Here is a 144,179-nt window from a genome sequence, read left to right as displayed (position 1 = left end):
TTTACACACATTATTTCAATTGATTCTCACAATAATCCTGTTATTGTCATCTCCGTTTTACAGATGAGAAAACTGAGGCTTAGAGAGGTTAAATGAATTACCTAAGGTCACATAGCCAGTATGTTGTGGAATCAGGACTTGAACTCAAGTCTTTTATAATCCCTAAGAGCGCCAACTCTTTCCCTTATACTAGAGCTGCCTCAGGTATAAAGGAAGCCTATGTTGTCTCCCTTCCTCCCTAACAATAGTTAGTGCATGGCTTTTTTCCTCAGCTCTAAGCAACAGGACAGATCTCCAGCAAAATCTTTATGACTCTACTCCATAGCAAATCTCTAAAATTGAGATCTCTTAGTGACACAGTACTACTGAAATGCCTCCCCACTTGCTAAGCTGTTCGACCGCAGACTTCTTTTGGAAGAAGCCATCATCCTGAGAACTTACCAGCCTTCAGAAAAATGAGCATTTTCAGAACTGCAATTGTCCAAGAGTGAGCTGAAGCTTAAGGAGCTACCTTCATTGTAACTCTCACCAGAATCCAACTTCCCACAGCTGTCTCCAATAAGTCAGGCCATTTGCCCCTCCCTTGAAAGAAATGCAAATCTGATTGGTAATGCAACTCACTGGGTCCAAAATCCAGTTTCCTGAGTAAATCTGCATTCAAGATCTGGGAAGCTCTCTGCCACAATATGCTGCTGAGATCATAGATGACTTAGAAATGAAAAGGATTAGAAGAGATCACTGAACCTAGCCTTTTCATTTTACAGAGAAGGAAACTTGGCTGAGATTTTAAAAGACTTGCCCAAAGTCACAGGGGTACTTAGTATTAGAGTCAGGATGAAAGGATTTCTGACTCAAATCAAGTATTCCCTCCACTACTCCATCCTACCCCTAATCCTGTAGCCACAGAAGAGACCAGTGCTCTCCTTCCATTGCTCTATACTTGTCAGCAGTTGTTACTTAAATAGACTAAACAATTTAACCTTAAGAAATTGATGAACCAAAGAAAAAAATCATAGAAACAATACATAATTCCATAAAATGATAACAGTAAGATTTCATACAAAGATTTATGGGATACAGCCTAAGTTGTGCTTAGGAAAAATTATGTCTTTCTACATACTTTCAGTAGAGAAAGAACAGACAGATCAGTGAATTGGGTATGCAAATAAAAGACTAGAAAAGTAACAATTAAAAAATCTATCTAAACATGCAAAAAATTCTGAAAATGGAAAAAGAATTAATCCTCATGGGGTCCCCATGGACTGGTCTGGTTGGTGAGCCAAAGGAGATACTGTTACACCCTTTGACTAAGAAATCTAAAAAGATGATTAGTAGGCGAAGGATATAAGGCAGAAAACATGCTGCACATCAGCCACGACTGGGTCCTAGATTTCAGGTGTGTCCCTGGATCACCAACCAGAAGATGGCTAGACGCTACCCAGTTCTTATGGTCCTGGTTGAGATGGTCTATGGATCATTGTGAGGGTGGTTGGGTTCTGGTTTACTTCAGGTATTATAAGTTTCAAGTATCATGAGTAAGCATACACCCTAGTCAGTAGCAAGGAGCAGTCCGATGAGGATCAAACACTGCATCTTAACCAATATTGGTGGAGGAATTAGGCAATATCGAATTGGGTTTGAAAGAGAGACCATTTGAATTATATAAACTCAAAAAGAGTAATTCCAAGAATACAACTGAGGAAAAGGCCCAAGAATAATTCTGAATCAGGAAAAAGACACACTCTGTTGAAAGCAAATCCTACAAATTTCCAAACCCTGTTCTAGCTAGGACCCTGGACTTCTATACCCCATTATGGACAAATCCTTTTCTTTCTGTGTGTCTCTCTGTCTCTCTCTGTCTCTCTCTGTCTCTCTCTGCCACTGTCTCTCTCTCTCTCCCTCTGTATGTGTGTATGTATGTTTGTCTCTATCTGTCTGTTTCTCTCTCTCTCCCCTTTTTAAATGACTCCTTAGACTGTGAGCTCCTGGAGAATAAGGGCTATTTTTGCCCCTTTCTTTGTATCCCCAGCTCTTAGCACAGTGCCTGCCACATAATAGGCACTTAATAAATGTTTATTGACTGATTTCATCAGTTCCCATGGCTTCAAATGTCATCTTTACAAAAATGACCTCCAGATCTATATGTCTATCTAATCTAGTCTCTAATGAACTTGGGCCCTACATCACAACTGTCTCCTGGACATCTCCAAATAGATGTGTCATAACAACCTCAAACTCAACATGTCCAAAATAGAACTCATTATCTTTTCTCCAAAACCCAACTATTTTACCAATTTCCCTTTTTCCTATTAAGGGTACCACTATCCTTCCTGTCACTTGCATTTGAAATCTCATTGTTTTCACTTTCCCTCACTCTTCCCCCATCTAAATTGCCAAAAATTGTCAATTCTACTTCCTCATTTGGCATCTTCTCCCCACTCACATGGCCACCATTGTAGTTTGGACCTTTATCACCCTTTACCTGGATTATTGGGCAGCTAGGTGGTACAGTGGGTGGAGCACCAGGGCTGTTGTCAGGAAAACCTGAGTTCAAATCTAGCGTCAGATATTTGCTAGCTGTGTGGCCCTGTTTGCCTCAGTTTCCTCATCTATAAAATGAGCTGGAGAAGGAAATGGCAAACTACTTCAGTATCTTTGCCAAGAAAACCCCAAATGGGGTCAAGAAGAGCCAGATATGACTGAAAAACTAAACAACCAACAAACCTGTCCATACTAGCAAATTCTGCACAGAATACAAACTACCAGTACAACACCAATGTTTCCAATAGGCATAGGGAAGGATTCTGCCCCCAACTCTGGCTGCCTGCTCCTTTTAAAGATAGAAGAAACTCTAAGAGATGAAGGGCCTGGTTTCTGGTTTCTTTCTCAAAGGATATCAATGCTAAATAACCTGGAGGTGACTTCCTCTCAGGCTCAACCTCTTTGCTCCAGAAACTGTGGCTAGAAACCTCTGCTGCGTTACCTCAAATAATCATGGAGTGCCAGAGAGAGAACCAGACTAGGAACAAGGAAGTCTGGGTTCTAGTCCTGGCTCTATCCCTAACTAGTAGTTTCACCTTCGGCATGTGACTTTACCTCTCTCTAACTCAACCCCGTAAACAAGGGGTCTCAAAACCATCGGTGAGTTAGAGGGGGTGTCTACCCCAAATGTGAAGATTTCCCCTGGTAGAATGGGTGGATGAGAACAATCTGTTCCAGTGGCCGTGAAGGCAACTGAAGCAGGCACTGTGGAGCTCTTAGACCCTGGTTAGACATCAAAGACGCCAAGGTCATCCACTGCATCTCCAGCCATCATGACTCTGTCCTGCCATTGGACTGTGATGACTCTGAAGGAGAGAGTGAGGCCGGCGACTTCATGCAACTCTGACTCACTTAAATCCAATTTACACACAAATCAAAAGACATCACCCATACCATTCTACCATTTTTACGTATCTCAAAGTCCTGTGGCAACAGGCAAGTGATGAAGCAACAGGTGCTGGGAGCTGTAGTTACAACCCTACATAGAGGTGGCCCAGACCATAGGGTCATCTTCTCACTGGAAGAAGCAGTGGGATTTGGCAGCCTTGCGGGCTTCTGAGCAGCCTCTTAAGAATTGTACTGGGGTGGCCTCAGACACTTGGCACTTAACTAGCTGTGTGACCCTGGGTAAGTCACTTAACCCCAATTGCCCCACCAAAAAAAAAAAGGCAAAAAAAAAAAAAAGAATTGTACTGGGAGCTGCTAGGTGGCACAGTGGATAGAGCACTGGCCCTAGAGTCAGGAGGACCTGAGTTCAAATCCAGACTCACACATAACACTCACTAGCTGTGTTACTTTGAGCAAGTCACTTAACCCAAATTGCCTTACCAAAAAAAGAAAAGGAAAAAAAAAGAATTGCACCACTCACCTCCTTGTATGAGGAAGGGCCTAGAAAAAGTGCCCTAAAAACTGTCTGCTTACCCAACCCTAGCCTGATTACCACAGCAGGTGAGGTTCCTGCCCTGAGGTCAAAACAAAAGAAAATATATAAAAACTTTTGCAAAGATGATGCCACTCACCATCGGCACGTGGAAAGTGTGCACACTTAATAGACAACACAAAATCCAGTAGACTTGAAAGAGTAACAGCTCTTATTGCAAGAGAACTCAGCAGGTATCACATCCAAATAGCAGCCCTGAGTGGAGCAAGGCTGGCAAATGAAGACCAGCTTACAGAAGTTAGAGTTGGGCATACATTGTTCTAAAGTAGCCATAGTGAAGGGGAGCACAGTTGGTGTAGGTTTTGCAATCAAAACTAAACTAGTCAACAAGCTTCTATGCCTACCAAAAGGAGTGAAGGACAGGTTCGTGAAAATGCGATTGCCACTTGCAGGAAAACATCATGCCACCATCCTCAGTGCCTATGCTCCCGCCATGATGAACCCTGATGAGGTCAAAGAAAAATTTTATGAAGATCTGGAGACCTTTATGATCAGTGTGCCAAAAGAAAACAAGCTTATAATTCTGGGTGACTTTAATGCTAGTGTAGGCTCAGACTACCAGACTTCACGTACAGCGCTGCATGTGCTCATCTGGATCAGAACACTCACAAACATCAAGACTGCTTTGATGAAAATGATGGGGAAATTCAAAAGCTGCTAAATGAAAAATAAGAACTCCACAGGGTTTACCAGCAGGATAGTTCATCCATCTCTAAGAAGGCAGCATTTAATTCCATCAAAAGTAAAGTACAGGGGGCAGCTAGGTGGCGCAGTGGATAGAGCATCTGCCCTAGAGTCAGGAGGACCTGAGTTCAAATCCAGCCTCAAACATTTGACACTTACTAGCTGTGTGACCCTAGGCAAGTCACAACCCCATTGCCTGGCCAAAAAAAAAGTAAAGTACAAGTGAAGCTTAGAGAGATGCAGGATTCTTGGTTCAGTAAGAAGGCAGATGAAATTCAATTTTATGCTGATAACAATAATCCAAAGCACTTTTATGATGCCCTGAAGGCTATTTATGGGCCAAAGACATATGCTGCATCTCAGCTCAGTGCTGATGGAGCCACATTGACTAGCGATAAGGTCATGATCCTGGAGAGAAGGGTTGAACACTTCCATAGTGTTCTCAACAGACCATCATCAGTCAATGCTGAGGCCATTGACCATTCACCTCAGGTGGAAGTCAATCCCTCCTTAGCTGAAGTTCCAACTGAAGAAGAGGTTTTGAATGCTATTAGGCTCCTTTTATGTGGTAAAGCATATGGTGCTGCTTCTATTCCAGCTGAGATTTACAAGGTAGGGGGTCCAAAAGCTGACTGAAATTTTCTGGGTTATATGGCAAGAAGAGGTTATCCCCCAGGAATTCAAGGATGTCTCCATTGTCCATCTCTATAAAAGTAAAGGAAATATTGTCCTGTGACAATCACAGAGGTGTCTCTCTCTTAGTCATTACTGGCAAGATTCTTACCAGAGTCCTCCATAATAGACTGATCCTTCACATGGAAGATGGTCATCTACCTGAGAGCCAGTGCGGCTTCAAAAAGGGCCAAAGATATGGCTGCTGCCCAACAACTCCAGGAGAAATGCCAGGAGCAGAACAAGGGTCTGTACACAGCATGTGTAGATATGACCTTTAACATTGTCAGTTACGAGGGCTTATGGAGAATTATATCAAAATTTCGTTGCCTGGAGTTCATCAGTATTGTATGTCAATTTCATGACGGCATGTTTGCCTGGGTTCTGGATAATGGACAATGGTCTCGTGCTTTCCCAGTCACCAATGGAGTGAAACTAAGCCGTGTGCTTGCTCCCATGCTTTTTAGAATGATGTTCCCAGCCATGTTGTCAAATGCCTTTCATAAGGATGAATATGGCATCAAGGTCAGCCACTTCACTGTTGGTAAGTTCTTCAGCTTGAAAAGGCTACAAGCCAAGGCCAAAGTGGAGGGAGTGTTGGTGCATGATTTTCTGTTTGCAGATAATTGTGCACTCAATGCAGCCTTTGAAGTTGAGATGCAACAAAGTATGGATCAATTCTGTGCTGCTTGTGCTAATTTTGGCCTAACAATTAACATCAAGAAAATGCAGGTGTTCCATCAGCCACCACCATACCATCCATATGTGGAACCATTGGTTACAGCAAATGGAGAAGTGTTGCATGCTGTGGATAAGTTCATTTACCCTGGCAGTGTACTTTCCAGGGATGTACACATTGATAATGAGGTTGAAGCACTCATTGCCACAGCCAGCTCAGTATTTGGGAGGCTCTAAAGGAAAGTTTCAGAGAGAAGAGGCATAAGACTGACTACCAAACTGAAGGTCTACAGAGCTGTTGTGCTGACTCCATTGCTGTGAAACCTGGACAGTATATCAGCTCCATGCCAGGAAAGTGAATTACTTCCATTTGAATTGTCTTAGGAAGATTCTGAAGATCACCTGGCAGGGTAAGATACCAGACACTGAGGTTCTTTTTTGAACCAAACTACCAAGCATTCAAACTCTGCTTCAGGGAGCACAACTCCAATGGGCTGGCCACATTGTTCTAATGGAAAACATACTCTTGTCAAAAACACTATTTTATGGGGAACCCACACAGGGCAGGTGCTCACATGGTGGTCAGAAAAAGTGATACAAGGACACTCTCAAGGTCTCTCTCTTAAGAATTTTAGAATTGACTATGTGACATGGGAGACATTGGCACAGGACTGCTCAGCATGCATGGCATGCCCTTATCAGAAAAGGTGCTGTGCTCTACAAGCAAAGCAGAATTGAAGCAGCTCAAAAGAAACATGAGATTTGCAAATTTAGAAAATCTACCCCAAATGTTCACATGGATTATTTGTGCCCAACCTGTGGTAGAACATTCCGAGCTCATATTGGTCTGATCAGCCACAGTCAGACACACTGTAACTTGACTCTAGCATAGTGATGTCTGCCATTTTGATCCTCTTCAAGAATGAAGGAAAACCAACCCACCTCAACAATCATGAGGTTTAGGCATTATCCTGACCTGTTTCCATTTTGTTCTTGATCCTATTACTATATTAGGTCAAAATAATACTTATACCTCTATTCATATAGCACTTTACAACTTGCAAAACACTTCTACATAACTTTTTTATAAAACATAAAAACATTTTAAAATGCTCACTGTAAGATGAATTACTAATAACTTTGAACACATACACTAAAAACAAATGAGGGTTTCACGTGCAGTTATTATCTTTCCTATGTAGGCTCCAGTCTAGGATACTGTCTACTTTCTCTGCCCAATTTTCATCCCATACATGTTCTGGTCACTAGCTAGTACCCTAAAGATAAACTTGTATTCGTAGTAGGTTATGTGATGCTATCAGGTGTTTCCTTCTAGGCAGCTGGAGTCAGGTTAATCAGGCTTAGAACACAATGTGAAGATTGGGAAGTTGTCAGCTAGAAGGGGCAGCCAAGAACACAAGACCACAGATCTAATGGCAAAGATGTCAGGAAAAACAATGTGCTACCACGTACGTGGGGAGGGTAGGAGCCTTGAGTCTAGCCCCATCTCCACCACTAACAGTGACCTTACGCAAATCACTAACTCTCTGGGACTCAGTTTTCTCATCAGTAACATAAAAAGGTTAGAATAATCCTTAATCTCAAACTGTATGCCTGTCTAAAGTTTTTGTAGTCATCTATTTTTACTACTTTTATCCAAAACTTTGTCTCTCTTCACAAGGAATCATTAGGCCAATTATATATTTATCTTTTTAAAAAGGGACAAAGTGCTATATTATACGATTGGGAGAACAGTATAAGGAGCATCGCACAGATCAGAGAGGAGACCACAGACAAGACTATAGATATGTGCAGCGCATTTCATTATCATATCCACCCAGGCAATTTTTAAAGTTAAACATTTATTGAATACTCAAACATAAAAGCTACTGTTTTATTCATCAAATTAAAGAAGCTAAAACAACTAAATTTTATTTTTTTTAATTGACAACTAAACTTTACTTATACAGTTGGATACTAGATTTGAATACCTTCCAGCGGGTGGAAATCACCAGCATTCCCAACTTCAGTCCTCTAGGGAGTTGACCCGACCTCATGAATGACTTGGGCCAAACTTTGACTAATAAATTAAACTCTTCTATCCTAAAGGAGTCAGAGGGAAGCCAAGGAAAGAAGAGTTCACCCTGGGCACAAGCTGACAGACAGAAGAGAAGCTATGGAAGATGTGGCATCCTGGAAACAGTCAAGTAGGAGCCCAAGGTAGCAGAAGCAGCAGGATATAATTGCCATAGAAACAAGAGTAGAGCTGCTGGGATGAGGGTCTCTGAGGCAGGTCTAGACAAATCCTGTCTTTGCTGAGTTCATCCACAGAGGCTAACCAAAGCTATTGATTCCTCACTTCCCAGCTTCTTTTTGCTGCCTCTACTTTATTGGAAGAGTTTGTGTCTACTCCTGACACTTACCTCTTTTCTTTGAAGTTTATTTGTTCTAGATGGAGGAATGGAAGCAGCAATCCAGCTAAACTCTCCCAACAGTCCCTTCCAAATAACTTTAAAATAACCTCTCAAAGTAATTTTTGAGTGGAGAGCCAACATGGGAAGATGATACATGTAAATTCTAAATTTTATCATTATTAGGGTAGGTGGAAGGCATCTACATTAACAGAGGGCATGGGTGTGAGCCAGTTATGTTAGGATGACCTTAAAAAAATGAAGGGTAAGAAAGAGGGATACACTTAAGGACAGAGGAAGAGAAAGGAAGAATGAGAAAAATTATCTCACAAAAAAGAGACCCACAAGGAAGAGCTTTTACAATGATGAGAAAAAATAGTGGGGGGGTGGGTAATGCTTGATGATAGAAAAAGGGATAAAAGAGAAGATTAATTAAGGGAGGCAGTGGTCAGAAGAAAAACAGACTCTTGAGAAGGTACAGGGTAAAAAGAAAGAGAGAAGGATAAACACAAGAAAATAGGATGAGGGGCAGCTAGGTGGCACAGTAGATAGAGCTCTGGCCTTGGAGTCAGGAGGACCTGAGTTCAAATCCAGCCTCACCAAAAAGCTACGTGTGTGTGTATGTGTGTGTGTGTGTGTGTATGATGAAGGAAAATACAAAATTAGTCATCATAACTAATTGTGAATGAGATGAACTTACTCATAAAACAGAAGCAGATAGCAGACTGGATTAGAAACCAGAATCTAATAACATATTCTTCACAAGAAACACACTTAAAGAAGAAAGATACACACAAAATTAAAATAAGGAGCTAGAGCAAAATCTATTATGCTTCAGTTGTAGTAAAAAAAAAAAGTCAGGGTTAACAATCATGATATCAAACAAAGCAAAAGCAAAAATAGATCTAATGAAGAGAGACAAGCAGGGAGATTACATTTGGTAAAAGGTGCCATAGACAATGAAGTAATATAAAAAGTGTTTACTGAAAGTCTCTCTGAGGAAAGACTCATTTCTCAAATATGTAGGGAACTGAATCAAATTTACAAAAATAAGAGCCATTACAGCAGGGAATAGTTTATCTGCCAGATCTATGGAGAAGGGAAGGATTTATGACCAAACAAGAGATAGAGAACATTATGAAATGCAAAATGGATAATTTTTAATACATTAAATTTAAAAGTTTTTGCACAAACAAAACCAATGCAACCAAGATTACAAGGAGAGCAGAAAGCTGGGAAACAATTTTTAATTAATTTATTATTTTTAGTTTTCAACAGTCACTTCCATAAGCTTTTGAGTTTTAAATTTTTTCCCTCTCCCTCCTTACCTCCCTTTCTAAGATGGCACACAATCTGATATAGGCTGTATGTATACATTCCTATTAAACATATTTTCACGTTAGTGATGTAAAGAAGAATTAGAACCAGTTGGAAAAACCACAAGAAAGAAGAAACAAAACAAGACAAGAAAAAAATAGCAAATAGTACACTTCAATCTGCATTCAAATTCCATAGCTCTTTCCCTGGATGTGGATAACATTTTCCATCATGAGACTTTTGGAGATGTTTTAGATCCTTGCATTGCTGAGAAGAGCTAAGTCTATCAAAGTTAGTCATCACACAATATGGGCTGTTACTATGTACAATGTTCTCCTGGTTCTGCTCTCTTCACTCAGCATTAGTCCATACAAGTCTTTCTAGGTTTTTCTTAAGTGAGAAAAATTTTTTTACTGTCAGTGTTTCTGATAAAGGCTTCATTTCTGAAACATATAGAGAACTGAGTCAAATTTATAAGAACACAAGTCATTCCCTAATTAATAAATGGTAAAAGATATGGACAGTTTTTGGATGAAGAAATTAAAGCTATCTATGGTCATATTAAAAAATGCTCTAAATCACTATTGGTTAGAGAAATGCAAATTAAAACAACTCTGAGGTGCCACCTCACACTTATCAGATTAGCTAATATGACAGAAAAGGAAAATGATAAATGTTGGCAGATATGTAGAAAAATTGGAACACTAAAACATTGTTAATGGAGTTGTGAATTGATCCAACCATTCTTGAGAGAACTATCCCCAAAGGGCTATAAAACGGCATACCCTTTGATCCAGCAATACCACTATTAAGTCTGTATCCCAAAGAAATCATAAAAAAGGGGAAAGGACCCACATGTACAAAAATATGTATAGCAGCTCTTTTTGGGGTGGTAAAGAATTGAAAATTGAAGGGATACTCATTAACTGGGGAATGGTTAAACAACTTGTGGTATATGAATGGAATGGAATACTATTGTGCTATAAGAAATTATGAGCAGGCAGATTTCAGAAAAACCTGGAAAGACTTACATGAACTGATGCTGAGTGAAGAGAGCAGAACCAGGAGTACATTGTACACAGTAACAGCAACATTGTGGGATAATCGTGATAGACTTAGCTCTTCTTAGCAATACAATGATCCAAGACAATTTCAAAAGACTTATGATGGGAAATGCTATCCACATCCGGAGAAAGAACTATGGAGTCTGAATGCAAATCAAAGCATACTATTTTCACTTTTTTTTGTTTTTTACTTTTTCTTTCTCGTGGTTTTTCCCTTTTGCTCTGATTCTTCTTTCACAACATTACTAATGTGGAAATATGTTTAATGTGATTGGACATGTATAATCTATATCAGATTTCTTGCTGTCTTGGGGAGGGGTGAGAGGAGGGAGGGAGAAAAATTTGTAACTCAAAATCTTATAAAAATGAATGTTGAGATGGGACTCTGGGAAGTTGGCAAAGTAGGTCAGAAAATTCCACACTTTCCAGATTTCCTCCACAAACAAGATAAAATAACACCTCATGGCAAATGTAGACTAGCAAAAATAAACAAGAGTTGGGACAAGCAGTCCTCCTGGAACAACTAGAGAAGACCTAAGGGAAGACCCCAGCACAGAGGCTGGCCTGAATGGAGTGCAAACACTTCCAGGCTATCTCCACTAAAACAACGAACTAGAAGTACTGGGACCAGCTGGGATGGGAGGTAGCCTCACCCACAGGAATTTTCACCTCATAGACAGTATTGGGAGGTCAGACATATGAGGAGATGCTAGGCCCAGCTGTGCTGACAAGACACAGTCCCAGGCTGCAGCTGAAGGCAAGAAGAAACCAGCACACTCCCTGTCAATGCAGAAGCAGTGGGATGGGGATGCTGCTGGCAATGGACATGTACAGGAGAGCTGAGTTCTTTGTTTCAATTCCAGGTCAGAGGGGAGAACTGAAGGTTACCTCCACTAGAGGGTCCTCAAGGAGCAAGAGCATTTCCAGTATGGTGTGACTGGGGGCCATAGCTATGGCTTGGAGGGGGAAAGGAGTGCAGAGGTTGGGCCCTGAAAAAAGCTCAAAAAATAGCACTAAGAAGGACCTGAGGCCAGAAGCACCATCCTACACATCCCTAAAGGTGATTATAATAACAAGCTGCTAAAAATAAAGTAAAAATGAGCAAGATAAGGAGAAAGAACCCAACCAGAGACAGCTATTATGGGAATAAAAACAAGGGTTCCTTTTCAGAGGAGGATGCTGAAGCAAAAAAAAAAAAAAAGCCTCTCCTACCCCAAAGAATAAAACAAATGGTCACCTGCCCAAAAAGAGATATTGGAAGAACATAAAAAGGACTTTAAAAAGCAAATAAGAGAGGTTGAGGAAAAATTAGAAGAAAAAAGAACAATCCCAGAAAACCAAGAAAATTATGAAAAGAAAGTAAATCAAATGGAAAAGGAGATCCAGAATGTTAAGGAAGAAAACAACTCCCTGAAAACTAGGATTGGTCGAAGGGAAGCAAATGACATTATAAGAAACCAAGAAGTAATAAAACAAAATAAAAAGAATGAAAAAATAGAAGAGAATGTGAAACATCTCATAAGAAAAACAATTGATCTGGAAAAGAAATCAAGAAGAGAAAACATAAGAATAATCAGATCATCTGAAAGCTATGATAAAAAAATAATCTCAATGCAATAATACAAGAAATAATTAGAGAAAATTGCCCTGAAGTTTTAAAACAAGAAGGGAAACTAGAAATGGAAAAAAATCCACCAATCACCACCTGAAAGAGATCCCAGGATGAAAACCTACAGGGATGTCATAGCCAAATTCCAGAATACCCAGGTTAAGGAGAAAATATTATGAGCAACAAGAAGAAAACAACAATTCATATATGTAACAGCCACAATTAGAATTACACAAGACCTAGCAGCTGCTACACTAAAAGACTGCAGGTTTTGGAACACTATACATCAAAGAATGAACTGGGGTTGCCAAAAAGAACTTACCCAGCAAAGTTAAGTATATTTCTGAATGAAAAAAAATGACATTCAATGAATTGACAGATTTCAGGATTTTATCGCAAAAAGAACAAAACTTAATAGAAAATTTAACATAGAAAATCCAGGAGAAATATAAGGTAAACATCAAAGACCAATTACTGTTTTACTTTTTATACATGGAAATGTAAACTGTATGCTTAAGATTGTCATTAGTAATTCCAGTAGTTTGAAAGAAAGATTGGGAAAGAGCTAATCATACATAATACTGATGTGGTGATTCTAAAAATACAAAATTGTGTAGGAAAAGGTTAAAAAAGCAATTATACATATGAAACATGAAAGGAAGAAATGATACAGAGAAATCAGGCTGGGAGTGGTAGGCTAGTAGTGCTGGAACCCTAATCTCATCAGATCTGGGTTAAAGAGGGAACAATATGTACATCTAGAAGGGTATAAAAGTCTTCTAAACTTATAAAGAAATAAGAGAGTGAGGGAACAGGATGGGAGATTATAGCAAGATGTATAGATTAAGATTTAGGAGGATGGGGGAAGAAGAAAAGGGAGGGACCCTTTGAGGAGAAGGTAGAACAAGGAAAAGAAGGGTAAGAAGAGGGAGTAAGAGAGAGATTCTTTAAAAGGTAGGGATAGGGAGGTAGTGGTTAGAAGTAAACTAGAGGAGGGATACAGTAAAAAGAGAGGCTGAGAGGGACAATAATGAGGAAAAATAGCATACAGGGAAATACACAAATAGTAATTATAACTTTGAATGTGAATGGGATGGATTCACCCATAAAATGGAAATGGATAGCAGAATGGATTAAAAATCAGAATCTTACAATATGCTGCTTACAAGAAAGACGTTTAAAAATGAGAGATACACACAGAGCTAAAATAAAAGACTAGAGTAGAATGTATTATGCCTCAACCAATGCAAAAAAAAAAAAGCAGGGGTATTAAGCATGATAAGAGACAATGTCAAAGTTAAAATACATTTAATTAAAAGAGATAAACAGAGAAAATACATTATGACAAAAGGTACTTCATAGATAATGAAGCAATATCAATACTAACCTTATATGCACAAATACCATAGCATCTAAATTTTTAAAAGAAAAGTTAAATAAATTACAGGTGGAAATAGATAGTAGTACTATAGTAGTGGGACACCTTAATCTTCTCCTCTCAGAGCTAGACAAATCTAACCAAAAAATAAATAAGAAGTAAAGAAGTGAAAAGAATTTTAGATAAGCTAGATATGATAGCTATCTGGAGAGAATTGAATGGAAATAGAATGGAATACACCTTTTTTCTCAGTCATAAGAGGTACCTTTGCAAAGATTGACCATATATTAGGGCACAAATATTTTATAGCCAAAAGCAGAGAAGCAGAAATATTAAACACTTCCTTTATAGAGCACAATGCAATAAAAATTATATTTAATAAGGGACCATGGAAACACAGAAAAAACTAATCGGAGATTAAAACCTAATCTTCAAGAACGTATGGGTTAATGAACAAATAATAGGAACAATCAGTAATTTCATTAAAGAAAATTACAATAATGAAACAATATACCAAAACCTATGGGATACAGCAAAAGCAGTAATCAGAGGAAATTTTATATCTCTAAGTACTTATATCAGTGAAAAAGGGAAAAAGTAGACCAATGAACTGAGTATCCAGTTAAAAAAAAAAACAGAAAAAGAACAAATTAAAAATCCCCAATTAAACACCAAAGTGGAAATTCTAAAAATTAAAGGTGGAATTTATAAAATTGAGTGTAAGAAAACCATTGAATTAATAAACAAAGCTAGAAGTTGGCATTACAAAAAAATTAATAAAATCAATAAACTGTTGATCAATATGATTAAAAAAAGAGAGAAGAAAACTAAATTACTAGTTAAAAGGGCGAATATACCACCAAGCAACTAAAAGGAGTTATTTTGCCCAATTATATGCCAATAAATTTAAGAACTTAAATGAAATGGAAGAATATTTAGAAAAAAACACACTGCCCAGATTAGTAGAAGCGGAAATAGAATATCTAAAGAGACCTATTATAGAAAAAGAAATTGACAGGTCATAAATGCGCTTCCTAAGAAAAAAGCCCTAGGACCAGATGGATTTGCAAGTGAATTTTATCAAACATTTAAAGACCAATTAATTCCAATATTAAATAAATTATTTGAATAATAAGCAAAGAAGAGAGGGGTCCTACCAAACTCCTTTTATGAAACAAATATGATACTGATACCTAAACCAGGGGAAGTAAAAACAGAAAAAAATTATAGACCAATTTCATTAGCGAATATGGATGAAAAAATCCTAAATAAAGAAAATAGTTAAAAGATTACATATATAACAAAGACCATAGATTATAACCAAGCAGGATTCATACCAGGAAGGCAGGGGTGGTTTAACATAAGGAAAACCATTAACATAATTGATTATATCAGTAATAAAAGTAACAAAAATCATATGATAATATCAATAGATGCAGAAAAAGCATTTGATAAAGTACAACACTCATTTCTGTTTAAAATAAATGCTTGGAAATATAGACATAAACAAATTTTTCCTTAAATTGATAAGAAGTATCTACCTAAAACCATTAGCAAGCATTAGTTGTAATGTGAATAAGCTAGAAGCCTTCCCAGTAAGATCAGGTGTGAAATAAGGACTCCCACTGTCACCAATATTATTCAATATTATATAGAAAATCCTACTAATAGCAATAAAAGAAGAAAAAGAAGAAATCAGAATAGGTAATGAGGTAATAAAACTATTTCTTCTTGCAGATGATATGATATACTTGGAAAATTCTAAAGACTCAACTAAAAAATTAATTGAAGTAATAATTTCAGCAAAGTAGCAGGATATAAAGTAAACCCACATAAATCATCAGCATTCCTATATATTACCAACAGGATCCTGCAGGAAGAGATAGAGATACTCCATTTAAAATAACTCTAGGGGCAGCTAGGTGGCACAATGGATAGAGCACTGGCCTTGGAATTAGGAGGAGCTGAATTCAAATCTGGCCTTAGACACATAACACTTAATAGCTGTGTGACTCTGGGCAAGTCACTTAACCCCATTGCGTAGCAAATAAAAATAAAAATAAATAAAATAGAATAACTCTAGACAGTATAAAAAAACCTGCAAATATACTTTCCAAAATATACACAGTATCTATATGAACAAAAGCATAAAAAAATTGTACACAAATAAAATCAGATGTAAATAAATGGAGAAATATTAGGCAGGACCAACATAATAGAACTGACAATTTTACCAAAATTAATCTATATATTCAATGCCATCCCAATTAAATTACCAAAATTTATTTTAAATAGTTAGAAAAAATAATAAGAAAATTCATTTGGAAGAACAAAAGGTCAAGAATATCAATGGAACTAATGGGAAAAAAATGTAAAGGAAGGAGGTTTAGCAGTACCACATCTTAAACTATGTTATAGGGCAGTAATTATCAAAACTATCTGAAATTGGCTAAGAAATAGAAAAGTAGATTAGTGGAACAGAGTAGACATATGATCTACAGCAGCATAGTTACCCACTGTTTGACAAGTATAAAGACTTAAGTTTTGGGGATAAAAATTCATTATTTGGTAAAAAAAAATGTTGGGAAAGCTAGAAAACAGTCTGGCAGAAATTGGGCATAGACCAATATCTTACATCATTTACTGAGACAAGGTCAAAATGGATACATAACCTAGACATAAAGGGAGATATTACAAGAAAATTTGAAGAACAAGGAACATATTACCTCTCAGATTTATGGATAAGTGAACAATTTATGAACAAACAATAGAGACTGTTACAAGATATAAAATGGATAATTTGGATTTAAATTCAAAAGGCTTTGTACAAATAAAACAAATGTAGCCAAGATCAGAAGGAAAGCAGAAAACTGGGGTGGGAGGGGGGAAGTATAGACAGTTCCTCAGATGAAGGTATATTTCAAATATATAAAGAACTTTGTCAAATCTATAAGAATGCAAGTCATTAGCCAGTTAAAAAATGGTCAAAGAATATGAACAAGCAGTTCTTCGAAGAAGAAATCAAAACAATTTATAGTCACATGAAAAATGCTCTACATCATTATTGATTAGAGAAATGCAAATTAAAACAACCTTGAGATATCATATTATACTTATCAGATTGGCTAAAAGATAGAAGAGGAAAGTGACAAATGTTAGAGGTGATGTGGAAAAATTGGGACCTTAACTCCTTGTTGGTGGATCTGTGGACTAATCCAACCATTTTGGAGAGAGATTTGGAATTATGCTCAAAGAGTTATTAAACTACCTATACCCTTTGACTCAGCCATACCACTATTAGGTCTGTTTCCCAGGAAGTTTAGGGAAAATGGAAAAGAACCTACATGTTTCAAAATATTTATAGTACCTCTCATTGTGGTGGCAAAGAACTAGAAATTGTGGGGATGGCTGTCAGTTGATGAATGCCTAAACAAATTGTGGTATATGTCCATGATGGAATATTACTCTGGTATAAGAAATTATGAGCTTAATGATTTCAGAAAATCACGGAGTGACCTCCACAAAATAATAGAGCAAAATGAGCAGAACCAAGAGAACACTGTATGCAGTAACAGCAGTATTGTTTTAAGAATAACTTTGAGGGGCACTTAGGTGGTGCAGTGGATAGAGCACTGTCCCTGGAGTCAGGAGGACCTGAGTTTAAATCCAGCCTCAGACACATAACACTTACTAGCTGTATGACCCCAGGCAAGTCACTTAACCCCATTGCCTAGCCCAAAAAAAAAAAGAATAACTTTGAGCAACCAAGTCATTCCAACTATTATAAATACCCAAATTAACCTTAAAGATCTTACAAATGAAGATGCTATTTGAATCCAGAAAGGAATATTGTTGTGGTGTAAGAAATGATGAACTAGTTTATTTAGAAAAACATGGAAGGACTTGGACTTACGAAGGAAGATGTTATCCACCTTCAGAGAAACAGAGGATAGGAAGAAATAAGCATAGCGCAGTCTTACATATATGTGTATGAGTATATATGTGTAGATATATGTGTACATATGTAGGTATATGTGTGTTGTATATATCCACAGCTTTCCTTGGGGGGGGGACAGGGAGAAGAAAAAATAAAGTAAAAAGTACACTACAGAGAACAAAAGAAAACCAACAAGAAAGCTAAGAAAAGCTGGGCAGCTTTGAAAACAATGTGTAGTATTTATTATATAGGTTTTCTTGAAATGGAAATTTATTGTTTTATATTGAATCCTCTCTTATGGTCTGCTGTGTACATGGCAATGTGTTTTTTTTCTTTTCTCATTTTGTATTTAAGTATAAACTTACAAAAATTTAGCCAAAAATATTTTTTTAAAAACTATCTTTATATGTAATTGGGGAAAAAATACTATTAAGTGAAAAAAAAGATCTATTCCCCAATTGATAAATAGACAAGCAATATAAATAGGCAGGTTTTTTTTTTGGTTAGGCAATGGGGTTAAGTGACTTGCCCAAGGTCACACAGCTAGTTAAGTGTTATATGTGTCTGAGGATAAATAGGCAGTTTTCAGAAGAAATCACAGCCATATGAAAAAAAAAATGCTCTAAATCTCTATCAATTAGAGAAATACAAATTAGAAGAACTCTGAGGCACCCCAACATACCTATCAGAAGTTACAAAAGTGGTTCCACTATGGTGACCCCAGAGGCCCTGGCCACTGCTGGCCCTGGGCTGCAGGGCGTCCCGTGGCTCCTGTCGGTGAGCGTTAGCATGGGACTTTGGGGGGCAGCCGCTGCCCCCGCGGCAGGGGGACGAGACAGTCAAGTGCGAGGACCTGAGAGTGGGACAATGTTTTTGTAAAGATCCTGAAATAAGTGAAGCCACTCAAGAACCTGTTAATGTACAAATTACAAAGCTCGTGCATCTTGTTACCCAGCACCCATCTGTAACGTAAACGGCTATTCCTACCAGGTGGCGGTTGCTGTCTCTCTATTTCTTGGCTGGTTAAGAGCAAACAGGTTTTACCTGGGATACTCCGCTTTGGGTTTATTAAAGTTTTGCACTGTAAGATTTTATGGAATCAGCAGTCTGACTGACTTCATTCTCATTACAGTGTAGAGTGTTGGTCCTTCTGACGGCACTACATTATAGATTATTATGGAACAAGATTTAGAAGACTAAACGTTACCAATGAAATGTTTAGAAAAGCACAGAAGAGGGGCAGCTAGGTGGCGAAATGGATAGCGCACCGGCCCTGAAGTCAGGACGACTTGAGTTCAAATCCGCCCTCAGATCAAACACTTGACACTTACTAGCTGTGTGACCCTGGGCAAGTCACTTAACCTCAATTGCCTCAAAAAAAAAGAGAAAGAAAGAAAGAAAGAAAAGCACAGAAGTACCCATAGATACTTAGAAAACAGCTCAGTGGTTTTGTGCTTCTTTGATTTTAAGAGAGCTCCAGAGTGTGAAATCCTAGGCTTTCTGATCCTCCCTGTTCTCACAGCATGCCTTGGTTGCTTCAGTGTGATTTTTACTGGAGATTTTTTTTAGATATTTTATTCTGAGATTTGGTTGACTGGAGACTTTCTCTGAGGCCTCTTGTCTCCCTTACAGGGCTTTATCACCCACCCGCCTGCCTTCCTGTCCCACCCCAAATCCCTTTTCCATAGACAATCTGTGGCTTGTCATTTTTCCTTCTTCAAAATAAAACAATAGAATAATCTAAAAAAAAAAAAACAACAAATGTTGGTGGGCATGTGGTAAAATATGTACACTAATTACTGCTGGTGGAGTTGGAAACTAATCCAACCATTCTGGAGAGCAATTTGGAACTATGCAAAAAGGACTATAAAACTGTGTATACCCTTTGACCACTACCAATGGTCTGTATCCCAACAAGATCAAAGAAAAAAGAAAAGGACTTATATGTACAAAAATATTTACAACATCCTTTTTGAGGGGGCAAAGAATTAGAAATTGATGGGATGCTCATCAACTGGGGAATGACTAAACAAGTTGTAGTCTATGTTTGAGATAGAACACTACCATGTTATAAGAAATGATGGGGGGGCAGCTAGGTGGCACAGTGGATAGAGCGCTGGCCCTGAAGTCAGGAGGACTTGAATTCAAATCTGACCTCAGACCAGTCACTTGACACTTACCAGCTGTGTGACCCTGGGCAAGTCACTTAACCCCAATTGCCTAAAAAAGAAAAAAGAAAAAAACAACAACAAAAAAGGGGGGGGGAAAAAGAAATGATGAGGGGGATGGTTTCGGAAAAACCTGAGAAGACCTGTATGAACTGATGCAAAGTGAAGTGAGCAGAACAAGGAGATTATTGTATAGAGTAACAGCAATGTTGTAATGATGACAAACTATGAAATACTTAACTATCTGATTAATACAATGATTGAATTCAATTCAAAGAACTATTCATGAAAACTGCTAGCCACCTCTAGATAGAGAACTGATGAGCCCAGAGTGCAAATTGAAGTATAATTTTCTCACTTTGTTTTTCTTGCTTTTTTGTGATGTGGCTAATATTCAAATTTTTTTTGCATTATTTTACATGTATAATGAGTATCATTTTTCATGCCTTCTCAGAAGATGAGGAAGGGGCTAAAGGGAGGGAGAGAACTTAGGACTCAAAACTTTAAAAGAAATTTAAATAGTTTATTTGCCCTCCTGTTCACTTTGTCTTTAAAGTCAGTTTTAAGATACAAGTGCTTTCTAAAAATAGTATATTTTTATGTTTTCATTTAATAAGCATTTTAAAACTAATCTACCCTTTCCATTAACTTTCTCTCTCCTTAAGCACATTTTTAAAAATAATGAAGCCTTCATTATATAGCTACAAAACCCAGCAAAACAAATTCTGACATTAGCTATGTCAAAAAAATGTATGTCAGTTTACATTTTAAGTTCACCAACTCTTTGTTGGGTGGTGTGTTGTATTTCCTCTACATTATTTTGGATTGGTGGTTTATTATTGCATTGTTCAGAGTTCTAATGTCTTTCATAGTTGTTTTTCTCTATGAAATTTTTATTATATAAATTGTTCTTTTCTTGTTCACTTTGCATCAGTGCTTAGAAGTCTTTGAAACTTCCTCTGAAATAATCTTTCATAATTTCTTAATTAGCCACTTTGTTTCTGAACTATGCCATGGACTATGTAACGCACTATTCATTACCTAAATGCATCTGAGAATTGCAATAGAGGAGAAACACCCAAGATGAGAAAGAGAAAGAGATTTTATGCCTATGATATCTGTATATTCAGGCAAATTCCTTGGTTGGCACATCAGACCAGTAATAAGTGAATTATTAATTGAGCTTTACAACTTCCCAAAGCAAAGAAAGAAACCTAGGCAATAAGTGAGCATCTTTGGCTGAGGAAGGCTATGATATACCACAACTAATAATAAAGATGAGATTTTGGCTCCTTTTTCTTTCCAATGTGTTACAATGACAAGTTTGAAAAGAAAAACTGAATCCTCCTGGGGCATTGAAAGCAGCCAAAGGAGTGCCTAAAGAAAAAAATCGTGCCAGAAGGGAGGATCTAAATAGTAAACCCAATCTTCATAAGGATAGGGGAGGGGGAGTGACAAATCCCCTACTAGCTTAACATAGCACCAAATCACTGTCACCACCACCATCACCACTGCTAGATTTACAAAATACAAATTTCAAAAATGAGACTCAAAACGTCAAATTTTTGCTGTAGTGATCATCAGGCACACATAAGGATATAGTCAATTTTCATGATTTTTATCTTTAACCAGAAACTAAGCTAATGCAAATAGACCAAAAATTATTATTATTTTTTAATCTTCCTGTGCTAAGAAATGAGATGTCACTCACTAGGCATTAGGGGCACAAATTCTTCAATGGAATCATTGTCATTAACTGACCAAGACAATTCTGGTTCAATAAAACAAGTGATTTGTGGTACATTTGGGACACTGTATATCTTTTTTGGTTGTTTTTTTTTTTACAGGTACTAATTTTGAAAAAAGCTTTCAAATCAACAGCTCATAATAGGTAAGAGAGCAAGGCATTTGAATAGATGTGTAAAAGGCCTGCAACATGGATAGCCAATCCAGTTCCTTGAGCCAATTCAAGCCATACTCTGATGGGGTATATAGTTCCACTTTTAGGAACAGATCCATCATAACCCCAAATACAATCCAACTTCAGCTCCTAACTCAATCAAGGATACATTAACTTTGGTGGTAATGATTATCATATTGTCCCTGCCAATGCCTAAGATCAGCAATTTTCCCACTGCAGTAACAATTTTGCAATTCTCTCATTCAAATCGCTAGTGAATACTGGCAATCTTGAGTCAAGGAGTTTATCAAAGCGATGATGGGACTCAACTGCACCAATCATATGAGTGGACATTTTTCTCTCTTTAACTGATGGAGTCAATACATCATTCTCTACATGTATATTCACACTGTCATTGGTAATATTCTGGGCCATCTCTTTTCATAACCAAAGAATTTGGTAAGTTTTTCACTCCTGTCATCAAGATAAGTTAAGATCTAGAGTGAGCGTGAAGAGGCTGACTGACTTTTATCACCTTCTGGAAAATATGGTATGTCATGTGAGAGGCAAAGATGGACTTGAATAGGTTTGGTTTACGGATAACGTCCTTGACTCCTGTTTTAGCGTCGAGGCTAGTAATTTTGATAATCTCTTATAAGGTTCACAAAATGATCTAGTTTTGTTTTACATCAATCAGTGTTTTCGCCACGTAAGTGCATCTCGTGCTTGACAGTGATTACAGAGTGCTCAATTAGGATCCTAATTCTTGTTTGTGCAATCTTCTCCTTTACTGCATGTCACACAGGACTCTCCTAGATGAGCCTGAATAACAGACCCTCAAAAATTAAAAGGTTCTACTTTGTTCACTTGAAGTGCATGTATCTATAAGGACAAAGTTCAAAAGGAATCACTGTTTCTTTACATTTCATTTTAACATCTACAAGAATATCTAGACATAGTAAGTATGCCATCAAAATAGACCTATCACTGCTGACTAATTAATTTTTAAAATTCCAAATGCATCAGTTAACTGATGAAGAATAGATTAAGAAAAAAAAAAGAAAAAAATAGGGCAGCTAGGTGGCACAGTGGATAAAGCATCAGCCCTGAAGTCAGGGGAACCTGAATTCAAATCTGGCCTCAGACCAAACACTTGATACTTATCAGCTGTGTAACCCTGGGCAAGTCACTTAACCCCAATTGCCTAAAAAAAAAAAAACAGATTAAGCATTAATTGTTGAGTCCCTGAATAGAAAAAACAAGCTCAACTGGAAAATGTTTTTCATTGTCAAAATATCACAAAATGGTAGCTATCTGTTCATGGTATTCACAATAGTAAAATTAGTAGTTATTGAAACCATTTTTCCCTTTAGTAAAGACACAGTTTTCTATTCCATAACATTATTAAAATGCCCACAAATTAATCTGGATGAAAATGAGTGTTTCAGGGAATTCATTGTACATGCTTGACATTACAGGTTCATATTTTTGGAGCATATTGACAAGATTTAGAAATTAATCTTCCTCAAAACTATCAGCTCTTTCACTGTGACCCGAGGTCTCCCATGTTCAGCATGAAATACAGAATAACTTCATCCAGTTTCTCCTTTGGACTTTAATTATGGCACTACTCTTCCTATTTGGACAGATAAGTCTACTTGCCCACAGACAATACATCAATAGGTTTTCTACCATTAAAGCGTAACCATGAAAAATAGTTTAATCAATTAGATTTTTTATTACATTTACCCTATTCAATTTCTGAATCCCTTATCAATAAATCCTAGATCAATGTGACCTTTGTTTACTGCTTTATTAGAGGAGAAAAAATGACAACAAAAGCAAAGTGCTTTGTCATTTAATGAAATATATTATAATCACCCTGCTTCTACTAATCATAATTTTAAAAACTTGTTTAAAAAAATAAATAAAATTTAAAAATTTATTCCCTATTTTATTCTAGGAAACAAGGGCAATCTGAACTGAATCAGCATGTTATTATAATTCAGTTTATCTGCCCTTTTTCTGACCTTAACAATGAATTGATCTACATTTTAAAATGAAAGAAGGTAACGTACAATTGAATCAAAATGTAAAACTATGGGCTTGTTATGCTATTTCAGTAGAGTATATACCAAAAAATACAAATAATGCACTGGACTTTTCTCATATAGGTCAAAGACTTTTCTTAAGTAAGTGACCTGAGGAGTAGGAGAAAGGAAATGGGTATGAGCATTTATACAGCTGGTACTGTATACCAGTACTATGCTAAGTGCTTAATAATATTACCTCATTTGATAACCCCAACAACCCTGAAGGTAAATACTATTATTATTCCCATTTTACAGTTGAGGAAAATGGGACAGACAGAAGTTAAGTAACTTGCTCCAGGGTCACGCAGTTAGTGTCTGAACTCCTGTCTTCCTGACTCCAACACTCCATCCACTGTGCCAGCTGGATGGGGTGGGGGGATCAATGCTAATGAGGTTTCATAAGACTGGAGGTATGCACCAATGAACATGAGATTTCTATACATTCCTACATCATTTAAATGATGTGACTCAGCATTTAATTGAATAACACCAATTTGTACTTGAAAACTAAAAGAGTATATCATGATTAAATTAAAACAAAAAGCCACGTCTTCTTTTTTGACATGAAAATGTGCCTGGACATAGTTGGCACACTCCTCATGCCTGCCCTTGCTTGAGATCTCTGGACAAGATGACTTCTTAGGTTCCTTTCTGCTATAACTATCTATGATTCTAAGATTATTTCCAACCCTAAAGTCTTCTAATATGAACAAGAGAAATTACAGCCAGGAAATATAGAAGAAGCACCATAATTCAGGCTGAAGAGGGGCAGGGGTTTAAAAAAAAACAACTAGCAACACATGATGGTGTCACCTTTTTCATTTGCCCTTGGTTTATAGATTCAATGTGGGCTACCCTCCCAATCTGCTTCATGACATAAACAAATATCCTTATGCAGCATAATTCCTTTTTATGGTGTTTCATAATCCATTAAGGTAGCTGTCTGGACATCAGTGCTAAAGTGGTAAAGTCATAGTGATCAGGGATAGGCTCTCCTTATACGATAACTAGCATGGTACTACTCCTACATAAGCAGACATTAAGTGCTTTTTAACATCACTGCCACCTCTTCTGAGCACTGACTTGCTGTATGCCAGCTTAGGCATATCCATCCACTTCATAAGATCGTAGACTTAAAGATGGGAAGATTCTGGGATGCCACCTATTCCAATCCCTTCATTTTACCAATGAGGAAACTGAGGACCAAAGAGGTTAACTGACTTGCCCAAAGTTACAGAGGAAGTAAGCGGTGTGGGGTCCAAACTCCCAATCTACAATAACAGAAACGGAGGCAGAGCTCCAAGCCAATAGCACTATATTAAAGGGTCCACAGTCCCTTCTAATAAAACGGACCTCAGATCTTCTTCACAAACTGACATGCGCTCTGTCTCCAGGGCCTTAGTTTTATACTACTTGATACCCAAATGATATAGAAGAGGCAAAATAAGATACAGAGTTTCATTGGTTAATAGACCTTGCTCTTGACCCTCCAGAAGGGCCAGAAACAGGGGCAGCTAGGTGGTGCGGTGGATAGAGCTTTGTCCTTGGAGTCAGAAGGACCTGAGTTCAAAGCCAGCCTCAGACACTTGACACTTACTGGCTGTGTGACCCTGGGCAAGCCACTTAACCCCGATCGTGTCACCCAAAAAAAAAAAAGAGCAGAAGGCGACCAGAAGGGCCAGAAACGATGCATCAGCATGAGTGGTCATAGGATGGGCAAGGCAAGGGTCATCTCTGCTGACTTAGTGGTCATAAGATGGGCACCTCTTTATGTTGGGCAAGAGAGGGTGGCCTGGAGGTACAAAAATAAATTGGGGAACTTTTCATGTCATGTCAAGACATCCCCCCCGTACTGGATTTGGTTGTGGTGATTAAGTAAAGGAGGGCGGAGGTCCGGAGTCCTGCCATCCTCTCATCCATGTTGGCCTTGGTTTCACAAGCCGAAAGGAAGAATATCCCCTAGTCAATATTCTTGTGGTTAGGCAACTAAACTTTATAACAGGTCAGTGAACTTAGAGCTTGAAGTTTAAAGTTTGGGGCCTATTATAAGGCAGAATCTCTCTTATCTAATTACCCTTAAATATAATATATGTAAAATATGTATTAATATATGTAATTCCTATACTAATATTAGTTGACCAGACTGACTGAAAAATATTAATAGATAAATATGACACTAATAATCACTACCCTTACGAAATCACACTAAACTGAATAATACTGATAATATTGGAATTGGATATAATTGGAATAAAATAGGGGTACAAATAAATCAGTCCTTTCAGTGGCCAAGCCAGAGGTCAAAGCCAGGTCCTCTGATTTCAGATACAGTGATCTTTCTACTGTGTTACCACAATAACAAGAAAACAAGCTAAAGTGGCCTAGCTGGACATATCTCAGAAAACAAATGCTGCAGATATAGCTTATATTTTCCCATTTCTCTGCACCTACACTGAAGTCCCTGAACCTTGTGTTCCAGGGCAGATAAATAAGGAACTAAGAGCCAAGCACAGGCCTTTATCTGGATCCTTCTAACATCCTCTTAGAACCAGGAGGGTCTACAACTATTTATAATAATTATAAGTACTCATTATATATGTCATTCTCTTATTACTGTAGTGTAAGTATTTTTCCTATTTCATGGATGAGGAAATTGAGTAGAATGCTCATCTATGGCTTTGCAGTCAATAGAATGGTGGAACCAAGATTCAAAGCTATGGGCTCTAATTTCAAGCCAAGGACTCTTTCTAATTAAGTGCCTATTAGATAACAGAGACCAGGAGATAACAGTTGTAAGAGACTGCCTATCTACTCACTGAAAAGTACAAGCAAAATACATTTTGTAGGTTGGGAGATTCACAGGTGATTTAGATAAGGTAAGAGAAAAGCTGGTCCTTAGCTAAAAGTGCTTGAAGAGAAATCTGGAGAATTCTGAGAGGACCAGAGTGAAAGCATACTCCCCATCCCCCAAGATGCAAAAGTACAATACTGATTTTAAAGATGGCTGTAGTGAATGGTTTTCCAGCAGCTAATTCACTTGTGCTGGTTTTTAAGGCAGCTAGGTGGCACAGTGCACAGAGTGCTAGAATTGGAATTAGGAAAACCAGAGTTCACATTGAGCCTAAGACACTTACTAGTTGTGTGATCCTAGGCAAGTCACATCACATCGGTTCAAATGAGATATTTGTAAGTGCTTAGCACAGTTCTTGGCACGTAGTAGGTGCCACATAAATGCTTGTCCCCACGTACCACCTTCTCTCTTTAGGACGTGGAAGTTTTGCTAAGAAACTGCATCAAAGAACTCTCTTGGGACCATTGTATTTTAACTTTGTGTGTCATAGCTGACTGAAATGTGGATTTAGGTTTCCCAACTAAGTTAGAAGTGGCTCATTACATATAAGGTCCCGATTTGAGCCAGATCAGAAGCTGGTAAAAATACTACCTGGAAATACTCAGATAGGCCCCTTACAGAGGATGCACAGCTGGTTAGAGAAAAGCTATCTTGCTCATTTGCACCATTTAGAGGCTGAGTGAGAGAAGAGTAACCCACTAAGCCTTGCCAGCATTGTACTTCTCCAGCCTTCTTTGGCTACAAAAAGAAAAACAGAGAAACCCCTGAAAACTCCTGGAAAACAGAACTTGAACATCTTTGCAGATCCTAAGCGTAAAGGGAACTACTTTTCACTGAAAGAAAGTCACAATGCCTTAGCACTCAGCCAAGGAAAGAGACCAGGGAAGGCCTGCAGATGCCAGATTTAAGGCTACTGTTATCTAAAGAGCTTCACACTGCTTTGGCAACCTGAGACTAGCAGAGAAGTAGCTTTGTCCAGAATAAGAGCTAAGAAGATCACAAGAGGAGCAGTGTTACCCAGCAAGTGACGCATAGTACACTGGTCCCCAAAGAGAGGCCAGATATCCAGGCTTGCAGTTCTAAGTCATGGGTTTTACTTGGCACATGAGTTTCCCTACTCACGTGCTTCATTGCTAATTTTCTGTAAGTTTGCTTTTTCCCCTGCATTGGATGCTGTGTGGAGAGAGTGCAATCCACTTTTATGGGTAAACTGTAATGTTCTGGTTATTCTTGTTTTTTCTATTGAAGTAAATATGTTATGATTATACTTGCTTTGTCTCCTTGTTTCACGTTTAAGAGATAATAGTGTCATTGTTACTAATTTGTTTAAATGACAAGCATGCTCAAGAGCTACAGTTGTCAGCGTGGCAATATGGTAAGAATAATCAGGAGCTTACTCTGGGGAAAAACAAAAAACAAACTGAAAAAACCCTTCAAAACCTACCAGTGTTAAAGTAAGTAGAAATAAGCCAATTCACAGGCTGTAGGATTTATTGGGGTGCCCTTCACATTGAGAGGGTGCTACTGGTGACTTTATCCGACCAGTATTTATTGGATACTCTAGCATCATAGGAATCTACTAATGAGGGGAAAAAAAATAATTTTTTAAAACTGTTTTCCAGTATGCATTCCTTCATAAGTGAGACCAGTTTCTGTGATATAATTTTGATTATTTGAATATTTAAGTATTAATAGTCAATTATTTGCATTATTGGTGGAGTTGTGAAACCGATCCAACCATTTTGGAGAGCAATTTGGAATTATGCCCAAAGGGCTATGAAAATGTGCATACCTTTTGATCCAGCAACAACACTTCTAGGGCTATATCCCAAAGAGATCAAACAAATAGGAAAAGGACCCACATGTACAAAAATATTTATAGCAGCTCTTTTTGTGGTGGCAAAGAATTGGAAATTGAGAGGATGCCCATCCATTGGGGAATGGCTGAGCAAGTTGTGGTATATGAATGTAATGGAATACTATTGTGCTAGAAGAAATGATGAGTGGGCTGACTTCAGAAAAACCTGGAAAGATTTGTAAGGTCTGATGCTGAGTGAAACGAGCAGAACCAGGAGAACGTTGTACACAGTAACAGCCACGCTGTGCGATGACTAATAGTGATAAACTTAACCCTTCCCAGCAATACAAGGACCTAAAACATTTCCAAAGACTTTGAGATGGAAAATGTTCTCCACATCCAAAGAAAGAACTATGGAGTTTGAATGCAGATTGAAGCATACTATTTGCTATCTTTTTTCTTCTGTTGTGTTTTGTTTCCTCTTTCTAGTGGTTCCTCCTATTGGTTCTAATTCTTACTTACAAAATCACTAATGTGAAAATATGTTTAATAGGAATGTATATGTATAGCCTATATTAGATTGTGCACCGTCTTGGGGAGGGAGGCAGGGAGGGAGACGGAGAAAAATTTAAAACTCAAAAGGTTATGGAAGTGATTGTTGATAATTAAAAATAAATTAATTACAATTTTAAATAGTTAATTACTTATTTTACTCTTTATTAAATATTAGTAACATGAATAATCCAGATGTTATATCTCTAAAGCACTGGTGCTTTGTAATACAGATAGAGCCACAAAGAGAATTCCCAGTTAAGAGAATAACCTGACCTAAGGAATAAAGATACTAAGGATATTTTACAAGTTACTATTGAAAATGTATGGAAATGTGAGATATTAACGAAGAGGTATGAGGAGAAAAACAAAACCTTATCTGCTTTCTGCAAATTACCTGAGAATGTGGATCCTTCTAAAATTCTTAGTATGGTAGGGACTTTAGAAAATTATCAGAACCTTGTTAGCAAGCTTCCCACATAGAAGGAAAGGATACTTCATTGACTTAACATAATCTTAATGAAAAATATCTAAAGTCAAATGATTAAAATTAACTTAGAATAAAAAGCCATTTGAAGTGCCCAAAACATCTATTACTCCCCTTTTTGGGGGAGGGACCCAGATCAGCCAACATTTACTCCCTCCCCCATACCCATGGCTGTTTCTGACTTTCTGGACTTAAATACTATTCCTCAGCTGCAGTCTCACCCTGGAACCTCCTTCATCACACGAGGTCTCCTCCCTCTGGAATGCCAATCTGTACCCATAGCCTTCTTACCCTAACATATCCCCTTCTCTGCCAGACCCTTTCTCTTATTAGTGAGTTCCTCCCACAGCCTCCATTTTCAGAAGCTGAGACTGACCAACCTTAATTCCCCTTCCAGCTGGGCTTCTGACTTTCAGAATTTAAACACCATGCCCTGCACTTGGTACTGTTACCTCTTCCACTCTGCTCTTCATTCCTTTTTGTGTGTTGTCTTCCCCTAAAAGAATGCCAGATCTTTGAGAACAGAACTTATATTTCTTTTGGGTTGTGTTTGCATCCCCACTGCTTAGCATAGTGCCTGGCACATAGTAAGCCAATAGTAAGCACATAGTAAGTAAATGCTTCTTGTCTTGTTTTACCTTGCCTACAGATGTTAAAATGCTTCCCATACTTTAAAGCATATCAATACATCACAGTGGAACCACAGACCTTCCTTGAAAAAAGTCCTCACCCAGGTCTGCTAAAGATTACACAATCTGAAATCATCTGACAAAGATGCTTACAAAGACTAGAAAGGCACCATGGTAGTGATGGCAGAAACCTGGCAGGCACTAACTAATTTGATTCTATCTCTATTCAGCAAAAGGAAAAAAAAAAGGAAAGATTATTTGAGTTCATAATTTAAGTGGCTAGTAAACTACAAAAACTAACAGCAAAAGGAATGGTAGAATCTGAGGAAGCAGTTGTCATTAGGCTAGAACAGATGTGCTGAAGTATAGTATACTTCAGAAATCTTAAGGCATGCCTAATTGGTTTTTGTTATGAAAAAAAAAAGCTGCCAAATTTGATGGATTACTAGAAATAGTAAATTAGCTTGAATGTTATTTCCAAACAACAGAAAATGGTGAAAATCCAATCCAATCTAACTTCAAGCTATTTTCCCATGGGTAGACTATAAAGCTTCTGCAAGGGAACACATCTGATTGCTCAGAATCAGGAGCCACAATTGACCAAACCTCTGATAATAAATGGAACAGCCAGCAGCACCATTCCAATGTGAGTAGCCAGAGAGCTGAAGCAGGGATCCAGACCACGTGAGGGAAATTCACTACCAGCAAATAACAAAAGTTTATTTCATTATTACGATGGCTTAGAAGGATATATGAGTGATTCGTGTACCAGAAAGAGGAATACAATTGCTATTTTTGAGGGTGTATCAAGAAATCAGCATCGGAAATGTAGATGAGGCCAAGGATAAAGGTTGTCTGAGTTTACAAGGATGATCAGCTAGCTTAATATTGGCACCAGCTGTATCCTGATCCATTCCACATGGATTCATCAGATCTCTCGCCCCTTCTCTGACGTGTCAGTGACAATTGGAAAGGTAAATGTACTGCCATCTTAAATAGAAGTAAACATTATATTCCAGTCCTTTTACTGGGGAAATTCCATTATAGCTTAAGTAAAGATTATTACTCTATGAACTAAGTGACGAGAAATCCCTGCTCCTTATTTAGGTTCTTTTAAAGTGAGTTCACTAAATAAGTTGTGGTTGGTGTTTGTCCCCTCACTCTCAAAGAGGACCATGACATCAGGGAGATGATGACTTGACTTGCAATTGAATTGGATTTAAGGAAGGGAGGGCTGTGCAAAGTCACCGGTCTCACTTTCTCCTCCAGAGCCATCTGGGTCCAGTGGTCAGGATGACTGGGGGTGGCCTAGGATGTAGTGGGGAAGAACTTGGCCTTTTTTAAGCTAAGTTCTTTTTGAGTTCTCACTTTAAATGAGGCAATGCCCATTCAGTAAGTAGGCCTCTTTAAGAAGTGAGTCAAGGGATGGCCCCTTTAGTGATTCAGACCCAGAGCACATCTCTGGTGTGTTAGTCTTAATTGGAACCACCTCTAGTTTATTTAAAAAAACCTATATACAGAGGTATAGTGTTCAATAAACCCCAAGATCCTAGTTACTGAGGGAAAAATTCATTATTTGACAAAAACTGCTGGGAAAATTGAACAGAAGTCTAGCAGAAATTAGGTTTAAACCAACACCACACCATATGCCAAGAAAAATTCCAAATGTATATATGACCTAGATGTAAAAGGTCACATCATAAACAAATTAGAGATTCATGGAAGAAATTGTCTTTTAGATCTTTAGAAAGGGGAAGAGTTAATGACTAAAAAAATTGAGAGAGGTCCTACAAGATAAAATGGACAATTTTGATTATACAAAATTAGAAAAGTTTTGTATGAACAATTAATATGGTTAAAAAAGAGAGGAAACAAGTAGGGGGAAAACTTTGCAAGAAATTCATCTGTTAAAGATCTTATATCCAAGACATGTAAGGAAATAATTTAAATGTATATTTATAGGAGCCATTCCCCAATAGATAACTGGTCAAAGGCTATGGAACAGGCACTTTTCAAATGAAGAAATTTAAGCTATCAACAGCTGTATAAAAAAGGCTCTAAATCACTAATAACTAGAGAAATCCAAATTAAAGCAACTTTAAGGATTCATTTCACACTCATCAGACTGGCAAAGATGACAAAATAAAAAAAATAGCAAATGTTGGAGGGACCATGAGAAAACAGGTATACTAATGCATCATTGATGGAAGTGTTAATTGGTCCAATCATTCTGGAAAGCAATTTGGAATTATACCCAAAAAAGTTACTGTACTTGTGCATATCCTTTGACCATTCCTGTGTTTATACAGCAAAGAAACAAAAGAAAAATGATCTATATGTTCAAAAATACAGCAACTCATTTTAGTGAAAGCTAAAAATTAGAAACTGAGACGGTATTCTATTGGGAAATAGCTAAATCAATTGTGGCATAGGAATGTAATCAAATATTAGTATGCCATAAGAAATGATGAAATGGACAATTGCAAAGGAAACTAGGAAGATCTCTATGAACTGACACAGAGAGAAGTGAACAAAACTAGAAGAATCTGTACTGTGATAACAACATTATAGAGAAAAAAAACTTGGAAATATTTTAGAATTCTAATCAACACAAGATTAAACCATGAGCTCAAGAGTATAAATATAATCTTCTAATCCGGACTAGGGCAGATAGGTGGCATAGTAGATAGAGTGCCAGGCCTGGAGTTAGGAAGACTCATCTTCCTGAGTCCAAATTCAGCCTCAGACACTTAGTAGCTTTGAGACCCTGGGCAAGTCATTTAACCCTGTTTGCCTCAGTTTCTTCATTTGTAAAATGAGCTGGAGAAGAAAACTCTTCCAGTGTTTTTGCCAAGAAAACCCCAAATGGGGTCACAAAGAGTCAAACACAACTGAAATGACTCAACAACAATAATGAAATCTGGACTCGAGTTTCTCTCCTCTCCAATCCATTCCAGTGTAAGGTAGCTCTGACTGTGCTACCACTCTGCCCACAGAGCTCCAGTGGGTCCCTATTACCTCCAGAATAAAATGTAAAACTTTTCTATTTGGCATTTAAATCTCTTTATAGCCTGACCTCTTCATACCTTACAAACCTTCTTACACTTTGTTCCCCTGACCACATTCATGTTCCAATCAAGCTATATTGGCCTATGTACAGTTTCTTGAACATAGCACTCAATCACCAGTTTCCATGCCTTTGAATTGGCTGTTCCCCATGCCTGGAATGCTCTTCCCCCTCACCTCTACTTCTTAGTTTCCCCTGGTTTCCTTCAAGACTCGGCTCAAATCCCACCTTCTGCAAGGTGCCTTTCCCAGTCCTCCTAGATGCTACTACCTACCCTTTCAATTGTCTTCATATACTCTGTATGATAATCTACATATTGTATGTACCTTGATATTTACATGTATTCTCTCCTATTAGAATGTAGTTTCCTTTAGATCAAGGACTGTGGTTTTGCTTGTTTTTTGTGTGGTTGGGTTTTTATTTGGGTTTTTTTTTTGGGGGGGGGGTTGGAGGGAGTGGAGTCGTCTTTTTTTGTACCTTAGCCTGAAACATAGTTAATGCTTAATAAATGCTTGTTGAATGACTGACATCACAGGGTCAGGGTTTACCCCATAATTGTTAACGTTAAGATGAAAACCTTGCTTACCAGTCGATTAGTGTTTTGTAATTGAAAATAATGGATCCAATACAATGATCCAAGACAATTCCAAAAGACTCAGGACAGCAAATGTGGAGTCTGAATACAGATCGAAACATGTTATTTTCACTTTTATTGTTGTTTTTGTGGCTTTTCTCTTTTGTTCTGTTTCTTCTTTCACAACATGACTAATGTGGAAATATGCTTCCATGATTGCACATGTATAACCTATACCAGATTGTTTGCCATATTTGGGAAGGAGGAGAGCAGGGGGGGAGGAAGAAAAATTTGGAACTCAAAATCTTACAAAAATGAATGTTGAAAACTATCTTCACATGTAATTGGAAAAAATAAAACATTATTTACAAAAAAAATAAGAAAAATAAAATAATGGAGATAACGGAGGTATAGCCAGTGTATGTCTTAATTAAGGGATAAACTCAAAGAGACTTATTGTCTAGCCACAATCTCAGTTCAGAAAACAAAAACAATATAAATGCATGACTTACAATGCAGCAGTAATAAATACATCAAGATCTTCATAACAGTGAGAGAATCTAGATAAATGAACTGGATGTGCATAGAATACACAAACTAGCAAGCCACTGGAAAGCTATGCACTACCGCGTTGTAGAAAGATGGGACAATTTGCTAATCTAAAAAAACAACTCTAGAGAACAGTCAGGGCCCTAAAAATGAATGTGCCATAACCACCTTCTACCTATTAGGGAATTAATCAACTTTTCTAATGAGCCACCAAGCTGCAATAATGGATAGTCAGTTAATGGATTTGGCGGGGGGGGGGGGGGGGGAGAAGCTCTTCTTATTAGAAACAAAAAAACCTGACAGAACTAGATAATAATTCAGAAAACCATGATACAGATGCAGATTAAATGATGTATTGTTGACAACAACAACAAAAATCAGAGAACTCAAATGAGTGCATCTCACTTACAGGAGAATACAACAACGAGGGAGGAATGAAACCCAGAGGCAACCCCATTTTTTCCTAATACTTCGGTTTTAGGGAGGGAAAACGGCAAACTAAAAAGATTCTGTGGTAGCCAACCTGTCATTGATGAGCCCAGAGTTAACAGTAATAATTAATGTAGAAATTTAGAAACTCATAGTAAGATTATTAGGACTATTAGGCCAGTAATTATATTTATATATGATACACTAGGAAAAACAGGAAAAGTGATTTCTCATACAGCCAAACGCAATTCAATAATGGCATATGTGTAATATGTAGGACTACACATTCTCTACACGTTTTATACCATTCGTTGTTCCTGAAAGGTTTTTTCTTTGCTTCTCATAAAATGTTGATATATGTGTTTTTTAAGTAATTTCATCATATATTATTTATATGTATTTTGGGTAATAGGTATTCTTGCTGTATTTGCATATACCTTAGTGTTACATATGAATTATAATTCGATTGCATATGGGCTACATAATGGTTTATAAGGAGAAATATTGTCGTGGATGAGAATGGTTGCTTTTGACAATAAAATTTTATATATATACGTATATACTGTTATGAATGAGAGAAAGTTCATCTTTATTGAACCAGTGTAAAATATACTTGTTGTGTAAAAGGTTTAAAAATATAAGTGATTGAAAATTATTGGTTACATATATTATATGCACATCCCTTGCTATCCTGACTTGATTTACAGGAACTACAAATATTCACTGGAGTGGGGGTGTTGTGGTACTGCCTTTTTCTTCATGGATGTTTTATTTATAGCAAGGGACCAGAAAAAAAAGATTTTGTGAAACACAAAGAAAAGCACCTTTAGAGAAACAGACAATTCCAAGAACCTGAAAGAAAAGCTGTCCTCCCAGGCAAAAGTGTTTGAAGAGAAAAATGAAGAGTTCCACGAGGACCAGAATAAAACATGCCCCTCCAAGGCAGAAAGACAGACTGGTTGTAAGATGGTTACAGCAGCTAATTTACATAGGACTGTTTTTAGGACTTGGAAGCTGGGAAGCTCTGAATTAAAGAATTGTTTGGAGACATGGAACTGTTGTACATTGACTGTTATTGAATGGTCCCTACTCTCAAGGAGCTTATAAATTGGGGGGAGGAGGAGTAATAAGGCAAGCACACGAATGCCATGGTACAAAGCAGAGCATGGCTGGTGTACATGAGAGGTGTGAACAAAGTGAAGAAGACATGAGGTAATGGAGATCACATCTAACTGGGGGAGTAAAAGCAAGCTTTTAAAAAACCTGGCCCTTGAAAGATAGATAAGATTTCAACAGGTAAAACTGAAAGGAAGTGCATCTCAGAAACATAAGGACAACATGAGAAATTTCATGAAATGGAAAATAACAGGATGAGCTTTGGGATCACTGAGTAATCCCCTAGTTTGTCAGGGTTGTGGACAACATGAAATGAAGTAGCGTGAAATAAGTCTGGAAAGGGGCATTAAGCCTAATTTTGGACATCCTTGGAAGACAAATGAAGGACAATGGATTTTGTTCCAGAAATAAAACAGGGTCAACAGAGTTGGAGATAAATGAAAAGATGGGAAAACTGCAAGGAGGTGCCTTTAATGAGTTTGTCACCGAGCCCAGATGAACTACACCCCAAGGTTCTGAGCCACAATGAGCAGATGAAGAAGGGCAAATTTAGGTTTGATATTGGGGGGGGGGGAATTAAGAATGAGAGCTTTCCAAAAGTGGAATCAGCTTCCTTGAGAATTAATGAGTTCCTCTTCATTAGAGGCCTTCAAGTGGAACTTGGATGACCACTTCTCAGAAAGATTATGGAGGGAATACCAGATTGGGTACAGGTTAGAGTAGACTGTCAATTAACTTTCAACTCTGAAGTTCTTTGGCTCATTAACTTACATAATGGGAAGTCACTAGAGGTTTTTGAGCAATGGGTTAATATGATATAAATTGTGCATTAGGAAGATTACTCTGGCAGGGATATGAAGGATGGATTAGACTAGAGAGAGACTAGAGGTGAAGAGATGCTTTAGGAGACTGTTATGATGGTCCAGACTGGAGATGAGGGGATTAACTAAGATGGTGGCAGTAGTGGGAAGGAAGGTGGGAAGGAAGATGTAAAAGGTATAATTAACATGACTTGAAAATTAAATGCATATGAGGTGGGAGGGGTAATAGAGATGGAGGACTCAAAAAATGAATTCAAGGTTTTGAACCTGGATGAATGGGAGAATAATGCCACCATTCATAGAAACCAAGACATTAGGAGGTGGGGCATGTCTGCATAGGTAACATAAAGAGTTTGGTTTTAGACATTTTGAGTTTGAGGTACTGGAAGGACACCCAAGCAGAAATGACCTGCTGACAGTGACATGTAGGACTGGAATTTGGAGAAAAAGGTGAGGCTGGAGACAGACTTCTAAGAGTCATCTGCATAGAGATCACACAGCCCTTCTCAGATTGGCCTGCAACTACCCTGACCCTCCAAACGTGGCTAGTAGCAAGGACAGGGTTTGGTTTTGCTACTTACTAACCCTGTCCCCTTTTGTTTGCAGTTCATACCATTCCAAGGACAACAGAATTGAGAAGTGAAATCAGGTAACTTACCAGCTACATTGTGGTACTCCTGGAAAAGAAGAAAACAAATTAATTTATTTAGTTAAGAATTTTGCAAAACCATTACGTTCTTTATGTAAAGAAGAAAATATAGCCATGCCATGCTAAAGTATGACTATTCAGTTAACTGGATAACACAGAAACATACATCTTAATGCATATACCCCTTTACATACTCCATAGAAATGAACATGGGCACATGAAAATTATATATTTCTCCATCTGTTACAGTTTTCTGAAGATTAAATATTACAATTAGTTGTAATAGTGAAGTAAAATTTATCCCAATATACCCAAGAACAATATGAGGGTGAGCTGCACTCTGGATGTGTTTTGTATGTGTCAATGAATCAACATTTATTAAGCACCTACTATGTGCCAAGCACTCTGCTAAGCAATGGGGATACAAAGAAAGGAAAAAAAATAGTCCTTGCTTTCAAGTTCACGGTGTAAGGAGGAGGAAAAATGAAAACAGCTATGTACAAACAAGATACAAGATAATTCTGAGATAATCAACAGACAGAAAATATTAGAATTGAGGATCCAGAAAGGTAAAGGTGAAATTTTAGCTGAGACTTGAAGGAAATATGGGAAAGAAAGAGATGGTGATGGGGTAGCAAGGAGAAAAGGGAACAAGTATTAATTAAGCCCCTACTATGTGTCAGGCACTGTGCTAAAGGCTTCTAAACATTATCTCATTTAATTTGAGATGAGGAGAGAGTTCTATGCTCTAGTGAAAATACCCAGAGTTGGCATATGTGTGCCCTGTGTGAGAAATTGCAAAGAGGTCAGTGTCATAAGAGTATCTGCATTCTCCAGCTAATAGTTTTTAATTATTCATATTCAGCTCACATTTTAAAATATGCCTGTGGTTTACTTACCTGGATTTTTCTCTCTCTCCATTTTCACCTCTTGGCTTCCCTGGCTTCCTTAAAGTCTCAGCTAAAATGCTACCTTTAACAAGAAGCCTTCACTTTATTAATTATCTTCTGTATCGAGTTTGTACATGGTGGTTTGCATGTTGTCTCCCCCACTAGACTATGGGGACTGTCTTTTGCCTTTCTATGTACCCCCAGAGCTTAGTACAATGTCTACCACATAGTAGGTGCTTAACAAATATTTATTGACTGACTGACTTTTACCTTTTTGGGGATAGTAAGGGTCAAGTAGTAGAAAGGCAAAGTACTCCCAACTCTGGCCACGCCACAGAAGACAGAGTGTTGAGGGAAAGAAGAATTCATTACACACATTCATGACAACTTCATCCTAATTCATTCAACGCCAAAAAACAGGAAGTAGGAAAAAATTGACCTTTATCATCATCATTTATTATAAAAGTTTAACTGACATAAAGTGGTTACCACAATAAGGAGGTAAAGAATCCAGAGACATCATACAAGTGATCTTTGTAGCCAAGCAGAAGAGGATGACAACCTGGTGTAGATCAGAAACTTATTTGTAAAACACTGCAGAGGATGACAAAAGATGATAAGCAGTACTGTCTCATAAAACAGCAAAGAGCAGTGAAGACAAAAATGTCTATAGAAAGCTTGGCATGAGAATAAGCCACAGAATCCCAATAACATTCAAGATGAAGTTAGCAGTAGGCAACAAATAGAAAGTGGAATTGATCAGCAAATCTGTGATGACTTCTTTTTATCATCAGTTGCAATAGAACCACCACATTTGGACTATGACTTAACAGTCCCTGACATGTCAAATGCCTCTCTTCGAAACACTCTTCAGTATAGGTCAAGGTTCCCAAACTTATTTGGCCTACTGCCCCCTTTAAAAAAAAATTACTCAGCACCGCCTCTGAAATCTACTTTCTTTAACACTTTAGCAGTTTTTTTCTTTTAAATTTGCATCATTTCAAAATAATTTTCTAAATGATGCATCTGAAATTTAATAATTTATTGTAAATTTGTGAGCTTTTTCCTGCATTGAAATTTTGATGACACAATATAAGTCATATAACTGTATAGTATCATATTGTAAACAAGTCATTATATGCACATATTCCTGTCGATGTATGCTGAACTTCCCAACAATGTGCGACACACACCTACCAACACTTGTTTGTTAAGACCAGTCAGAGGACTTTGCCACTGATTGGTTATAACTTGCATTTTGTGCATTTATTTGAAAAATAATGTAATCACTATGACTTTAACTCTGTTACACCACAGATGAAACATGTCTGGTTTTTCAAAATTTTTCTTTTCTTCTTTCTTTATGCTTCTACCACCCCCTTATTTTTGTTCAATGTTCCCCAATTGCACGAGAAGCTACTACTGCCCCCTGGATCATTCCAGTGTCCCCCACTTTGGGTGGTGTCACCCACTTTGGGAACCTCTGGTAGCTTCTGACCTCATCATTCAGCCAAAACTGCTCTCTCTAGTCACCAATGATCCCTTAATTGCTGAATCCAGTGGTCTTTTCTCAGTTCTCATCCTTCTTGACCTCTCTGCAGCTTTTGACACTGTTGATCAACCTCCTCTCTAGGTTTTCATGACACTGTTCTTTCCTGGTTTTCCTCTTACTTCTCTGACTGCTCCTTCTCAGTCTTTGATGGATCCACATCCAGGTCATACCTGTTAACCATAAGTATCTCCCTCAAGGCTTTATAATGGAACATCTTCTCTTCTCCCTCTATACTATCTGACTTGGTGATCTCATCAGCTCCTATGGATTCAGTTATCCAATTTCTTTGCAGATGATTCTCAGATTTATTTATCTAGACCTAATCTCTCTCCTGACTTAATCTCATATATCAAACTGCTTATTGGACATCTCAAACTTGATATTGTGCAAACTGTCCAAAACTAAACTCATTAACTTTCCCCTTAAACTCTCCCCTCTTCCTAACTTCCCTACTACTGTCAAGGGTACCACAATCCTCCCACTTCCCCAGGCTCATACCATACTCATACTGGGTACCATTCTTGACTCTTTACTCTTACTCACTGCCCCTTCCTGAGTTATGTACAATTTGTTGCCAGGTTCTGATGTTTCTACCCTTGCAACATAGCTCACAAATACCTTCTTCTCTCCTTTAAGACACCTATTGCCCTGGTGGAGAACTTCGTAACCTCCTATCTATATTACTGCAATAGCTGCTGGTTGCTCTTTCTGCCGCAATTCTCTCCTTACTTCAGTTCATCCTTTATTCAACTACCAAAATGTATTCTTAAAGCATAAGCCAGAAAATGCCACTTCCCTACTTGGTAAACTCCAGTAGCTCTGTATTACCACCAGGTTCAGATATAAAATCCTCTCTTTGGCATTAAAATCCTTTACAATCTGGCCTTTCCTACCTTTTCAGTCTTCTTATACTCTATTCCTTTCATGTACTCTATAAGTCAATGACAATGGCCTTCTCACCATCCTTCACGTAAGACACTCCATCTCCTGACTCCATGCCTTTTTACTCTCTGTCTCCCATACCTGGAATGCTCTCCCTCCTCACTTCTGCCTTTTGCCTTTCCTGGAAGCTCAAATCCTATCTTCTGCAAGAGGCCTTTTCTAGTCCCCTCCATTGCTAGTGCCTTCCCTCTGAGATTGCCTCCAATTTATCCTGTATATATCTTGCGTGTATGTAATTGTTTGTATATTGTTTTCCTCTTTAGAATGTGAGCTCCTTGTGAGCAGAGGCAATTTTTGCCTTTTTTCATATCTACAGAGGTTAACACAGCACCTGGCACATGGTAACCACTTAGTAAAGGCCTGTTGGCTTGGCTTGTTAAAGTAGAAATGGAACTTAATAAGTCAAAGTTGGGGAAGAACAGCTAAACCAGATCAAAGACACATCAAGGAAATGCATGCTGGAGATGATATAATCTTAAAAACATTAATGGATCATTTTATAAAATATTTTGGGGAAGATAAGATAACAAAAGGAAATACGGAAAGTGGCAAAACCTGTGGTTTCATTGATATAAGATATCCCAAGTGAAGAAACACCCTCTGCCAATGAAGATTGGCACCTTCTCTGGAACTTATAGTCTCAGAGGGCTTCTTAGATGTTGGAAAGGTTAAGTTAGTTGCCCAGTATATATCAAGGACAAATCTTGAACCCAGGATTCCCTGAATCAAGAGTCAGCTCTCTATCCATTACACCACAGATGTCAGATAGCAAAACAATAGAAAAATCACACATGACAGTACTACTCCAAAATGAAGTTGATCAAGAGAACATCAGTAATTATATAGACCCATATGCCTACTTACTCAGTTTTACAAAATACTTAACGTATGTAGGATATCCTTGATGAAAAAATAAGATGGGAGTAAGTAGGAATTTGCAAATGATGCTCTATAGCAAAATAGTTTTATAGTCACCCAATTTACTAAAAGGTACAGAGAATATAAGATCCAACTATTTATTGTTTGTTGATTATTCTGTTTTAAAAAGCAAAACACAGCCTTAAAGATTCTTTACCAACATGTAGTGTCTCAAATACATGTAAAGATTATACAAAATTTGTTAAGATAACTAACTGAATAACTGTTCAAGCCATCTCTAATCATTAAGTGAAGCATAAAACAGGAAAACAGCCACCAAAGATACTCGCCACTGTAATAAAGTATGTCCTGCATAGGATCTAAATGAAAGAGAAATTCCTTTATTGATAGAATTTTCCCAAATGTTTTTTGCTTATGGATGATTTTGTACTTATCACATGAATATTACAGAGAGCCATGATTACTCAAAAGTAATGTGAGAGTTGTGATTACTCAAAGGATATTGGCCAAACAATCCATATGAAGGAAAGACCTTTGACTCTTTTATCCAATGTCTTGCCTCTAAGTGCTAATTTTGGGTCATCTACAAACTCCATAAGCATGCCATCAGTGCCATTATATACAAGCCATTGAGAAAAAATGCTAAACATCACAGGAGTAAGCACAGCTCCCTGGAGCACAATACCAAAGATATCCTTTTTGAATTGACACCAGAACCATTAATTACTACTCTTTGGGCATGGCTACCCAACCAGTTCCCAAGCCAGCTAACTAGCCTACATCTCTCCATCTTATCCACAAAAACTGCACTAAAGACTTTGTCAAACACTTTCATAAAATCTAAGTATACTATGTCTACAGCATTACCCAGATCTATCAGTCTAGTAACCTCAGTTATGAAAATTAGTTAAATTGGCATGACATTTTTGATAAAGATATGACTGCTCTTTGTGATTACTGCTTACTATTTTAAAAGTTCACTAACCATCCCTTTAATAACGACATTCTAGAATTTTACCAGGAATCAGAGTCAAGCTCATTGTCCTATAGTTTACAGACTTCACTTAGCTCTTTTAAAAAAATCAGAATATCTGCCTTTGTCCTTTTGGCACATCTCCCATTCTCCTCATTCTTCAAAAGATCATTGATAGATGTGGTTTAGTCATCACATCCACCAGTGCTTTCAATAGCCTAGTACATAATTAATTCATCTAGTCCTGGTGACTGTAATTTATCAAGTGCAGGGAGATCCTTACTAGCACCCTGATAATCTTGGATTTCACTCATTAGCCATTGCTGATTGTCCTTCCCAGTCCAAAATAATTCTTTTTAGCAAAGAAAACAAAAGCAAAATCTGGGCTGAACAGCTCTGCTTTCTCTTTGTCATCGGTTTGCTTCATTCTGTCCAACCTGAGCAGTGATACTAACCCAGTATCTCAAAATCACAAAATTTCAGAGCTAGAAGAGTCTTCAATGGCTATCTAGTCTAACCCATAACCCCATCATCACCCATCACTATCGTCACCACCACCAAATATCCACTAAGAAACACCAGACAATAAATCACCCAGCCTTTCTTATTCCATTAATTACTCTAATTGTTAGCAAACATTTCCTTACGTCACTTCTAAACTTGCTTCTTTATAATTTCCATTTATTACTTGTGGTTCTGTGGTGCCAAATGGAACAAGTCTAAATTCTCTTCTATATGACTGCCTTTTAGAGACTTGAAGATACTTCTCATGCTCCACCTACTATTTCTCTTTTCCCTAAATGAAGCATTCTCAGTTCTTTCAACCAATCTTCCAGTTGTTTGATAACCATCTTAATTAAGTTTCCAGATATTCCCAGAACTCTTAGTTAAGCTCACTGACCTATAATTTGCAGAAATCATTCTTTTTCCTTTTTTTGGAAACTGGGACAGCAGTTTCTCTTCTCCAGTACTGTGGTATGTCTCCTGTTCTCCACAATCTTTCAAGTATACCTCAAATTGATTGAACAATCAAATTCACAAGTTCTTTGTAGTTTATTTGGGCCAAGAGTTGAACTTTGTATTTATTACTTTCAAGTTTCATCTTCTTAGTTTCAACCTATCATTATACCCTATGGAGACTTTTTGGTATTCTACCTCTGTACCTTTGTTCAAGATGTCTCTCTTTGTACTTCCTTACCCTCCCTCTCCTCCAGGTATTCTGATTTAGCACTTTTTTTTGCAAGGCAATTAGGGTTAAGTGACTTGCCCAGGGTCACACAGCTAGTAAGTGTCAAGTATCTGGTCTGAGACTGGATTTGAATTCAAGTCTTCCTGACTCTATCCATTCAATCCTCTATCTATGACTCTATGACTCTATCTAGGTGCTCTATCCACTGTACTACCTAGGTGCCCCAATTTAGTTTTCTTTTTCTAACACCATTCTAAAAGCAAGACTAATCTATAGTTATTTTCTTATTGTCATAAAACTTGGAATCCGCCCCCAGTTAAACTTTGAACCCTATGAGCAATAATCTTGTCTCTCCTCATAATTTTATTTCCACTTCTTGTTTCTTTTACTTATCTGACTCCCAGAGCTCACCAGTCCCACCCCGACCCCATTATAATTCTAGGAACACATTTTCATTCAGAGAAACTACGTAAAACTATGAAAATATTCCTTCAAAAATGCAAGGGGATAAACCAGATGACTTGTCTAAGCCCAGCTAGAGTTCCATGAGCTGACAGATTATCAGTTGCTGAAAGACAACCTGCCATAGTGGGAAAAGTACTGTGTTTAGAGTTAACTATGTTCCAGTCCCAGGCTCTACCACTTTCTAGTTTTGTGATGAGATACCACGAGCAAGTCACCTAATAGCTATAAGTCTCATCTGTAAAACAAGGGAAATAATACTGATAATTCCTACCACAGAGTGCTGATGTTAGGAAACTTTTAAATTGTGGAGTATTCTATAAATTGGAGCTATTATTGTTACTATTTTAGCAACAACAGGAATTACTTAACTCCTACAACCCTATACTAGAAAAAATGAAGGTATCAATAACAACAATAACAAAATATAATTATTACCTTCAACTCATGATTATCTCAACTTCAACTCAAGGATTATCCATGGGGATAAAATAACTCCACAACTCATACTCATAAACGGCTTCCCAAGCCCCTGTTTTTAGAGGGTCTGAGCAAATCTATGACGCACTGACCCCCCCCCATAAATGTCAAAATCAAACAAGAATCATTTTAAAATTGTAAGTTATTTGGATACATTATCGAGGTTGAGAATTGACGTTTCATAGTAACAAGCATTTTCCCTCAAATTTTCCAAATGCTCTGAGCGTGAAATTGGCACTATCACTGAAGAGAGACCATTAAGAACCACAAGGTTGTTTCTGCAGTCCACGTGTGATACAGTATATACAACCCTCATTTATTCTTTGAGGGCATGAAACTAAATTCTTCTACGATGTTTATTGTAGGATGTTTTATTACATCCTGTGAGATCTTCGTCACTGAAGAAAGTAACAATTGAACCAGTGGAGGAAGATTGCAAATTCCTAGAGCATCCACTACCGACATTCAAGAATTTTACAGTAGGTCAAACCTAATACTTTTTGATAGCTACATTTTGAAAGACAGAAATTCGATTACAGAAATTTCTGGCCTCATTTATCGCTGCCATCCTCTTCTTTCTAGAAGATGATAAGAAATGACATGAAAGGGAAGCCGCACTTTGATCGTAAGCACTGCACTAAATCCTGTGCATTCCCAACCACCAGCAGGAGCAGAGACCAAGGCCTAGGAAATCCTGATCTAGTAACTCATAGCAACAAAACTGAGCAAAACGATTGAAGAAAGTTTGCCTGTCATAACTGACAGGCAAATGTACAGTAAAACTTCCAGCTTGCTGATTTCAAGTACATATAGTGTTTCTCCCAGAGGGAAGTAAGCTCTTCCATCTATAAACTTTTCCCTCTCATTATTCTTGTCATATTCTTTGTTGCTGTTGTTATATTCGTGTCTTCTATCTTCTACTGGCCTGTAAGTGCCATTCAATTTTTTAAAATTCAATACACATTTATTAAGTGCTTCCTAACGATGGCATTGTGCTGAGGGTAGGAGCTATCTCTTTCTCTTTTTTATCATCTACCACCCCTAACATAGTCTTACACATAGCAAGCACTCAATAAATTTTTGTAAAATAAACTTAGTGATGCCAAATAATAGCTTGCATGCCAGGTAAGAAATAGCTGGATCTTCTTAATGAATCAACAAGAATAAGTTATCATGAAGCAATAGAAAGATAAATTCTATTTAAAATTACCACAAAACAAAATTCATCCAGAAAAGTAAAAAGTCAAGAATATCAAGAGAATCTGTGAAAAAAAAATATATGAAAGAAGGAAGCCCAGCAGTACCAGATTTAAAACTGTTATGAAGCAGTAATTATCAAAACAATCTGGTACTGGCTAAGAAAAACAGTGGTGAATCAGTGGAATAGATTAGGTTCATGATACACAGGAGTATATGACCATAGTAATCTAGTGTTTGATAAACCGAAAGGTCCAAGTTTTTGAAACAAGAATTCACAATTCAACAAAAACTGCTGGGAAAACTGAACAGCAGTCTGGCAGAAACTAAGCATAGATCAACATCTCACACCATATATCAAGATAAGGTCAAAATGGGTAGATGATTTAGACATAAAGGATGATACAAGCAACTTAGGAGAGCATGGAAGAAATTACCTCTCAGATCTATAGACAATGGAAGAGATTATGAACAAACAAGAGGAAGAAAGGATCATAGGAGGTAAAATAAATAATTTACATAAAATTAAAAAGCTTTTGTACAAACAAAACAATACAATTAAAATCGGAAGAGAAGTGAGTAAATGAGAAAAAAAAATCTTTGCCACAAGTTTCTCTCATAAGACCCTAAAGGTCTTATATCTATAATGAGTGGGGAGCTAATGCAAATTTATAAGAATAAGAACAATTCCCCGATAAATGTTCAAAGGATATGAAAAGGCAGTTCTCAGATACAGAAATCCAAACCATAAATAACCATGTAGAAAATTCTTTATAAATCACTAATAACTAGAGCAATTCAAATCAAAGCAATTCTGAGATTTCATCTTTTACCCAATAGATTGGCAAAGCTGACGGAAAACAAAGAAGAAGAAAATGACAAATGCTGGAGGAACTATGGGGAAATATGTATTAATGCACTGTTGATGGAACTTTGAACTGGTCCAGCCATTCTGGAAAGCGATCTGGAACTATGCCCAAAAAGCTATTAAGCTGTACTTGACCTTTGGCACAGTGGTATCACTACTAAGTCTATACCCCAAAGAGATCAAAGAAAGAGGTAAAAGTCCCATGTGTACAAAATATTTATAATAGCTGTTTTTGTGGTAGAAAATAATTGGAAATGGAGAAGGTACCCATCAAATGATGAATGGCTGAACAAGTTTTGGTATATAAATGTAATGGAAAACAACTGTGTTATAAGAAATGATAAAGGAGATGGTTCAGAAAAACTTCAGAAGACATATATGAACTGAGGCAGAGCCAAGCAAGCAGAACCAGAGGAGCAATTTACACAATGACAGCAATATTGTAAAGATAAACAACTTTGAGAGACTCAGGAACTCTGATCAACTACAAATCCAGAGGACTCAAGATGAAACATGCTAGCCACCACCAGATGGAAAGAGAGGTGGACACAGCGCAGATTGAGACCTTTTTTAATGATCAATGCAGGACTTTGTTTAGCTTGACTACACATTTGTAACAGGTTTTTTTCTTACCTTCTCAATTTGGGAAGCAGAGGAAATAGAAGGGAAAGAAGGATGATTTGAAAGATAAAATTTAATTTACAAGAAAAGAGAATGGTTTATCATTAGCTGAGAAGCAATCTAGTATTCTGGGGTGTATGGAGTGTTCAAAGAGGACTAGCACCTCTGGGATGAGGGCTTGCTGAGCCCTTTTTCAAGGCTCCTTTGGCCTCTACCTGGCACTCAATTCTCACCCATGATGTTTTTGCTCCACTCACACAGCTACCACACTAGTTCAGACCTCCACTACCATTCACCTAGACTATGACAGATGCCTCCTAACAGACCTCAAGTTTTCTCCTTTCCAATCCATACTTCACATAACTGTCAAACTTATTTTCCTAAAGCACAAATCTGATCACATCACTCCATTACTCAATAAGCTCGATTACCTGTAGGACGCAATATAAACTGCTTGACATTTAAGCTCTTTAAAACCTGGTCCCAACCTACATTTCAATCAATCAGTCAGTCAGCAAGCATTTATTAGGCACCTGCTATCTACCAAATATTGTACTAGGTACTAGGGATACAAATACAAAGAATGAAAAGATACTTATTATATTACAAGGAGCTAACATTTCAAATCTTATTGCTCCTTACTTCTACTATAATTCAGCCAATTTGGCCTTCTAGATATTCCTCATACAGGGCACACCATCACCCATTTATATGTCTTTGTTCTGTTCCTCATGCTTGGAATGCATTCCCTCCTCACCTGAGTCTCTTGGATTCCCTGATTTCCTCAGCCAAACTCCATCTTCTAAATGAGGCCTCCTAATCTCCACCTTCTGCATTTCCCTGTCCTACAAAATCACCTTGTTATCTATTTGGTATACAGGTACATGTCTCCCCCAACTAGATTGTAAGTTTCTTAAGGACCAGGACTGTTAATGCTTTTGCATTCATATCCCCAGGATCTAACCCCATGCCTGGCACACAACAGATTTAATAAATGCTTATCACAATACAGTGAAACAGGGCTATGTGCATGTTCCCATGCTTTTTAGCATGATGTTTTCAGTGATGTCATACCGCTTCAAGAGTACAAAAATAGTATCAAGGTCAGCTACCACACTGACAGCAAATCATTTAATTTGAAAAGGCTACAAGCCAAAACTAAATAAAGTGGAAGAAGAGTTGGTGTGTGACTCATTCACAAATGATTGTGCACTCAATGCAGCCTCTGAGGCTGAGATAAAATACAGCATGGATTGATTCTCTTCCACTTGTGCAATTTTATCCTCACTACTAATACCGAAACAACAGAGGCTCTCCACCAGCCAGCATACCATCCATATATGGAAACTTGGTTACAGCAAATGGAGAAATTTTGAATGCTTATGGTTCATTTACCTGACCAGTATACTTTCTAGGGATGTACATATAAATGATGAGGTTGATGCATACATTGCCAAAGCTAGCTCAGTGTTTGGGAGGGTCTAAAGGAAAGTATGGGAGAAAAGAGGTATTATGCTGACTACCATACTGAAGGTCTACAAAGCTGTTGTGCTGACCTCATTGTGGTATGCCAGTGAAACCTGGGCAGTATACCAGTGCCATGCTAGGAAACTGAATCACTTCCATTTGATTGTCTTAGGAAGATTCTGAAGATCACCTGGCAGGATAAAATACCAGACACTGAGGTCCTTTCTCGAGCTGAACTGCCAAGTATTCAAACTCTATGCAACTCTGATGGGCTGGCCATGTAGTTCGGATGCCAAACAGATGTTTGTCTAAAAGACTATTTTATGAAGAACTCACACAAGGCAAGTGCTCATGTGGAAGTCAGAAGAAGCGATACAAGAACACTTTCAACACCTCTCTGAAGAACTTTGGAATCAAGTGCGAGACATGGGAGACGCTGGCACAGGACCACCCAACATGGCATCAAAGAAGGCACTGTGCTATATGAGCAAAGCAGAATTGCAGTAGCTCAAAACTACTGTGAGATGTTAGACATCTCCACTCTAAGTGGTCGTATGGATTATTTGTGCCTGACCCATGATAGAGCCTTCCGATCTTGTATTGGCCCGATCAGCCACAGTTGGACAGTCTGTACTTTGACAATGACATAGTAATGTCATTTTGGTCCTCTCCCAGCACCAAGGACAAGAACCAATCAACTAGATGCCAGGCACTCTACAAATATTACCTCATTTGATCTTCATAATAGTTCTGAGAGGTAGATGCTATTTTTATCTCCCTTTCACAGCTGCAGAAACTGAGGCAAATAGAGATTAAATGACTTGCTCAGGGTCACGCAGCTAGTGAGTAACTGAGGCCAGATTTGAACTCAGGTCTTCCCAACTCCAGGCTCAGCAGTCTTTCCACTGTACCAGCTAGCTACCTCTGCTTATATATCAATGGATGTGCTTAAAGTCTTTTGAATGGTTTCTTTTAAATATTTTGTTCTCTTAAGTGGGTTAAGCATCACCCTATGGCAATTTCATTTATATCATTGCTGAATAAATCCTTTATTAATAATGCAAGGTCCAGGTCAAAGGATAACCAATTTTAATTAATGGAACCTACTCTAATGAAGTTTTCCTGTAATCCTCCTTCTAAGAAACTGCTGAGGTCCAAGAGGGTGGGGATGTGTGCTACTTAATCATATGAATATTCTTTAATGCCTGGAACCTACTAGATATCTGCACATGATAGCTTATGAAAAAATTAAAATTTGTTTAATTAAATGGAATACATTGTTCTAAAAAGCCAAAGGAAAAGAATCCATTTTGAGTAATTTTCTTTTCTTTTTCAAAGATTAGGTGAAGTCAAAGAGACTCAATTAAAAGCTTCAATAGTTCATATCCCAAGCATATGTCATGAAGAACATTTTTCTTTAACATGCATTCTTTCCTTATTACTTATTTGGCAGGGGAAATATGACTTCCTCCATGCTTCCACATCAAAGCAAGGAAAAGCACCTTGTAGAATCATTACCTCATGCAATTAAACTGAGATGAAACTGATGGTGTCTGTCCATCATTCTCAAATTCTTTTGTACCAAAGATCACCTTGGCAAGTCCTTCCCCAGTTGTACCTGCTTGTCATCGGGAGGGTGAGAGTAACAAAGAAATCTCATTCAAATTAACTGAAAGACTGGTGTAACTTTTTGGATAAGAAACTAGTGAGAAGATTTCTAGGTTTCTTTTCAATACTATAAACAAATTCCTGAAAATTCACACAATAACATATTATAAATATCCATCCTATAAGAGAACTCTTACAGATATTAGGTAACATCAAAAATATCCTTTGAGAATAAATGATCTGGCATCAGAATTGGTAGAAAATAAGCATATTTGAGGGCATGATTGAAAAAATTCTATCTGTAAATAATCTTAAGTGGCTCTAAATGTTTCCACAGCAGTTATGTGACAACTACTGGCAGCTGACAGTATTCACCAGCTTAGTTTGTGCTGATTAGTCTATCCGCCACAAGTCTTTCCTCATTCCAATCCCTCCTCCATTAAGCTACCAATGTTATTTTCCTGAAGCTCATGGCTGACCACGACACCTCCACACAAAATAAACTCTAGCAGCTCCCTATCACTTTGGTACCATATACAAATTTCCCTATTTGGCATTCAAAGCCCTAACCCCCATCCCCATCTTTGAAATCTTTCTACTCTTTACACCCCTTTCTCCCCCCGATACTCCTCCATCCAGCGACACTCGCCTCCTTGCTACTCCATAAACAAAACATTCCGTTTCTCACCTCGCCATTTTCTCTCTTCCTCCTAGTTTCCTTGGCTTCTGCCAAGTCCCAGCTAAGATTTCACCTTCTACAGAAAAGTCTTTACAAATCTCTCTTAATTCTAGTGCCTTCCCTCTCTTAATTTTTCTTTATCCTATACGTAACTAGTTTGTACATATTTGTTTGCTTGGTGTTTCCCCCGTTAGATTAGGAGTTCCTTGAGGGTGGGGATTGTCTTTTGCCCTTCTTGTGTCCCCAGCACTTAGCACCATGCCTGGCGCACAACAGATGCTTAATAAATGTTTTTTAATTGATTGACTGTGAGCTCCTCAAGGGCAGGCACCATCTTTTGCCTTTCTTTGTTTCCCCAGCATTTAGCACAATGTCTGGAACCTGTAGAAACTTAATAAATGCTTGCCTATCACAAGTATGGATAAGGCAGGGGTTCATAAGCAAACAAAAGAGAGAGAGGATAACAGAAGATAAAACAGACAACTTTGATTTCAGCAAATTTAAAAGTTTTGCACGAACAAAATTAACACAGAAAAAATTAGAAGGGAATCAACTAGAACAAGCCCTTTGTAGCAAGTTTCTCTGATAAAGATCTGATATCCAAGGTGTGTAAGGAAATGATTCATATGTGTATGTATGTATGCATGTGTGCATGTATGAATTCGAGAGACATTCCCCAGTAGATAATCAAAGGATATGAACAGATAGCTCTTAAAGGAAGAAATCCAAACTGTCATCAAGTGAAAAAAAATGAATTGATTCATTAATAACTAATACAAATTAAATACAAATTAAAACAGCTTTGAGGTTCTACCTCACACCTACCAGAATAACAAAAATGGGCAAAAAAGGAAAATTACATTTGTTAGAAAGGCCTGGGGAAATTGGCACACTAAAACACTGTTGGTAGAGCTATGGATTGGTCTAGTTATTCTGGAAAGCAATTTTGAACTACATTTAAAAAGTCTCTAAAATGTGCATATCTAGCAACACCACTTCTAGGCTTATGCTTCAGAGATACCAAAGAAGTAAGGAAAGGACCCACATGCACAAAAATATTAAAGCTGCTCTTTTTGTAGGGGCAAAGAATTGGAAACTAAAGACGTTTCCCTCAATTGGGGAATGACTGAACAGATTTTGATAGATAAATAAATGCAAGATCACATCAGCCATGGAACTCAGACTCCATCAGTACCCTCTGCCCTCCTCCCAAAATCTACATTGAAGGAGTGTGCCCATGCCAGTCAACTCTTCATTTCCCAAAGGCTGTATGCCTCTTGACTTTTCTCCATCCTTGAAAGGTACTTTCCCTCCTAAATCCTCCCTGACACACACTTTTCAACTTCCTATTATAAGTTGTCTTTCCCCACTAGATTGTAAGCTTCTTGAGGACAGGGTTGTTTTTCTTTTTTGTATTTGTATTCTCCCAGTTCTTAGCACAATCCTTGGCACACAGTAGCTGTTTAATAAATATTTATTAACTGACTGAAAGGGAAGCTAAGTAGTGCAGTAAATAGAGTGCTGCGCCTGGAGTCAGGATGATTCACCTTCCTGAGTTCAAATCTGACCTCAGACACTAACTGTGTGACCCTGGACAAGTCACTTAACTTTGTTTGCCTCAGTTTCCTCATCTGTTAAATGAGCTGAAGGAAACAGCAAACCACTTAAGGATCTCTGCCAGGAAAACCCCAAAATGGAGTCACAAAGAGTTGGACACAACTGCAATGACTGAATAACAACAACAACAACAAAAGTAATATTATTACACTGTAAGAAATTACAAAAGGGACAGTTTCAGAGAAATGTAAGAAGATATACAAGCTAATGCATAGTGAAGGAAATATTGTTTTTGGTATTTGATAAGTCAGATTTTTTATTTTTTTAAATGTTTAAAAAGTGAATGGAAATGCTTATCTTATTTGGTATTTTGTAAGTTCACATTTTTTAAAAATTAAAACAAATTTAAGAATGGAAAAAGAGGACATTAACAACTACTGACTCACATGTCTATTTTCTTATCTCTATAAAACTTTGTGAATGATCTAAATATACATTGAGGAAATCTTTGATTAAAAGATAAGAAAGGAACACATAGACTCTTGCAGATGGTTTTCTACAATAGAACATATTTTTGAAAAGTCACACGATTGATTTAAAAATTTATAAAGACACAAGTTCCTATGTTTACTGTGAATGATTTTTTTTAAATTTGACTTGGGAGAGCAGAATTCAATCTTCAAAGATTCTCATCCAACAAAGACTCTCTTTGCTTGTGTTAATATCATATGAAATTGACAGATAAAACAGGAGAAATAACTTTGTTCAATGACCCTCTGTTTCAATATGGTGAAGCATAAAACAGAAAAATGTAGGTTCATTAAAGGTATTTGCCTGTGTCATGGGGAATGCCCTGCACAGAACAATGATAATAATTCTATATTGTGCATTAAGGTTTGTAAGTACTTTACAATCACTATCTCATCTTATTCTCACAACAGCTCTGGAAAATAGGTGGCTATTTTCTCTATTACATATGAGGAAAGTTAGGTAGGCAGAGGTTAAGTGACTTCCTTAGGGTCACATAGCTAGCAAATGGAAGAAGAATCTTCTGAATATGGTACAATTGTCCAGATGCTACTATTTGCATATCATATTGTGCTGATGCATCAAGGCTGAAAATACTACTGAACCTCTTTGATGCAATTCATCACCACTCACAAGAAACTGAACTAATAATCCATACAAGCAAAACCAAATGGATGAAGAAGAGTGACTATCTATTCACATATGTAGCTGCATAGGCAGTCCATTGAGGTAGTCCGTTAGTATCTATATATTGAACACACAAAGCAGATAGACAATGATTTAGGCTAAATTCGAATACTGAATTTGAGGAACAGTGCAGTTTAGATGGCATTTGGGTAATCATGCAGCACTTTTAATAATTGCAAATGATCCCCTGAGACAAAAGCCCATCTTTTAAACATCAATATTCTTTTGGCAAATATATATATATATATATATATATGTGTGTGTGTGTGTGTGTGTGTGTATATATATGTGTGTGTGTGTGTGTATATATATACACACACATATATGTGTATACACACATGCATCCATGTATATATGTGTGTGTGCATGCACATATACACACACACATATGAATTGCAGTACTCCATAATCTCATAAGATTCAAAATCTCTAGGTGACCCCAAGGATAATGGAAAGATGCATGGAAGGCACACGTAAGGCTGTTATATATATGTGTGTATGTATATGTATATGTATGTATGTGTGTGTATATATAAAAATCCCAGAGGTGACTAGTACACAAGTTGTAATGCAAAAAATGTCATCCAGAAGAGAGATGTCAAACACACTCCCCACTCCCAGGGCTCCCCAAACCAGATTAAATTGTAAGTAGGAAATATCTAACAATATAAATAAAAACACAACAGAACACAGATAATGTTAGTATATGGTTTTCTATGCAGTCACAGGGATCTCTATGTGCAGTTCAGTGGCCCATTTCTGAGTTTGACACCACCAATCCAGAACACATCAGAAAAGGAAGATGGGCCAGTCACATAATGGAAGCAAGAGATGGACAGCTTAAGTACTGCACTGGTGTCCATAGAATACGAAAGCCTACAGGAAGACCCACTACATACTGGGTAGATATCTCTATGGACTCTTTGTGAGAGGAAAAGGAGAGGAACTAGAGGGGAGGAGAAGGTATGGCCGAGTTAAGATTTGCAACATATGAGGAACTACCCACACTGGTGAGGCAGCAGATCCATTAAAGTGATAGAGCATTGCTATTTATATAACAATGTGCATGTGTATGTCTTGTCTCCCCAACCAAATTAACTTCAGGACCTTTCAGGACAATATCTCAAGCATCATATTCTACATAAGGCCCTTCCTGATCTCCCAGACGTGAGAATCATCTCCCAAATATTACCTAGTATTATTTAGTATATATCTCATGTGGCATAGTGGATAGAAACCTAGTTTCAGAGCCAGAAAGACCTTGGTTTGAGCCTCTTCTCTTGACACATACTGGTTGTTTGATCTTTGGCAAGTCACTTAACCCCTCAATTCCAGGAAACTCTCTAAGGCTATTGTTAGTTGCTGACCTATTTTGTAAGAAAGTTTCCTCACCTGAGAATTCCCTATACCATTGAAATTGCTCCCTATATCTTGTCTGTACTCTTCGCCCATACGTGATATCTCCCCTGATACAATGTAAGCTCCTTGAGGATAAAGACCGTTTAATTTTTTCTCTGTATCCTCAGTACCTAGCACAGTTCCTGGGACATAGTAGGTACTTAATAAATGCTTGCTGATACACCAGCACTGTCAGATTAGGTGTTCCACTCCCTCCACAGACACACATTGGCAACTCAACTGTAAGTCAAAGTCTTAGAGAGTGTTGCTTGGAGTACTCAGAGGTTAAGAGATTTGCCCATGGTCAAATGGTTGATTTTAGAATTATAACTTAATCCAGGTCTTCCTGACCTTTGTCCACTGCACCCAAGGTGCTTGGATGAAAAGTTAAAAATTCAACCTATTACTTAGTCAGATGACAAAAATATTATACTCAGCTTCCCAGTCACAAGCTGCCCAAGTTGGCCCCATCTGCTGTTCATGCCTGGACAGCGCGCATATCTGTCCTCAGGCGTTCATTCCTTAAGAACCTACGCCATTGTTGCACAGGAAGGTAAGGAACCTTCTGCCCAGTGAGTACAACCATGTAAATGAAAGCAACATTAAAAAGCAGCTGAACTCAGATTGAAGGCATTGACAGCCATGGAATCTAAAGAACAGTGGATCAAATACCATTTCCCCTTCTTGGTGGAGAGGAAGAGTGCTGAATGCTGAATATTATGTCAGACACTGGGGTTGTCAGTTGATTTTGCTTACCTTTTTCTTTGTGACAGGATAGATTTCTGTTGTGGTGGTAGGGTAGAGTATAGAGGAAAGGTACCTGAAATAACTATTGTTGTTGTTTTTTTAAGTCATCAATTATATTTTTGTTTTGTTACTTTTTGGCGAGGCAATCAGGGTTAAGTGACTTGCCCAGGGTCACACAGCTAGTTAAGTGTCAAGTAAGTGTCTGAGGTCAGATCTGAACTCAGGTCCTCCTGACTCCAAGGCCAGAACTCTATCTACTGTGCCACAACCTAGCTGCCCCATCATCGATGTTTTTTTTTTTTAAGTAAGTGTTCAATAAACATTTGTTGAATAGATCAGACTTTCCAAACTTGGAGACTTATCTCACAGAATGGGGTACCAGATCCTAAAGAGCATTTCAAACTTTTGAATGAAGGGCTAGTACCCGAATCCTCATTGGCTCAATACTGCTGCTATTAACTGTCTTTCTAACTAGGGGTTTCTATGACCCACCACATGCAAACATACCTTCATCAGAAAGATTTTCAATAAAAAGTAACATAATAATAATAATAGATTAAATGAGTTTAAAGGAGTTTTTTTAATCAAGGAATTAAGAACAGGATCTAACCCAATATTCTACTTTTGTTTGCTTCCCACCTCCCCCAACCCAAGCAACAGATAAAAGAGCAATGTGATTTGGAGTGAGTGAGAAAAGTCAAGGGCTGCAAGTCTGGACACCTAGGTGCTACTTTCATCTCTTTAATTAACTAGCTAATATATGCCTGTTTAATTGAATAGCTAAATGAGCTTCATCAATTAGTCTCTGCGGTCCCATGTCTTTCTGTATAAAATGGTAAAGTGAAAGGAAGAATAGTGTCTGTTGTGTGTCCAGCACCATGGCAAACAATTTATAGATATGTAACCATGACCAACCCTGTTAGGTAGGACAATGCCACCTGCCCTATCTAGGTTCTGAGAGCAAGCTGAAAAGTGAAACTGTAGTCTCTGGACAAGGAAGAGCAACAACGCATATTTATATAGACCTACATTCACAATAATGTCAATTAATAAAGCAGGCCTACTGAACACAGAGGTAAACTGCAAGATATCCTCAAAACACATAGTTCTCCCAAAAAGTCATATTTCTTAGTCAGTCTTGTAAGTTGTCAATAGCCAAGGCCCAGATTCATCTCCCTTTTCCTAAGTACTTAAAGTTTTGCATTTTGCCGTCGTATACAGTTTTTGCGTTTGTTTTTTAAATGAAGGATGTATGAAAGAGGGAGTGGGAAGACTGCCCAAGTTACTTCAAGTGCTGACATGCAGGAGGGAATAAAAGGGCATATTCACACTTATCTTCTACAAAGAATGTAAACACTTTAATTAGAATTGATTTGCAGGACACGTTGGCAGCACCTTTCCTGGCCTGAACAACTTTGAGAATTTTAATGTTTAAAACACGTGTGAAGTTACTCTGCCACCTAGTGGATTTCATGATTAATGAAACTTAATCCCCCAACCTTAACTGCAGCTCCATTTTTTTCCTCTACAAAACAGGAGGCAACTTTCTTTGCCCTTATTATTCCTGGAGAAAAAAAAAAAGGTTTAGAGAAAGATAGGTAACTGTAGAGTTGTAAAAAATCAATGTTGTGAAAAAAAGTTTTTTGAAAAGTTAAAAATACCATATAAATTGAGATATTTTTATAATTACTTGTTTGAACAAGTAATGAACAAGGGAAAATTATAGTAACAAGAATTACTTACATAACACTTGTCTAGTCCAAACTCTTCAATGAAATAATTATATGATATTCTGGGCTTAAGCAAATAAAACTTTCCATTTTAATTTTTCCTTCTCTATGCTGATTGCCTCCCTTCTAACAAATGCTCAGAGGGTCTATTCATCTTAAAAAAAAAAAATCCTTCCATCAATTTTTTTTACCTCCAAGCAACCACCTCACCCTTCTTATTCCTTTCCCTGTCAAATCTTTAGAAAGCGGAGTTTATGCTTACTGTCTTAGCTCGCTCACTCGCCATTCCACAGCCCCCTTTTGCCACTTGAAGCTTCCAGCTCTCCTACCCTACCTTCTAAGGAAACTAATACAGAGAAGAAACCATGTAGTCTTTACTCAGTTTCCTTTCCACATACTCTATGTCTCTTCCTTTAAGACACAACTCAAGCACTATCTTCTGAATGAAATCTTTGCTAATCCCCACAACCGCTAGCAGCCTCCCTCCCAAACCATCTGGTATTTGTTCTTTTTATAGTTATACTGTATATATTTTATATGTCTTTTTTGTCTCCCTCATTCGATTGCAAATTTCTGGGAAACAAGGATTGTTTCATTCTTTGAATTTGTATCTCTAGTTCCTAGCACACTTCAGCACATAGCAGGTGCTATTTAATAAATGCTCCTGGCTTGATTGATAAAGATTGACACCTTGAATAAAACAATTTTGGCCTCATATCCAAAACCATCCCCGATCAATGAGTAGTATTATTGATCTCAAATCGCTTTTTCCCAGCACTATTACCTCAGTTTATCTCCCCATGAGTTCTATAGGGTAGGTATTTGATATTTGACTCATTGGTGAAACTGAAACAGCAAGGTTAGGTGACTTGCCTAATGTGGCATTGCTCATTAATGGCAAAGTTGAAACTAAAATAGCCATGTTTGCCTTTGAGCCCCTAAACCAAGTTGCTTCTTCTAAAATACTGAAATGCTGTGGATTTCATTGTATTAACAACATATCTGTAGCCTCTTCTTGGCAAAGGAATTGATGACAAGTGAAGTTTTTCCCAGCTGGAAGGAGGAAGAAAAGGATCATGAGGATGGAAGCCTTAAAAGGATAGTGAAACGTGAGGAATTTCACTCTCTGTGGGGAGGAAAGAAACAGGAGTGGGTGCACAACAATGGTGAGCTGATGGCAAGGAAGGCTGTAGCTACCTGAATACAGAACTGAACAGAATCATGAGGGATAGGAGATTTTCTGGTTATTGACCCACTTAAGGAGTGATATCCCTGCACAGAATTTGCTGTTTGCCTATATACCTGTTGGGTATGCTTAAAATATAGTTAAATTATCCCACCATCACTCTTCTCTGCCCTGTTTATTCCTGCCTGGCCAACTGGCATTGCTACCTCACAAGCTTCTCACTCAATATAAAATGTATTTGTTTGCTGTCTGAACTTTTATAAGGGGTTTTACCTCCAGGTAAAGATAATTGATTTTTGTTAATTTTGATGATTTTGTTGCATTCTGAGTAATCCTTTGCTATAAAGGGATAGAATATGCTAAGAGGGAAGGTCAAAAGGGGACCTAAAACCAAGTTCCTTAGACTTGACCAAGAACATGAATTAAGTTCCCTTACTCACTGCATAAAATGGGGCTTCATAACCAATTTTCTATTAACTGTTACTAATGAAAAGAATGACAAGAATAATACAGGATAATTAATAAAAATAACTTGGTGTGCAGAGATCAACTCTTGTCTCTCTTCTCTATTTCTCCCTTCTCTGTATTTGTTTCTGTATCTCTCTCTCTCTCTCTCTCACACACACACACACACACACACACACACACACAGAGCCTGTATCAACCACAAACACACACATATCCACCTCTGTTACAGATCTCTGTTCAGGTTGGCCCTGGGATCAGAAGCTCAGTGGCTAATGCAGAGCCCAGGGAATAGATAACCTAGAAAATATGTAGTCCACTTGTGATATACGGACAACTTTTCTTGCTTTAGCTTCCTACAAGGCTCAATCCAGGTGCTACTTCTGAAGGAAGCCCTTTCTGATTCCCTTGCTGTTAGTGTCCTCTCCCTCAAATTATACTATTTACTCAACTGTATGAAGCTTGAAAGCTATCCTCTGCCCCAGTAGAATGTAAACTCTTTAAAGGCAAGAACCGTTTTTCTTATTGTCTATCTTCAGTACAGGGTACAGGACTTTGCATACAATACTAATATTTGTTAAATTTTATTTCCTTAAACTTCTGTCTGTTAGAAGGGTCTTAAAGAATGCTTTAAAGACTTTTAGTTCCCAAGCCTTTGGGTAACTTATTGGGCCATACTTATGCTTACAATTCCTTTCCAGTTTTACTGATGAGGCAGTGTGTGCATGCACTGATTGCCCACTGGTAGGTACTAAACAAAGCTGAAACATGTATCCTGGCTTCCGTGGAGGGGGGGGAAATGCAACTTGAAGAGACAAAGTTTCTTCTCTCAAAAACAGTGCAAGTGAAGGAAAAGTAGGCAAAGGGAAATAGAGCGCGCCCAGAGAGAAGGATACAGAGAGGGTGAGTAAGCAAAGAAACAAATTCTTCCAATGCATCACAACCAGTAAACTGACCTTCGAAAGCTAAGGGGGAAAAATTACAAAACTAAAGACCATTTGTCTTCTTGTGCCAAGAACAGCCACTAATTAACTCTTATCTCCTCTAACTCATAGCTTTACATGGAACATTCTGACCATGCTCATACAATGGGGAGAATGAAGGTAAGGAAAGGAAGGAAAGTAATGAGTTCTCCCCAACCTTTTATTTCACAAATTTGTAACTAATCCTAATTCGCTTCAAGGCAGTTATGGGTGGGTCCTTTGAGTACCCCTTGGCAGGGAATATTTTGATTAATAGGACATTGGGATTGGAAATTTTTCAGCTTCTCTGTTTTCTAGGGACAAAACTTGAAAAGCATGGGCTATTCCTTCAATCCTTTGAACTGAGCTAAGAAAGAAGCCTGTTTTCACTGTACTTTAGTAGTCTGATGAACCCTGAAATTTATTTCAGAATACCTATAGTCCTTTGTAATGTTTCAGCACTGACTCATACAAAAATTGTTTTAAAATTTTATTTTTTAAATATAGATTTGTTTTTTCCGACTTAGTGTTGTGTGAACAAAGCAAAAGCATTGACTTTTAGAAAGTTATTTAGAAAAATGGAGACATCTAAGCAAAGTCAAATCAAGATAGCAGGAATCACACAGCCCTACTTGAGAAGGCACAGAAAGACTGCAATCCACATCGAAGGGAGTACTTACATTTATGAAAGTATTTAGCTTATTAGATGATAGATCTAGTAATGATCAAAACTAATGATCGAAAGCTGTTGACTTGCTTTGTCTACATACCTTCAAAAACTGAATGCCTAGTTGTAAGGAGTTAGCTCCAACTTGGTTGTATCTTATAGTTAAACAGAGCAGAACAAAAAGACAGGTGGGTGCTAAGGCTTCTTGTAATCTTACAGCTCCTAAAATCCTTTGAGCTCTCCTTTGGAATCATGACTTATCTCAACATTAGGGGGGAAAACATCCATTGCCTTGGATTTAATCCAAACTATAATTATGGAAAGGAGAAGTAAGATTGCTGTTGTAGCAGGGTAAGAGTGGTGAACTTAAGACATTGGCAAGAAGAGACAGTCAGGCTTAATTCAATCCAAAGAATTTTAGAAGCAAAATATGCAGGGTCACTAGGTCCCTAATTTGGGTGGGGGTTGCTGGAAGATAGAGGGTGGGCCAACCAATGCCAGTCCTAACTAGAGGAGAAATTTTGGGTTCTGCATAGTTTCAGGATGGCTTCTGAAGAGAGAGGAGTACCTCTTACTTCTTGAAATTAAGGTAAATGATATAGGCAAGGATTTGGGGGAAAGAGTTTCAAGCTCTTTCTTCTTTACATATTCCCAATAACTCTTAACTCCTACTTTTTACTGGTTTCCTCCTTCCTGAATCCAATTCTTCTTCAGCTTCAGCCCACTTGCTTACTCCAGTTCTCAGGATCATCTCATCCAGTTTGAACAGTAAGACCCACAGAGGTCACTCCAAATTCACTCAAAGAAACATAGTTCATACTCCCTTATAACTAAATATCACACACCAAAGGGAAGCATTCCTATCACTCTCTTTAATACAACTGCATCCCACAGCTTGTGATCTTGTCTTTTGTTTTGTTAAAGTGAATGCTTTTCAAAGAAAAAGCTAAATTATGCCATAAAAATTAACACTTGCGCTGAATGAATAAAAAGGAGTAAAAAGTGATTCTTATGAGACCAAATGAATTTTCTGAGGGAGAAGTAGGGCAAAATTACTGTCTTCAAATAGCTTGAAGTTTGCTTTGTGGAAAGGGAGAAATGTATTTGGGTGTTCTAATATTCCAAAGGGGGGGGAAATAGTAATGGATGGCAGTTCCACAGCGAAACAAATAAATTAAATATATAGTTCTAGTCCAATGGAATATGCAGTGCAAATTCAATTAATGAGACCACTTCAGGGGATTCATTCTTTGCACTAATCAGGACCTAGCTGTATAAGAAAGAACTTGCTGACAATTAGAGCTAACAGCGGAGGTCCTTATCACTTTAAGAGTCGAAGGACAGGTTAAAAAAGACCAGTTGTCAGGGATGTTAGAGAGGAGGTTCTTACATCGGGGGATGTGGAGAGGGAGACAGAGAAGGGAGAGCTGGATTCGTGTTCAATGTCCTGTAAAGTCCTTTGCACCCCTAAGATTCTATTAAATCTACTTAACATGAATGTTTTACCCTATGCATCCTACTTGTTACAGAATCAGCATATCTCAAAATCTTTAGCACTAGCAATATGAAGTAAATTGTATAATAATAGTTGGCCTCTATAAAATTCTTTAAATTTACAAAGCTTTTTTTACAGCTGTCTCATTTGTATCCTCACTTCTAAAACATCTATCATTAGAGTCAATAACCAAAATTAATGTAATCTATATGTTGGCATATTAAGTTCTCAGAAAACATATTGGTGCTCACAATATTTTAATCTTATGTTTTAAAATGTGAAAATACCAGGAGACAATAAATTTTGTATCGTAAATACAATAAGAAAAATGGCACACTTCTGGGTGATTTGAGGTGTTTGGGGGGGGGTTGTTTTGTTTTGTTTTGTTTTTTAGCATATGAACTAACCTATCTTTAGATGGAAATGATTCAAAAACAAAGTGGGATGGAAGAGGGCAGAATGTGAACTACCCAAAATTCATTAAAAGCGTTTTAAATAGCTAGGTCAATACCTAAATCACCAAACACTGATCTAACAAAGTTATAACTTAAATTTAGATGGATTTACTAATGCGTGACATTTGAAGCTTTTCACAATCTGGCTTCAGTCTCTTTGTAGGCTTATTATCCAATACTCCCCACCATACTCTACAGAGCCACTTGCTAGTTACTAGACAGGAACCATATTTACTATATATGAATCTGCATGCCTTCACACAGCTGAAGGAATTTCTGGGCCTGGAATGCTCTTCCTCCTCTTCCTGCTCTTACTGCCTCTTGGAACCCCTACCTCCCTTAACATCTCAACTCAAGCCTTTCCTGATTCCCCCAGTCAGTACAACTCCCCAGATCACTATATAGTTATTCTGCATATATCCTAAATACAACAAATTCTAGTGGCTCTCTACTCTACTATTTCTAAGCGTTCTGGAACCTGGCTCCAACCTACCTCCTCAGCCTTATCATGCATCACTCCCTTTCACGCGGTCCAGTCTAGACAAAACAATCTTCCCGCTGTTCCTCACATGCCAGTCTTCACGCATTTACACAGGCCATCTCCCATACCTAGAATGTACTTCTTCCTCACCTATTCTTCTTACAATCTCTAGCTTCTTACAAAGCACCGTGCAAGTGTCACTTTCTTCATGAGGCCTTTCCTAATCTCCCCAACTGTTAGTTCCTTTCCCACAAATATTCTGCCTGTGACATATTCCCCACCCTGACCTACCCCCAACTACCAGGAGGAGCAACCAAGACTCAAGTCCCCAGGCCTTAACCCCACAGCAACACCATCTCCATGAAGACTGTGTTAATGACAATTTATCTGCTCCTCCAACTACCCCTACATGGCTATCAAACTCCCACCACATATTATTCTACCTATCATTACTTAATTACCAGATACCTAACAGTAAAGTATTCATAAGCCAATCTCTTGTTCTCTCATCATCATCCTTCTCAATTCCAACCCTGCCCATCCTTTCCATTGAGCCCTCAAGAATTCCTATTCTATAGTGAATAAACTTTTCCTCATTCTGGACCTCTTTTTCTCATACTCATACTTTCTCATACTTGCTGTCACTGAGGCCAAGATCTCACCAGATAACAGAACATCGTGGCCATCCTGTCCAGGATGAAAGCATTTATATAGTACTTTAAGGTTTGCAAAACACTTTTTACAATTATCTCATTTGTGTCCTCATTTGAAAAACAACTATTATTATGGTCTACTTAACCACAGTGAATAACAAAACAGAACTCATCTTATGCCCAAAGTCCACCTGTCTTTTCTTATTTCTGTCAAATAGGGAACCACCATTCTTCTAATTTCCCAGGTTCATAACCTCAGCAATTCAATTTCTTACTGTCCTTCACTCCATATGACCAATCAATTAGCTGGGAAATCTTGTAGTTTCTACCTCCATATCTCTCACATCTGATGCTTTCTCTCTCTTCATACAACCATTACTTTGGTTCAGGCCTCCATCACCTCTTGCCTGGACGATGACCTAATTGCCTCAAGTCTCTCTCCACTCCAATCCATTCTCCATACATTTGCCAAAGGGATTTTCCTTAAGAGAAAATCTGAAATTCCATTGGGTCGTTTTTGCCTCTAGGAAAAAAAAATATATATAAATCCTCTATTTGGATTTTAAAGCCTTTATAACCAAGCCTTAATCTACTTTTCTTTTTAATATATTTTTATTCATTTTGTTAACTATTTCCCAATTACATGTAAGAAAAATTTTAACATTTTTAAAATTCTGAGCTCTAAATTTTCTCCCTCCTGCCCTTTTCCACCCCCCCTTGAGAAGGCAAGTAATATATTGATTATGCATGTGAGTCATACAAAACATACTTCCATATTAGCCATCTTGCAAAACACACACACACAACACACACACACACACACACACGAAAAATAAGAAAAACTATGGTTCAATCTGCACTCGAGTTCATCCTAACCTACTTCTCCAACTTCATTATACATTACTAGCCTGCCCACACTCTGTGAGCTACAAACTGGTCACCTCTGTTCCTCAGTTTTTCATCTCTGGTCTCCTTTGGCTTTGCATTGTTCATCTTCCATGCCTAGAATGCTCTCCCTGCTCATCACTGCCTCATCAAATCCCTCCTTCTTAAAGACACAGCCCAAGAACTACCTTTTACATGAAGCCTTTCCTTAACCTAACTACTATTCCCTCCCTCCCCACTTTATTTGCAAGTATCACCTATATATTTATTCTGCAGATACTTACAGTTGTACATTGCCCCTTTCCCAAGTCCCCAGATAGTAAGCTCCTTGGGAACAGGAATTATTTCATTTTTTCTATCTCTGCCTCGTTGCACCTGGCACATAGTTCACACTTAATAAGGGCTTGTTGACTGAAGGATTTATTTCATAGGATCACATATTTAGAACTGGAAGAGTCCTCAAAAGTCATCTAGTCCCACTCCATTTTAGAAGTTTTCCTTGCCCAAGATCAAGTAAGTGATAAATGGGAGAGTTAGGTTTCAAACACAGGTTCTCTAGTTGACTGTGAAATTTCTATATAATGTTGTGAGGGTGAGAGTGGAGATTATCTTTCTTGTCAATTTCAATAGATAGATAGATAAGAAGAAAAATAAATAAATGAATGAGTGAATGATTAAATAAATAAGCAGATGAATGCATGAATAAATAAATAAATGACATACTTCAGAACATCCTTGCGGTCTTCTTTAATTACCCATTATGGTCTAGTCTTCACAAAATTAAACACTTCTTCAACTTCACATTTTCAGTCTGGAATAATTACTTCCCTAAATATTATAACTGCTATGTTAAAGTAATACTTCCATTTTTTTGGTCCTAACTTTAATATCTTGATTCTCAAAGTGTGCTTTCTATGTCTGGTATTCAGCAAAAAGTCCATTTTCCAATACCAATCTTGTACCCTTTCAGCATATCCTTGGTCTTAGCCTTCATCTTTTGGGACCAAAGTGCCTAATCTTACTCTATTTATTCTGTGCCCTCAAACAATTTAGTTGCTTTCTTCTGTGGATTTTCTCCAAATCCATTATTTCACTGGAAATACTCTACATGGATATGGACTACATATGGTTATTTTTCCCACTTATCAACCACCCTACTGATGTAAACCCCTCCCCTCCCCCCAGTCCCAAATCTAAAGAGTCATCACAAAAGCACACAGTCTGACCTTAGACAGGTTAGTTCTGTTATGTAACAGCACTGTGCCGAATGAAGTCAGAGCTATAAGGTTCCATCTTCATACTGGTCAACAGTAGCACCATCACTCTGCTCCATGGTCACAAACTATACCTGGCTAAGTATTTGGAAAATGGGTAAATGGTCATAAAGTATACATACACAGACACACATACAGACACACATACACAAACTGTGTTTTTATGGATCCTCAAAAGAAGAAAACAGTTTAGCACAAGGTCAGTGGCTATACTCATGTATGCATTTAGATACACACATACACATGTATACACGTGTGCATTTATATATGCATATATACATAAATACACAAACAGGGCAGCTAAGTGGCACAGTGGAATCCGAAGACTCATCTTCATGAGTTCAAATTTGATCTCAGACATTTACTAGCTATGTGACCCTGGACAACTGACTTAATCCTGTTTGCCTCAGTTTCTTCATCTGTGAAATAAGCTGGAGAAGGAAATGGCAAACCACACTCTAGTATCTTTGCCAAGAAAATTCCAAAAGAGTTCACAAAGAGTCAAATGTGATTGAAACAACTGAACAATAATACACACACACATAACTGTTTTTTTCTCTATATATAGAGATATGGCTATCTATATCAACAGGTCAGAGGCTATGAACACACTGTATGCAATACAAAATTGACATTACAAAAACATTTTCACTACAAAGGCAGCACAGTTTTCTTGTTTTTGTTTTTACTGAATGCTAAAGCTACAAGGTACTTAAAAATGTCAAAGAATTTGAGAACTAGAAGAGACCTTAAATCACCCAACCCTTTCACTTTATAGGAGAAACTGAGACCCAGAAATGCGGCTTGTCCAAGATCATTCAGGTTTTCGGTAGCATAACCATGACTAAACCCAGGCTTTCTGCCTACTAGTATAGATCTCTTTGCATTATACCACACCACGTATTTGAAACTATTTTTGAAAATAGTTAAATAGTTAATAGTTAATAGAAAATAGTTAAATCCCCACTCAAGGAAGGTAGGTATGTTAGGGAGCAATTGTAGCTCCTGCCCCTCTACAGTATAGCCACTGCTTACTACTCAGGATCAATGCTGATGGTGAAATTTAAACATACTGATACTAAAATCTAATTTCATTCTAATAACTTTTAGACAGGTCATTTCTCTTTTCTTTATAGCATACTTAAATGCAGCTTATTTAAATGTTTTTTTTTCATTTTTCTTCTCTCTTTTCTGTAGGGAAAAAATATAGAATTATCTGTACCTATATATTTATCAGTAAATATATGGAAAATTCAGCAAAACAGTGAAGTCCTGTTTCCTGGACACTACTGAGGTTAAAGGGATTCAATATTTCAATTGCCTTCATAACTATCGCACTAAAAATTCTAATTTAGAATATCTACACTAAATTATACACCTGTAAGGAAGTCACAATCTTTGGAACAAATACAGAAATGTTCATGATTAAATTTCTCCCAGGACTCTCTTCTTGGTTCTATTACTTGATTGAAGGGCTCTGTGTATGCAATTGGTCAGAGCCAGACGCTTGGCAATAGAGACAGGGGTAAGCTCATGTCTGTGGAAAGAAAGTAGAAGGTATTAGTCTGAAAGGCTAGGGCGTTTAAAGGCAGTTAACATTTATTGACCCTGGGGCTTTTACAGCTTTCACCAAATAAATGGATTACTCACAGCAGCCCCACGAACGTATCATATATGCTTAACGTGTGTCTTATCTTATCTATCATTTATGAAGAGGCTGTTTTAATTACTCCACAGGACTGATAATATGAGCTATTAAGACTTGCTAATAAGAAAAAACCAACCTGCTTCCAAGGGTGAATGTCAATCACTGGAGTTGCAGGTATAGCATGCTATCGCAGCTCTGATTCAAATGTCTTCCAGGGTCAAATACAAGGAATAAGGAGGGGAGACTTGAATGGGTGGTGTTAGATAAATCTGACGAAAGAGTATTTCCTGTGCAAAAGAGCTGAAGAACACACATCTGGAGGAGGGGCTAGCTGACAAGGGAGAGTTCCTAACAGAAAAGACCGTGCTAGCAGCAGACTCAGCCGACTCCAACTTCAGCACCATGAACACTTCATTAGCAAGACTCCACTTTGCAGGTGGCTATCAGCCCTCTGACTCCAAGGACTGGAGATCCATCATTCCTGCTTTCTTGGTGGCAATCTGTTTAGTAGGCTTTGCAGGGAACCTGTGTGTGATTGGCATCCTCCTACATGGTGCTTGGAAAGGAAAATCATCCATGATCAACTCCCTGATTTTAAATCTCAGCCTAGCTGATCTCTTTCTTCTGCTATTCTCTGCACCCCTGCGGGCAGCAGCATATTCCAAAGGTGTTTGGGATATGGGATGGTTTGTCTGCAAATCTTCTGACTGGTTCACACACACGTGCATGGCAGCCAAGAGTCTGACAATTGTTGTGGTAGCAAAGGCATGCTATATGTATGTAAGCAACCCAGCCAAGCAAGTAAATATCAACAACTGCACGATCTGGACAGTGCTGCTTGTCATCTGGGCCACGGCCTGCCTCTTACCCTTGCCCGAATGGTTCTTTAGTACCCTTAGGTACCACGAAGGTGTGGAGATGTGCATTATGGAAGTACCAGCCCTGGCCCAGGAATTCACTTCTACATTCGGTAAGCTCTACCCTCTCCTTGTATTTTTCCTCCCTTTGCTCTTCGCTGGGATGTATTTTTGGAAGTCTTATTGCCGGTACCAACGCAGAGGAACCAAGACTCAAAACCTAAGAAACCAGATCCGATCTAGGCGACTCACAATGATGTTGTTAAGTGTTGCTATAACCTCTGCCATCATGTGGCTACCAGAATGGATAGCTTGGCTGTGGGTATGGCATCTAAAGACAGGAAGCCCCATTCCACCTCAAGGTTTCGTAGCCTTATCTCAGGTCCTTATGTTTTCCATCTCGTCTGCAAACCCCTTTATTTTTTTAGTGATGTCTGAGGAATTCAAAGGTTTCAAAGATTTCTGGAAATGGCTGACATCAAAAAAGCCTCTACCTGACCCAGACACTCAAGAAACACCAGCCGGTAACTCACAGGTCATTTCAGATAATGTCCCATCTCAAGAGCCCCTGCCATCTGTATCAGACAAAGAGAAGGCTGGATCTTCCCTGTCTGGTGAGGAGAAAACAGACAAGGAGATTCCTGTCCTACCCGATGTGGAACAGTTTTGGCATGAAAGGGACACAGTCCCTTCTGAGCAAGACAATGATCCTACCCCCTGGGAACATGATGATTCTGGGATAGCAGGTTGTAGTAAATGAGATTACAAGTTCCAAAGCCAAATAAACTGTGTATTTATTGTATTTGTTATACTGTTGCTTACCAATATTGCTCAAGATTTTACTAGGTAAAAATATGGTAATGCTATCTTTGCTCTTGGTTGTGCTCAAGAAACATCTTACTGTCAAAGCTTTCAAAATCATATTTCTAATAAGTAGGAATACCCTTACATTAGGATAAATACTTATGATGCTTAGATTACTTGAAATAAAATTTTCAAGTATAACCTGCAACCTTGTGTATCTTAAGCTGTTTTTCCCCTTAGAGGTTAGAGTTTACACTATGCCATTTACCTGTTCTCTCCCTTGTTAATACATGGAACTGACAGGAGAGCTGGTTGGAGAACAGAACAAAATCTGTGGCTACATAAAAGTGGCTCTCCACACAAAACTGTGGTCCTGTTGTCATGGACCTGAACCCATTACTCTGTCCTCCTTAGCACTAAGGAGGCCAATCCACTAAATAATTTTGAAATATTTATGGTTTCAAATTAATTTATACTTTATACAATCAGAATGCAAAATACAACCTTAACAGATTCAGAATTCAGTTGTTTTCAAAGCATAAACAAACAAGTTTTATTTGATTCTGGCAAATTCAACTAACCAGCTGCCTACAAGAAAGTTAGATACTAGGAAATTACTTGACATTTTTCCTAGTGTTCATGCTGATTTGAATCACTCATGTAATTTGGCATTTTGTTGTTCTTTCTTTTTAGGAAAATACAGGACTATTGCATGGCTCTCCTTATAGGTATCACTCCTACCCACTTCACCAAACTTAATACTTGAAAACCCTCTAGATTTAAAGCTTAAGATTTAAGTCACTCAGCTGAGATATGTAAAGTGCTTTGCATCTTTAAAGTGCTATAAAAATGCTATTATTATTATTACTGCTAGAAAAACAGGATATAGTTCGTATTCTACCAGTTAAAGACTTTGAAAGTATCTCCTAACATTCTCTACTCTTATCTCAGGACCTCTCCTAGAATTGAAGGTATGGTTACTGTTACAGTAGTTACCGGGGTGGAAAAGTTTATTTTTCCCAGTCTGAAGACTGTCTTCTCAAAATGCATGATTATAAAACTAGGGCTCAAACTTAACCCATGATATTGAATCTGCTCACTTTAACATCTAAAACAACAGTTTCTCCAAATGACAGCAGTGGTGGGTGTGTAACAGAGAAGAGAAGAAATACAGATAGGCAGAGAACTTGGTTTAATAAAGGGACAGAAACTGAAAAATACAATGACAGTGAAGGAAAAAAAGGCAAGAAAACAGAAAATATTGGAAAAGAAACCCCAATACTTATCAGACTTTTCTGTCCCCATAAAGATATATAGGAAAATACCAGTATTAGGCACCTTACCAGTCCAGAACTTTATAACTGATTAAATATTATGTCCCACGTGCATGGTAATTATACATGTATCACTTTTCCTACAACGCATAAAGCATCTATTGGGACCAGTTACCTTTATTCCCAGAATTCTAATGGGGTCTCTAAGTATATTTCCATTGTAGGGCTCCCTCAGAAATGCCTTAGGGCAAAAAAGAGAGGACAGAGGGAGAACAGAGAAATTAAAGCATGTAGGAGGACACTGTGGAGAGAAAAGAAGCATTTTTTTAAATAAGTGAAAATTGTGGGGTTTCTTATACTATAGATGCTTAAGTGAAGTAGAGGGGTTTTATATTTACCCCCAACTTATAACCGAGTCATTAAAAAATTCACTATGCTCGTGGGGCCACAGAAATGTAACTCACAGCTGTACTACTTTCCCCAAGAGCCCAAAAACCTGTTTAGTGATGCACGTATCTTACAGATTAGGTAACTTTCAATGCTTTATTACAAATTGTATTAATTTGTGTTTTATGTTCTCAATGTATCTTAAATATGGAATCTAAGATGACATTACTGTTGCTCATTTTTACTTGTGAACAAATAAAAAACATGCCACACTGCATCTATTCAATTTTATCTCAGCAGATATGTGTTTCCAAATCTCTTATTCTCATATTGTCAAATAAAAACTGTTATTTGGCAAAAACGGGTTTATTTATTATTTGGCTTTCAGGCAGGGCTGACCCTGTCTCTAACACGAAAAATTCTCAAGAGGAATTTAAATTATATATTCAGTCTTGTCAAAATACAGAGTTTGCTATCTAAACATCATTTCAAGTTGCACACGTAAGAAGGATAACTGACTACTTGTTGTAAAGCATCATATATACAGTCCTAGCTTTGATATCCCATGCTTCAGTTCTGATACCTTACAAAAAAGGAACCTGGGCTTTGGAGCTTTTGCAATAATATATACGAATTCCCAATCTACACAAATAACCCTTCCAATATTTCAAGACATAATTACTTAAATGTCAGCAATCCCATTTGTATGAAAAATGTCACTGTGAAATAGGAGGAAGGCAATGACTGAGCAAACAGCAATTTGTAGAATTCAAAGTTGTGACAAAAATGTTTAGATAGTCTAGTAACTCAAAAAAAAAATCTTTCTAGGACAGTTAAGTATTGTCTATAATAGCACAGAAATTCCTCCAGTTTTGAAAATGGTCCCTTTAACTCCTCCTCATAATACTCAACGTTACTCAACGGATTTGCAGAAGTGAACTGCAAAATATAGGGGGGAAAAAAACATCCTAGTTAAACACCATCAAATTTATGGAGTTTCCGCTTGGTCTGATACAGTTGATACGTACAATTACACATACATCTGTGTGCATCTAAATATTATACCTAGATATAATTCAATATTCAACAAACACTCATTAAGCACAAGGCATTAGGGAAGGTAACGTGTGCATACATATACATACACACACACATAAACATACATGTACAAATCTAGATCTGGCACATTTTACTTTAAAGGGGGCTTTGGGGAGAGTAGTAACGATGGTGAAATAACAAGGGAAACCAAATCAACACCTTGTTCAATATACCATTTATAGAAATGTAACATCCTGTGATACTCCCCCCTCACCTACCCAAAAGGAAACAATGGAGAAGAGACTGTTTTAGATGGGACAACAGAACCAAAAAGTGATGGGGAGTCAAAAGAGTGATAGTATCACAGAAATATGCATGATACACTGAAAGAACTGCCATGAAATGCATAAAGCATCAATTAAAATAAGAAAGGCAAAAATGTCATTTTTTGCTTACTATGTAAGACTTTCAAGAAAGATGAGCTGAAGGAAGTGAACACAAAAAGAATTCTTTCAAATCCCTTTCCTTTTTGCACTGCAAATAATTTCATAACACAAAGCTCTGAAAAAAATATGCATTCAAGGCTTTAAAAAAAATATGCAATATCAAAAGTTTTAAAGCAGACTTCATTTGTGCAGTTTCCATTTTCTGCTTCTTTTAAGAACAAATTTTAAAACAAATTTTCTTTACAGGTTATTTAACATTAAGCATATACAATCCACATATAAAAAGGGTTGGTTTATTGTAGTTCAAATACATAAACTGAACAATTCAAACATTTCAAAATTAAACTTTAGAAACACAAGTTTAACATTCAAACAGGAGTATAGTTTACAAGAATTACCCAGAAGGGCAATTAACTCTCTAATCCAGAAATTGATAAAGATACTTCTATAGTGAATAAAAATGTGTTTATACAACCGTCCTGTTCTGGTAAGCATTGTTATCTATCGACTGTGTTTCCATATCCAAGAAGAAATTACCAGAAAAATCTTCACTTAAAGCAACCAGATTTTTGTCTATAATTCAGAGGGATAATCAAAGCACATCTGTGAACAAATTCAAACTAAACTGGTCTCTAGAGACTTGGGGAAAAAGCAGGAGCATTACAATATTCTTAGCCTCTGCCAGCTGAGAATTTAATTAACAATGTTTTTCTTTTACCTGCTTTACAAAAACAACTTGGGTCTGCTCCAAGTTTGTGGCACTTGTATCTTACAAGTTCAGACCATAAACCACTCCTTGGGTCTTGCATATATAACACTGCTAGGAAAAATGTCATCAAAAATCACTGACTTCCACACCTCATATAAGGATAATCTTTAGTTTCAAGCTTTTATATTTACTAGAGACAGTCTAGATGTCTGAGTATGTATGTCAGTCATGCCACACAAAGAAAAGCATAAATATTTCCAGAGTTCTTGGTTCAAAAACCATGTTCACAAATGCTGCTCCTTCCTCCGCTCTTCAGACGGTTTTGTAATAGGCTGACTCCTATATGTTTATGTAAAAATCTGACAGGTGGCTCATGCAAGCATTTTGAATTAATAGATACCCTTGGCGTGAAGAGTTACGTCAGAATTATTTTGTTGATCGTCTTGTAGGTTCTGAGGCTGTTGGAGGTGGAGGTGGACCTCGTCGATCCAGGTCATCAACATATGCCACAATGAGTTTGCGCCTCTCCTCTGGCACACAGTCAAGTACCAAATATCTCTTGTCATTCTGCAAAATCTTTTCTACATCTTTCAAGTGCTGATCAGACTCCTGGATTAATTTTTTGGATCTGAAATAAGAGAAAAAAGCCCAAGAATTACTGACTGCTGCCCACAGGCCTTTCAGAAATGAGCTGGCGATGTCAGTCTAGTTCCTAATTGTGTTTTCATATTTAAAAAAAAAGAAAAATTTCACTGCAGTGGTCACCTTTGTAGGTCGTCTCAGCAAAGACTTCAAGGAGTGAAAGGGCCTCAGAAGCTGAATTACCCTCCCACCCCTAGTGGTGGTCCCTCCAGATCAGGGCTGAGGGTGGGTGGGTAAATCTTGCCCGTGCTGTACCTGTTCTGTGGATGAACAGAGGACTTCAGTCTGCGGGGCTGCCAATCCCAGCATCTTTCACAAGCTTTCACTTTCACATCTTTCACTAAATTAACTATAAAAATGTAGAAAGAAGTCTTACTTCACATCTAATTTAAAAGCCCAAGCTGATGCAAAACATTAAGGACCCTGACCAAAAAGTCCAAAAGCCATATCAAATGACAAAATACCTAAAAACCACACCCTCAGCACTACCTATCCTCCCATGCATGTACCCTTAAATCACGTTCCAAATAATTTTTTTGAAGGAAGCCAGGTAGAAGCATACGTACAACAATGCTTCTCTGCATACTGATTTCTAAATCAATGGAAAATGTATATTTTACTGATAACAATTACTGGGGAGGGGGAAAGAACTGAGCACGCTGCAGAATAATCCAATTTAAGACAATGATTTTACATTTTATGTATTCATTTTAATAAACTCAGAAAATTGTTTTCTCTAAGAAAAATGTTCTGTTGAGTCTAAACTGATGACTTCATAGTTTTAGAATGTTTCAGCTATGTTAATAATTAAGGGAGAAAAAAATTACTTCATAAAGAATGTGGGGGAAAAAAATCTCTTCATGGGATGTGGTTTTCATAATGTAGTTGAATGTAACAGATAAACTGTTAGGTAAAAATAAAGATCACTTTTTAAAGACACTGGCTGGGTGGGAGGGGGTGGGGCTAGACAAAATGAGAATGAGTATCTGGGCCCTTTCTTCCAAAAAAGAAAAAAAAAATTATGCCCACAGTTATTGGATCCAGTTTTGAGCATCTGGCCTCTTACTCCTAAAACTTAACATGTCAACATGTGTGTGAATGAAAAGTTTGATTTGGCCTGTTCAGTAAGGACTAGTAAAGACAAAATGGTCATTGATATAAAACAATTTGTTGCACACACCTGTATGTTATAAATTTGGTCTCTTTCAAAAGTGTCCTGAAGTCAGCTTTGGCAGTAATATATTTGTCTCTGATGTACTCTTCAAATTCCCTTTGCTTTTTCTGCAGGAAGATAATTAGTTAACATTAAAATACCTGGTAAATGATTCAAAAGTTTATGAATTCCATCATTTAAATCAATCACTTTACACAACAAACTGATTTAATCAAAGTAAAGTAAATTACATCTAAATAAAATCTAGTAGTCAAAATTCTACACATTTAAAATTCTCATACATTAAAATTCTGCATAGTGGAAAGAAGCAACAATATTAAATAAATACCATGTAATAATTAGAGCAACACAACAAATATTAATAAAATATTACCATGACACATAATAACACAAATATGCATACAATAAGCAGCTAATATTTGCTGAACCCCGTACTGGGCATAATATGCACTGTTCAGGGATACTATACGTTCAAACCACAATCTATAGTAGTACAAATAGCTTACATCCACAGAGGCTCAATCCAAGAACTGAAGATTTTTATTCAAAAAATTTCCACTGTATATTTTATCATTAGATGAAGCTACATACAGATTATGGATTAAAATTAAGATAAACACTTCACTAGCAAGCACCATCATCAACATGCTTGGCAATAATACTGTGTAATAAGGCAGCCTAAACTATAGACTCAAATCATTGGCAAGTAGTACTGCTGTTCAATTATTATTTATAATTGTCAGCAATTACTTACAAAACACTTAACAAATATCAACAAAAATAAATTTTAAAACTCACTCTGTCACTGGAGGAGAACTTAATGCACCGTGGATCTTCCTTGATAATTTTTTTAACTTCTTTCCAAGTGGATGTGAGTGTAATCTTTCAAAAAGACAAATAAATAAAAATATAAATGCGGCTTACTCTTATGGGGAGCTCAAACTGCAGCACATATGGTACATAATATTACACACTGACCTGAGATCTCTTGTAATGCCCAAGCGTAACAGGACTAGTTAGGGACAGTGAGGCAGCTTTAATGCAATTTCTTTTTGTTGGCTTGCCACAAGAGTTATTTTCATGGCCATATTTTCAAGGTGGCCTAAGACATTTCACCTGCAAACCCTGCATTTACACGGGCAAACATCATAACTTTTGAAGATACCATTCACCAAAAAGAGAACAGTTACTTAGGAGCAAGACCTGGATAACAACGTGCACAAACTGCAGGAAAACGGGCCATGATATTGAATCAAAAAATAGAGAAGGGAAGGACATCTAAGTCCAAGAGAGGTGATCAATGATCACAGAAAAGGATATTTTGGTTAACTATGCGAACAATCATAACACAGAAAGTTGAAAAGAAGCTAAACATAATCTCTGAAAGGGGCAGTTGAGTAAAAATTACTGCAAGACTTTTCTAAAAAGGGGAAATGAAAAAGGAGAAGTGAAATAAAAGAATTTAAGGAAGTAGCAATAAAAATTTAAAGACCGTAACTGTCAAAATTTGTATTTCCTTTTTTCAAATTATTTAGCTATTCCTATCTAGAACAAAACATAACAAATAGATAAGAATCCATTTCTTACCGCTGAAGTCTCATCCAGAAGTTGTCTAAAGTGTTCCCTCTTCTTTTTGGTAAGTGCTTCAATGTGTTCATTGAAAAGCTTCTCTTTCTCTTCTCTTTCTAGCAAAGAGCCAGATTCCCATCGATGATCTTTTCGGAGAGTTCTCCGAGTATCAGACCATGACACATCTGAAGAACGAACCTTTAAGGAGAAAAAAAAAAGAGGAATTTCATATTTCACCAAAACAGACACCTTTTCATATTTCATTCAAATGAATGTCAAGTTGATTAGCCTAAAGAAAATGGGAAACTTCAAATGCAATATTTAAACACCAAGGTCATTCAGAAAATAAGATTAAGACAACACATCCTATGAAGAGGAGACATCCTTACTGATGATCAACAGAATACTTAAATTACTTCATGATTTTAACTACTTCTATGGCAGACTCCAATCTCCTTAGTACATGAAATCGCGAGGAGTCAAAAATAATTTATCTCCTGGTAGCCAAATTTCTCACCATGGCTTTCTCCTACCTGCATTTTTATAAACTGTAAAACTCAAAGTATCTAAAAACACATTCCTTCTTTTCCACCCCAAACCTATCTCATATTCAAACTTCCCCATTTTCTCTTTACACCATCATCATCCTTCTCATCACAAGGGTTCACAACCTTAGAGTCATCTGTGACTTTTACCTCTCTCAATCTCTATTTCTAATCAGTTGCCAAGTTTTGTCAATCCTACTTCCATAGCATCTTTCACACCTATCTCCTTTCACTCTTCCTTCATACCATCTACACTGTAGTTCAAATTCTCATCAACTCTTGTTAGACTACTAATTGTCTCCCCTGACTCCAGTCTCTTTTCTCTCAAATCCATTCTCTATACAGGTCCCAAAATGATATTCTTAACACATCCAACCACATCACTCTACTATTCAAAAATCTTCAATGGCTCTCCATTGCCTCTAGGACAAAATATCAATTCCCCAGTCCTGCATTTAAAGCATTCTACAATCTAGCTCTCAACTCTCTTTCCCATTGCACTTCACATTACTCAACTTCATGCAGACTCTGTTCCACTCACACTGGCCTTCTAGATACTCTTTGTACACTAAATACTCCACCTCCCACCTGCATGTCTCTATACAAGCAGTCCCCATGTCAGGAATACAATCCCTTCTCACTTCTACCTCCCTCACTGAATGTCTAGCTTCCTTCAAAACACAGTTCATATGCCAGCTCCTACACAAGGCCTTTCTTGATCCTCCAGTTGTTAGCACTTTATCTCTCTTAAAATTGCTTTGTACATACTCACTTGTGTACAATGTTGAATAGCCACCAAGAGAATGTAAATGTAATGGCAGGGACTGTTTCATTGTTTGCCTTTGCTTTCCCAGGATCTAGATATGCCTTACAGATAGCAGACTCTGCATAAATGTTTGGTGAATTGAAATGGCTAAGATGCTTCTCACCAGGATTATAAATGAAGACTTTCCAGCTTGATGGGCCTTGTTAGAACTTACACTCCTGATCAAACCGCCTTCAAAAACAAATCATAAGTTCTAAATGATATTAGTGTTGTATTTACAAATATGAAGCATGGCACAAGGTAACATACCAGATTAAAGGAAATATACACCTATTGAAACTCTTCCCCAGTGCCTCAATATCACATGGAGATAAGCCTGCAGTCTTGAAAGCTGTATCAGCAGAGCTAATATTTAGGCAAGGTCTTACAACCAAGTTGGAAAGGCATTGAGTAAAGAAGGACCATCCTACCTGAGTTTACAGAATGATGAATTTTTCAGCTACAGCATCTCTATTTCTGAAAAGCTACCTAAATTATAGATAGGTTACTGAAGGAAATACTTCCGCTGATGAAATTTTGGATCCTTTCAGCACTAACATACATAGAGTGCAATGCAATGGAATCTGCTATAGTAAATCACTTTTTCAAATAATCAGTAGGTTTTTCAGCAAAATCAGAATAAAACTGCTTCAAGACACCAGTACATTATTATACAAAATTAAGAAATAGAAACACAAGAAGCGTTCTCAACAAGCTGAATACCCTGAGACCTACAAATAAGTGTTTGGTAACTTTCCTTCAAGAGAGAGAAATCCTGGCCTTTTTTGCTCACTAACACTACTGAACCCTATATAGGAAAAAGAAAGGCAGTAAAAGGTAATACACGACTCCCCTGTTCATTAATCTTTTTGTGATCTCCAAAAATTTTTATCAAACTCTTGATTCCCCAAAATATTCTAGCCCAAAGTAGACAAATGGTAGGGGTAGGGCTGAGGGAGCACAAATAAGAATTTTCCAAGCACTCAAAAACCATCACGTTACAATGCCACTTAAGCAGCACTCTCAACGATCTGGAGAAACCACAAAGCTGCATTCCTTCCACTGTGCCACACAGAAAATGTCAGAAAAGAAAAACCGTAGAAAGAGAAACTGAAACAGAACAGTAGATAGCAAAAAGCAGAAATGGTGATGGGAATAGTGAAGGATGAATAATGGGGAAAGATCTATAACAAAAAAGTTGAAAAAAATTTGGTATCAATAGTATTGTTTTTTGGGGAAATGATTTATCTATACCTATTTATCCCTGTTCAAGCTAGATAACTAACATATAATAGTGACCCCACCTTATATTCATATATTTATATATAGTTCTACAAATAACTATAACTACAAATAACTTACCAACTTATACAACTTTTACAGTCAAGCTGAATATACCTTAAAAAGGTTCACAGAATTAACAAAGATTTTTAATAAGTGAAATAAAAGTGAATATTACACTCACCATATCAGAAAGAAGAGCCTTAAAATTCTGAATTGCTTCTTCACGTTTATGTTGCTCTCTTTCTCGATCTATTTCTTTCGTTTGTTCTGAACGAGCTTTTTGAACCTCTCGCTCCCGTTCCCGTAAACTTGCCTCTATTCGGGCTTGCCTCTCCAGTTCCTTTTCTTTTTCTGAATCTAAATTCTATAAAAAGAAAGATTCTATTTTCAAACAACTCCATTAGACTAACTAGCTTGTCAAATATTTCTTCAAATTCAGTTCTTGTTAAGAATGTAAATTTCCAAAATGCATTTCAAAATAAACTTCTACTGATGAATTAAAGCAGTACTGATGAACACATCAAATATACTTTTTCTGCCATTTAAGGATATAAAGTACTACAAATAAACACATACTGTACCTTGGCTATTTTTTCAATATACTGTTTAAAAAGGTCTTCTCTCATTGATGAGCTATCTACTGCTTTGTAACGTGGGTCACTTTCCACTTTGTCCTTTACTTTGCTCCATCGAGATTGACTATCCAAGTGGTGATTAGATAGTAGTTCAAAGAAATCCGATTTGATCTACATTTTAAACAGGATATGAAATGGGGAAAGAAAAAGAGCATGCTGTAAGAAAATTAATTTACTAATAACTGCTACTTGACAAAAACACGTACTTACCTTAAAGATGAGAAATATGTAAAATCTTACAGAGCACCTGATCTCTAGTTGGCTAATTTTTAGGAAAAGAATAGCAAATTTTTTTATTTATAATTTTTTAAGTCTGCCAAATCATAAAAGTTCTTGACTGAGATCTACCAAAGAGAAGATGAATTCTTTCTTTGGTGAATAACACTTAAGACAAATGAGGATAATTTCTTACACAACTACAATTTTATGTCTTAGATGTTTCCATAAAGTATGAATTTACTTTGACATAGGATTGATTTTTTGCTAAATCTTTGTAATGAGTTGCAGCAAAATATTTATTAGTTTCACATGATGGTAATGAATGCTATTATAACAAGTAACATAGTAAAAGTTTTCTGTTTTTTAATATCAACAAGGAGGATAAGTAAATTTCATTCAGTTTTGCTGGCAAAAATCCAACAGAATCATCATGTGCTTAAAATTCTTAAAAAGAAATGTGGTAGCTAGGGAGGGCAAAGGGGAATAATGAAAAATATATTTATACTCTGATTCTAAATGGCAAGCACAAACCAATATTTCCAATATTTATGTTTGCCATAATGTATCATTATATTAAGAAAAGAAGGTTTGGATTATATTTTTCTCCTTACAAGTCACCATATGTATTCTTTTACCACTACTGCAACTCAAAATGTATCACAAACTAACTTTATGAGGTACCACCACATTAGACCAGATACTAAATGACAGTTTAACTTTTAATATTGCCACAAAGAAACAGCTTTTTTCTAAACCAGAAAGAAAAAAAAAAATGAGGTACGTTTATGCCCTTAGAGGGAATTAGATACCTCACTTGATACTCTCATTCTGGATGTCATTCGGAACAGCTTATATCTTTTTAACAAAAGATCTTAAGACTCCCTTCAGAATCTGTCAATAACAGGTATACATCTCCCCCAGGTATTAAATATGCTGCCTTCACATCACTCTCAGACCCTGTTGTCCCAGGGAATGAGAAATCAAGAGTGGAGTCAGACCTATTCCATCACTATATAGAGACGTGTGGATACAAAAATAAATTAAGTGTTTCCCACCACCCTATTCCAAATCCATCACCTCCACCCCACACTCTCATTTATCATACCACCGGATTAAAACAGGAAATTGATGTTGGTCTATTAAATTATGTGACTTTCTGGACAACTGAAGGTTCCAAGATTCTTAAAACAAACTATAAACAGATTTTTCTACATAATAAAGTGAATCAAAAGATAGAACCAATCAGCTGCAGGCATTTCTACTACAAAACTTGACTCATAATTAGGTTTAACTCAATCAGAACCATTAAAGATCTTTTATTCAATAGAGATCAAAGAACCATTTGATGATGCAAATCACTGATGTTCATCTAATCTGCCTTTTATGAATCTGACAAGATGAATATAAAACCTCTGTGAAACATTTCACTACATGAAAGCTGTCTTTCCAAGTAAAATGAAACATGCAAGCAGTATCAAACATGAATCTTTCTAAGCCATAGGAATTTATACAAATTAAAAGCATTTTCAAATAGCCTAAGTGAAGCCTATAAAGTAAGGGTATTGCTATGTTTTTGTTTTTGTTTTTTTAATGTGTGATATGTAACTAAGAAATATTGCAACTATTTGCAATAAAATTAATTAACAGAATTAATTTTGACTGGCTTATTCTAGGTACTATTCTGAGGGAAAGAATTACTTAGTCGGTAAAAATTACTTATTGTTAGCTGTGGTTTTAAAACTATGCCTTGACATCCACTCAATATGCTTCCCAGTAACACTGCAATGAATTCTCTCACATTCTCCCCTAATTTTTTCTTTGAAAACAGTTGCATTCTTAACATCTATTTATTTGTGGAGGAAAGACTCTTTTTGCATTACAATACCAGTATTCATTTACTGAGTTGGAAGACCTCAACAAATTTCTGACTCAAAATGGGGCTGTTTTACAACACGATGGAGAAATAGCATATCTGAAGCAGACCCACAATTCTTAGAGGTAGGTCTTCTTAAATGAGATAAACTGTTGAGTAAGATTTACAAGACAAATCTTAAGCCACAATTTCACCAAATTTAGTCACTTTGTTCATAAATAAGAATTCTAAGGCAGCTGTTTCTTCAATTTCAACAACAACAACAACAACAACAACAACAACAACACCCAGAACTGCCTCAGTAATAATTATAATAATAATAAAAAACAACAAAGCATCTATTACATTTTAAGGGCATTTCCACCAGATTTTAAAAAAAAAACACATGACCATGATGCCCATTATTTACAGAGATGCTGAAGAGATACTTGTAGTTCACAAAACAAAATGGACAGCATTTGGAACCACAGCTTTTTTAAAATTACAATAAAGAGTCTATACAGAAGCATACATTTCATCAGAAAGACAATATTTCTCAGGGATTCTAAAGTAAGGCCAGAGTATAAAACATGGAAGCAATTTTTAAAATATGACTGTTTTAGCTATCTAATATAACATTTTAATGCCACAAAGGTAAGAACCAGTCATAAGACCAAGTAAAGTTACAAATGATTACTGCCAACACAGATTCATGTTACTGGTCTTTTTATTCAAAAACATAATAAAATTTAGAGTGACAACGGATGTCCCCACATATTTTTAAAAGAAAAATGTCAAGGTGGTTAACAAAAATACTCAAGTGTTTACTGACCTCACTTTTCAAAATATCAAAATGAAACCTACTGTATTAAAACCCTTACTTTAAAGATTTCTGTGTAGAATCCATAGTTAATAATTAAATTTGCAAACTTAATACTGGCTGAGAAAGCTTCACTTCATCATTTGCTGCCTTATTTTTAATGGTACAAAATCAAAGTTAGAATTTAAAGAATTAAAATTTTAAAAGTAAAAGAAAATAAGGCTGAAAATATTTTAGGTGTATTTAGATGTAACGTCTCTTTAATATTTTTTTTTCAAGTTAACACATTCTGGGCACAACTCTCATCACTTCACAAGGAAAAAAACTAAAAAAATGTAAAGTACCGGAACTGCGGGAGGCTAAAGTCACCACACAGAGATACCAATTCTTTCCTCACTAGGGAATCCCATAATACTTTGCGTGTCAGTGATTGACAGCTGTCAGACTGAACTGATTGACAGGCCGCACAGCACAAAACTGTAAAATCTATCCACTTGTTATAAAACAGAATACATAAAATGGTTACAAAAGGTTTTTAGAAAAAGAACAGTACTTTTAAATGCAAAAAGAAACAACTTGTCTAAGAACAGTCATGCAATATCAAAACAGTTTATTTATCTTTCTTTAACTCATGAAATTGTCTATTTCTAAAACTCAAAAGTAATTTAACAATTCCATAGGCATGGTTCCAACAGTATATAAAATGTTTATATAGTATGTAATTATGTATATTTCCTCTGGGAAGCATAATCATTTACAGAAAATGTCAATGGTAAAAGTACTGCTGAACAGTTTTACTTTGACAGAAACACAATAAAACAGCTAATTAGAAAGACTCAAATAATTCTGACTAGAGTAATTTATCTAGAATTGTCATTTAAATTACAAGTATACCATTATCATACTGTTTTAAATATTACATATCAAAGTATTATTTCCTAGAAGCAAGGCTGCTTTCTTCTCATCATCTCCGAGGAGATCAAATTTGCATTACTTCTACTTTAGAGAGTGTTAGCAATTTCAAATGTCAAGAATGATTAGGCTCCAGAGGTTATTTTTCTCCATTCACACAACATACAGGGACATTAAGGAGGGCGGCTGCATGTTTTGATGGTGCACTACTGATGCCACCTCCCTGCCAGCCTGCCTTCCCAGTGGTGAGCTCTTGCTCCACACTTGACATTGCTGTCAAATGACATTTGGAATTCATTAAAATTTAATGGTCGACCTTTAATTTTGATAAGCAGTAATTTATACATAAGATATGTTTACTGAAAGATTAAGAAGTCTCTAAAATGCTACCTTTTCGCAGGAAAGAGATAAAAAAGTTCTTTGAAATTTAAATGTTATCACTTACAAAGAATTCTGAAATTGCATTGCTACCACTGAGTAAGCAGGCATGAAAATAATTAGTTCTGGGTTTTCCAGGCCCCCCCCCCAAAAAAAATTCTCACTTTCATCACCTTAAAAATGTCATTATTTGCCTTTAAAAGATTAAATATATGATCAATTAAAACAATACAACATAGCTCACTCAGAAGTTACTAATCTATGCAATTCTACCTACAAGGTGATGGAAGACTTATACAATGAAATTTTAGAAGATAACAAAAAGCCAAAAAAACTGTTGAACTTATCCCATAAACTGAAGTATTAGAAACCCAATACCAGCTTAGTCACTATCCATTCATACTCCCATCAATCACACCACTGGAACTAAAACCACCTTACCTTCTCACCTCTGGTCTTCGAGTCTTCTTTTTCTTTCTTTCTTGCAGCTGCTACAAATTCATTAAATAAGGCCTCTCGATCTTTCATCTTTTCAATTGCTTTGAATCTGGAGTCTTTAGCATGCTTGGCTGCAAATTCACTAAAAGTAGCTCTGTAACAAAATGGCAAGTGTGCTAATTTGATAGAGCTGTTTTTGCTGGTGGAAAGGTAGAGCAGAAAATGCCAGCTTTCCTGCAAGAACATATGCCAGAGAAATTTGGTCCCCAATATCTGCCTATAAATAACAAATAATAAACACTAGGCTACCAAAAGTAGTAAAGAGCTATACAGTAAAAATGCTGTTAAGTATGTACTGTTCAAGCATTAATACAGAGGGAAAGAATGAAGCATTTCATAACAAAGGACATGCATTCAACATATATCTACCCACAAAACTTGCTCAAAAGACTACTCAAAAAGCTCATAAGATGTTAAAGCTGGAAGGAATCTTAAGAGATCAGCTGGTTCAATCCCTCAAGTTCACAGATGAGGAAACTGAGGCCCAAAGAAACAAAGTGCAGAAAACAAGCTAGACTAAAAATAAAAAGTAATTTTTGTATCTTATATACATTTAAAGAGGATTGACATGAATTCTGAAACCTTCACCTTGTAACAAAGAGTAGAAATTGGAAGAATGTTTTTATAGATAACACAGCAATCATCAACCTGTACAGGTGTAAAAAAAAAAAATGCAGCTTATACATACTTTACTGACAGCCAACCTGTCTTGGGAATGGCAAGGAGAAACTCAACTGATGATAGAATTCTAATAGGACAATAAAATTCATTTTCCTTTATGGGCAAAACTAAAAAATCTGTTATATCTTATTATCAAAAAACTAATCCTATGACTTGGTTGGCTAATTTAGGAATCTGGACAAACATTATGAATCCCATAATAATTAGCACAAAAGCTAAAATTTCAACCCCTTTCAGAGCCACAATGAGATTCTAGTAGTCTTTCATGTATGTAGTAATTTTTTTTTTAACAAAACACTAAAACATATTGTATGATTCAATTTTCAACCACAGGACAGGATGCAGATCTGGTCTGAAAATGAATATGATGTATCTGAAACCACAGTAAAGTTTTAATTAATGTAACAAAGATATGCTGCAGCAAAAGTTCACCTTTAACTAACAAGAACAAACTGCTTCCTGCTCAGAGAGAGATCAGAAAAGGAAGGGAGAAACACTACTATAATTTAAGAAAATTAATTCTTCGATAGTTTAAGATTTCAATACTTATACAACTTTCTGGAACACTATCCTAACTGAAAAAAAGGGTAGGAGCACTATAATTCCCATAATGATGTTTTTAAACATCTCAGAAAAAGGACCATTTTAAAACAAACATGGAAATCACCATTGACTCAAACCTGAACTATCCAAGAGGGATTATCAATTATCATCTTCTTGGAAACTCTTAAGTTAAAATGACACTACGCTCTGCATTACAAAGTATGGGCCATGCCCCTCTAAGGATTTTCTAGAGAACAAGGCAACTAAGATTTTCTTGGCTTATTCTGTTAGCAGGCCCAACAGATCCTTTGAGGAATGGAGTTAAAGGGACTAAAATATCATCAGTTCAACTTCTCCACCCACAAGTACTACCCCATATAGACTATAAATAGCTTTTGCAGTGGAACTAGGATAAAGGATAAACAGCCATGCTCCAACATGCAGACCTCTTTTCTTCAGCTGATAAGGAAGTTATATCAATGATATGTAAGAAAGGAGAGGCACTGATTTTTCTGTTTGTGAAGACAAATTATTACAAATTTCAGAAATACACTAATATCCTGAAGCTATTTATGTCGTTCCCAAAGTATTACTTCTCCCATAACCAAACACTTCAAAGGCAGCAAAAGGCAACATTTTCTTATCCCACATTATCTTATTCATTCTTATCTTTCTCTCCTCCCCTCTAAGGATGTTTATTCTAAAACTGTTTAGACCTTATTTAGTCAGGGGCAGTGAGGTGGCACAGTGGATAGCACACTGGCCCTGGAGTCAGGAGGACATGAGTTCAAATCCGGCCTCACACACTTGACACTTACTAGCTGTGTGACCCTGATCAAGTCACTTAACCCCATTGCCTAACCAAAAAATAAAAAAAGATTTTATTTAGTCTCCATTTTCACCTTTCAGCATTTCGTATCTAAGGAAAGAAGTCTGGCAGCAACTAGCTGAGGTATTTAATTTTTGTTAAGTTATCTTCCAATAAATCTATATACTAGTTATTTAGAGATACTTCTAATTCTGATACTAGTGCTCAAATCTGTGACTATGTTTTAAGTAACAAACATAGATCATTTAATTTTATTCAGCATAAAATGCATAATCAATACTCTGTTCACAAATAACAGAAACATATACATCAAACCCATGACATGAATTTGAAATTAAAAGGTCTTCACTGAATGTTTTCAATAATAAACACTGTTCCACAACCCAATAATTTATCTTAATAAATAAGAATAAGATTAATGTGGGGTAATATTTCATATGGATCAAAATTATTCCTTTGAAGAAGTTCTAAAAACTCAATAAAGCACTTTTCTCAGCAACAATAATCTACATATATCCATATAGTCAGCAACTGAAATTCCACTGTAAATACAATAAAGGAGATGTTTACATATCTCCTAAAAATTCAAAATGTTTAAATTTCATAATTCATAGTAACATTTTTTTAAATGATATAGAAACAGAAAAAAGAGGATGATAAAACTCTGTTCTCTTCTAAATGGAAATGACCCACACACCTTGGATTAAACTTTGCTTCTTCCATCATTTTCTTGAAATCTTCCTTTGCTTGCATAATTTTGTTTTTCTTTTCCTTTCTTTCTTCTTCTGCTCGAGTCTTCACATATTGGTCAAAAACCTATAAGAACATTAACCAATTTGATAAATAAAACATAAATGTTGGTAAGAAAACCATCAAGATAGCTGATACATCATTTACTCCCGCCTACTGATGCCTCCACTTACTACTGCCATCCTCCCAGAAATTATTTTGTTTTTAATTGTCAATGCAAATGCTCTTCCCCTTACCCCCAATAAACTGTAAGATCCTTGAGGACAGGGGTCATTTCATTTTCACTTTTGTATACCCAGCACAGTATATACTTTGGCTCACTGTAAACACTTGCTGAATGAATAAATGACAAAAGTGAACAAATGTACTTCAAATGGCAACCTCATGGGAGTATTTTCAAATATAAATAGAAGGAAAGACAGTGAGTAGACTAAAAAATGCAGTTTCACAAACATGAAACTGGACTGGGAACGAAGAACATAAAACCCTTCTCACTCTTTATTATGTTAAGGAATAACATCTCATAACGTTTTTGGATATGTTTTTCCTTTCTTTTTTTAAACAAATTAATATAAGATAAAGCAAAAACTGTCCGAAGATGTACTTTGGGATTAATTATATAAATTCACCATATTTCATCAATTTACCAATTTCTGCATCAAAGAAAATATTAACATCATTTTCTAAAACAAGTGAATTTTAGTGTGGCAAAACAGACAGTGTATTAGATTTGGAGACAGGTAAAATGAGCTTCAACTCTCACTGCTGACATAATTACTCATTGTGTTGTACGGCCACCAGTCACTCAATCCTTTTCTGACACTCAAGTAACTCTAAGACTCTTAAGTCCTTGATGAAATTACAGGAATTCTAGTAATATAATATTTGACTACTTGCCTACGTAAACATTATATTACATTATATATAAAACATTACTGCCCAAAAGAGCAAAATAAAAGCCAGCCCGATCTGGTAGAAATAGCTAAACTAGACATCAGCAGAGATGGGTACTGATCTAGGTTTTGCTGCTGAGAGACCTTGGGCAAATCACCTGTCTTACATTTTAGTTTCCTCATTTGTAAAATGAGGCACTTGGACTAAGTAAATCTCTAAAATTAGAGGCAGCTGGTGGTGAAGTGGGCAGGGTGCTAGACCTAGAGTCAGAAACTCCTGAGTTCAGATCCAGACTCAGATAATTACTTGTTAGCTGTGAAACCTTGGGCAAGTCACTTTAACCTCTGCCTGCCTCAGCTCCCTCAATTATAAAATGAGCATAATAGCTCATAAAGTCGTTCAGAAGGCCAAGTAAGATAATATTTGTAAAGTGCTGGCAAAATTTAAAGCACTATGTAAATGCTATCCAGGAGGAAGAGGATCAAGACACTTCTACTTATATGTCTGTGAAATCTATGTAACTCAGGGAGACTTACATAGTTTAGAAAGTTTAAAACCTATATTGTCTTGAATTTGAGATGAGTTTCAGACAACAGTGTGATCTGAGATAGTATGCCAATGTCTGATATCTTTACTCTTCAAATACAATCATACTTTAAGGTTATACTGTCACTAATTTTTAACTTTACTCCTAAACAGAGAGGGCACAGAAGAGGGAGGAGGATAGAATATTTGTATTCTTAATAACAAATACATTAAGTCCTTCCAATCAGAAATTATTATATGACTAATACTGTTTTAATACTTACATTTCCATGAGTAGAACTTGTAACAAAAATCATACAAAGGAAGATTCCAAGGGGGTTGAATTTTGTTTTATGTACATCACTGAATAATTGAAATGTATAACACATTTAACAACTATAGGCACAAAGCTTTTGTTAAAAGTGGAAACATATCTTAGGAAGTTCTAGCAATAAAGTCACATAGCTACTGGTTAAAAACAAAAACTCTTCCTGGAATATAATTTCAATACTGTATTTCCAAAGTTCCCTCTTATATCTCCAACATTTTGCTCTCTGTTAAAAGCATTTAAGTCTGGGGCAGCTAGGTGGTGCAGTAGATAGAGCACCGGTCCCGGATTCAGGAGGACCTGAGTTAAAATCCAGCCTCAGACACATAACACTTAACTAGCTATGTAATACTGGGCAAGTCACTTAACCCCATTGCCTAGCCAAAAAAAAAAAAAAGCATTTAAGTCCATGCCTGAGATAGTAAAAATCTGGCTTCCATGAAAAGAAAAAAGCTGGGTCTGCATATAGGGTGGCACAATAGTTCAAAGTACAATTCCAATCATAATTATTTGATAAAATGATTAATGGTAGTAAGGCCTACAACACTGATACTTCACAAAACTAAAATGGTGGATATTTTTAATGCTAAAGAGAGCAGTATTGGGAAGATCCATTCAAGTCAGATGTTATTATTATGAGCAGGAAAGCATGTTCAAATGCTTTAGAAGACAAATGAAAATGTCATCAAAACATCTGTCATAAATACATCACAAGTGGCAAGTTGCTTCTACCAGATACTTCTAGTCCATACAATGGCAGTGAACAAAATGTTAACCATCATAACCCATCTACCCTGTAAACGAAAAGAATGATTTGACCTAAGGGTGGATTTGGAATAGGACTTATAAATACTGCCTGGCTGTCATAAAGAATCTTAAAAATAAAATATCCAAACATTTTCGAGGAGAAATTCCCACAGGCAACTTTCCTATTAAAAAAAATACCTACATATATGTATAATCATTCTTGTGGGGAGGGAAGGGCAAAAATTGTCAGGAGTTTTCTCTGGGAAAATCAGAGAAGGGGGATACAGGGATTGCTTTAAATCCCATTATTTTAAAATTTTGCCTCCTCTGAGGGATAACATTTAAATGAATCATAATTTCCATTTACCTGTTTCCTCTCTTTAGGATTAAGAAGTAAGTAACGTGGATCAAAAACTATCTTGTGCAGCTCTTTCTCCCATGTTGAAAAAGCAGAAACCTTTAAAATAAGAAAGAGGTATTGCCTAATCATTAAATTTGCTCGAAAATATAAAGGTAGTATAATTTTTTTCTTGAAATCCACAGGACATCTGTTTAAAAAGAAATATGACAAAAACCATACTGAAGTTTCCATCACTAATAAATGACAAGCAGTGGGAGGTGAGCAATGGCAAATTTCCCACTAATTAGCTCTGAACATTTCTATATAATTATATAGCTGTAACACACACCTAATTAAAATAACCACTACTGGGTGACATTTTAAAAATCAGTACATCAGAAAAGAGCCTTGAAGATTTGCATTTTGATTTCCCAAGCTTGCTCCGATCTTTTATGGAATAGGTAATGATTTAAAATTGAACAATTTTACTTAGTCAAATTAACTTCTGAATAGAACCAAAAGGTTAAAATTCCTTCTCAGTTAAATTCCATTAACGAAACTTCATATAATATCAACAATTCTGCTCTAACCAGAAGTCATTACAATTAAGGTGCATCCCTTCAACTGATGCTATTATTCTGATGTTAATACCATTCTTAAATAAAACTTGTGATATTTTAATAACCTAAAGTGAATAAAAGTTTTTTTTAAGTATATTAAAAAGGACAGTAATAAGCATTAAGTTAAACAGACTTGGCCATGAAAAGGTGCTTTCAGAAAAAAAATTATGTGCTATGTTTGCCCCTTCTCCCCCCATCCCCAAAAGGATCACTAACCTTGGATATGACCTTTTAGCAAGACATATTATATTACTTATACAAAACAGAAATATCTCCCCCAAAGATTGTTTTCTGACCCCTCTCTCTAGAAGCATATCCTTGAACTGCTTCATTCGGGCCTCCAGAGGGACAATGGCCCTTTCTCGGGCAGCTTTAATTTCGGCTTCCATGGCAGCCTCTTTCTCCGAATCAATGTCTTTGTTATCATCTTTCCTGTAAGAATGCAACATAAAGCCATCAACCGATAAATAAATTATTCACTCAGAGTTAAGAGGGGATAATTATCAAATAGAATAATTTTAAGACTATACTTACTAAGAACTGAAACCTTTCTTAGTGAAAATAAACCTTAGGTCAGATCCCATCATAATATAAAAAAAGAATAACTCCTTTGTTGTTATAATAATGGTCATCTTATTATAATGAGTCCACTGTAAAACTAACAGAAGAATACTATCACTATGCTAGGAAGAAAGTGAAACATTCTTCCTCTTTCAATTTTGAGGTAAGAAACATTCTTAGTTGGATTAAAAAGATAGAAACTGTTCCTACAAGGATTTTTAATTCATTAGGAAAAGGTATGTACCTACTTCCTTCAGGAAAGATACTAATTCTCAGAATTTTTCACATTATATGTGACTAAGATATTAAAAACAGAACTATCTAACAAAACTACTTCTGACTTAACATTTTTTAAGTTTTTATATTTTACACAAGATACAAGCAACCTTGACCACATGAATAAGTTTGAGATACTTACCTGGCACTTCTATTACTCTCTTTCTGGGTAATGAAAGTGAAATATAGAATAAGGGCTAGGGCCCACAGATTAATGGTGTCCCAGTAATACAACTGCATAGATTAGAACTGTTTAACAATAACTCAACTACTCCTTGTTCCTACAAAAATGGACATTAGAGTTAAAGCCAATTTGAGGAAGTTGTTCTCAATTCTATGTACTAAACAGAAAAGGTGATGCAGATAATCCAAAACAGATAATCTAATAACTATCTACGTTTTTAGAATATATTAAAAGATGTGGGGAGAGCAGGCTCAATTTATTAAAGGAAATATTAAGTTTAGATTACTTTTCCTTGGTATACATTACCAATTTAAATGAGAGAATGGGTAGGGAAAGAGAGTGAAATGTTAGTTGTCAAAGGAAGGCCAACACAACGATTAAATATTATCTAAGGTTAATAGACAAACATGGAAACTGAGCCAGTCAACTATCATTAACGTAGCAAGATGACACAAAGTAAGCAGAAGACATTGTGCTGGCATTTGAGGTTATTTTAGAGACCATGGTGATCTAACATTAAGCATTAGTTAACATAATAACCATAAACACAATAGCTTAAACAAAATTCTGTATGGTTAGGGATAAAACGTCTCCGCTGAAGCCCTTACTATAATGTATCACAAGGGTTGTGGGGATGACCGAGGGGTACTGTAATTTTTGCTAATTGAAAATTCCAGAACATATACATTTATTATCTATCCCACAAATAAAAGAAAAATCTATATTCTGAGCCAGGAAATATATGCATTTAGCTCTGCCTCTAACAAACAATGAAGATCTAGAAAGCTATGTGATAGTGACCTCAACATGAGGTCATTTACAAATCTAAATACAACTAGAACTGTGCTATCTTAGCCTCATTTCCTTCACACTGGTAACCCATAGTTAATCCTTTCCATCATTTTTTCATCTCCTTTCTAAAAAAAAAATAGCAGTCCAAATTTACCCCTTTCCCTGAAGACTAGTTCAACCTCTACATTAGTTGTATAACTACTTTATGGACAACAATATTCTTTTCTCCTTCCCAAAAGAATACAAGGGCCACGTTCACATCTAACACAATCCAGAACAATAGGCACTAATAAACACAACACTGCTATCTCTGGTACATCCCTTAGCTCTTATGGAGCAAAAACTGATTCCCAACTCTGACAACTAATTCTCTACAGATAAGTTTCAAATCTTACTTCAAAAGCCAGTAATTGGTGAATTGACATATAAAGCAAAACAGTGTTCCATTCAATAAACGTTTGTGGAGTGAATAGTACAAGCTATCTGGAATGGTTCTGGGGGCAGAAACTTAAACAAATCTGTCAAGCCTCCTAATTTCCCCAAAGCTCTAATTAACTAGTCCTTTATCTTACCTAGCTTCATAAAAACCACTTAGGTAACTAAAACTCACAAATTTTGCAAACAGAGGTAATACGCAATTACTTCATAAAAAAATTTCTATCATGAGAGAGATCGAGCTACAGTTCATTTTTCATCAACCACTCATTTATTGTCGTGTCTATTGAAAACTGCATTCATGTGAAGACATGAATTAAACCAATGAGGGGGGACAAAACTTTTAAACTATCTCTGATTTCACTTACTTCCGCTTTTTAGCTTTAACTGGTTCATCTTCATTTGCTTCTTCTATTGATTCTTGCTCTTCTTTAACTGCAACATAAAATTATTATAAAATTTTGTGTAAGGGTATATATAAACAGTCAACAGTCTAAATGTTTACACACACAGTTTCCAAAACAAAGTCTCTCTTTGGAAGTCCTATTTGCATTCCACTCCCTAAAATACAGAATCAATTTCATTCAGTTGCAGTTGCTCAATATAAGTGTTTCTTTGTTAAAGGATCATTACAAGATCATTTTGCAAACTTTAGAGGAGTATATAAACGCAAGTTATTATAATACCAACGCTACTACTGTCACTGTACTTTAATTTACCCTCTTCAACTGCAATTCATGTTTAGTTCACTCACTTGCACTCATAGAGAACTGCCACTTTTGGATAGACAGCATGGTCGGAGTCTGGTGCCCTGGCAAAAACATAACAAATGTCATCTATAAATATAAATATTTCTTACTATTGCTACAATTAATTGCCAATACTTTTAGTAAAAATGGTATTACTGTGTCTTTTCTACTTATCTACCCTTCTTCCAAGTCATATTTAAAATTAAATTTAAAATTTTCTTTATCCAAACTTCACCATACAATAAAAACTTTCCTAATTCATGGAGGTGTTGCAGTAGGTGCTTATTTTAGCTTGCTGTAGTTTTATTAGAGGTATACATGTTACTTATCACACATGGTTAACCAAGTGTCCAAAAATCACTATTTTTAAAATGTACTTTGGATACAAAGACACTATGGTTCATTAATTTCAGGCATATAAACACAATCTATTTGAAGGAGGAAAACAAAGGGTTCCAAATGTCCTCAACAATTAGCAAGATGTGCAACAGCCTCTTAAAGAGATATGGAAGAAACTTTGGAAACAAGAAATTACAATAAAATTTCTGTATAATCCATGAAATTGGTCAACCTTTCTGCACTACATATTCTATAGCTGGCTTTGTTTGCAAAGCACTGAATAATAATTCTACCAAGCAGCAAGGTCACTTCTTTAGAATTAAAGCCTCAAGGATTCATGATGCACAATGAAGTTCTGATACACAAATTCCTACATCAATGTAAATTCAGATATACATGTTTTTAAGTCAATGCTGAACAATTTAACAAATTTTTTAAGTACTCATGATTAGATTTTTTTAAATTTTCATTTTCTAATAATGTATATAATATAAAATTTAATGAACTCTTTCAATGAAGTATCCTTTTCTTTCTAGGTACTTAATTTTCCAAAATTTCATCCTTCATTTCATTTACTCTATTCTGGAATAAAAGGACCTGGGAACTTCAGTAACTGATTTTCTAAACAAGAATTAATATTATATGCTAAACAGAAACAGAATTTTTGGATTACTTTACAATTTTACTGAATGATAAGTACTGTTCAAAGTACAAATATATCTTGGACTAATACTAGGAATTAGTCTAAGTCTATACCACCAAACCTGGTCTTTATCTCATTGGCGGGGGGGGGGGGGAAAGAGGAATGTGGATGTACACATATTTACATATTTTTCAGATACATCAACTCATATCAAAGCCAATTTTTTGGCTATTTTAAATGTCCACATTCCTTGAAAAAGTGAAGTGTGTATTCTAAAAGAATTCACACTGTCTCAAACCACAAGAAATTACTTTTTAAATATAAGAGAATAAACATTTAACTTTGCACTTACTTAGTTTCTTTCCTTCTTCCATTCCTTTCTTGTGAGGGGGCTCCTGAATAATTTGTCTACATCAGCTCTTCCAATCAGATCATCAGGTCTGTCCCACATAGAGAGACGAGTTGTGGGGTTATAAAAGAAAACTCGTTCATCACCAGTCCAAACAACACACCTAAGAATGAATTCAAAAGTTATATTTTTAGAGACCCTCTGTAGTTAGCTTTTTCAATGATGCCTTGAAAAAAAACATTTTTTCTAATCTAATTGTTCCTAAACACAAAGAACAAAGCAAAGCTTTTTGATTAAAAGACATGTTCAATGCCTAACATGAAAATAACTGTTATTACCTGAAAAAAAACATAGGAAGCATTAAGAACTTCAGGTTGAAGCATAGTTTAAAGATTATTTAAACATAATCCTTATTAAAATAACCCAGCTTTAGAATGCTAAATTTAAAGCTCCCTCAAAAGTACAGACTGTCAACAAACTGTGAAAGAGGATGATTAGGAGGCAGGTAGGTGGCGCAGCGGATAGAGCACCGGCCCTGGAATCAGGGGACCTGAGTTCAAATTTGACCTCAGACAGATAACACTCACTAGCTCTGTGACTCTGAGCAAGTCACTTAACCCCAACTGCCTCACCAAAAAAAAAAGAGGATGATTAAATAATCGTGAAATGAGAAATTTAAGAGTGCTGAGGAACAAATAAGTTCATTTATTTTCCAAAAATATCCGCTCCCCAAATGCAACTTGTTATTGAAAAGTTTCTCTCCTCTCTGTCTCTGTAAAAATGAAGAGAGACACAGGCAATGCACACATTATAAAAGACATAATGCAGTACTAGGGTACTTAGAACATTAAGTGTAACAGGAAATGCACATTAAATGCATAAATGATGGCTGAGACCCTGCTGAAAACCTACCTTGGACATGCAACAAGAAATTTAGACTTATGACTCAAGGAACACTTAGAAATTTTTAACAAGAATATTCTGGTCTTATTTATAGGAAAAACTATATTCTACTACTTTCATCCACAGACTAAAATGTGGTATCTTGTACAAGTTAATTTCTCATAAAATCTTTGGCAGTCAATTACAGGTAGGCTTAAGCAACACCTTTATAAATAACTATTTTATGTTTTCACTTTTTAAAAAAATAAACCTCAAGTAAGCTTTCCCAGTCAGTACAAGACTGAGGTTAGCACTTCCTAGTAAAATGTAAATATCATGTTATTAAACTACACATTTCATTAGATTTACTCAAATGTGCTACTACATCTATATAGTTCTTCATAATGACAGATATTTCTGTCCAAGGAAGCCCTCTGGTGGCAAATGTGAAGTCAGATATTATCATGGAATTTACAGAAAAATACATATAAGGATCACAGGGCAGAGCAGACTGCCATTCCACCAACAAAGTGTAAAAATGAGTACAAGGAGAAAGACGTTCCATTTGAAGCTTTTCATAAAAATGTAAGTGATTTTACTTTCACCTCCAGAATTTTTCCCACTATTAACATCAACAAGTCAATCAGCAAAGTACATATTAAGGATCTGCAGATACAAGGACCAATGACAATTCTTTTATCACAATGAGCTTGTGTCACAAAGGGGGAGGAAACAAGTATGTATAAAAATACATACAGCATAGACGTAACATTGGTAAATACAAATATATACAAAGTAGTTAAACAAATGAGGTAGTCTGGAAAGGGAGGCCACTAATAATTCGGAAAAACAGGAAAGACTTCATGTAGAAAATGGGGCTTATGCTGTGTCTTAAAAGCAGAGAGTCTCTATAACCGAATTAAGGAAGTGTATTCCAGGCACTGGGATTGGTAAGCTGCAAAAATACAGACAGGAGAGAGAGTCTTGACTCAAGAACAGAAAGAAGACCAGTTTGGCTGAATTATAGAGTACAGGAGGAGGAGTAATGTTCAAGGAGATTGAAAAGAACGGTTGAGGCTACACTGTGAAGGACTTTAAAAGCTAAACAGATGAATTTTATTTAGAGTCCAGGAAGTTACTATAGCCACTGAGTAGGGGAATCACCTGGTCATATCTGCCCTTAAAAGAAAATTATTTTGGGTGGGGCAGAGCCAAGATGGCAGGGTGAAAGCAGTGACTTGCTTGAGCTTTCCCCTAAACCCCTCCAAATACTCATAAAAAATGGCTCTAAACAAATTCTGAAGCAACAGAACCCACAAAAAGACAGAGTGAAACAAATTTCCAGCCCAAGACAACCTGGATGACTGATCAGAAAGGTGTATCGCGCCTGGCTGGCCGTGCAGCGCTGCGTGGGCGTGCAGGCTGCAGGGAACCTGGAGCAGACCTCAGAGGGCTGAATCATGGGCAGCTGTGGCAGTTTCCAGACTCCTCAATCCACAAATGCCAAAGACAACTTAGAAGGTGAGTGGGAAAAGTCTATTTCGGTCTGTGCTGAGACAGGAAGGTGCGGTTTCACCTCCATTCCCCAAGATCATGGACGGGGGGTGGGGGGGGACGGGGGACTGCTTCCCGAGCTTCCAGCCCACAGACTGAGGGGGAATCCAGTGGCTGATCAGAGAGGGATTGCAGGGATCTCTTTGCCAGTGCTGAGGCAGGAATCTCTTGCTTTGCCCCTGTTTGGATCTGGGTCACAGTTCTGGGTGGCAGTGCTGGGGTGAGGAGGAACGCTGGCATGGTGGAGCTTGGAGTGGCTGTGGAGAGGAACCCTTCCTCACAGTTACAGGACAGAAAGGAATACTTGTGGTCACAGGCCAGGAAAGGAGTAAACACCTCGCCCCTTATCATACCACCTTGGAAGAACTGAAAATTTACAGGTCCCTACAAGTATCTCTGAAAACAGCTACAAACCCCTGAAGCTTGGGACAGTACATTCCCATTGGAAGCAGACTCTTACCTTAACAAAGAGTTTAAAACTCAAGTAATTGGCTGGGATCATGAGCAAGCAGCGCAAAAAGAGTCAGACCATAGAATCTTACTTTGGTGAAAAAGAAGATCAAAATATACAACCAGAAGAAGACAACAAAGTCAAAGCTCCTACATCCAAAGCCTCCAAGAAAAATATGAATCAGTCCCAGGAAGAGCTCGAAAGGGATTTTGAGAAGCAAGTAAGGGAAGTAGAGGAAAAACTGGGAAGAGAAATGAGAGTGATGCAAGAAAATCATGAAAAACAAGTCAACAGCTTGCTAAAGGAGACCCAAAAAATACTGAAGAAAATAACACCTTAAAAAATAGCCTAACCCAAATGGCAAAAGAGGTCCAAAAAGCCAATGAGGAGAAAAATGCCCTAAAAAGAAAAATTGGCCAAATGGAAAAGGAAGTCCAAAAGCTTACTGAAGAAAATACTTCCTTAAAAATTAGAATAGAGCAATTGGAAGCTAGTGACTTTATGAGAAATCAAGACACTGTAAAACAAATCCAAAAGAATGAAAAATTAGAAAACAATGTGAAATATCTCAACTTGGAAAAACAACTGACCTGGAAAATAGATCCAGGAGAGAGAATTTAAAAATTATTGGACTATCTGAAAGCCATGATCAAAAAAAGAGCCTAGACATCATCTTTCAAGAAATTATCAAGGAAAACTGCCCTGATATTAGAACCAGAGGGCAAAATAGAAATTGAAAGAATCCACAGATCTCCTCCTGAAAGAGATCCCCAAAGGAAAACTCCTAGGAATATTATAGCCAAATTCCAGAGTTCCCAGGTCAAGGAGAAAATATTACAACTGCCAGAAGGAAACAATTCAAGTACTGTGGAAACACAATCAGGATAACACAAGATTTAGCAGCTTCTACATTAAAGGACTGCAGGGCATGGAATATAATATTCTGGAGGGCAAAGGAGATAGGATTACAACCAAGAATCACCTACCCAGCAAAACTGAGTATAATCCTTCAGGGGAAAAAATGGTCATTCAGTGAAATAGAGGACTTTCAAGCATTCCTGATGAAAAGACCAGAGCTGAATAGAAAATTTGACTTTCAAATACAGGACTCAAGTGGAACATGAAGAGGTAAACAGGAAAGAGAAATCATAAGAGACTTATTAAGATTGAACTGTTTACATTCCTGCATGGAAAGATGATATTTATAACTCATGAGACCTTTGTCAGTATTAGGTAGTTGAAGGAAAAAAATTATATGTGATATAGATAGATAGATAGAGGGCACAGGGTGAGTTGAAGATTAAGGGGTCATATCTGGAGAATAAAATTAAGGGATGAGAGAGGATGATACTCGAGAAGAAAGGGAGAGGTAGAATGGGGTAAATTATCTCAAAAAAAAAACAGAAAAGAAAATCTCTACAGTGGAGGGGAAACAGGGGAAGGTGAGAGGGAATGAGGAATCTTATTCTCATAGGATTTGGCTTAAGGAGAGAATAACATACACATTCAATTGGGTATGGAAATCTGTCTTACCCTACAGGAAAATAGGGGAGAAGGGGACAAGAGAGCAGGGGGTGATAGAGAGGAGGGCAGATTGGGAAAGGGTAATCAGAAGCAAATACTTCTGAGGAGGGACAGGGTCAAAAGAAAGAATAGAATAAATGGGAGGGCAGGATAGGATTAAGGGAAATAGAGTTTCACAACATGTCTACTATGGAAGTGTTTTGCATAACTGCACACGTACAACCTATATTGAGTTGTCTGCCTTTTCAATGAGGGTAGATGGGGAGGAAGGAAGACAGAAAATTTGAAACCTAAAGTTTTAAAAACATATGTTTAAAAAAAATGTTTTCACATGCTACTGGGAAATAAATACAGGAGATGGTGTATAGAAGTCTATCCTGCCCTACAGGAAAATAGAAGGGGAAGGGGATAAGAGAAGGGGGGAGAGATAGAAGAGAAGACAGACTAGGGGAAGGGATATTCAGAATGCATGCCATCTTGGGTGGGGGAGGAGATGGGGTGAAAATTTGGAACTCAAAAACTTGTGGAAGTGAATGTTGAAAACTAAAAATAAATAAATTTATATTTAAAAAAATATTTTGGCAATAGTGTACAGGATATATCTGAGTGGTGAAAAACTAAAGGCAGGGAGACCAATTAAAACTGCTGCAATAATCTAGGCCAGAAGTGATAAGGGCCTGAATTAAGGTGGTAGCTGTGTGAGTAAATGAATGAAGAGATGGGATGGGGGAGATACAGTCGAAGGGAAAAATGGGAAACTCTAGCAACTTATTTGATATGTGGGGAGATTAAGAATGAAGGAGTACAGGATAATGCACAGATTACAAAAGACACTGGAAGGAAGGTGGTGCCTTCAACAGAAACAGGGAAGGAAAATAGTAAAATCTATTAGTATTAGTAATATTATTAATATTTGTAATCTATTTTTTTTAAAAGCTATATGAACTACTCTGATCATTAAGGCATTGCATAAATGATAATCTAGAAAGGAGTACATAAAGTCAAAAACATCAGAGTTCAAATTCTGCCTCTGATACTTACTATACACGTGTGACCTCCAGCAAGTCACTAAACAGTTTCCTCATCTGTAAATTGTGGATAATAATAGCACCTACCTTTACGTGGTTGTCATGAGAATCATATGTGATAACATATGGAAAGTGCTTTCTAAATCTAAAAGCATTACATAAATGCTAGTTATTATTAATATAAGGAAAAGATTATGTAATAGCTCTTTATAATAAACTCGTATTTACCCCCCAAAATCACGTGAAAACTATACTCCCTGATCAACTGAATATTCTGATTAACTCAAGTCAAATCAACTAGCATTTATTAAGTATCTATGACATTCCAGACACTATGTTAAGTGCTAAGAATACAAAGAAAAGGCAAAAAACAGTCCCAGCCCTGGAGGAGTTCACAATCTAATGTGGGAGGCAGCTTACAAAAGACAAGATAATGATAAGATAAACTGAAATCAACAGAGGGAAGGCACTGATATTAAGGGGGTTCAGGAAAAACTTCTTGTAAAAGGTGGCATTTTAGCTGGGACATAAAGGAAGCCAGAAAGCTAGGAGATGAGAGAGGAGCAGGGAGAACCAGACACTATTGTTTATGCAGGCATATACAGAAGAGACACTGAAAATGCTTAGCTGGGATATACAAGTGTCATGTCCGAGAAACTACACATGTGGAAGGGAGCAAAGAGTGAGAAGAATGGAAAGGCAGGAAGGAAAAAAGTTGTGAAGAGTTCTAAAAACCAAAAAGATGATTTTTTTATGTGACCACAGCGGTAATTAGGACCCCTGCAGTAAAGCGGGGGGAGACCTGGTCAAACACTTACTTCGGGAAGATCACACATGTTACTGTCACCGTTCAGGCACACCCAACTTTCCATGTCCCCATTTACGGTGTTCTTGGCAAAGATAATGGGCTAATTGGCCATTTCTTTCTCCAGCTCATTTTACAGATAAGTAACTGAGGCAAACAGGGTTAAATGACTTGCCCAGGGTCATACAACTAGTATGTATCTGAAGCAAAATTTTAACTCGGGAAATTGAATCTTCCTGACCAGGTCCAGCACTCTATCCATTGTGCCACCTAACTGCCCAAGGTCATATATAACAAACACGGGATACTAATATTCAAAGAATCAGAATGCAATAGAATATTCAACACAAAAATGATACTGAACTTAATCTAACTTCTAATTTAATAATTCTTCCTTGAATTTTTAAGATTTCCTCCTTGGTATTTATTTTGGGTTTAGTTACCTGATTTTCTAATTTTCTAAGTATACAATCAATTCCCTAATCCTCTCTATTTTTCCTTTGAGGACTACCTTAGCTACGTCCTAGAAATCTTCATGAGTTTTCTTTCATTTAACTTTTGACAATTCAGAAGATAATGTCAAGATTTTGCAGTCTGAGGATGGTCATTTGAAATGACAGAGAGGATAAAGAAGTTCTTTGGATTCTAGAGTTATTAAAATGAACTGGGATTAAAATAATTAGTATAGAATTACCTAAATAACACAAAAACTGCTTCAGAGTTGGAAACATACCTTTCCCTATAAGAAAATAAGTTTCTTAATGTGAAAGGACCAAAAAAAAAATCATCTAATCTATATTAGAAACATGAAAAAGCATAAATAAAAGCATTACTCACTGGAGATGAAAATATATACATACCATGGAGTGCCAGGAATGGGTGTAGTTGCTACTGGCTTTGCTTTCTGGGCAGCCTTTTCTTCTTCTGTCATCTCTTCTTCTTTGGGCTCCTATGGAGAAAATATTTCATACTAATATTGCCATTTCCACTTAATTCATGATATCGGTTCAATAATAATCATACAAACCACAAATGTCTACAAATTTCACCCCAGAGCTATCAGTAGAATAATAAGATACCTTGAGGGGAGCTTTAAATCTAAGTACCTCCTTCAGTGGTTTCAGGAGAGCTTCTATCTTCCTACTATATCCATCCTGCCCCAGACTCTCAACCATGTTTCACCTCTGTCTTTTCCCTGACCTGCTCTCCAGCCACTGCCACTATCGCCAGGCACTCTCTGAACTACAGACCATGCCCTGGAAGAACAAAACTACTGACCTTTGGAGGTCCAGCCCAGTAGCCAAGCAGTCTTGGTTGACTGATATATATCTAGGAGATAACAAACTTCTAACTCTGTTTCAGTGTTGACCTTGTCTTGCTTACTGACACAGATGTCTACCATTCCACTCCATTTCCCTGTTTTTCACCCCTTGCTCTGGAAATAATAATCAAATCAAAAATATCAATGCTCCTAGAAAGGGCATGTCAATAAATTCTGCTCAACATCCTCGGCGTCTTTACCAATCAAAAAACCTAACCTACATTCCCCTAGAAGCGTTATCACTTCCAGCAGAATGTAAGCTCTAAAAGGGCAAGGATTGTATCTCTTTTCTATTTGTATTCCCGCCAGTGCCTGGAACTCAGAAAGAGCTTAACAGATGCTTTTCTCATTCATTCCCCTAGTGCCAAACTGCCCCTCTCCAAAACAGAAGACTGCAATAGGTGGTCCTGTCCCTAAATGAAATTTAACTGAACTGGAAAGGTTTTGGTCCAGAAAAGGATCTCTCAGTCTAAGCTCTTATGTGAAATCTGAAACCACTCTTCCCTACTAGAGGAAAAATACTTCCAGAGAAAAACAGCATTTCACTGAGCTATACATTATCATTGAATACAAAGCAATAACAAGTAGAAAAGAGGATGGGAAATAAAATTAATTCAGTATCTGCCAAATGTGCAAAATAATTCATGCAGAGTAAAAAGAATAATTTTTAAGAAAAATTTTCCAAGTGAAATTCCAAGTATAAATTCTAGATAACTTAAAATTTCAGCTTTCAAATTTATAATTATGTTCAATCACATCAAACATATTTCATGTCAATTTAAGAAACATTTGCTAAGCAGCGACATTTTACAAACGTATACATGGAAAATTACCCACAATCATTCACCTTCACACTCATTTGGTTCATAGTCCTTTACCTCCTTGATCTCCTTTATGGGTTCTTCTTTGGGTTCCTCTTCCTCTGTTTCCATGGGCAAAGGTTCCTCAGGAGGCTCTTTGATTGGCTCTTTAATTTTTTCTTCTAATTTTTCTATAAAAAGATATTCTATTAAAAGTTTAATCCTCTTAAATGCAGATAAATTGGAGTTTCCAAAGTGATTCATATCATTCTTAAATAAAACTTTCCAGTTTAGTTAATCTTGGTCAAAGAGGTCTTCCAAGGTTAGGTTTTCTTAAATGAGGAGATAAATATGTCATCAGATCAGATGGCAAACAGCTAATGATAAAGAATAATTTCTTTTGCATATATTACTCAATAAATCTGAGGCACTAAGTTCTAGTTCCATTAAATGAACTGATTATTACATAACTGTACTGCTCAAGCACTTTAAATAATTTCCATCAATATTTCAGCACTTGTATTTTAAGTAAAAACAACATAATGGGATTTGAGGGAAAAATTAATAGGACAGTTGCAAAAATACAGACTAATACACAGAAATCACAAGAACATTTGTCAATTTATCTGCACTCATTTAATCTATGTAAATGTTAATATTCTCTTTCTTATACTTCTCTCTGCTGTCAGCTACATCTGGTATTTATATGTCTCCATTACAATGATCCTTAACTGGCCCTTCTCTTCTCCAGCTAACACTGAAGGAATATTTAAAATTCTTGACACGATTTTATGTGTCTTTACTGACAGAAATTCATTCAGTAAGAATAATTATGATCAAAATGCTACCACTACAAAAAGATTAAAAGAACACATCTTTCTTAACTACAAAAATAATCTTACCTTCCTTAGCATTGCTGACTTAATTCTGCTATAATGATGACTTATTAAAGATGTTTTATGTAGAAAGTTATAGTATCCCAGTTTTGGTTCTTGACAATGAAGGTACTTAAATATTAGCACTAAGGTCTGGTCTTCCAGAAAGGAAGAAGAAAATCTATACACTGCAGATGGGCATAACTCTTTCAGGAATCATTTATTAAGGTCGTTTATTGCAATGAAAGAAACAATACACAAAGTAGACCCTTGTGGCCTAAGACACAATGTACTTCCCAGAAGCATCCAACATATTCCCTCATTATGAAGATGAGTCCTATCAAACATAAATCTTACAACAAATTACACATATTCCTGACAATATATAGTCAATGAGAAAACCATTTCAGTGTCCCTAAATAATTAAAGGTTTTCCAAATGGAGAAAACTGTGACAAACACGTAGAAGACATGTCAATTTCAAATTTTTTAAAGTAAACCCAAACGAATGATTCAATGAAGAAACAATCTCCCCTTCAACATCACATTTAGAAATGAATCTTAAAAGATTAAGGATAAATGTCTCAGAATTTGATATAGTACTAAATTTACTTATCAAAATAGACTAGGACACCCTGATAGGTCATTAAAACTACTATACCTTTTTCCTTTAGTTCTTGGGGTTTTTCCCAGGTTGATTCTAATGTCCTATTATTATAATAATACGTCTTCCCATCTGCTGTTTTGTATTCTGTCCATTCAGAAACTGCTGTTGCTCCAGCTAAGGTAGCAGGTGAAGCAGCAATAGCAACCTGGGGATGTATCATGGGTACAATAGGAGGGGCCATTCCTGGCAATACACCTAAAAGAGAACAATGAAAAATAAAACAATAAGGTATCAACTGCAAAGTAAAACAATGAAACCTTAAAATGAACTAAATTTTTAGTAAACCTATATTTATGTAAAAATTTTAATAAAGTAGTATACTATTCTAAAGATGTCTATGATTTCCTTCTTTTTGAAGTACTAATACACACAAATCAAAGATTCTGAAATGCAACACAAAGAACTGTCAGAAGTTGAATCTTCTCTCATACTATATAATACTTTTCAAATAAGCAAGCAGCTGAAACATTAAATTATAAGGATAACAGTACATAAAATTACACTGTCAATATAGAAAAGTAACAATTCTTTAATTTTTTGCAAATGAAGACAAAAACACTATCAAAAGCATAATTAAATCTCAAAAAATCTTCTAGTTCTTAAAAGGTATTAACTACTAAGTCTATGAAATCATATTTGTTAATGAATGACTGATATTACCAAATCCATCTCATGCCATCTAACATACTAAACTTCAGCCAAGCCACTTATCTTCAACTATCTCTCAAAATTCAGTTTTTAATTTTCATTAATAAGGAAAGGAAATGTGCTCCAGTTTTTTGAAGTCTTGGTTTTATTTTTTACAAACTAGATGAGTACATGTTAAAAAAAGAAAATATGCTCTTGTGTCCTAAAGAATAAACAAGGAGATACAAACTAAAAATTTAATTAAACTACCTTTACATAAGTCCAAGTTTGGTAGTACGGTAAAATATTTCAGCTAATCACCTTAATTAATTTAAAAAGTTAAACTTACACTATACATACAAATAGTCATACACACATACCTAGTAGCATGCAAGCACAATCACATCACTTTACACATGGAAATGATTTTTTAATTTAACTGAAAAACACACACACCAAAATTTAAACTAAAATTTAAATGTTATGTATATGTGAATGAAATAGTTCACACTTATTACATAAAGTAACAATTAAAATAATCTGACCTTACTTTGTTTTTGTGAACCAAAAAATACTAAATGTACTGGGAAAATTAAGTGTTGGCCAAATGTGACATCTGCATTTATACTGCTCATTAGAAATTAAAATATAAAAATCCACTCACTTGGGAAAAAAAATATAAACAACAACATTCACTACCATGCCAACTTACAGACAAAACGAACTAAGATGGTTTTAAGAATTACCGGTCTTGGTGGTAGCGACTGTCTTTACATACGGGCAGCTGACTATTTGCATCATTGCTACACCTGTAAAATGGATAAGCAAGCATGTTGGAAAGCTGCCATTGTATGTCAGCTACCACTGGGATTCAGGATAATAATATTACCAGTACAATTTAGAATGCCATTTCCAATGGAAAAGACAAAGACCACAGGAAAGAATTTCTTATTGCTCTGACATTTCAGGAAGTGGTGCCAAATTGTCAATAATACTAACTACAGATTATAGCAACAGTTACCCCTATATTGAACCAGCTATCATAACAACATTTGAAGGAATCTCAGGGGTTTAAATTCAATATAGGAAGACCTCTTCTTCCATGCATACACATTTTAAATTCTCATATGGGACATTTTCCCATAGGACATCAAAACCCATGCTGCTGTTGCTTAGAAACCAGTGGAAGGCGGATGCAGCATGAAACTGACAAATACATTCTTCTGTTTCACTACGCTTCTAGGAACCACATGCAATAGCTGATGCATGATACATTCATGCAGGGTAGAAATAAAGAGAAGAAGAGGGTAAGAAATAAGGGTAGATGAAAATATCTCAAAGCAGAGCATACTTATTTTTAAAATGGCACAGAAGGATCAGGATGAAGCTCAACTAGTGGCACTATGGAATGGCAATGTTTTGTTCTATGGAATTACAAGAGTTGGGAGTGTTATGAAGGCAGCATAAAATACTAAGAAAACTTCCACTCCCTCATCCCTTAAAGACTGTGCGCACAGAGAACTACATGTAAAGAACTACATGTAAATAATCATGTAAAGTAACCTGAATTAATGACAGATAAAATATGCTATGAAGAAAACTGCACCCAATGCAATTTTCGGCTAAATAATTCTCTTATTAATTAATTGTGGTAGAAAGGGAGTTTAAAGGGAAAGCTGGAAATCCAAAAACAAATTATGACCATTTTAATTTAGGCTTTAAGAAGAATCAGAGACAAAGGTAAAAGGAAAGAACTTGATGGAAATAACTACATTTTGGCAGCAAGGAAAAATAAAAACCATGCTTTTACTCCAATTATCTTTTATCCTTGAAAAAGACAGGAAAAATTAATTCTAACACTCAAGATGAAATTAAACCCCTGGGTTTGTAAACTAATAAAACACAAATATTAAAACAAAAACTTTAGAATAAAACATAGTTTTATGTTTTACTGGTTTTTAAGATTAAAGAAAGTCTCCAATTTTATTAAACTTTTTAATGTAAGATTTATTAAAGCTAAAAATATTAAATCTGAAACAAGAAACAAAAGCACTCTACTATATGGTACTGAACAAAGTATCTAGGTTTTTTTTAGTTTCAGAGTAAGATTTGGTGTTATTAGGTGTTTAAAAGAATACATTGTAAAAATTCGTTTTGTGAAGGAAGTTACAGCATGTATTTAGATCTAAGTCAGTATAAACACTGCCATCTGCAGGATGACTGGACCAATTGTTTTAATTTTGTACGTGAACTTCTTAATAAATTAGTGTAATTTCAGAAGATCATCCTCACCCCAGTGAATATATCATTAATTTTTAAATATAGGAAAATAACATAAAAATGAGATCTATTAATTTTAGGGATTATTAGCCCTTATTAAATCAATCAGGCCAACATATATCTTTTTCATTTAAAAAATACAGAAAATAAAATACTCAAATTTGAAAATTTTTAAATGCTAAACATATAAAAAGACCAAAGCTTGCCTATCTAGGCGGTCACATCCATTTGATGAAAATAACTACACATTTTAATTCAACTATTTTTAAGGGAACAATTGTCCAACTTTCCTAAAAATTTGTTTCTTCAAAACGTGTTCTTTTAAGAAAATTTTTTTTATTAAGTTATTAGCTTTTAAGCACAGAAATTACAGTAGGAATTTTGGCAGATTCCACTTCACTTCATGATTAAAGAATTTTCTGAAACTCAAAATAAGATTTTTCAACTTCTAAAATTGGAACTCCAATTCTATAATCCTATTCCAACTGATGGCCCTTATCACTGCTCTTTTCTGTGCCTTTACTTCACGTTTCCTCTATTTCTTCTCTTTTCCCTTATTTTAATCACTGTCTCATTCCTTTACTCATTTACTTTGGAACTACTAGTGCTCTTACAATGTAATGCAGCAAATGAATCTATAGAAAGGCTTATTACTGCCCCTGCTGTAGGCTTCCTGTTTCTCTTGCCCCAGGGTGACACGTTCAAGGGTACAGAAGGAAGAAAGGAGATAAAAGTACGGAACAGATAAACTGAATTAAAAAGGAATAAGATTGCTATTTCTACATTTCCTCTTCCAACTTCAATGAAGCATCTTGAAAGAATGGTTTAACAAAAAGGAGAGGAAGTGATAGATTTTATGACCCTACTTTCATCCTTCTATTAGCTCCTTTTCCCAAAAAATCATAAGACCTTAGAAGATACCTTGGAATTTATTTAATCCACCCTGTCTCTTAATGGATTCTACAACATTCCTAACAAACTTTTCTTCCAGTGACAGGGAGATCACTACTTCAGATGCATGCATCTCCAATACTGAACAGTTCTGATTTTTCTAAATTCTGCCTACCTATAACCTCTACCTACTGGTCCTAGTTCTTTCCTCTGAAGCAACAAGGAACAAATCCCCTACCTCTTCCCCAAGATAGTCCTTCAAATGTTTGAATGCAGCAAACATATCCCCCTTATTTCCTGCCTTCATCTTCTGTAAGCTAAACATCCCCAGCTCCTTCAACTGTTCAGAACTTCGGATCTCATCTCATGCTGTTAGAACTAATAGAAGATGAAATAAAAATTAGAGGAAGGGTTTCTTTCCCCATTTCAGAAAACTCCTCCACTATTTCTTTAGTTTTTAAAAAGCAACTTTATAACCAAGTCAAAATCAAACTTAACTGCAAAGAATGACAGGTGTTTTATTTTTTCCCCTCTTCTTAAACATAAAGGAATTTAAGCTTCAAACAATTTAAGTTTCAGTAATTGCTATTAGCAAAGATAACAAAGTCTGTGAGAGTATGGGATTTATACTAGAAATGACAACTAACTGAACTGAGCTGCAGTGTAGAGTATGTGAAAGGAAAATAGTAATGGTAAGGTAGCACCATACTGTGCAGAGCCCTGAATGTCAGTTTCAGGAGTCTGAACTTTATTCAGTAGACAATAAGAATCCAACATTTTGAGGAGTGGCCTTAACAGAACTGAATCAGGCCAGAGATTCACATTCGAAGAGGGCTGGGTACCTGGAGATAAGGAATCTCCTACTTTTAGTCTGTTCTCTGGATCGTGAGCCACTGCTGAACTGCTGTAGGTCATCATAGATTATTAATAAATGTGAAGGCTTTGCAAAGCACCTAAAAACTAGTTAGTTGTAGGGCAATAATTTCCAAGTGATGCTTGTCATTTTTATCAGCTTGGAATACACGTGTTATTTAAGAACCTAAACAAAATGCATTTTATATGTTTAATATGAATGTGTATGTACAGCCTACAAAACACTGCAAGCCATCTTGGGGAGGGGAAAGTAGGAGGAAGGGGAGAAAATTTAGAACTCAAAATCTTATGGAAGTGAATGTTGAAGACTAAAAATAAATAAACAGCTTAAAAACTAGATAAAACTCATTTTAAATTGGAAAAGAAGAGTAATTCTGTTCTTCATGAGTCACAACTTCTAAAATATCAATCATATTACAGACAATTTATGTCTTTCACATGACTTTCAGAACAAAGACTCTCAGTAATATTTTAAAAGAATTAAATTCTTGTTCTTACCTTTGTCTTACTTGATGTGAGTGTTTTGATACTTTCTACAAATCATTTTCTTTTTTTCTTTTTTTTTCTTTGGTTAGGCAATGGGGTTAAGTGACTTGCCCAGGGTCACACAGCTAGTAAGTGCTATGTGTCTGAGGTCACATTTGAACTCAGGTCCTCCTGAATCCAGGGCTGGTACTCTATCCACTGCACCACTTAGCTGCCCCTCTACAAATCATTTTCACATATAGGACTATCTCGTTCTACACTTAAACTCATGATCATCTGTTCCAAAATGTTAAAACACTACATGAAAAATACGGACTCATTCAAGCTTTTGGTCATTCTGAGTCATATAAAAGAATTTGTTTACAAAAAGCCCTTCTTGGTATGTTCTTGTTAAAGAGTGCTATCTGAAAAGAAGTCTCCTTTTTAATTTGTTTTCAAAAATCTGAAATACATACATCTAAGGAAGTAATCATGCTTACATCAGATATGTACATACCTGAAAATTATGTCTGAACTACTTCTATATCTGGAATTGAGACATCAACATAAAATGGAATCAACATGGGATTCTAGTAGCAACATATGACGCAAAATCACTAGACTGAGTTGGGGGTCCTGTGCTGCACTACTAACTATGTACCCCACGGCAACTCACGACCTCTAGGGATATCAATTTTCTCATTTATAAAATCAAGGGGGTTAAGACTAGTTGATCTCAAAGGACCAGTTCCAAGATTCTATTATTCTAAACGTCCTTGGCAATAGCAAGAGCATCCAAATCAGCACTAGCCGACACTCACACTACTTTATAAAGGAACACCATTCAACTACCTTTAAAGTGTCCTCACTACTTTTACTCCCCTCTTCAAGTGTTAAAATTCTTATTTAGTATAAAATATTAACTTTTACCTTGATTTCAATGTAAGATAAGGTCTAAGCCTTTATCTTATAGAAATAATTTTCTAAGGTCCTATGGAGGTTTTTCTCCTTACAATTAAATGGTTTGCATTCTATTTCATACTTTAATATCCGTAAAATGTGTAACATCTTTTACTGCAGTAAGACTTGATCCCTTAAAAATAACTGAATTTAAAACATGTAAAATGCAAAAAAGGTACCAATTTCTACATTTGAAGCTAATATTCAAGATAACTACATTTTCAATGTGACTAACTTTAACAACTGGTGTATATCAGGTGTGAAAATACAAAAACAAAAGATACATTTACCAAAAACTAAAAGAGAAACTACTGCAATCAGCCGTGAATCTTTCAAAAAACATTTTAAAATGGATGGGATTCAAGGCAAATTCCATATGCAACAGACACATGAGAACAAACTTGCTGACATATGAAAAACACAGCAAATAAGAAAATTATCAGATGCTGGTTTACCTGGTAGTGGAATAGGCATGCCAGGAAGGGGGACACGAAATGGAGGTACCATTACTGGTGGAAAAGCAGGTATCGCTGCTGTTGGCTGAGGTACTGAATGAGGAACTGCGGGAGGCAACGTCTGGGGGTGTGGCTGGGGAACAGTCTGTACAGGTGTAGCTGTAGGAGCTGGAGTTGAAACACTAACTGAAGGTGTGGCAACTGAAACAGCAGAACTTGGTGTCTGATCTTGTGTGGGTGGGTGCTAATAAAACATACAAAATCACATTTTAAGTCTTCATAAACCACATTATCACATAAGTGTTACTTATAAACATATGAAATACATTAAATTAATATATATAGTGGTCCTATCTAAACAGACCCACATATACCATAATAACAAGAAATCTTACCAGATCTAAACTGTCTCTTTAAAATGTTTTTCATAAAGTCAATGTTAAAAAATCAATTTTAGCTTTTACTTGATGGGAAAAAAAACCACTACCCAATCTGTAACTATTTAGTCAGACATAAATGTCTTTAAGTGAAGTCTAAAAGTGAAGATGGTGGCTTCAAATACAATGTAGGCCAGGTGCACAAAGGAAAAACAAAACCAAGTAACTTAAAGTAACCCAATGATCAGAACAATCTGTCACTTTTTGGGCTTTAAAAAAAAATGTATCCAGTTTCTAATAAAGGAAAACTCATTTAACCTTAAGGAATATAAGCAATTTATGACAAACTCACCTTGGCTAAAAAATGGTAACAGTGCTAAACAGCTATCTTCCAGGAACCAAGGAATCAAACAGTTTAGCACCGACCAGGTCTTAATAGTACCATATTAACATAATTTCAGAGCTGCTCAAAGAGTAAAATTAACTGATACAACATATTACTAGTTCTCAAATATCATTTAGCATTAAAAAGAGTGTCAATACATATGGTAAGGATCTTAAAAATATTTTATATGAGAAATAGCAAAATTGTGGCTAGCTATATTAATTTTTTTAATGAGTACTAAACATTAAATTACTAAAAACAGTAATGAATGTCTAATAATATGAAATATATGGAAATAACATATGTGAAAATTCATATTTATGACCCCCCCAATATGGGTTGCTTTTAACAATTGAGAACAACTATAAAAATGTAATTAAGTATTCCTCTCAATTATTTCCCTATGAAAGTCAATTAGTATTATTCTCATTTTTCATGAATTTGCTCAAGATAAGAAAACTGAGCCTATGAAGAACTAGGAGAAGACTGGAAGGTTTGTAATGCTCATTTCTATAAATTACGCATGGGGCTCACTGAACTATACACTTTAAAATAATTTTATACCCACATCTGCATCAAAAGTAATATAGTGGGAATAACATTTTAATTTAAAAAGTTGCCAAAAGTTGGTGTTAAATTTCATCCTGGCAGAGATGCACCAGTGGAATAAGTGATAATACTCGCCCAATCCCTTCCCTTAGCTCTGCCAACTCATGACTTCCTGCATCAGAAATGAGGCCAGTAATCCTTAAAAGAAACAGTCAAAAGAAGGATGTTGGGGAACTAGGAAAAAGTTCTTTACAACAACAAATCCATACCTCTATTAATTCATTTCCTAAAATGATTCACTAAAGCACCAGCCTCCAGGAATGCTATTTACCTGGCCTAAGGGCTTCAGGTAAGAAAGCAAGTATTACCTTAACATCACAACTTGGATGACTGTTAAGAAGGTATACCAGACAAAAAGTAGGTGAGAATAACCTTCAAATGAAAATGAATGCAACACTATAGTGCTGAAATGAATAATGGATATTTAAAATACAAAAGATTTGCACTCAAGACATTTAGATAATTCAGTATTTTTATCTTGAATCCAAAATTATGCTACCTGCTGAACAGAACAGAGAGAATCATCTTAGTAAAGGCACAGTAAATATTACTAAGAAAAACAAAACAGCTTTGAAATGAAGGATAAAATTTTTAGGAAAACATTAATACATGAGTGAGTCTCAGAACAAGAAAAATCTGTGTTCAGGTTTGACCTCTAAAATATTAGCTATGTTGGCTCTGGGTAAATCATTTAAATTCTCAGTGCTCCAGACCCAAGGTGTCAATCACCGGGAGGAGGGAGAGGGGAAACCAGTTGAAATGTAAAGGGGAAGTGTTTCGTTTTTTTTTTAAAAAGTAAAAATAGAATAGAACATAAATAATGTTGATATATGGTTTTCAAAGCCAATATGCCACCTATCTCCACTACCCATCCTGTTATTATTTGAGTTTGACACCACTGCTTTAGACTAACTCTCTATAATACAAATTAGACATGTCGGCTGACATGCATTTGTAAAAGTTTACTATACAAATAAAATCAGAGATCTAGTCCCTAACCCCATTAATACATAATTAAAAAATAACTAGGGCAGCTAGGTGGCGCAATGGATAAAGTGCAGGGCCTGGAGTCAGGAAGACTCATCTTCCTGAGTTCAAATCTGGCCTCAGACACTTACTAGCTAGCTGTGTGACCCTGGGCAAGTCACTTAATCCTGTTTGCCTGAGTTCTTCATCTGTAAAATGAGCTGGAGAAGGAACTGACAAACCACTCCATTATCTTTGCCAAGAAAAACTCAAGTGGGGTCACGAAGAGTTCGACATGACTGAAACAAATGGACAACAAAAAAAAATAACTAGACTTACTGAGAAGCAATTCAGCTCTAGGGATGCTAAGTAGGGGATAGCTGGGAATATCATGGTCAATCTTCTCACCAAAAGCAGTAACATCACCTTATATTTGTACAGTGCCTTACAGTTTTCAAAGCTCTTTCACTTAGCATGTATGACCCTAACCTCATAAGATGGGCAGAAGAGTTATAAAAACTAGCTGACAAGAGCTTTCTTTTGCCCTTCTTATTCTCATCCTCCCATTTCTATTATAGCTTTTCAGGTGAAAAGACTCAATGGAAATTTTTGCAAGGACAAATGGGTTCTGTAAGCACTCAATTTTTGTGTCATAAAAAGGCAAACTCCCAATATATTAGAAGTAATTAGAAGTAATGGGACTAGTATAGGACCAGGTGGTGTTTGGCAACTCCGCTGCCCAAAGGTAGTTCTGAGTCACAATTCCAGGGTAGAGAGGAACATTAGCACTTATGGCTACAAGGAACAGGGGCCTTTCTTGGTTAAAGATCAGAATATAGACCATGAGAGCAGTGATCACATCTCTCCCTGAATCACATTACTTTGGAAGCATCAAAAACTTGCAGAACTGGTTTGGAACACAGTATCACGAAAGAGCCTGAAGCTTAAGACAGTGTCTTCCCACTCTCAGGTGAGCAGAGCTCAAAACTTTAAAATAAAGCCCAAAGTCAAGAGATAGACTGGAAAAGTAAGTAAGTAATAAAAAAGAACCTAACCATAAAAAAAGGTACCATGGTGACAGGGAGGAAAAAGACACAAACTCAGAAAAGAACACAAAAACAGCCACATGCAAAGCCCAAAAGGAAAAAAAAAGTGCAAATTGGACACAAGCCCAATAAGAATTACTGGAAGAGCTAAAACATTATTTTAAAAATAGAATGACTGGTAGAGGAAAAACTGGAAAAAGAAATGAGGGTGATGCAAGAAAATCATGAAAAGAGAATTAACAGGTAGGTAAAAGAGACACAAAAAATACTGAAGAAAATAACAACTTAAACAAAATTCACCTAATGGTAAAAGAGGTACAAAAAATTCACTGAAGAAAAGAATTCCTTAAAAAGTAGAAATGGTCAAATAGAATAAAAAGGAACAAATGCTCACTAAGGAAAAAAATTCCTTAAAAATCAGAATTGATCAAGTGGAAGCTAATGACACCATGAGACATCAAGAAAAAATAAAACAAAGTCAAAAGGATGAAAAAATAGAAGAAAATGTGAAATCTCTTATTGGAAAAATAATCAACCTGGAAAATGGATTGAGGAGAGATAATTTAACAATTTTTGGACTACTTGAAAGCCATTATTATAAAAAGAGCCTACATATCATATTATAAGAAGTTATAAAGGAAATTATAAAGGAAAACTGCTCTGATATATTAGATCCAGAAGGTAAAATGAAAATTGAAAGAATTCACCGATCACCTCATGAAAGAGCAGATCCCCAAATGAAAACTCCCAGGAATATTATAACCAAATTCCAGAGCTCTCAGGTCAAGGAGAAAATATTGCAAACACACAAAAGAAACCATTCAAATATCAGGGAACCACAATCCATATCACACAAGATTTAGCAGTTTCCACCTTACAGGAGCAGAGAGTTTAGAATATGATGTTCCAGAAAGCAAAGGTTCTAGGATCACAACCAAGAATAACTTATCCAGCAAAACTGGATATAATCCTTCAGGGAGGGAAAAATTGACATTTAATGAAACAGAGGACTTTCAAGTATTCCTAATGAAAAGACCAGAGCTCAACAGAAATTCTAGCATTGAAACACAAGACTCAAGAGAGGTATAAAATTGTTAACAAGAAAGAAAACTCATAGGGATTCAATAAGGTTAAATTGCTTATATTCCTACATGGGAAGATGATAACTTGTAATTCTTAAGGACTTTATCACTATTAGAACAGTTGGACTGATTATGTTAGGATGACCTCAAAAAAAAAATGAAGGGGTGAAAAAGAGGGATGGAGGAGTAGGTGGAAGGGAGAAGAATGCAGAAAATGATCTCACAAGAAAGAAGCTCAAAAGGAAGAATTTACAGTGGAAGGGGTAAATAAGGAGGTGGGCAGGGCAACATCTGAATCTCACTCTCAACAAAGCTGGCTCAAAAAGGAAGACTATATATATACATACTCAGCTGCGTATAGAAACCTATCTCATCCAAGAGGGAAGTAGGAAGGGAAGGAGATAAGAGAAAGGGCGGTGGGGGATGGGGGGGGAAGGGTTAAGAACCATTCCCCAGTTGCTAAATGGTCAAAGGATATGAACAGGCAGGTTTTAAGAAGAAGAAATCCAAGCTATCAATAGACACAATTGAAAAAAGCTTCTAAATCTGAGCTGTCAAACAAGCATAGACTTGAACCAGATTAAAATGTAATTTGGAAGTATTTAACAAAATAACTAAAAAACACGACATAATAGGGATAATGTTAATATGTGATTTTCTAAGTCAATATGCTACCATCAGGGATCCTAATGTAACATTTAGTGTCTCCATTACTATTTGAGTTTGACACTACTTCTCTAAATCACTACTAAGTAGAGAAATGCACATTAAAACACCTCATACACAAAGGAGGGCAACACTGTCCCAAAATTAAAAAAAAAAAGACAAAGAGAATGTTGAGGGAGCTATGGAAAAACAGGTACATTAATTATTAATTCACCTGTTGGGATAATTATGAACTGGTCCAGCCATTCTGGAAGCAATATAGACCTATGCCTAAAAATCTAATAAACTGTTTGACCCACTGATACCACTTTACTACATCTATACCCCAAAGAGATCAAATGAAGAGAAAAAGGACCCATATATACAAAAATATTATAGCACCTCTTTTTGTAGTGGCAAAAAACTGGAAAATGAGGGAGTACCCATCAATTCAGGAATGGATGAACAAGTTGTGGTTTAGAAATGTGATAAAACACACTACTGTGCTGTAATAAATGAAGGGAACCATTCTGAGAAACCTGGGGACTTTACGAACTGATGCAGAGTGCAAAGAACCAGGGGAACAATTTATACCATAATAATACTGAAAAAAACAAACAGCTCTGAAAGTCTAAGGAACTCTGATTAACAAAATGAACAATGATTAATCATGATTCCAGAGGACTCATGATGAAACATGCTAACTCACCTCTTGAGAAAGAAGAATAGATTCAGTGCAGATTGAGACATATTTTGGGGGGCATTGCCAATATACGAATTTGTTTTGCTCAAATATACATGTTTGTAACAAGTGGTTTTTTTCCTTTTTTTTCTCAATGGGCGGAGGTGTTAAGGAGAAAAAAGAGGGAAGGAGAAAAGGTGGATTTGTTGACTGAAAATAATTTAATTTTTAAAAAGAATAAAATAAAATAAAACTAGGAAAACAATCCCTGAAATAAAGTAACCTAAGACATTTTTATTTTCCCATATATTTAATTCTTTTTTAAAATGACTGGCAGAGCTGGTTAGCTTGAAAGCATCCTTGGCAAAATTTGCTAAAGCAATTTCCTTGTTATGGTTTACATAAAAGTCCTATTCTGGTGTTTCACTGTAGCATGACATTTACCCCAGACCTTCAAAGCCTATTCTAGCACAGAATAAATTCTGATAGGCTCTGGAAAGCAAACTGGAAAGGTTATAACAAACTGTGCTCCATGTCAAGGACCAGTCACTTAAACATTAACTGTTTGGTATACTCTTATTTTTTTTTTCCTTGTCAGGATTGTGTGTGCGCATGTGTGTGTATGTGTGTGTCTGAATACATATATTTTTTAATTATCACCTTCAAATTCTCTACCAACTACTGGTACTCTAAGTATTAAGTTCTCTGTACAACAAACAATGACATGAAACAAGGAAGAAATGAACCACATCAGGACTGAACATCTTGCTATAAAGTCAGAAGACATAAGAAAGCTTCAGCGAAATAAATGGAAGGACACCTTACAAGTTTTCTCTTTCTTAGAGAAACAAGTCTTTTCTTAACATTATAAGTAGTATCTATCTAAAACCAAGAACAAGCATTATCTTTAACAAGGATAAACTTGAAACCTTCCTAATAAGATCAAGGTAGGACATCCATTATCACCACTATCATTCAATACTGTTTTAGAAATGCTAGCTGTAGCAATAAGACCACAAAAAAAATTGGAGTCAGTGAGAAGAGACATGTAAAGGAGGAGGCAGAGTTGGTTTCATCACAGTCCAAAGGCAAAAAGATACAATCAATTCTTACCATTTACAATAGTTAGGCTCTGTAAAGTCACTAAACACTAAATTTGTGAATACTGAACCATTGCTCCTAAGGGAAGTACATCATTAGGTTCCTATAAGCCTCTGGTCACAACATTTACTTTAGCACTTTCTGGAGCAGCCTCACATACAGATCAGTGAATTTCCTCCTCCTTTTTCTGAATGTGCCATATTGCTGATTCATTAACACTTGAACTCAAAGCCAACAGCATACAAATATTTCTCCCTAAGGCACATCACAGCATTCTTGTGCTTAGGAACACTAGACAGTACTTCAGCACTATACTTTGGGGCCATTTTAAACAGGAAAATCATCAACAAAAAGACATAAAAATGCAAAAAACATGGCACTAAATATACTACGAAAAGGATACTTGTTTACAGCATGAGAGCAAGAAGGCCAGAGTATTGCTGTGTTCCACTGGGCTGGGAATGTGTGCATCAGGTGACTCAAATTTTTTACCGCTCTGCACATATCCCTGAATGACCATAAAAAATGCTGATCCAGTATTAATTTCTGGATTAGAAACAAACTCTAGAACGTAGGCAAATTTGCAAATACAGAATCTACAAATAATAAAGATTGACTGTGCATCATCTCACAAGTTACCTGACCACTCAGTCTAGAATAGAAATCAGCGATTATGAATAACATAATCAAATTAACATAAGCAAAAATATTATTATGAGAATCATTGCAGGTGATGAATCTGTTGGAATTCATCAAGACAGATGCAGGAGATAAAATTCTAGGCAAAATCTGATAAGCTACTCCAAGTCAACACACACCCTTGATTCTCAGTGGCTTCAATGTAAAGGCAGGTATGGAGGGGAATGGCAAATAGTATGTTGGTAAAATATGGTTTGAAATTAGTGATGAAAGAGGCCAAAGGCTTGAAGACTATGAAGACTCACATCTGTATATCGAGAATAACGTCATCCAATCCCAAAAGACTAAGGATGAAGCATACTGCCCGCCTCCAGAGGAAGAACTGACATGGTTTGCATACAGATTGGAGCAGGCTATTTTTCACTTTCTTTCACTTTATTTTATTCAAGTCTTCTTGTACAAAATGACTAATATGGAAATGTTTTACATACCCACACATGTGTGACCCATATCTTGATTGCTTACCATCTCAAGACAGAAGTTGGGACTCAAAACTTCAAATAAAAATGTTTAAAAATTTTAAAAAGAATGTCAAAAAAAAAAAGAAAATAGGAATATGATGAACAGGAAGGAAAGAAAGGAGGAAGCAGAAAGGGAGAAGAGAGGGAAACAGTGACTATATTTTAACAGACAGAAAATAAGTCACTGACACTGGAATCACTTCTGATTCTACAGATTATGTGCAGTCAGACTATTACAAAAGTCTAAATCAGTAACAAATTAGGAGAAGAAAAGGTTGAGATGCAATTATAACAGGTCCAACTGTATTTAAATTAAGCTAATGACTGAAAAATGGAAAGCGGACGACAGTAAAGACATTAACTCTGATTACTGCCATTTTTTAGACAATAACAGAAATAAAAGCTGCATCAATGAAGAGCCCAAAAGAACCCAGAAATCACCTCGGTCAGAAGACACTTGACCTCCTTGGCAAGTACAGAGACAAAGCCACCAAAAGCAACACCAGTTTAGCAGAGAAGTTCGCACACACAAAAAATTCTTTTAACAATATTCTCTTGATGAGTCATGGAATACCACTACCTCCAAAGAATTAAAATTTAGAATCCTCAAAGAGCAAGCTAGGCAAGAGTAGGCTACAACTTTTTTTTTTTTGCTTTTTTTGCTAGGGAATGGGGTTAAGTGACTTGCCCAGGGTCACACAGCTGATAAGTGTTATTTGTCTGAGGCCGGATTTGAACTCAGGTCCTCCTGAATCCAATAATGACTTTTGCATTAAGAAATGACGTGGACAACTAGGTGGTGCAATGGATAGAGCGCCAGCCCTGGAGTGGAGGAACTGAGTTCAAATCCGGCCTCAGACACATAATACATCCTAGGTGTGTGACTCTGGGCAAGTCACTTAATCCTAATTGCCTCACTAAAAAAAAAAATAAATAAAAATTTAAAAGAGAGAAAAAAAAAACACATAGGAGCAGCTAGATGGCACACCAGCCCTGGAGTCAGGAGGACCTGAGTTCAAATCCAGTCTTAGATTAGATACTTCATACTTACTAGCTGTGTGACCCTGGGCAAGTCACTTAACCCCAACTGCCTTGCAAAAAAAAAAACAACTACATGTATCTTGCTTCTTCAGTCATATTAAGTATGTCAATAAAAATAATGATCAAAATCCAAAATGTGTATAGATTTATCTGGTATGAAATATAATTCAAAAAGATCAAATAAATGTAGTCAATAACTATCCAAAAAACATAAGGTTCTACAAAATTTGGCAAATTTAACCAATTATTCTTGGTTGAACCGGTTGTAAAAGTGTGCAAATTGTAACAATGTTTATCATTCCACAGTAAAAATTAAGTAGACAAATATATCATAGAATACGTGAAAAATTAACTCATTGCTTACTCTTACCAAGTATATTTTGGGAGTCAGACACACCCTGCAGAGTTAACAGCTCAGCTCCTGAAGATAAAAGCAAGAAAAAATGGCCTCTGTACTGTCATCACCTACAATCGTGCTACATTTGGCATGGACATTTCTGGTACTTCTGGGAACTGAACTTTCTGCTACCTCACTAACCTAACCAATCAACCCCTCTTTTCTCTTTCATAACCTCCTTTTCTTCCTCCAGATGCCCACCTAGGACTGTTCCCCTATAGATCCCAGTATGCAAGGCTTTTTTAGTTTTGCTGAACTGTGTTTCCCATTTCTTATTCTTTACTATATGGAATGATGGGGGCTGGGGGGAGGGGAGGGTGTGCATATGTGGAAATTATATAAGATGTCCAAAAAGTCTTAGTGCAGCTAAGGCTTATTTAATAGATTAAAACTGCATTAAGACTTTGGGGGCATGGGAAATAGAGGGAAATAAATAAGTAGGAGGAAATAAATGTAGGTGATATAAAAACAAAAATATCAATAAATTTTTGTCTGTACTAATTTTCTCTGGAAAAATTCTCATTTTGCCAGGGTGGTCTTCGTGTACCTTTTCAAGTTGACTTTAGCTTATCAAGTTTATGCTTCCTGCTGCTAAAATATTAGGACAAAATTAACACATTGAGGTTCCTCACCATCAGTAACAGGGCTTGCGAACCCAATGATAATTGTAGTGAATTTCATTTTCTTTTGTATACTCCAACTGATCAATCAACATTTATTAAACACCTACTGTATGCCAGAAACTTTGGGACTTCCCCATTTCCACTACTAAACTGTCCATAAAACCAGTTATTTATTCATCACAAAAGGTTTGTATTTCTCTTTAAAAATGAGACAATAATAATATTTTATTTAGAATGATCAACTTACAAAAAGTAAATAAAAAAGGCTCTTTGCATGATAATATAGGGGCACGGCACAAGGAAATTCTGTATTATTGTAAAATCAATTATTTTATTCTTCAGGATCAGAGTATGAATTTTAAAAATAGATCAAGGAGAGAGAATTTAAGAATTACTGGACTATTTGAAAGTCATGATCAAAAAAGAGCCTAGACATCATCTTTCAAGAAATTATCTGTTATCCCCAACTATACCACCAGTTCTAACCACTCATTCCAATCCTGTATCTCCAACTGCCTACAGTGCCTTTTCACTGGATTTTTTACTATCCTCACAAAACTGGCAGGTTCCAAATGAAACTCATCATATTCCCCTTTGAAACTACCATTCCTTTGTAATTCCTATCTGTACCTTTGGTATATTTCCCAGTCTCCAGGCCAGAAAACTTGGAGCTATTTCCAACACTTCCCTCAGGTCTTTTTGTTTTTTCTTTCACTGTGTATCTTGGCTCTACTTTTCTATTCTCACTGCTGCTACCAACCTATGTCCCCTTCGCTCTCACACTTGTATTCCTGAAACAACCTGCTCTGCTGGTCTCTCCAACACCAGCTTTTATCCACTGTATCTATGCTATATGACTTACCAGACTAATTTTCTGTGACATAGGCCTCCTCGTTGTTTCACAAACAAGCTTCTTCATCTCTCAGCTTCAGGCATTTTCTCTGGCTGACCCCCATACCTAGAAGACTCCCTCCTCCAAACCAACCATTCTTGACTACTGACCTCTCCAGCTTCCTGTAAGTCCCAATTAAAATCCCACTACAAGAAGCCTCCCCCAACCCCTCTTAATTCCAGTACCTCCCTTCTGTTAATTATTTCCTATTTATCCTCACTATAGCTTGTTTTGCATATATTCGTTTGCATGTGATTCTCCTTCATTAGGCTGTAAATTCCTTAAGGGCAGGGGCTGTCTTTTGCCTCTTTTTGTATCCTGAGTGCCTGGCACCGTGCCTGGCATTAGTAAATGTTTAATGACTGACTGCTTTGCTTGTGTTATACCTCCACTAGAATACAAAGTGTCCTTATACTCTACTTTTTCAAATCTAAACTTCTTTGCCTAACTTTCAAACTGGACCAACATCTGACCTCTCCTACTTGTCCAACCTATTTTAATTTAATTCAGCAAAGATTTACTACTGAGCATCTACTAAATGCAACTGAAGCTGTACTCCAATGCCTCAAACTGAAATGGAAGTGACACTGGGCAAGGATTCAAAACAGGCCTAACTTAGGCTAGCCTAGCCAAATTTGGTAAGGCTCTCATCAAAAAGGTGGGCCACCAGGTAAATAGTTTTCCAAACTGTGGGAGATTCAAAGCAATGGTCAAAATTATTAGATGCTTTCAGGTACAATTCTCACATAAATATATCTACTGTTCCCAACAAAAACAAAGTTCATATCTAAGTCAACAAAAGCAAAACTAACAAGATGAATCTGCTCCAAATGACAGTGAATAAGGCTTAGTGCTTTAATAGAGTATATGAAACAAAGTCAAATTTAAGTCGATGTTATGGAATCTCAAAGTCTACAAGATCTACAACCATAACAGTCAGTTGGTATAGGCTTATAATAGTAACCTGTGTTGTCAGGGAGCTAGCCATATTTGAATGTGACATGTATAAACTCAATGTTAAGCAACTTTCCTATTAAAAGTATCATAATATCTATTATACGTATCAAAATCATTCATTGGGATAACTAAAATATAAGTTGGTTTCCAAAAGTAATTACAATTTTTTAAAAACTGAAGAAAAAAACTGTAAGAACACTGATCAATGAATGCAATGACCAATGACTCCAGAAAACTAAATTAGGATGGATGCCATCTACCTCCTGAAAAAAAAAAGCAATGATGGTTTTAAGATGCAGAATGAGACACATTTTTGGACATTACCAATATGGGATACACTATGCATATCTATTACAAGGTTTTTGTTTTTTCTTTTTTTCTTTCAAATGGGGGCTAGGGGGAAAAGAAAATAAATACTTGTTTATTGAAAAATCAAGAATTTAAATTTAATAAATAACACGTAGTTTAAACATTTCAACATTAATTTTTTAAATTCTTATCATCTTATTTTTAAAGAGAAATAACAACCTTTTGTGGTGAATAGCTGGTTTCAAGTGGAAACAGAAAAACCCCAAGTGCTTAGTACAGTGCCTGGCACACAGTAAGCATATTATAAAATTTGACTAATCAACTTAAGTACCCAAAAAAAATAAGATTCCCTATATGTATCATTGGGATTCATAAATCCTGTTACTAATGGTAAGGAAAACCCAATGGGTTAATTTTGTCTTAATACTTTAGCTGCAGGTGGCATGAGACCTAATAAACTGAAAAATCAACTTGAAAGGGTCCATTTAGACCACCCTGGAAAAATGAGAATTTTTCAGATAAAATAAGATGTTTCTAATAAGCAAAAACTTTTCCTCAAAAACTATAACTGTAACAAGACTATTTGTACTGTATTAGATTGCTGAGAATTGCCAAACGCAAAAAGTTTCACAAAATAGAAAAAAATGATGCTACCAAACTTTATCCTCTGGTATGGTCACAATGATATCAGGTAAATCATATTTAAAAAAGCAGCCTTGAATGCTTCTACCTCCAGGTACTATGATGAAAAAGAGACTATGCCTAAAGATCATTAAACTAAATAAATTAAATCAATAAACTAAAAAACTTACAAGAGGCCTCAGCAACAGATACAACTTAAGATGCTCATTTGCTTACATGCATAATACGCTGGCAAACCTGATGCTAGAGATGATGTTAATTTGCAAACCCATCAATGGCAATGCCACATCCAGAAAAATTTTCATTGTAATTTGCAGAATTTTTTTAAAATGGAAATGATATAACGTGGAAGGATTAGATAGAATCTGCTCTGATGGAAGTTCAATAGATGTCACAGTGAAATGTAAATCTACAAGAACTAGTTAAAAGCACGGACCTTTGAGTAATACATTCATGCTTCACAATCACTTACTTATAATGAGAAAAAAAATGAGGGGGAAATATATGTGTGTGCGTGCATGTGTGTATATGTGCATTTAGAGAGAAAGAGAATAAATGAGAAAGAATGAGAGAGAGAAATGTTTTTCATGCTGCTAAACTGTTAATCAACTTTTAAGAAAATTCATGCTCCTCCTTAATAGAGATGAAGGACTACAGGTGAGGAATATACGTGGCATGTGCATCAAACATAGTGTCAAACATGGCTAAATTGCTGGTCAGTTTTGCAGAACTTAACATTTTTTTAAACTTTTTTTGAAAATTTTTTTGAACTTTTTTTGGCTCTCTGGGAGGAAAGGGATAAATAAGGTATCAAGTAAGATAAAAGCTTCAAAAAATAATTGACTTAGAAAAAGTCAATTGAAAATAAAGGCTCTTAGCAAAACTATATGATAAATCTGAGGGCAGAGCATAGGGAAATTCATATTATTACAAAACCAGTTAGCGTTCTCATAACAAAGTACTTTAAGGCATGTTTAGGCTAAAGGAAGATATTGAAATTTTTCTTAGTGACAATAATGAAGATCTCCCCCTACTCCCATCACTCTAAATCAATTCAAATTGCTCAAATTCATACTCCGATCCAGAAGGATAATATAAGTGCATTTATGAAAAAGTTACAGCTATGTTTCACGACCAGAAAAAGATCTGTCTTGAAAATGAAAAAGTAAAGATCTGCTTATTAACACCCAATCAGACCTCAAAAGCAATTCTCATTTTAGCTTAAAATACTTAAATATTTCTAAATGTTAATGGATAAGGAGGCCAGTTGCTATGAACAAATATGACACATTTCTTCTTACTCCATCTGAACAAGTTAACAGATTCATCTTATGATAATACATGCAAACAAGGATTTGAATATGAACATTTGGTGGTTTGGGGTGATAACAACTTTCTTGAACTGAGACAAATTTTATCACCTCTTAGAGGCAGTATGGTATAATAGACAGAGCTAGTCATGGAGCCTGAAAGATCTGTGTTCAAATTCTGTCTCTAACAAATAATACAAAATTATTCGAGCCTGGGTAAGACTCTTTTACCTCTCAGCAGCCTACACTAATTGTGTCAAAAAATAGAAACCGATCCCTGCAGGTAGCATGGTGACTTAGAAAACCAAAAATAAACTATTTATTCTGCACTGCATTTTCATTTCTCTTGTTTAACATTTTCCAATGATATTTTAATCTAATTTCAGCTTCCACTAGGAGTCGAATATTGAAGCCAGCACTGAGTTTGACTCTTCTGGTCTAGGTAACTTTCTAACATCTTCAATTGCAAAGAAGATGCTAATCTGTCACAAGGAGTGACTGTCTGCACGGAGAGGGAGAGACATAGCAAAGGAAGTAGTATGCAAACACAGGTGCTTATGGACATAAATCAGTAAAGGGAACTTCATCTGTACCAATGAAATCATCAGTCCAGTCACTATCCTTCTCTCTCTTATAATATTTATACAAAATGGAATTTTCTATAGTTCTTAGAGACAAAATATGGATCCTTATTTGTGAATGAAAAACTCACAAACAGAAATTACATTTTGAGAAACTTTGTGCCAAAAATACAATCACATTAATATTATCTTATAATTTATAAATATGAAAACTGTAAGTGGTTTTATCAATTAACTATATATTTTGTTTGTTATGTTTCAGATGTGTCATAAAAATTATGATAAATTCTTCATTTTACTTGAATAAAACAAACCAATAAAATTATTTGCATAGATTTCTTTATAAAAAGTAGGAGTAGAGTAAGAAATGTGACAATTTTTTCAGGAAAAATGAGGAGTAAATCACAACATTAAATTTTGGAAACTGAGATAATTTTTTCAGCCACAGTAACTCATGAAGACTATTTGCTAAAATGCACAGGGATTGTAATTTATATCAGTGGAGAGAATACCCACACCAATAAAATCACAGACTCTATGTGCAAAGAATTCAAAGACTTCTCATTGTCCCAAGAACTGCCATATTCATTCCCACTTCTGCTCATTTGCTTATGCTGTTCCCCTTGTCTCAAGTGCCTTTTCATCTCTTTTCCACCTATATGAATGCTACTCTATCTTCAAGATCCAGCATTTCAATTCCTCCATGATTTCTATGTCCTTATCCCTTTTCTAAATCCCTTATGGTCTGTACTATATAACTTAGTACTTAATTATATGCTGTCTCATGCCTAGAGCAACTATTTTCTAATTGTTCCATGCATGTTAATCTTATCTCTCCACTTAAATCAATCAGATGCTTCTAGTGGTCAGACTACATCTTAAATTTCCTTGAGAAAAAAATTAAACAAATTATACTTACTAGACACAGTCTGTGATACTGAAGTTGCTGTTGTTGTTGTAGAAGTGGTAGAAGACTGTGTAGATGATGGCGTTGAAGTAGAAACCACTGATGCTGGGCTACTAGTTGCAGGAGTGGATGCATTTACAGCTTGAGCTTGTACTTGAGCTTGTACTTGAGCCTGTGCCTGGGCTTGTGCCTGTGCCTGAGCCTGTGCCTGGGCCTGGGCCTGGGCCTGAGCCTGAGCCTGGGCCTGTGCCTGTGCCTGGGCCTGGGCCTGTGCCTGTGCCTGAGCCTGAGCCTGGGCCTGGGCCTGGGCCTGGGCCTGGCCTGAGCCTGGGCCTGGGCCTGGGCCTGGGCCTGGGCCTGGGCCTGAGCCTGGGCCTGGGCCTGGGCCTGAGCCTGAGCCTGGGCCTGGGCCTGGGCCTGGGCCTGGGCCTGGGCCTGGGCCTGGGCTTGAGCCTGAGCCTGGGCCTGGCCTGGGCCTGGGCCTGGGCCTGAGCCTGGGCAGCCAGCATAGGAGTTAGTTCTGATTGCTGAATAACTTTAACTCCATCTGGTTTGGTCCATGCAGACTCACGTGTCCGAGCATTATAATAATAAACCTGCAGAGAAGGCAAATAAAGTTGTTAATATAACATATCTGTCTAGAGGTAAATGGACACCCATAGCTGATACGTGACATTGTACACATATGCAAACAAGACAGATACTCAAAAGTCCCCGTAATGATTGTCCAATCCAATCTTTAGCTGTTCCTGATAATGTTGCCCTACTTCCATCTCTGATCTACATAAAGGATTCCATTAATTGTAACTGATTCAAAAGATATTTGGTGCCTAAACTGTACAAAGCACTGTGCAAGATGATAGAGATTACCAAAATAGTTTTTTTGGGTTTTTTTTTTAGTCACTGCCTCCAAGGAGGGCACATTCTACTTCAGTTGTTTAATATTTAAACAGATAATTGACAATAGTCTATATGCTTTAGAATTCATCACCATATATACTTCAAATATCTTTTACTTCTTACCTTTCCATCTGGAGTTTTGTTTTCTACCCATATTTCCTCAGTGGGAGGTAACGTTGGTGTACCAGGGGCAGTAACTGGAGGCATTCCAGGTGGAAACATCATGCCAGGAGGTGGGGGCATAGTTCCCATGGGAGGAGGCATAAAAGGTGGTCTCTGTGAATGATCACAAAAGTAATGTTAATATAGTAATTTCTATACTATATGGCTACAGCTGACTTCCTTTATTTTTGTTCTAATTAAATACAAATACCTAAGCATTTTAGCAATAAGGCAACTGTTAAAATAAATACCACTGATCCTACTACGGGGTTTATATACCAAAGTAGTCAAAGAATGCTAACTGTGTGTAAAACAACTATAGCAGCATTTTTTGTGGGGGCAAAATACTTTTAAGGAGGTGCTTATCAATTAGGGAATGGCTAAACAAACTATAGTATATGAACATAATAGAATATTACTGCACAATAAGAAACAAAGACTGAGGAACTCAGAGAAATGTAAGACGACTAGTAGAATATGAAAAAGTGAAGAAAGCAGAATCGAGAAAACAATACATATGACTACTTTAATAAAGCAAATGGTAACACTAAATGGCAGCAGAATTCTGATAAATTGTAATGAACAATCTTGGTCCTAGAGAATAAATGATAAAAAACGCCTCTCCTTTCAGTAAAAAAGTGGCGAATTTTGGAAAAAGAATGTGATATACACTATCAAATGAGGTCACTGATTTGGTTAGTTTTGCTTACAAGTTTTTCTTTGTTATAAGGAATGCATAGCTCAATTGGAGACAGGAGGGTTAAGTGAAAACAACCATAATGTAAAAACAAAAGGTAAAAATAAAACTATATTATAACAAAAAAAAATGTTTAAATCTTTGCTGGTACTGAAACATAACACAAACAAACAAACATAAGATTCGGTACAATGAAACAATTAAGCAGAGTTCACTGTAACAAGATTTGACAAGACACAAGACAAGAAACAAAACTCTACAGAAATCTGCAAATTCTAGCTTCACTTGCATGAAGGCAATATAGAAAACAAGAAACTGTTACAGGCCCTAAAATTGGTAAGGATGATGATGACAAAGGCATCAGTGCTTATTAAATAGCTCAGAAATAGCATTAGGGTACTATGTCAAGGCTTACAAAAAGTATGGTAACATAGAAGAAAGGGGAAAAAAGGGAGTATACTCCTTCACTCTCTCTTATTCTTTCTAAAAGAATCTGGATAGCAAATTCTTAACAAATCAGGAATTCACACGGAAAAAAGTATTAGCTAGGAAATTTTCTTTATATTTAAAAATGTCATAGTAATAATATACCAGAAGCAATGAAGTCACTGGTTTAAAAAAATATTGTTATCAATCAAAAACCCTCAACTGGAACTTTTTTGTTCTTGTATTCCTCTTTTTAGAAAAAAACAAATTAACTGATACCAACAAATGCCAAAAAAAACCCCTTAACTTTCAAGTTAAGTCCTGAAGAAATCAAGTTAAGTTCTAGAGTTAAGTTTTGAATTCAGAAAAATCTCAACTGTCTAAATCTACAGGACAAAAATTGTCAGTGACAAACACTGTAACAACCCCACTCCTCAAAATTACTGAGATTATGTTCACTATGCTATATAATAAATACTAAAGCAGGAACACAGACAACTACATTTTAGAAAAAAATTAACAGGATAAAACAAAAAAAAAGGTTTTATATAACTTGTAGTTAGCCTTAAAATCTAATTAAAACAAGATCAAATTTATACAATAGTGATACAGAGTCATTTCTTTTGGGGAAAAACTCTTTCCCAGTCTATTTTCTTTTAGATTCATCCTATTTTTCAGACCTGAACAGATAATATTCAATGAATAGAAACATCTGTTAAAAAGCTCTTTCAAGTACTATTAGCTAGAAATAATCCATTTTAATACAAAATGACACAATTATACATTAAGACTAAGAAAAGCATCACATTCGAAAGCATCTACTTACACCAAAATTTGTATCTACATTAGAATTACATTTTGCTGTTCTATTTTAGTTCTACTAGCTGTCAGTGGCATAGACAGAACAACAAAATTCATATGTATCTTAAGTGATAGAAAATGAAATTAGTTTCCTTCAAACAACTATTTCCTAATCTAATCTTAAAGATATGTTAAGATCCAGAGAACATCAAATTTCTTGAACATTTTAGTTTGTACTGATAGAATTGGAAATGACAGAATCTCTTGGTAAAGAAAGCTGGCAATATGAAATAGTCACAAAAATATTTAAGCCCTCTGATCCAATAATCAAATTATTGGGAATATATCCTAAGAGTATCCTTGTAATGAAAAAAATTTATCAGTTCAAAAACATAAAGTAGCATTAGTTGTATATATTACAGAGAAGCTGAAACAACCTAATTGTCCAACAGCTGGTGAATAAACTACGGTATATACATATCCCAGAATATATTAACATGTCATTAAAAATTATCAATATGAGGAGGTAAAAAATGTAAAAGACTTATAAGTAAAGATATCAAACCACAAAAAACAATCCATGCATTTACAACTACATTAAAGAAAAGTTTATGCACAAATAGAGAGATGAATGAACAAGAATAGAAAAGGCACAGAATGGATGGCTAATAAGCTGTTGTGGATGTACCAGATCATTAAAAAGTATAAGCAGTTGTAAATATGTTACTCGGTTTTTGTTGTCCAACAAAGTTAAAGCTATAATCAATTAGGATCAGAGTTTAGAGCTGGATGAGACCATCCATTCCAACTCCCTCACTTTCCAGATAAGGAAACTGAGGCCCAAGGTAGTTAAGTGACTTGTCAAAGGTTATACATATAATAATCTGAATCTAGATTTTCTGATTCCAAAGCCAGAGTCTTTCCATTACACCATTAATTATTGTGCATTTAAAAGTATTCAAATACCTATTTCCTACAAAAACATACCTATCTAAAATCAACAGCTTCTATGTCAAACACCATCTCATTATTTTTCTAATTCTATTTCAAATACATTCATTTTCACTTATCAGTTCAGTTAAGTTACTAGAAGAGAGAGGTGCAAATAACATTTAATAAGTACATTATGTTATGTTTGGCAGTTGTCACACAAGAATACAAAAATAAAAAGATACATATTGAATGAAGGAGAATCACAGCACTACAAATTTAATGCTAAAAGTGACTTAGTCATCCAATCCTTCTCTCATCTAGTTTTTTCCTTCTCTTCACCCCCTGGCTTCCTTCAAATCTCAACTAAAATCCAACCTTCTATTTCTTAATACCAATACCCTCCCTCAGTTACCTTCGGTATATCTTGTACATCTCCAGTTTGTACATCATTGTTTATACATTTCCCCCTGAGGGCAGGGAGTTTTTGCCTTTACAAAAGCTTAAGTACAATGCTTAGCACACAGTAGGCACTTCAATAAATCTTACTGACTTGACTGGTCTGAGTCCTTCATTTTAAAGATAAGGAAACAGAAGCCCCCTCAATCAGAAGTAATCTTTCTCTCCTCTTAACTCCCAGAACATTTTCTTTTTAATTTTTCTGTTGCACTTTCACTCTACCTCGTGAACAGCATATATGGCTATTTCTGTCCTATTTCAGCCCCCCATCATACAAAATGGACTTAGACTATGTCTTATGGGTTTTGTACCAACTGATGAACTTAGTGCTTCACACATAACAGATACTAAAGATACCAGTCAATCAGCTTACTATATATGGCAGACCCTGTGCTAGGTGCCAGGGATATATACTTGTTAAACTCTTCATTAAGATGTGCACTGTGTTAAATGCACTCAGGGAAACTATGATAAGACTTTCTAAAATTAGGAGTTAGGGGCTAATCATCCCTAGTTTGTCTTTTTTGATAAATCTGACTTTCCCTCTATCTCATTTACTTTGACCAGGGTCCACTGGTGATTAGTTTCTGTCATATTTATTCTGGGGGTATAAATAAAATACATATTAATTTCTTTCCTTTTCAAAAGAGAAGCTATATGGTAACACTGAAAATAAAATGTCCCTATTTGACAATGATTTTATTAATTTGCATTCATTTCATCCATATACTTGCTATTACGTATATCAGTGGTTTATTTCCACCTTTAATAATCATCATTACAACCTCCACTTTGGGAAGAACCCTTCATTATTTAAACATTCATCTCTTCATCTCTCCTTTTCCATTGCGTCGATGCTGTCTCTGAAAAGAAGCTCCTGGTTAGAGAACCAACCTTGGAGTCAGGAGGACCTGAGATCTGGCCTCATACATTTACTAGCTGTGTGACCCCGGGCAAGTCACTTAACCTCAACGGCCTCCAAAAAAAGAAATTCAAAGAGGCTCCTAGAGGCAAAATCCATATTTGTGAGTGAATGTCCACTATCTTTTCTCAAGCATTTAATACAGTGCCACATGTCCAAGAGGCCCTCGTTCCTGCAAAAAGATAGTAAACATCTGCATATAGACCCCCTGTGCTAGGCACAATGCCAAGTTTAGATAAAGTCAAGTCCCTAATCTCATATACAGAGATCTTTGTTAAAGAGAGAAGAAATACAACACCAACATAGATACTTATAACATACAATACAAATGGTAAACTTATTACATTTTCAGGAAAAAAAAAGTGAGATCGAGATTCAAGAGGAAAGATTAGAGTTAGCAAGAAAACATTTAATGGAGATAAGTGAAATTTTAGTTGAGCTTCAAAATACAGGTAGGAATTTAAAAGGTAAGGAACGATTCAGGAAGCTATCCTAGGCATAAGGAATAGCATAAGCAAAGGCAAAACACAGAATCAGAAATGTTCTTGGGGCAGAGACTAATCAGGCATGCAGAGGGGAATAACGAGGGCTCCAAAGGTAGGGTGACAGTCAAATCCAGAAGGATCTTCAATGCCAAGGCAAATGAATCATAGCTTCATACAACCGAGAGCCACTTAATTTTTCAGGAAGGGTGATTTGACCATATCTGCATAAGAAAGACTTCTCTACCTCTGTGTGAAGAATCAAATGTTCAAATACTGATCAATGGAAAAAGGATCTCACTCATTCATTCCTTACCTGGAGATGTGGAGGGCCCATAGGTGGAGGAATTCCTCCTGGAGGAGGCATTGGTGGCATATTAGGATCAAAAGGAGGACGACCAAAGGGGGGCCGAGGTGGTGGAGGTGGACCTCTCATCATCCCAAAAGGGGGAGGTGGACGCATCAAAGGCGGTGGACCTCGCATGACTGCATTTGGTGGGGGAGCTGGACCACGAAACCTCAACGCTTGCTGTTGAGCCATTCTGGGTAGAAAGTCAAAAGACTGTTAATTTGTACATTAAGTTAAGAAAACATACAATTTTTTAAAATCACAATTAAAGGATATAAGGCCTCTTAAGAGATCCTCTAGCCCAGGAGTGGAGTACCTCTGGCCCTCTAGATCTTCAAGTGGGGCCTTTGACTGAATCCAAAGGTCACAGAACATATCCCCAAAGGCCACACCCAAAGACCTAGAAGGCCACAAGCAGCCTGGAGGCTGCAGGTTCCCTACCCCTGTTCTAGCCCATTGTCCACAAAGATTGCATCCTAAATCATCATGTAAAATGCACAAGTATGCATCAAGAAATACTGATCAATAATTTATTTTTAAAAGTTTACAATCTCCCTCAATAATTCATACCATAGTCCTATTAGTTACAAATTTATTAGAACACTTACTATCAAAGAACCTCATAGTACTCTCACACTATGATATATTCCACATTCCTAATACAAAAATTCCTATTAGTATAGCTGAAGTCCATTATCTCTGACACAGAGGGACAAGTGTCACTATTCTCTAAAACATGAAGACCAAAAATTGCTTAACCTTACCTGTCCTAATTCTTTCACTTCATTTGTATAGGCCCTAGTTTTCAACCATCAGCTTTCTGTTTATCTTTTGAACCATCTCTAAATTATTCACATTTCAGATCAATTTTGAGGCAAAGAATTAAGACATAATACTTAAGCTAGGCCAAGGTATGCTACTGGAAAAATTGGAACTGATATGACCAGTTCACCTAAGTCTATTTCTCATCTCAATCTGCAAATTTACAGTTCACAAAAACAATCAGTTGAAGGTTACAATAGTCAAACAAGTTAAAATGAAGCATGAGATGTACCTTTGGCCCAAAATTGTCAATTTACCTCAATTCTAGTTTGCTTCCTATTCATTACTGCTACTACTTCTTAAAATAAAAACAAAAAGAACATAAGATTCTCATCTCTATTTATTGATTTGATTTTCTCACTAGTTACCAAAGTCTATATGCCTTTGGCATTAGCTGTCCCTAATGCCTAAAAGACATTCTTTCCTAACTTATGCATCCCAGAATCCCTCTCTTCCCTCAAAACACAGATCAAGTCTCAGCTCCTACATGAAGCCCTTCCTGATCTTTCCTCTGTCAGTACTCTCCATCTCTCTGAACTACTTTGTATTTATTTGCGATATTCACTATATTCTGTGAGAGGCAACACAGTGTTGTGAATAGAGAGCTAGCTAAAAAGACCAAGGTTCAAGTCCCGATGCTAATTCACATTACTAGCCTAACGCCCTGGGCAACTCTCTAATAAGACAAATTTGCAGCGGTCTCAATCTAAGAATTTCCCAAAACTAGTGAAATCATGTGTACAGAGTCTATTCCCCATACTTTTCTGCATATACGTATACATGTATTTGTTGACTCTACATTAGAATGTAAACTCCTTAAAAGCATTCTTTGTATTTGCATCTCCAATGCCTGCCACATAGAAGGTGCTTAATAAATGCTTACTGATTGATTACATGTTACTAAGCAGGTAAATAAAAATTCAGCCCTTCCCCAAACGAGTTATTCCCCATTCTAAATTATTCCCTATTTTGGGTGGTTGTCATTATTTAATGCAGCACCCCTCATCCTTCAACCCTGAACCCCACGGCAAAATTAAAAGTTTCCCAGATGCTTTACTTTCTACTTCTTTAGAAACAATAAAGTCTAGTTACATTAACAAATGAAGGAAGATAACTTTAAACTGAAAATTTTTCCCAATGGACTTGTGTACTTAGAAGTATAACATCAGTAGTTTCCTTGTTTCCTCCCACCCTTCATAAAGCTACCAATCAGAGATTTAAAACCCCATGACTGAGTAAAGTTCTTAAATGTAGTAAAGGAAAGGAAAAAAGGAAGAAATCAAGTAAATGCAATAAAACACCTAACATATAAAGCCCTATGCAATTCTCTCTCGCAACATCTTACGTTCCCATAACAGCACATTTGAAAGGCTGCTGGTAACAGAGCTGTAGAGAACTGCTCTGCAAAATTCAGCGATGTTCCCTACCAATCTAAGTGGCCTTCACTTGAGAGCAGAATAAAGATACGAACTTTCCATCACTAACAGTGAGACGCCATGGTAACCTATTGTGATGTTCGCTACTAAAGGGAGCATAACAGGACGAGCGTAGGATTTAGGGTAAATTTGTTTTAGGTCTGATTTTATTCCAGTTCAACACTGATGCTTTCATGATAAGTTACAATCCGGGGGAAAAAGTTATAAAATGCTAATGCCACACACAACACTTGCATCTAATCTGAAAGATCACTTCAGGTTGGCAACGCATTGAATACTTCCCTTGTGATTTGTAAAAGGAGGAAAGTTACCACGAACGTAACAGGGTTTCAGCATACACTCACTACAGGTTATGATAAAGATCAATGCTTAAATTCAAAGACGCTTTTATTACCAATTACTGTTGCCTTCACAATGCTATACTTCAGACTGAAACATCCGTATCTGACAATGTTCTTCTGCCCAGGAAGCACATATGCCATTTGTAACGCCCTTTTAAGAAGACTTTTCATAGATTCGTGGATTGCTACGTCAAAAGAAAATGTTTTTTACAGGTGTTCTAACTTGGACGTGCAGGTGAGATTGGTGTTCGAGGACCGGGAGGGTGGGAAGGGAGCTGGGGGCAGGAATTCCATCTGATTCTCTGGGGCCGCAGCTTGGCTGGGGGGGGGAAGAAGCGCTGGTGAGACGTGAGGGCAATCAGACAAGGACGAGGTGAACTGTGGTAAGGGGCAAGAGAGGAGGGCAAAGCAGCGACTCCTCTCCCCACCCCCCATATTATCGGGTTTTTACTTCGAATTCTGCATAGGAAATATGCAAAATAACTGCATTACGAGCGCATCTGCGAACCCTAAAAGGAACGCAAGCTCCTGGCGGGCAGGGGCTGTCCCGTTTCTGCCCTGGCACGCCAGGCACACGCTAAAGGCTGACCAAACGCTGCTTGGCGGAATGAAGACTCCGCGGGCCGCAGGACGAGGGAGGGCGGGAGGAAGAGGGTCGGAGGGGAGCGGAAAGGGCACCGAGGAGAGGACGGGGGCCTGGCAGAGGGTCAGACAGGGGGCTCCGGGGCGGAGGTGTGGGGGGCGCTGGGTGGCGCGCGGCCGGGAGCCAAGCTGAGGGAGGAAGCCAAGGCCTCGGGGGCCCTGAACCCGGGCTGAGGAGCGCGAAGGGGACTGGGGGCGAGGCGGGGCGGGGCAGGGCGGGGAGCGAGGCCCCTGGGCCTCGGGGCTCCTTCCCGGAGGCCAGCCGGCCGTTCCCCAAGCCTCGAGCCGCCGCAAAACACACGTACACACAACACACACGCGGTACCGCCGCAACACACACACACACACACACACACACACACACACACACACACACACACACACACACGCGGTCCCGGCTCCGCACCGCTCCGGGCCGGCCTCTCAGCCACGGCCACGGCTCCCAGCTTGAGGGCCCGGCACAGCCAAAGACCCAAACCTCGTCTCGTGACGGCGGCGGCGCCCCTTACCTGAGCTCCCCGGAGTTGTATCGCTCACCGTCCCCCCCGTCCCCGCCGCGTTCCGCCATTACACAGGACCCCGCTCACCCACCCGCCGACCAGGAGAGTCCCATTGGGCGGAGGAGACGTCAATCCCCACCCCGGAAGGCGGGCGTTGCCCGATTCCGTGAGACAATTGGACAACGCTACCGTCGCTCTGGCGGCCGGGGAAAGAACCCGTCTGTCCATTGGACAAAGGACCCGCCGACTTTGAAAGCGGTGAGGAGGCAGCTCTCTGATTGGTTATTCTGAGGCTTTATGGGAAACGCGACTGTAACCGCGAGGAACCGCCCGGCGCCCCCTGGTGGTGTGGAGAACCGGGTCCTCCCACGACTGGCCCCAAACCCTCCAGCCACGTGTCTGCCGGATCTTGGGAAAACCAATTATGTAGTCTCATTGGCCATTTTCAGGCCAGGCAGGGAACTTTGCTCTGAGTCAACGAATCGGAGGCAAGTTTTAGTTGTCTTCAGAGCAATCAAGGATTTGTTCTAGAAAACTGTCACTTCCTTCTTTAGCAGGATCTGATTCTTAATTCAATAAACATCATATCTTTTTAAATTAAATTGTATTATTAATTGCATAGAGGGGACTTAAATAGTATTAGAAAAATTAACCAGGAAGGATGTGCTTTTTTTTTTATACCAGGCACATTAAATTGTCTTAAATCATACAATCTCAGAAACATGTTTCTTCTACCAGGGACTGATACCTAAAATGGAACCCCCCCTTTTCATTCATTCATTCATTCATTCATTCATTCATTCATTCATTCATTCATTCAGCTTAGCAGCTCCCTTAGTGGATATGATGGGGTAATGGGACCTCGACTCCTAAAAGAAAAAGACCATGTCTTTGAAAGCAGCCCAGTCCCTGGAGTTTCCTGTACATTTCAGCAGCCCAGATCATCCCAGCCCACTTAGATCACCTAATTAGCTTACTTGACGTCCCTTCCACTGTAGGTCTTGGCACACCCCAGACTACTTACCACTCCTTAATCCCATCGAGATCCTTTCACTGTCCTTTCTGTATATAAGCATCAGTCTCACTTCCACTAAGCCGCGGGTTCACTAGGAGCCCTAGAGGCTCCTATTGGTTACAATAAACTTTGCCACTGATTTGGAAAATGGTTTGAATGTGGGAATTATTTCCAGGTGGAGGTGGATGCTGCCCTGTACCCTGACATTTCAGGGTTCCCAGCAACCCCAAACCGAACTAGATAGACTGAAGTCTGGACCTTAAGCAAGAAAACTTGGCTTCAGGTTCTGCCTCAGCTATGATAGATGTGTAAAACCAGGCGTGCCGAAACTGTATCAGTGGAACTCTCTGCAACAATAAAATCACAGGGGCGCAGTGGATAGAGCACCGGCCCTGGAGTCAGGAGGACCTGAGTTCAAATCCAGCCCCAGACATATAATAAATACTTCCTAGCTGTGTGACTCTGGGCAAGTCACTTAACCCCAATTGCCTCACTAAAAAAATTTTTAAAAAAACAATAAAATCACACATCTATACCACCACCACTAAAAAAAATCTTTCATTTAATAAGCTTCTATTAAGAGTGCTGTATTAGCCACAGGGGGATATTAGAGGTGAGAATCAAAGTTCAGATAAGACATATTCTTTATTTCATGGAACCTACAGTCCAGTAAGAAGAGTCAAAGATATTTAATAATCCTTGAATAAGAGATTATTATGACTCAAATGATATAGGTATACTTTTGGAAATTTTTCTCAGTCTTTTGGCTTAAATCAGAACCCAGGAACCCTGGAAAAATGTATTTATGGTCTCCTTCTTATACTAAGACCAGTGTCCCATGTGGAAAAAATATATATCTGTGTGTATACATATATATGTATTTGACAAACTACTGTCATTAATAGCAATAAAGAGAGAGAGAAAGAGGGAGAGGGAGAAGAACAGAGGGGACAGGAGGGGAAGAAGGAGAAGGAAAAGCAGGTAAGAAAAAGAGCTCTAGAAAGAGGGAGAGAAGAAGAGGAAGAGAGAGGGAAAGAGAGAAGTATAGGAGAGTGAAAGGGAAAGAGGACAGAAGAAGAGGGGATAGGAGGGGGAGAGGAAGAAGGAAAGACAGGTAAGAGAGAGAGAGAAGAGGAGGAAGAGAGAGAGGGAAAGGAAGAGGGAGAGGAGTACAGAAAAGGGAAAGGGGATAGGAGAAGAAGAGAAGGTGAGGAAAAGAGAGGGAAAGGAGGTGTGGGAGAGGGAGAAAAGGACAGGGACAGGGAGAGGGGGGTAGGAGAAAGAGAGATGGGGAAGTAGAAGGAGAGATACATAGAGGCAGTATGGAATAATATGGAAGCTAGAAAGACCTGAGTTCAAGTCCTGCCTTTGACATGTACATGCTGGCTTTGTGACTACGGGCAAGTCTTTAAACTCAGTGCCACAGGCAACTCTAAGACTAAAAATAGTAGACAAGGTGCCAATTTATCTTTGCTAAATGAAGTGTTCTGAAGTTTCCTCCCTAAAAGTTCCCTAGACCCATGAAATAACAGGTCTAATTCAAAAATATGTCTACCTATATACACATTTGTAAATGTTCTATAATTTTTTTTAAAGCAGGGAATTCTTAATAACTTGAACAAGAAACTGGAGAGAACTAAAGGCATTTTTTTTTCAGGAAGAAAAAAAATAGTCATTACTACAGTCACAAACTGAGTGACCTTGAGAAAATGAGAAATGTCCCGGTGCTTTGTAAAGCTGAAGAGCAGGTACTGTCCCTTCTTAGCTGGCACATAATAGACTCTGCTCTACTACCACCACCCCAACTCCATGTTATAAAATTTAAATGAGATGAAGAGATAGCTTTGGTTTCTGAGAAAGAATTTATCTTCAAGCATAAAAACTCAAAACCTTTAATATACAGCCAAAGCCCAACCTTCTTTCAAATGTAGGATTTTAAATGCCTATTTTATTTTTATTTTTTGGTTTTTTTAGGCAGTTGGGGTTAAGTGACTTGCCCAGGGTCACACAGCTAGTTAAGTGTCAAGTGTTTGGTCTGAGGCCGGATTTGAGCTCAGGTCCTCCTGACTTCGGGGCGGGTACTCTATCTACTATGCCACCTAGCTGCCCCTTATTTTTATTTTTTATTTAATTTTTTTTAGGAAAAAAATTAATTTTCAGTGACATTCTAACAAATGTGTAGCGTGGTATCAGAAGGCCTGGGTTCAGTCTCTGCCTCTGCGCCTTCCTACTTGTGTGGCACTGAACGAGTCACCTAATCTTTCCAGGCCTCAGCTTGCCCCATTGTTACAGGGATAGGGTTGGAGCGATGATCATCCTAAGTTTCGTTCCAAGTCTAAATCCTTTCAAGTCTTAGAAATTCTTAACCCAAACCATCAGTAGTGTCTTGGTTGATTCAATATTTCTTCTTCATGGAGAGAAAAACTGGCATAGCAGGCATATCATGCTATAATGTGTCTTGTCTTTGGAAGTCACATGAATTTTTTGGTTTCCTAGTACGTATAAAAGTTGTGTTTACACTATGCTATAGTCTATTAAGTATGCAATAGTATTATGTCTTTTTTAAAATGTACATACTTTAATGTAAAAATACTTTGTTCTGATCATTCAGTGAATAGTAATGTTTTTGCTGGTGGAGGGTCTTGCCTCTATGTTGAATGCTGCTGACTGATCAGGGTGGTAATTGCTGAACGTTGGGGGTGGATGTGGCAACTTCTTAAAATAAAACAATGATGAAATTTGCCTCATTAGTTGACTCTCAATTGAACACTTAGAGGCCATTGTAGGGTTATTAATTGACCTAATTTCTTTATTTTATTTTATTTTATTTTTAATTTATGGAATAAAACAAGCATTTCTATGACATAGTACAATTTTTTAAAAAAGATTATACATGAAACTGCAAATCTACTATGTACAACTTGCTATCCTTTTCAAATATACAACAAAATTATCGTAAATTTCTTTTCTTTTCTTCTCTCCATCACCCACTCCCAGATGGTTACCATTAGACACAAATAGGTATATATATATATGTAAAATTATTCTATACATACTTCTATTTATCAGTTCTTTCTCTGGATGCAGATAGTGTTTTTCTTCATATATCCTTTAGAGTTAATTTGGGCATTTATAATAGACAAAATAATGTATTCCCTCCATGTCATTCTTAAAATAATATTGCTGTTACTGTATATAATGTTCACTTGGTTCTGCTCATGTTGCTCTTCATTATTTCGTGCAAGTCTTTCCATGTTTTTCTAAGATCACCGAGCTCATCATTTCATATAACACAGTAGTATTCCATCACAATCATACACCACAACTTATTCAGCCATTAATTGGCCTAATTTCAATATTGTTGAGTCTCAGGGAGCAAGGAAGCCTGAGAAGAGGAAAAGAGGTGAATGGCCTGTCTGTGGAACAGTCAGAATACATACGACATTTATCTATTAAATTCACCATTTTATATGGACACCGTTTTTGGCAAAACAATTACAATAGTAACACCAAAGATCCCTGATCACAGATCACAGATCACCATAACAGATATAATAATAATGAAAAAGTTTGAAATACTGCGCGAATTACCAAAATGAGACACAGAGACACCATATGAGCTCCTGTTGCCAGAAAAAAACAATGCCTATAGACTTGCTTGACATAGAGTTGCCACAAACCTTCAATGTGTAAAAAACACAATATCTGAGAAGCATAATAAAGCAAGATGCAACAGAACGAGGTATGCCTGTACTCTAGTAGGGCCACGGACAGCGTTACAATGACCTCATTATTCCTGGAAGCTTCGGCTCTCTTAATGAAGCCAAGGTCATATTAGCTTCAGTGGCTGCGCATTATACTGAATGTACAATCCATTAAACTCCCAGATCTTTTTCAGACAAACTATACTGCCTTACCATGCTTCCTCCTTCTGTACTTGTGAGGCTGATCTTTTTAATCAATCTACAACGTCACATTTTTCTATAGTGAAATTCACCCTTAGATTCAGTCCAGTGTTCTAGTTTGCTCAGATCTTTTTGGAAGCATGACTCCATCATCCAACATGGTTGTTATTTGTCCCAACTATGTGTCAGTCCTTTGTTTTTCAACAGCCAAGAAGTTGCCAGAGGTAGTAGGATGCAATGGGACAGTTTAAAAGAAGGTCCACTTTAGCCAGCATGCGGGAAAGGACTTAGTATTCTTTAGTGCCCAAATTTAGGAACTGGTGCCTATTTACCTTAAACTTTTGAGCCACGGTCATAAGTATCTCATTTTTGGAAAGGAAGACTGCTATTTGGATTCCATATTAAATCTTGTTCCACTTGATTAGCATTCTAATTACAAATATTATAGCCGAGATTGATTTTCTGTGATAATGAGGCACAGAAACAGTATAAGGTAGTTTTAGTCTTCAGATATTTAAATTTTGGCTTTTATACACAGTGTCCCAAAAGTCTTAGCGCAAGTCTTAGTGCAGTTCTAGGTGGCTGTTCTAAGCTTAGAGTAATTCTCGGCTACTGCTTAGAACTGCACTGAGATTTTTGGGATACTCTGTATTTCTAGCATTAACCTTTTTTGCTAATCTTTTATTAGAGTGTGCTAACTAGCAGTAAAGTTAATTTGAGTTTCAATTTTTCTCCAAAACCCAATGATAAAGCATCAATCAATCAACCAATAAGTACTTATTGTGCACCTACTATGTGCCAGGCATGTGCTAAGCATTAGAAATGCACATACAAAGAATGAAACACTCTTTACTCTCAAAGTGCTTCCAGGACAGATAGCTGGGATAGACTGATATCTATAAAGCAAGTAATCCCTGTCCCTATGATAGATGATAGAATGTTAGATATCTCTACCTATGCGGGTGTGGGTCAAGAATTGGCGATCATCAGGCAAACTTGCATGAACTGGTACAGAGCAAAGTAACCAGTTCCAGGAAAGCAATATATATAAAACACAGAAAGGAAAAAGGAACCTAAAATGGCATAGTACCATCTATTAATTATTAGAAGTGTATAAAAAATTCTAGAGACATGGTTTCTGGGTAATAATCATTTTATTAATCATGCTGGCAATAATTAACCAAAGGGTTCAGTGACACTCTTGAATGCCAAAGACTCTTCATGGAACCTTCTCAATATTTACATGTCCTTGGAACGGTGGGTGTTCCTGAGGGTGGCAATCAGCTCTGATTGGTGAACAAGTAATGAGAATAATGAATATTATAATGAGGTGGGCCTATTCTAATGCAGGGCTGGGGAATGTGACTTTGAATATGTCATTTACTTCCAAATTGGCTCCCCCCACTGCCTTGGGCAATCTAGACAAAGGATCTACTCCCCCACTCCCCATCCCCCTCCCCCAAACCTGCCTGAGTAGAACACAATGATCTGGAATTCACTTAGATCAAATTGTTTGTAAGGTTTTCCAATTCAGTAGAGCAACAATTCCACCTGGATAAGATAGTCTAGATGAGGTAATTTTTTGGAAAAGTCAGGGATCACCCTCAATAATTTGTTATTTAATAATTATTTCTCTCAGAAGAGATATTTGAAGTTATCTAACCCAAGCCCTCATTTTATAAGTAGGGAAACTGAGGCCCCTGAGAGGTTAAATAATTAACTCAATGTCACAAATGTAGTAAGTGGCA

At 36.8% G+C, this 144,179-nt stretch overlaps 2 protein-coding genes and 1 pseudogene across 2 annotated transcripts; 2 read left to right on the top strand and 1 right to left on the bottom strand.

Moving 5' to 3' along the window:
• Positions 1-18,443: 18,443 nt before the first annotated feature.
• LOC110192869 (TM2 domain-containing protein 1 pseudogene) lies at positions 18,444-18,979 on the top strand (annotated as a pseudogene).
• A 49,430-nt stretch (positions 18,980-68,409) lies between these two features.
• GPR151 (G protein-coupled receptor 151) lies at positions 68,410-69,657 on the top strand. The gene has a single exon (XM_078150509.1). The coding sequence runs from the start codon at positions 68,443-68,445 to the stop codon at positions 69,655-69,657; it is 1,215 nt and encodes a 404-aa protein (XP_078006635.1). The 5' UTR covers positions 68,410-68,442.
• A 3,466-nt stretch (positions 69,658-73,123) lies between these two features.
• On the bottom strand, positions 73,124-137,603 carry TCERG1 (transcription elongation regulator 1). The gene is given in 25 exon segments (XM_078150510.1): positions 73,124-74,183; positions 75,378-75,478; positions 76,170-76,253; positions 76,959-77,138; positions 79,756-79,938; positions 80,156-80,320; positions 84,832-84,982; positions 87,639-87,757; positions 90,553-90,642; positions 91,442-91,577; positions 93,762-93,828; positions 94,148-94,204; positions 95,477-95,527; positions 95,530-95,636; positions 102,578-102,666; positions 103,917-104,029; positions 105,374-105,574; positions 106,753-106,815; positions 111,931-112,167; positions 127,649-127,963; positions 127,966-128,112; positions 128,115-128,238; positions 128,666-128,818; positions 133,738-133,963; positions 137,521-137,603. Coding segments are annotated over 25 exon segments (3,420 nt in total). The 5' UTR covers positions 137,580-137,603; the 3' UTR covers positions 73,124-73,981.
• Between the last annotated feature and the right edge of the window lie 6,576 nt (positions 137,604-144,179).

The sequence above is a fragment of the Phascolarctos cinereus genome, unplaced genomic scaffold (genome assembly GCF_003287225.1).
Source record: "Phascolarctos cinereus isolate Bilbo 61053 unplaced genomic scaffold, phaCin_HiC Scaffold_2;HRSCAF=192, whole genome shotgun sequence".
In the NCBI taxonomy this organism is placed as follows: Eukaryota; Metazoa; Chordata; class Mammalia; order Diprotodontia; family Phascolarctidae; genus Phascolarctos; species Phascolarctos cinereus.
The sequence above is the reverse complement of the archived record's forward strand: the minus strand, read 5'-3'. Positions and strand labels throughout refer to the sequence as shown.

Bases quoted from the DNA above. Each gene is read 5' to 3' on its own strand.
- GPR151 (XM_078150509.1), top strand. From the start codon at position 68,443: ATGAACACTTCATTAGCAAGACTCCACTTTGCAGGTGGCTATCAGCCC.